General features: G+C 38.5%; 1 protein-coding gene across 1 annotated transcript; it reads right to left on the bottom strand.

The window, feature by feature from the left end:
• Nucleotides 1–33058: 33058 nt before the first annotated feature.
• Nucleotides 33059–114852, bottom strand: SLC7A11 (solute carrier family 7 member 11). The gene is made up of 12 exons (XM_066233149.1): nucleotides 114322–114852; nucleotides 109966–110092; nucleotides 106247–106362; nucleotides 98085–98210; nucleotides 93604–93703; nucleotides 85078–85122; nucleotides 51521–51644; nucleotides 49603–49706; nucleotides 48328–48424; nucleotides 46340–46489; nucleotides 44963–45140; nucleotides 33059–34374 (listed from the first exon to the last, which is right to left on the bottom strand). Exons 1-12 carry the CDS (start codon nucleotides 114596–114598, stop codon nucleotides 34307–34309), a joined length of 1512 nt encoding a protein of 503 aa, XP_066089246.1. The 5' UTR covers nucleotides 114599–114852; the 3' UTR covers nucleotides 33059–34306.
• Between the last annotated feature and the right edge of the window lie 29327 nt (nucleotides 114853–144179).

Here is a 144179-nt window from a genome sequence, read left to right as displayed (position 1 = left end):
GTAAGAAGGATCCATTTGTAATATTTGTACTTTTAGATAGATGTTATATGCCAGTCCACAAGCTGCTGGTCATATACAATCTCTCACAGAACAGTTTACATTTTTGAAGTCATCTCTTACTCCTCTTGTTACTTTCCTATTATTCAGGTGTCTAACAAAGAGACATGTTTATAGAAAATAGTCTGATCTACAGATTACGGTTGAACAAAACCAGAAATAAATCCATTGCCCTTACGCAGACAGACTGCAGTGGCAGAAGACAAAAGCTAGAAGACTAATGGACTGCAGGAGGCCATGGCCTGAGTGACGTCTGGCAGCTCTTTGTGTGCACAACCATGGCCTCCTTCCTGAACCTGCCCTTCCCTTTGTTTTGCACATCCTGCTCTCTTCTTAGCTCTTTGAATCTTCCTTCTAGATGCCATTTTGTGGCTTTGCTGACACTCCACATATTTTCATACTTTCGTGTATCTGTTCATGACATTCTTTTCTTTCTCCATCTCTGCTTGAATTCCTCTTCTTCCAAGATTCACCTCAGATACCACGTCCTTTCTAAAGTCTTCCCTACCATCCAGGCTGGAGTCATTTGTTTCTCCCCCTTTTCTTTGTAAAAGATATACTTAGCTTTTTAAACACGTAGTGCATTCACATGGTTCAGAACCCAAAGTAGAAATAGGCATGCAGGGAAGTCTCCTTACACCATTGTTTCTTGTTCCCAATATTCCTTCCCATCGGTTGATTTTTATGTTTCTAAATATATTTATATGTAAATAAGCAAAGACAAGCATAATTTTCCTCTGGTTTTATACAGGTGATAACATATAGTATGTTCTGCACATTGCTTTTTTTTTCACTTAATGATGTGTCTTGGAGAGAAGTTCTTTCCTATTAACACACAGAGTGTAGCAACATTCTTTTACAGCTGTATAGTATTTACTGCAGGGTTACAGCCTTGTGTATTTAATCAGTCCTCTGTGATGAATGTGAAGTTGCTTCTAACTTTTGTTATTCTGAGCAATGATGCAATGAATAACCTTGTAATATGTCATTTTGTAAATATAGTCTATTATACCTACAGAATAAACTGGAAATGTTCTATTAGAGAGTATAAAATTTTGATCAACATTTTCAATTGTCCTACATAGATATGTGTTGTAGCAATTTACACTTTCTCAAGCAATATGTGAAGTGCTTATTTGCCCCACATTTTTGACAACACTGTATTATCAAACTTATGTATCTTTATCAACTGCAGTAGCTAAGAGATGGTATTTCAGTGTAATATAAATTTGCATTTCTTTTATTATAATTAAGTTTGAGTAGCTTGTTATAGTTTTAAGGGTTACATGTATCTCCTATAATGATTTGTTTATATATCATTTCCATATTTTTTTCCTGAGTAATCTTATTCATTCATCAATGCTCTTTACATATTAATATACTTACATCTTTTCTGTTAACATGAACTGCAATGTTTTTCTAATTTGTGCTATTTGCTTTTGCCTCTATACAGGAGCCCTCATTTTCTAACTGCTTATTAATTATTAGTTTATGATTAAACTCATTATGTCATAAATATTCTGAATTTGGTATTATAAAGAAGTGGATATTATTGATATTAAACTGTGAGGATCTCAAGAGCAGATATAATTTCTTATTCATCTTTCCATGCCTTTTGTACATTAGTACAACGCTAGGCACTTAAAAGTCACCAATAAATTTTCTGTGGATGACTCATTTGGATTGGTTTGTTTTAGATTGTTCTTTTAAGCTTAAATTGATAATAAGTTAGAATAACCGAGTTGGTACTGGCTGCATGCAACAGCACCTACAGCACTGCTTTGTTGTGGCTCCACCGTTTCCTGGTCCACTGACACTGAACAATGACATACAGAGGTTATTCAACGGATTGGTTTTTATTTGGGGTACAGTTCAAAACGTGGTGTATGTGCATGTGCGTGCAAGGACACACACATGCCCACACAATCTGTAAGGAGTGGAAGTGAAGGAGGCAAGCTAACCATTTAAGGGCCTAAGTTTCTTTTATAATCTGTACAATAAATTAAGTGCCAGAGTAAAGCCTCCTTGAACCAACTGAAGATTTTGTGCCAAAATCCCTAGTCTTAAAAAAAAAACCTATTTAGAAATGATAGCTATGAAACAAATCAATAGAAAATTCAAGAAAATAAGACACCTGTCCTTCAGCAAATCTAACATCAATCATCCTCGCCAACAACAAACCACACCTGTTTTTATTTTCCACCTTGCATATCCTAGATACAGATTCCAGGCTAATTTTCTTATAGAAAAAAAACAAAGATTTAATTCTCTACTATCAGCTACTTAACCTCACATAATAGTTTTGCAAGTGTTTCTGCAGGTGAATGAAAACCTCCTCAAACTGCTTCTAAAACGAAGGTTTTACATGTGTTATCAGAAGGTGCAGAAGGAAGGTGTGGAATTTACATACGTGTTCCTCCATAATTTTCTCCTTGGCTCAGACCTTCAGGAGCCAGGATGCCCCGTGCCTTGTTTGGGGTTAAGGTCTCGGCGCTAGAATGCAATAGGATGAAAGCAGTTCACCCTGACTCCCCTTCGCTTTTCATTTCCTTGTTTGGTTACCGATGACTGCACACAAAAACCAGTCTTCCCATGGTGTGTAATAGCTCTCAAATAATGGGCCAGGGCAAGGACCCCTTTCTAGAAAATGAAATAAACATATGGAAGGAAACTAAGAACTCTTGTCAAAATTACTCCACTGTGAAATTAGTTACATTTCCACGAGAAATGTAATCATGCCAAGGGTTTCTTTTTTCGGTGACTCTCACCTAACCTGCAGCGAAAGAAAGAAAGAAAATATCTGTAGTTCAGTTTCATAAGCCGCCAGCGCCATTGGCTACCTAAACCCATTCATTCATATTTGACGATGTTCAGTCCCCTGCGATTTCTCTACGGCCCTGGCGGACATTTCTTTGGTTCATTGAGTAAAAAAACGTGCACATCAGTCTATGGTTGTGTTGGCTTGTCCTTGCTATAATTAACACAGCGACAGATGAAAAAATACTGCTTAAAATAACTGGTGTACAATACGCTCCCAAACAGAAGACACATCACAAAGATGACCCAACAAAGAACTGCCAAATGTCTTGCAGCCTGGAAGGGTTTCAATATCCCTTAAACGCGCTGCTAGGAGCGAACTGAACCGCATCTCTGCTGTCGGCGGAGCGTGAAACTCTTCGAGGTTTGTCTCTGTTTCCATCCACTCTCTGCCAGTTCAAACTGAAAGCTTCCACTAGATTAGTGCGTATATCCATTTTTACTCATGTTGTCTTTTTCTTTTGAAATTTCTTTTAATTTTTAAATTACAGTTGATGTACAATATTCTATTAGTTTCATGTGTACAATCCCATCATTCAACATGTATGGAACATACAGACCGATCACCCTGATAAATCTAGTACCCATCAGACACCATATATTGTTACAGTGTTACCGACTATATTCCCTATGCTGTGCTTGGCATCGCTACCAGGGCTGTTCTGTAACTACTGATTTGTACTTCTACATCCCTTCACCTTTTCACCCATCTCCCAACCCCTCCCCCATCTGGCAACGGTCAAAACGTTCTCTGTGTCTATGAGTTTGTTTCTGTCTTGTTTGTTCATTTACTTTGGTTTTTATGTTCCGCATATGAGTGCAATCACATGGCATTTGTCTTTCTGTGTCTGACATTTCACTCAGTACAATACCGTATAAGTCCACCCATGTCACTGCAGATGGCAAGATTTCATTCTTTTTATAGCTGAGTCACACTCCATTATATTCAATATATATGTAGCACTTCTTTACACATCATCTATTGATGAGCACTAGGTTGCTTCCATATTTGGCTATTGTAAATAATGCTGTAATTAACATATGTGTATATATTTTTGATTTAGTGTTTTGGGATTCTTCAGATAAGTACCAAAAATACTTTCTCTTTTGCAAGCAATCCTTTTCCCTCTTGAGGTTGCTTGTGCCTTTTATGAATGTCAAATTCTGAAAGCACTATGTTCTAACAAATGTTTCCAACTTTCATCATCAACCTCATCTCCAGAAAATTTGTCTCCTATGCACGCAGTTGTGAATGGCACAATGGAGATAATCTAATACACTCCACCCTTCTTCCTATAAGAATGCATCATGGAAAACACTCTCTCTCTCTCTCTCTCTCTCTCTCTCTCTCTCTCTCTCTCTTGCTCTATCTTTCTGGAGTATCTAGAGAGAGAAATGAATGCACACGGTAAACCCTGCTAAAATCCTACACTTGATTACCATGTCTTATCAAATCAAATACAACTTTATCAGCCTGTCATTCAGAGACTTCAACAATATGAGCCTAAGTTATCTTTCCAGTCCCTGTCTCACCAACCTATTGACATCTGTTCTGAGAAAGCCAGACTACTGGTACTTGCTGTGTTATGATGTTGCCCTATAATCTGATCCTGTCTCCTCGATAAGCAGAGGACCAGGGCTCTGGAGTCCACTGGTCTAGAACACAAAGTGTTAGATGCCAGTCTCAAGGGGAAGGGAGGAAGGGTCATAGGAAGGAAGAGGTGTGTCTTATCATCTTGTCAATAGGTAACTGGCTGCAATGCAGGGAATGAGCTGAGTCAGAGTATCTCTCAGAGTTGCTGATGAGAAAATTCACGCAGACCATGTAAATAAATTGCCATTTTAAGTGAGTGCTGCAGAAATGAGGATTCTATAATAAAACCAGGAAGACAGAGAGGGCAGGAGTCATGCTTAAAAGCGGAGGGGTTGAGATGCAGTCAGAAGCTGTGTAAATGAGAAGAGAGATGAGATGCCTTTCAACAGAGGCTTGCTTCTCTGGGTGGCTAGGGCTGGAGGGTTCAGGAGGTGAATGGGACCGAATGCCACCTCAGTGCTTATACTCACTCATAACACTCTTTCTGCAAGGACCATCCTCCTCCACTGGTTTAAATCATATGCATGCTCCAATCCCATCTGAAATGTCACCGTCTCTAGGAAACCTAACTCTATCCTTTCAAAAGAGACCAGCCTCCTTCCTGTGCACTTTATCAGAGTGATTGGTACTTCCTAATAGCCTTCCTTAGGAAGGTTGTGTTGTACGGTCTTTGATTTATTTGTTCCATGCCTTTACTATGTTTTATAAACTGTCATTTATGGATTTATTCTTTCTTAGTATCAACACTAACAACTGTAAACTCTGATGCATAACTCAATAAATACTAACATCATTTTAACTAACATGAGGGTCGGGAGCAAATATGCACATGATTTATGGAACAGAAAATGAACATCAAGGTCCAAATATATCTCTGGATGGTCTCCCAGTTGGCCAGTGTCATTGGCATTCCTCCAGTCTATTTCAATTTTTTTTTTTTATTCATTTTAGAGAGGAGAGAGAAAGGGAGAGAGAGAGACAGAGAGGGAGAGAGAGAGGAGAGAGAGACAAAGAGAGAAGGTGGGGAGGAGCTGGAAGCATCAACTCCCATATGTGCCTTGACCAGGCAAGCCCAGGGTTTCAAACCGGCGACCTCAGCATTTCCAGGTTGATGCTTTATCCACTATGCCACCACAGGTCAGGCCATCCTCCAGTCTATTTCATAGGGATAACTAGATAGGTTCAGCTTGTATTAAATATACTCACACTTCCACATGGGCCTAGTCAATCAGTTAACTTGTCAGAATAAAATTATTCACTATAATCTCAAGGCATACAGAAGATGTTGAATAATACTACCATGTTGCCTTGGCCAGTTAGCTCAATGGTAGGGCGTCAGCCCAGTGTGTGGATGTCCCAAGTTCAATTCCTGGTCAGAGCACACAGAAGAAGACTCATCTGCTTCTCCACCCTCTCCCCACCCCTTCTTTCTCTCTCTCTCTCTCTATCTCTATCTCTTTCTCTATTCCCCTCCTGCAGCCAAGGCTTCACTAGAGCAAGTTGGCTCTGGGCGCTGAATATGACACCATAGCCACACCTCAGGTGCTAAAATGGCTCCAGTTGCAATGGGGCAGCAGCCCCAGATGGGCAGAGCATCACCCCCTAGTGGGCATGCCAAGTGGATCCCGGTTGGGTGCATGTGCAATTCCGTCTTCTCTCTACCTCCTGGCTTCTCATTTAAGAAAAATACAATATGTGTGTGTGTGTGTGTATAAATATATATATATAAATATATATATATACACACATATATTAGTATAAATACTAATATATTTAATCTGCTTTAATTACTTCAGTTTTTTTCATCATAGCTGGGAAACCATTGTATCCCACCAAAAAGTCTGATACCAAGATTACTTTAGGTTACAGTGTGATTAAAATTGAGTTTGTTCACTTAATTTAATAATTCTTTCTAACTATAGCATCCTTTTGTTAAGTTTATTATTTTGGAAATATGTGCTTGAAATATATATTTCACATAAACAAATGGTACATCCACAGGAAAAATCTTACAGTATGAGGAATAAAATACTCCTTGAATGTTCTCTGTGTTAGGTGCTGGAAAGACTGAGGGTGAATTTTCAGCCAAGCTACAATAAAGTCTATTGGACATTATGAAATGTATTCTACGATTAAAAATTATTCCCAAATTTATCCTATTTTTCTAACTTATTTCTCCATTCTCCATTTTTTTAATTTAAAAAATTGTTTTCTTATAAGCCCTTTAGATACTTTTATGTTAACAATGTGGAGTATAAATAACACAAAATTAAAGTGATCCAGCCTTATTTATACCTCAATATCCTAAAGTCAAATATGTTACACTGGGGTATACTATTATTAAATTTTAAAAATTGCCACTTTTAGATACATTTTTATATTTTTATACACATTTTAAAAATAGAACGATTTCGAAACTAGCTGTAAGGTTCAGGAAAAGTCTATTGATCTCTTTATTTGCTCCTAACATTGAGGGAAGCCATTTATTGACAGTATCCCTTACTTTCCCCTATATAGGGTAAAGTAAACAAAACTTATCTGCCCCCCTACCTCACGTATATAATTCTGCCATAAAGAATAAAGGTGAGGGCCCTGCCTGGCTGGATCAGTGGTACAGCATTGGCCTGGTGTGTGTGAAGTCCCAGATGTGATTCCTGGCCAGGGCACACAGAAGAAGCACCCATCTGCTTCTCTACCTTTCCCCCTCTCCTTCCTCTCTGTCTCTCTTCCTCTCCTGCAGCCAAGGCTCCAGTGGAGCAAAGTTGGCCCCGGCACTGAGGATGGCTCCATGGCCTCTGCCTCAGGCACTAGAACGACTTTGGTTGTAAGGGCGCATCGCCCCCTTGTGGGCATGCCAGGTGGATACCGGTCTGGTGCAAGTGGGAATCTGTCTCTGCCTCCCATTTCTCACTTCAGAAAAATACAAAAAAAAAAAAAAAAGGTGAGAAACCTTGGCTTTCAAAATACCTTATAATATTTAGAGAGCTGGAAGATAATATACAGAGTAGTCACAGTCATTAAGGACCTTGCTTTCCAAGGCTACAGAAATGCACCAGGAAAAGCATCATAAATATGCTCCATTGTTGGCTCCCTAGTATACATATTTATTTAAAAGACCCTCACTGAGGACTGTGCTTTCAAAATATGTGGTTCCTTCATTAAAATAAGGTGAAAACTTAAGACTTTGAAGCTGATTAACAGCAAATTCGTTGCAAGGGTAATTAAATTTTATCATAACATTTCTTTGTTCCCACAACCCTTGTCTTTTTAGTAATTTTATTTGCGTATTTTTATTTCCAATTAAAATGTTTCAAAAAATAATACATTGACTGAAAACAAGCATTGAAGGGCCAGTGCTAAATGTGAACTTTCACAGAGTCTACCCTTCTATGAAGAGTAAACAAACTCCCTATGAGGCTTTTTATGAACTGGTTATTTAAATGGGTGGAGGGGAGCTAACACTTTATTACTGCTGACTCCAAAGAAGATACTTGCTGTGTAGGCAGAGAATGTTGAAGCTACTTGTGAAGGGAAGAGTATGTCACCTAAATTAATGTGGCAAATTTGCCTCATAAGTCATCTCCACCATTCTGCCTAACCACCCTGCTGGAAAGAGTCAAGGTCAATACTCCACTCATTTAGAACAAACAGAGCCTATTTATCTACGATGGGGTCCATATCCCTTCCTGTAGCCCAATACAATAAGACTCAGATTAAAAACTTGTTTAAGAAACCAATTTTTCAGGTCAATGAATTAGTCATTAAACTTGAACAAATATTTCATAACCCTGCTTGCTATTTCCTGTTGGTGAACGCATGACGAGCCTACCTACCTACCCAGAGCAGGTGGCTACCTACAGACTCAGATGTCAGCACTGTTGAATCAACTTCTCACCCCAATGCAATCAATTGTTTCCTTCCTCATATGTTCACTGAAGCCCCAAGTTCTTTCATTTTTTCCCCCAAAAAATCCTTTAAAAAGGAACATGACATTCTTTGGCTCAGTTAAAATTAATCACTAAACTGCTTTATGCCGAAGTCGTGCAGTATTAAGTATGGTTGCCATCCTCACACACACACAAAAGCAGCAATTGAAGAGAGCAGTAAAGAATACCAGAGAAAAGGAGACCGTGAAAGTGTCAAAAACAAACATTAAGTGGCCAACATTTTGTTTCCAGTTTGCTTTTTGCTGAAGGTGATCACATACCACATGTACCTAAAATAAGAACTGGAGAACTATTTCTGAATATTATTTATTATTTTTCTAGCAACATGTGATTCATAAGGTATGGGAGGATTGAGTGGGATGTTTCCATCAGCCCATTAGCAGAGTGTACTCAAGAGAGGCTGCTTCCACCCGTTCCCTCCTCCCACGCCCCTGCCCTGAACGCCTTGTCCAGCCTCTGCCACCTGCTCCCACACCTCACTCCCTGAGCATTCCCTCTCCTTTTCATTTTCTAAGCCTCCCTCTGAGCTCCTTCTATTTCTGAATATATAGATTGGTAATTACAACTTATAGGAAATAATTATGACTAGTAGGAAAAATAACTGATTATTGAACATATGGATTCTTCCTGGCCCTGTGAGCTGATTTCTCATAGTAAATATGTTCTTGGAACTATTTTCTTCTCCTAGATGCACAAAGCATTGCCACGTCAGTGTTCTTACATGGGGAAGCAGCTCATTCAATGCATCCATATGGTGCTCTAGATTCCAGTGAAAAGTCAGTGCATCATGTGAACGAGTGGCCATGGACCACTCTGATGTCCTCATTTTCTTTTCCATATTTGGGGTTTTAAAACTTTGGCTAAAGTTCATTTGAATTGCTGATTACTAAGTGTCTGTAGTGGGTTAGAACTGTTGAGAAGAAGGTGGAAAGAAGCTGGGCAAAGACTCGAGGCTGGTGCCAGGATGTGACCCGGTGGGTGCTTTTTTCCTAAGGCTCCACCACGATCTACTCAGGGGTCCCCAAACTTTTTTCACAGGGGGCCAGTTCACTGTGCCTCAGACCGTTGGAGGGCTGGACTATAAAAAAAAACTATGAAAAAATCCCTATGCACACTGCACATATCTTATTTTAAAGTAAAAAGACAAAACTGAAATAAATACAATATTTAAAATAAAAAACAAGTAAATTTAAATCAACAAACTGACCAGTATTTCAATGGGAACTATGCTCCTCTCACTGACCACCAATGAAAGAGGTGCTCCTTCCAGAAGTGCGGCGGGATAAATGACCTCAGGGGCCGCATGCGGCCCACAGGCCGTAGTTTGGGGACCCCTGATCTACAGACACGACGCCTTTTCCGCTAAAGCCTTTCTTTCAAGATCAAACTCCCTCTCTAACAGCTTTTTCAGATGACTTTTTTTAAAAGTTATGGAGTCCCTGGGTGTTTTGGAGAGCGCTTGGCAGCAGGAAACAGGAGGCATCGAGCAGAGCAGAGACATGGTGGTCCAGGGTAGAGCGCCTCTGCGGGCTCAGCCCACACTCACGGCCCTTCTTCTCGCTCCCTTGTCTCCCTGTGATGTCCCCCAAAACCTGGTGCTGCTTCACTGCCATTATCTGTATTGCCATTCACCCAAATGCACTTCTGTTCTCAACGCTCCCCTGGCATAAGAAACACTATGGCAGAAGAGCCACCATCTCCTGAAAAGTGGATTCCACTTTAGTGGATTCCTATCTTCATGTATCATTGTGGAAAAACAACACTTAATCCCTTTCCACACCCTTTATTTTATCTTTCTTCTGGAATACATTTGAACTGAATATTTAATCTATCCACTTGGGTAGGACTTTTCAAATTATAAAGCTGATGTGCAGGTAGTTGAATGGGACACAAGAAAACAGATCAGTCGGTAGAATTACTGGACACTTACATCATGCTAAATTAGAGGGGTCATCTCTGGTCCTCCTTTGCACCTCTTCAAATTGCCAAATTGGCATACAAGAGGTTGTCAGAATTTTTGGGTAAAATTGGTTAAGGATGAATTTTTTTTTTTTTTTAACAGAGACAGAGAGAGTCAGAGAGAGGGATAGATAGGGACAGACAGATAGGAACGGAGAGATGAGAAGCATAAATCATTAGTTTTTTGTTACACATTGCAACACCTTAATTGTTCATTGATTGCTTTCTTATACCTGCCTTGACCGCAGGCCTTCAGCAGACCCAGTAACCCCTTGCTGGAGCCAGCGACCTTGGGCTCAAGCTGGTGAGCTTTGTTCAAACCAGATGAGCCTGCACTCAAGTTGGCGACCTTGGGGTCTCGAACCTGGGTCTTCCGCATCCCAGTCTGACATTTTATCCACTGCGCCCCCTCCCGGTCAGGCAAGGATGAATATTCTTACATCGTGAGGATACAGAAAATGGTATTTGTCACCCACCTCTTCCAGCATGGTTTCCAGGGAAACAAGAATCCATCCTGCCTCTGAGGAGTGAGCCCTGAAAGGTGGATTTGCTCAGGCAAATGTCAAAAAGGCCAGTTACAGGGTCAAAGAGTTTCAGAGTGTGAGAGCTGGACAGCAATCGAAGTCAAAATATCCCCTAAAAGAGGAATCGGTAACTGGGAAAAGTGCTGAGCTTGGGTGTCTGACAGAATGCTATCTGGACCAATTGTGGTAGAATAAATGGGTCTTTTAAATGTACTACATCTCAATTCACTGATATTTAGAATAAAACAAGTTGAAGCCCCCAAAATCTATGTATGTCAAGGTGAAAAAACTTGTTAACTAGCCTATGGCCCTTCATCTAGGAAACTAACAAACATGAGAAGTATCATAACAGAGCTCTTTAAAAAATTTACCTTTAATAATTAATAATAATTGAAATGAAAAATAGTGACAATGAGCATCTTAATTTCACTCCTTGCCCAGGGCCTCGTCTTCCTTCTTCCTCGTTTCCTTCTCTTTTTCATGCTGTTAGAACCCATGGCCATGTGTGTGCTCTCATATCCGGTTCCACTTTGGCCACCTGGGGGCAGGGAGGGTTTAGTTTCTTGGATTTCCCACAAAAACTCATTTGTCTGCTTGCACCCATACTTTTTTTTTTTTTTTTTTTAGAGACAGAGAGAGGGATAGACAGGGACAGACAGACAGGAACGGAGAGTTGAGAAGCATCAATCATTAGTTTTTCATTACACATTGCAACACCTTAGTTGTTCATTGATTGCTTTATCATATGTGCCTTGACCGCAGGCCTTCAGCAGACCGAGTAACCCCTTGATCAAGCCAGCGACCTTGGGTCCAAGCTGGTGGGCTTTGGCTCAAACCAGATGAGCCCATGCTCAAGCTGGAGACCTTGGGATCTCGAACCTGGGTCCTCGGCATCCCAGTCTGATGCTCTATCCACTGCGCCACCGCCTGGTCAGGCTCATTACTTTTCTTAACTATGTCCATAGTCCTCCAACATCCCCCTTCCACACACAACTTTCTCAGCAAGCTGTCACATTAATCTGCAGTCTAATTTCTCCTACAAATTCTAACCAATCTTTTATTCCCATAGAACTTATATTTGCCCTGTTCTCATGAAACATGATGAGTACAATGGCATTACATAACAGGTGGACCACCAACGACAGGCTCTGACTTTTCTACAGCATCTTTACTCCCTCCCTTCAAACCTGACTGTCCTCAGCTTTCTTTGAACTTCCCTGACAATGTAATACATGCAGAGTCCCTGCGGACATCATACCCATTTTTTACCAGGTGGAAGACAAGCCCTTGGAAACTGCTTCCTGCTAAGGGACTTCTCCATCTATTCCACAAACAAGGGACTGGAATTAGGTAGAAAAAAGGCATGTTTCTGGGCCATACTCTTTGTAGGACCACTTCTAAACCTGTTCCCGAGGGGAGGGAGGAGATAGAAAACTGGGTATTGGGCAGAGCACCGGTAACTGTCCCCTGGATCTCTGCATATTTTGAAAGCCATCTTTTTCTTCCAAGACAAATTAGGGTGAAATGCAGAAACAAATAGAAAACTGAAAAATAGGCATGAAGGGAATATTTAGTTAATAAAGCCAGTATACATCAATGTGAAACTTATTTAAGAAGAAAACTAAAACTATATTCTGACTGACAAATAGATTTCCAATTGCTCAGTGACACTAGAAACATAATCACTAGTGGAAGTGAGGGCAGGTATGATGGTAAGTACTTTGAAAGGCACCCTGACTCTCTTGTCCTCTTGCTGTATCTAGCCCATCCCTAACTGGCAATGCCCTCGCAATGCTCCAATGCAAAAACTCCAGTCCAAACAATTATCAGCACTCATCTGGACTCTTTTCTTATTCCATCTTACATTTCTAAATCACATATATTTCATAACATGAATTCAAGCCAGATGAAATCCCTTGACAAAGGAATCGAACAAGCCCAAATTGATCTTTTAAGTGGATCAATAGAAACTTAACTGAAATGGATTGGGGATTTTATCAAAGTTGATGTAGTAGAACACTAATAAGATCACTTCCAATTCACACATATAGAATGAAGTTTCAGCACAAATTGATCTGATTACGGAGGATGAATGGTCACCTTTAATAATGGATTAAGGTGGTAAAGAATTCTCTTTTTATATGAAAATGCTATCTTTTTTTTCTCTTAAACTCTCAGAGAGTGCTTGAACTTTTCTTCCTATGCTGAATTTCACTTGCTTCTTACATGCTCAGATTTGATTTAAGAATTGTTTTAATTTTTGTAATTTGACCTAAATTCTATTTTTGAAGTTAGAAATATCTTCTGAAGTGTTTTCAAAAGGAAGTTTTGTAGCAGCCAGAGAAGCCCTTATGATACAAACGCATTGCTCCAGTACAAGCTACGTGTAGAATAACGCAACTCGTGAGTAAAGCTGTCAGTATGACAAAGGGCTGTATATTGGAAGTATTAGCTTTGTCCATTTTGTGACTCTTAATTTGATAATTCAGATGCATGTTTCTTGGAAGATCTGTTACATGATAGAATTTATTAATGTTCATAAAATCTATGCATGATGATGTGATGATATAACTTCCACTTGGTAAAAAGGCAGTATAGTGATAAATAAAAGCCAAAGATTGTAGATCTAAAAACAAATACCCTAATCTACCCCAAGCTCACTTGAAGAATTAGAAGATTCATCCTTCTGAGCATCCATCTCTTCATTTCCACACACAGCAACTAGCTTCTGCGATTGTCTCAAGGGATGGCTACAGAATGCTCCAAACAAGCTTTGCTTTTCCTCAACGAAGTGTTTCTATAAAATGCTCTGATCCTAGGTTATTTTTTTGGTCACACTGTTAGTGAATGACTGTGGGTGTACCTCTTTTAGACCTTTCTTCCTAGGATCATGGACTAACGGCCCATGATCAAACCCCTTATAAAACTAATCTTTCTCTTGCTTCTCCTTTCCTCCTTTTCCCTTCTTCTCCTTCCTCCTTCTGCTCCTCCTTCCCATTTCCCCAACTCTCTCCTCTCCCTTATGTATCTCTCTTTCGTTCTTTGAGTCTCTTGACTCCATTTTCCCATAACTCACCTTTGTAAGGTAAATATATTCAAAAACAAACAAACAAAAATCATTTTCTATGCCTAAGAAAATGTTCAAATAGGCAGCTAATGCCTACACTCTCTTCTGCTTACTGGTGGATATGTGCTTTGAATTAGAAATTCTTAAACATACTTGTGCTTCAGTAAGAAAATAACAGGATAGGACATGTCGTCTACTTCTAGGTTCTTAGGACCTAGGCCAGGGGTCTCAAACTCGCGGCCCGCCGAACAATTTTGTGCGGCCCGCAGACTAATCCACGAAGCTCAAAATATTTTGGATAAAATTAAGTAAGCCTAGGGGCCTACTTGTATTTTTCATTTCTCTAGCATCCTAGCTAGATATTAGCTTAGTTAACAGCAGTTGTGATGCGAACTACAGTTTCTGGTCATTTTGTGACACTGAGTAAACTGCATGTACGATTATGCTTGTTGTACTGATTTTTTTTTGTTTTCAACTGCAGTGAGAAAAGTGTTGCGTAACAGTTGCCTTTTGTAGACCTCGTGCGGCCCGCCAAATGGCTGTGATCTTGCTCTGCGGCCCACATGCTGAGTTGAGTTTGAGACCCCTGACCTAGATGGTTTAGATGGAAAGAGACAAGCATCAACTCATTGTTCCACTTAGTTGCTCCATTTAGTTGTTCACTCATTGGCCACTTCTTATATATGCCCTGACTGGAAATCAAACCCACCACCTTGGCACTCTGGGATGACACTCTATCCACTTAGTCACTTAGCCAGGGCCAAGAATAATATTCAAGACATTTACGAGACAGAGAATAGTTACCACAATTTTTATTAGGAGCTAACTTGTCCCGTCCCCATTCTACTCACTCACGCTACCTGGTTATGTGGGAAAGGGTCCTAAAAGGAGTGAGAATGAAAATATAAATGGTTCAATCATCTATAGGAAAGAGGATGTTTAGGCCACCCAAGTACCAGACTACTCTAGCTCAGCACAGAGGGGGCCCCTGTCCATTTTCAGGTGGATTATATTGCATCTTTGGCTTTGAGTAACACATATACTAGAGGATCATCCAGTGAAGTATTTCTATCTCTTCTTGAATCAGGAGTCAAGAGGCTGTGCCGGGAAACAGGATTTAGCTCCTTTGAGAGGCCATAACCACAACATAGGATGTGCTGGTATAGGTATTTACGGGATGTGGGAGTATAGGTATTTACGGGAAAGCTGATTCTAACATGTATGTCAACTTTCAGTCTACCTTTGATATAGATATCTAGGCTCTCATCAGAGTTCTATAGAAGACAATTTAAGAAAAACAGCAAAACCCATATTTTAATATATCAAAGTCTCTATTTCCCTTCCTATTCAATACTGGAAAGCTATCAAACACAGTAAGATTTTAGAAAGTCAAGGTCATGGCTGATTCAATTGTGAAACTTACTGTGAGTAAAAGAAAAACTAAAGTCTATATAATTAATCACCCATAAATAACACACATTTATACAAACAATCTAGATAATTTTAAAAGAGAATGAAGGGGGAAAATGTAGTTGCACTCAAATTATCTTGTTCGCTGTACAATTAGATTCTTAATTTACCAAATATAATAAGTATGAGGCAGAGTGGGAGTGACAGTGAGAATGATAGCCACTTTGCTCATGAGCAAAAAGATACATTGGTAATGCCATTCTCTTAAAAACAGGAAACCCAGGCTGGATAGAGCTGAAGGGGAAAAGGCTGATGTGGTTATAGACAGGTTAGAAAATGTGGGACCAGACATTTGATGCACATATATGCACTAATCCCTTGGGGAGTGTGGTGGTAGTTTCTACATTTATCAACCTGGTTGGTGCATATCTAATCCTGTTTATTAGCTAATTACATCCTGTAATTAAAATTTACAAAAGAATAGAGAAGCGGTGGAGGAATAGAAAAATGATTTTTTTTTAATTAAATGAGAGATAGGGAGGCAGAAAGACAGAGTGAGAGACAGACTCCCTCATATGCCCTGACTAGGATCCACCAGCAAGCCCACTATCAGGCAATGCTCTGTCCATCTGGGGCCACTGCTTTGTTGCTCAGCAACCAAGCTATTTTAGCACCTGAGGTGAGGCCATGGAGCCATCACCCAGGGCCAGCTTGCTCAACCATTCGAGCCATGCTGAAGGAGGGGAAGAAAGAGGAGGGGGAGGGGAAGGGGTAGAGAAGCAAATAGCCACTTCTCCTGTGTGCCTTGACCGGGAATTGTTCCACACATCAAGCCAACACTCTACTGCTAAGTTAACCAGCCAGGGCCAAAAAAATTTTAACAAGGCAGTAAAGTAATAAAAATAAATGCTTCCACAATAATATGCTTTAACTCATTTGAATTAAGTTCTGGCCATTAATATAGTCAGAACAGATATACAGATACCATGCTGTGAATTACAAGGTCTTAAACACCCCTTTAACTGACACTTGACTTGTTAGAGTGTAATGGTGGGTGGAGAGAGGACCATCACAATAAAAAATAGAGGCCTGTCAGCAATGATTTCATATGTGTTATTTTCACTTGAACACTGAAGGAAATGGCAAAGGCATAAACAGAATGAAAGCTAGCTTTTTGTATAGTTCAGTAACACTGAATCTAAGCCAGTTTCCACACAAGACAATTCAGCACTTAAGTCAGTCCTCGGGACTGGTTTGCTAGGATCAAGCATAGAACTGCCTTTATTACAAGGAGTCAAAAAGGTCAATGTGTTCATATCACCTACTTTTTGCATTTTTTTTCCAACTTAATAGGGTCTGCAAAATCCTTTTTGACTTAAATGGTTTATTCTGTAGTTGAAGAAGATGTGCTGGATTTTTGAAAACTTAGTTACTTCAGGGTGTTGCATACAGCAATAAATCCAACATAAAGAAACACTATCTGATGAATGAAAACTAACAAAGTAGAAACAGACTCATAGGTAAGAGAACAGACTGACAGCTCACAGAGGGGAGGGAGGTTGGAGGCTGGATGAAAAAGGTGAAGGGATTAAGCAAAGAAAAAAAACCTCATAGAAATTGTGCGAATTAACTTTTCATACACTAAAAGTTGTGAACACAAATTCCTTTAAGAAAGTCAATTGGAAAAAAAAAAGAAAGTCAATCGGTACTGGATTAATCCATGTATTCGACCATCTTATTGAGACTATTTTACATCAGACATCAGTAATGTACTAATATAACCAAAATATTAAGTGCATCATGTCTATTTCTCTTAGGGACCTTGAATCACAAATCCTACAACACTGGAAAAGCCAAAGCCTTTTTTCACAATTGCTGTGATCCAGATTCCTGCCTGATCTTGGTGCTATCTGCTTCCAAACCGATCCATTTCTGAAATTTGGTTCATTTAACAGTAGATGTGCAGCAACGCATGCACTCACGCATGCACACTAATACCTGCTTAGTCTCAGATCCAGGAATGCTATTAAAAAGGTGATACTCACAAGGATGGAGTTGGATGGCAGGTTGTCCAGCCGTCTCCCATTTTCCATTCCCAGCCTCTCTTTCTCATTATACCTTTTCCCTTTCTGGCCCTCTCCTTCATCCACCAAGGCCCAAACAAATTCTTTCCCTAGCTGCATGCCTGAATCCTCCTCTGCCTCATTTTATTGACATATCCTGAGCCAAAACAAAGCCTCTCTCAAGTTTGTGACACTCTGTTTACCAATAATATCTCTAATTTATAGAACAGGGTTGTTCAGCTTAACTTCCTGCAACAACAGACATGTCCATAGAACAACAGCCGTATGTGGCTACTGAGCACTTGAAATGTGGCTAATTGAGCAAGTACAAGTGCAGAACTAAATTTTTAATTTTATTTAATTTTATTTCATTTAAATCACCACATGCAGCCAGCAGCTACCCTACAGAACAACAACCACTCCAGATAAAGTAACCTCTGTCAGGCATTGAAGTACTCGCTTAGTAATTAGAGCTGCATTAGCAATCAAGTCATTAAGCACATCTTCATAGACTTCATTTTCTTCATATTAAATGTTCCCATCTCTTAATGAAAAAGAAACATAAAAGACTAAATTATCAAACTAGATGCTCGTGAGCCAGAGTTTTAAGTTCTACCCAGTTTTGAGTTTAAAAATTGCATGGCACAGGCAGAGCAAGGAGAAGCCTAATACCCTGAGTGCAACTCCTCTGATGCTTTCTCGCCACACGGAATACCTTCTGGCCCGAGTAATGTATGAGATCACTAATGATGTATGCAACTACACTACTTATGACACAGAGGAGACCTCTTTTAGTCATAAAACATCTCCACTTTATACCCTTTCGTGACATTTCCTAAAAACCCATGCATACATATCTGTAGATCCCATGTCCCCAAAGTCCAGGCTGCCATGAGCAATCGTTGACAGACCAGGTGCATCTGCTCAATGCATTCCTTTTAGATCAAAGGCTCTCCCGCTACCAAATACCTTAGTGCATTCCCCCAGGGTTCTGTAATTAGAATGTCTATAAGAGGACTGGATTGGCTTCCCTTTATTCTTTTTTGGAGACATTTTCTGGTAAAGGGAAAGACTGGATTGAAGACCTGGTGACTAATCATTCTCTTTGTCCTCAAGAAACTGTCTTTTTTTTAAATCATTTTTTTAAATTAATTTTACTAGGATGACATCAATAAATCAGGGTACATATGTTCAAAGATACATGTCCAGGTTATCCTGTCAATCAATTATGTTGCATACCCATCACCCAAAGTCAGATTGTCCTCCGTCACCTTTTATCTAGTTTTCTTTGTGCCCCCCTCCCCCTTTATCACTGCCCCCCCATAACCACCACACTCTTATCAATGTCTCTTAGTCTCGTTTTTATGTCCCACCTATGTATAGAATAATACAGTTCTTGGTTTTTTCTGATTTACTTATTTCACTTCGTATAATGTTATCAAGATCCCACCATTTTGTTGTAAATGATCCGATGTCATCATTTCTTATGGCTGAGTAGTATCCCATAGTGTATATGTGCCACATCTTCTTTATCCAGTCTTCTATTGAAGGGCTTTTTGGTTGTTTCCATGTCTTGGCCACTGTGAAAAATGCTGCAATGAACATGGGGCTGCATGTGTCTTTATGTATCAAAACTGTCTTCATTGATGCTATTGAGTCCTAACTTACATGCACCCAACAGTTAGGCAGCTATGGGGAGAATGTATTCCTGGTTAAGCATCATTCCACATTCAGGGTCATATTTAGTTTAGTCCAAGTTCAAACAATCCCAAAGGAGCACTAAAAATGAAATCTTAACATTGGTCACAGGTTACCTATACTGTGGAGATCTAGGGGTTTTTTGTTGGTTTGTTTGCTTGCCACTCTAGCCACATGTGACTAATGAGTTCTAGAGATCTGGCCAGTTCAAATTAAAATCTACTGTAAATATGAAATGTGTACTAGATTTTACAGAATTAGGGCAAAAAGGAATATAAAATAGGTCATTAATAATTTTAATATTGATTACATGCTTAAATAAAATATTTTGCATATATTTTAAGTAAAATATATTATTAAAATTAATTCTGTTTATTTATCTTTACTTTTTTAATGTGCCTACAGGAATATTTAAAATTAGATATGTGGCTTACCTTTTGCAACTCATTATATTTCTGTTGGGCAGCACTGGTCTAAAATAAAATACCCTTATCCTGTTCAAGTTCAAAGCCTCTTCGTGATCCCTTCCAGTTCCCAGATATTACATTTTCCCAGCACTGCTGTCAAATACTTCCTCCATACACACTGTCTCTGTTTTGCTCTACATTAACTCAACCAAAAATTCAGAACCTCTATCAGTGATTCATTTACAGTAAAGGATTTATAAGTGTTGAAACATTATTGACAATTTACGGGCCAGAGCTGCATCTCAACATCTCTTGCCTTCTCTTTGCTATCTTTCTTTTTTCACTTCATTTTTTGTTCCTTCTTCCTTTTCCTCATCTTCCTCCCCAGGAACAAAACAATCTATTTCTCCTGCATAGCATTTGGTAAGCACCACAGCTTGCTTGAGCATGCTTCTGAGGTCTGTCTCTCTCCACCGGAAGACAAGCAGTTTCCTCCTTAAGAGGTGGTCTAGTGAATAAATTCTTCTTCCTTGTTTTACACTTGCAACACAAAGATGAAGGCCACTGGGGAAATTTGTAGTGTGTTTACAATCTAGAGGGGGACACAGGAAAGTTAAAACAAAAACGGAAACAGTATGAGACGTGCCACAACAGAGCTGTGCACACGAGGCTGTGACTACACCGGGACCCAACAACACTCCCCGATAATTTTGATAATTATACAGCCCGAGAGAAGTAATGAGTGAGGGGCTGCCTTGTTTGGGCTCCACATTCACACCACACTCTAGCCAAGCCACCGTGTGATATTCATTAGTCACTCGACCTTAAATTCTCTACTGCAGAGGTTTCCTGATTTTAAATACAATGCCGTCACAAAGCCCTTTATTCAACTAAAAACCCAATGAAAAAGAAACCATAAACTGGTAAGTCAGCAGCATGGTTACTCTAATTTAGCTGAGAGGCGTGAAGTCCCATCGGTTCACCCCTCTCTGCTATGGTGACCGGGGTAACCCGCAGGGAGACTCCATGGAGAACGGTGTACACCCCACACTGCAGCCTGCTAGCCCTTGGCACCCAGATACTCCCAGCTGATTCTCCAGGTCTGACAAATCCTCCTCAGTCGACACTGAGGGCTGCTTACTTCCCAAACGCTCCCAATGCTACCTTCCTCTTATGTTTCTCATTATTGGTCTCTGTAATGCCGGAGGCCGAGGCCCCACTGGGTTTGGGCAGACAGTAGGGAAACTGCAGAGCCGGAAAGCAGTGGGCCGTTCAGTTTAATAGAGTCTCCCAAAGGCGGATGAGCCCACAGGCAGGAAAACAGCTTCTCAGGCAAAGAAACAGCAAGGATGGTCCCTCACATTGGCTGGCAGGCAATCCTCAATCCCCAATCCTCAATCCTCAATCCCCAATCCCCAATCCCCCATCTGCCTTGAACACAAGCACCCACAGCCTTACAGAGATTATACACAGGTGGCGCTGCCACGTGCTCGCACACTACTCAAACACAGTGCTTGCAACCGGTAAACCAGTAAGCAAGCCTAACACAGCTGTTTTCCCACACTCTCCCTGTGCCTTTTCACCCATCATGGCCCCAACTCTGCTCCCTCCACACCAGAACTTCCAAGTCTAAACCTCCAACCCAGTAATGCCCCTGGCTTCAGGTTTAGACAGCAACACACCTGCAAGGCATCTCCTGATGGCTCCGAGGTCCACAGGCACCTCAACCTCTACGGGGCACACACCTCACACATTCACACCTAAAATACAGGCAGACCTCCGAGATCTCCTGGGTTCGTGTGCCAGACCACAGTAGACAAGCAAGTACCATGGTAAAGCCAGTCCTAATCTTTTTGCTGGTGGAGGGTCCTGCCTTGAATTTGTAAAACACACAATTCCTGCGAAGTGCAGTAAAGCCAGGTATGATGCCTGTCCTTCATTTCAGTTGATGAGATCTCTTTTCTTAATATCAGCTAAGTTAAATACCTGTCTTTTTTTCCCTCTTTCACTCATCCCTTATCAGCTTTGTAAATTAACTGACTTGTCTCAAAGATGTTTCCACTTTGTCATGTGGTGCTATAATGGCCATCAAAAAGGCTTGCAGCCTAAGCTCTCGCACTGATGACTATGTTTACCTACATTACCATACGTGGCAAAAGGCACTTTGCCTGGTGAGCCGTAAATCTCAGTTTATGAACCATGTCCTCCAGGATCTCATCTCTCCTCTTTGAAAGTGAGATCAGATGTTACCATTAAATGCCCCCATCATGCCTCATGCCTGCCTCTGTCAGTTCCCTAACATACTGTCTTATACCTGCGTATTAGGTCTATTTGGCTTCAGACCGCTAATTACTAAAGAAAAACTGTGCTTTATGGTTGAGTGCACAACACTCAACTTGGCATCTAGTCCTTGCTTATTATTTGTGGAATAAAATTATTGAATTAAACAACAATATTGTACATGAATAAAAAGATTTCTAGCAAAGGGAAGGGACACTGAACAGCAATTGGAATGACATTGAGGAACTGTGATAGCAACGTATGTCACCAGGGAAAGAAACTTCAAAGCACATTATAAAACGTTACCAACTCATTCAGTTTATTTATCACCAGGAATATATGTCCAAAATAGGAAATGTTATACAAAGCACATCAGGGTTGCAATGGTAGATTTCCAATATAAAAGTATAAATGAAGGAAAAAAGGTTTTAGAGGAGAAAGCAGTAATTTAACATCCATATTCATATTTGCAACTCAAATGAAAGTCTCTGGAATGCTCTTTCATGGCCACATTTATCTTATTAATAGTTCAAAGGTAATAAGCCCAGCTCAAGGCTTCTTTTGTTGCTCATTTAACTATAGCATTAAAGGTAAATGGTGGGGAGTATCTTATGATCCATGGTTGGTAGTATTTGAAAATTGCACTATCTAGGAACTTCAGATTATTCGGTCAGAGATTTTACCAGGCAAGCTAAGTGAGAAAGTTTTTTATTTTTATTTTTTATTGAATTTTAGAGAGAGAGGAAGGAAGGGAAAGAGAGAGAAAGAAACATCAATTTGTTGTTCCACGTATTTATGAATTCATTGGTTGATTCCTGTGTGTGCCCTGACGGGACCGAACAGAACCTACAGGGCTAGCCTATCAGCATGACACTCGAACAGACAGAGCTACTGGCCAGGGCTGAATGTCATTTTAATTCTCTGTTAACTCCCCTTCTTTTTCTAAAAACTGGTTTTAATGTGACACGTTATCACTGTATTATTCAATTCATTCAAATCTCTTGTCTTTGAAAAACACCGTGAAGCAGTTCTTCATTCATGGTCCTTCCTCCTCATCAGCAGCGCAGTCCCTCCCTGGTCAGGTTGTTGCTGTCTTGTTGTTATTGGGGTGTTATGTTCCCTTGGATACACATCACCATGCCCCTTGCCTTCTAAATTTCTCTCTTTGAGTGCTTTGGCTGTAACCCCAAAATGCTGGCTTGCTGTTTTCTTCATTAACATCTAATTCTAAGCATTGTTTTTCTACCCTAGAATTTCTTAGCAGTATATATAGAACAGACTTTTGAAAGCTATCTTTTTGTTATTGATTCCTAATTTTGTTATATTATTGTCATAGCCTCCAAAGTATTGCTTCATTGAGATTTAGTTTGTTTCCATTGAACCCAATAGAAACTCAATTTTTGTGAAAATAATATTTTTTTCAGGTATTAAATATATGTGTGCTTTTGCATATACATATACAATTTATCTGTAGTTAATTATATGAAATATATAATAAAATTTAATATAAAACATACATATAATTATAAACCTAATGATATATGATTAATTGTGATTTTCACACATTCTATAACTTGTCAGTTCAATCTGAAAGATTTTTGAAGAAATGCTAAATCTCCAACTAAAACTGCAATTCATCTAGATCTCCCTGTTATTCTCTCCACTCCTATGAAAACAAGTTCTAAAAACAAGAAACTAAGGGGAAGTCGGAATTATCCATTAGAAGTAAAATTATACTTACTAGCCATGGCCGCATGACAGGATTGTAGAGATGAGGCCTATCATGTGACTCGGATTGTTTTACTATTTCCAGGATTTTCCAGTGGTAAGAGAACCTCTCACATGATACTTCTACTCGCCATCTGCCCACTAGGTGAGGCATCGTCCACGTGCACACCAGCAGGCACAGTGCCCAAAGGGGTTTCCTAAACAACCAGTGATGCCCATCAGCAAGCCTCCCATTAATAGAAGTCTCTTCTGCTTTTGCCCAATAAGCAAATAAAGTTCAAAACTATAAGCAGACTGAAAATAAAATATTGGGTCAGAGTAGGAATAATTTTAAAGTGCATTTATTTAAAAACAACTAAAATGTGCTGGACACTTACTGGGTGATTTTGGACACGCTACTTAACGTCAACTTGCCTCAGTTTCTTCGTAATAATGTGGATTACAGAAAGTCGCGAGGATTTAATGAGTCGTGCTTAGAATAGCGTTAAAAGCACATAACACGATTTGGTAAATATTAGCTATTTTATCATGGCTATACTTTACTCTTTTTAATTTGATTCATTCATGCTTTGTGCACATGTATGTCTGTAAGGAGAGAGGAAGGAAAGGAGAGAGGGGGGGATAAAGAGAGGAAGGAAGGGAGAGAGGGGGGATAAAAAGAGGGAGGAAGGGAAAGAAGGAAGAAGGAAGACAGCTTTTATAGTTAGTATAGTCTTTGGAAATTCCACCTCCTCAAAAGCAGGTAACCATTCACTTTTGCAGGGACCTGAGAGTCAAGGGCTGTAATTGTGTTCTGCTTGGGGTTAAAATATATTGTAACTGTGACTAAGAGATTTGAGTCTTTGTCTTGAGTGTTTCTCCTGAGTGGAGGAGATACATAAACTCAGGCAGGTGCCACAGTGAACATAGTATTCCCTTCATAAGCGCCTTTGGTGGCCTCCGTCTTCTGATCAAACTCATTTTCCTGCTTTGAAGGCTCTGCCATATGTAGACATGATACAATCAACATTTCTGTATTTGTTATCCTTTATCCTGCTCACGCTTCACTCTGTTTATGAACCAAAGGCATAGTCTGCTTTGCATACATGCCTTTTCTCAGGTTCTAAACCACACCCATCCAAAAGCAACTTCTGCCCACCTGACCTGCCCCTCCACGTTAAAGGGCGAAAACAAAGCCCTACACTTGCCTGACCTGTGGTGGCGCAGTGGATAAAGCGTCGACCTGGAAATGCTGAGGTTGCCGGTTCGAAACCCTGGGCTTGCCTGGTCAAGGCACATATGGGAGTTGATGCTTCCAGCTCCTCCCCCTTCTCTCTCTCTGTCTCTTCTCTCTCTCTGTCTCTCCCTCTCCTCTCTAAAATGAACAAATAAAAAAAAATTAAAAAAACAAAAACAAAGCCCTGCACTTGTATCTTCTCAAGCATTTACAGTTGGAACACAATTTCACAGCTAATCACATACTGAATTAAAAGGTGTGTCCTGTGGCTTACTAAAGTTCCTTTTATTTTCTTTTTAGTGGGAGAGACAGAGACAGAGAGAGAAACAGAGAGAGGTACAGACAGGGACAGACAGGAAGGGAGAGAGATGAGAAGGATCAACTCTTTGTTGTGGCACCTTAGTTTTTCATTGATTGCTTTCTCATATGTGCCTTAACTGAGGAGAGGGGAGGGCTCCAGCAGAGTGACTGACCCCTTGCTCAAGCCAGCAACCTTGGGGTTCAAGCCAGCAACCATGGGGTCATGTCTATGATACCATGCTCAAGCTGGTGAGCCCGCACTCAACCCAGATGAGCCAGTGCTCAAGCCAGTGACCTCAGTTTTCGCAAACCTAGGTCCCCTGCATCCAGGCCAATACTCTATCCACTGTGCCACCTCCTGGTCAGGCAAAAGATCCTTCTTTATCCCAGCTGAATTACTGCGAGTTCCCAGAGCTGAGGAATCATGGTGCATGTCTCATACTATAAAATTTATTGTTAAATTGCATAGGAGATACAAAATAATTATTGAATGACTGATTGACATATAGATAAAACAAATAATTGTCTTCACCTAAGAAATGCTTTAATTAAATAGTCTGGAGTTGAAGAGTGATTTGATAATCTGAATTTAGAATCTGACCTCTTTGACTTTCTCTGTTACACTAAGCAAGCCATTTTAGGTTTTTGGACTTATTTTTTTAATCCAAAAATGGAAGTAGGACTTGTCATCTGTCTTATTCACCGAGAGTGGTGAGGAGTATACTAGTCAATGCAAAGCACATGGCTAATTCCAAGTTTAATAAAAATGATAAATAACATCTATTAAAAAAATTGAACCATTGTTCAATTTCTTCTGCCCTTTCAGTCCTTCAATTCAATACTTTCTTGCTGAAATCTGAGAGCTTTAATTTGAGAAAGTGTATAACTAATAATCATAGACCTTTAACACTAACCTTTTCTTATCATTAGGCATACCTGGATGATATCAAATTATTCTTTTAAGGAAATCAATATGTCACTATAAATTCATAGAGAAAACACCTGGTAATGGAATATTGAGTAAGAGAAACCTGGGTATTAAAAATTGTATCAGAGCAAGATTGAAAATATGTTATTTCTGACTTTAGTTATTCTCAGATAAAGAGCAACTAGCAACTACTCATAGGCAAGACCCCTTTGTGAAGACCCTTGGTGGGGAGAGGCTAAGGCACCCACCTTGAGAAACAAAAACCAATAAAAACTGCATAGTAGGATAACAGGGATGGTTTCACTTGGACTGTATCTCTCCTCCTTCAGGCAGGGCAATGCCACACCTATGGGTCCTTCTGGCTACAATTTCTCCAATAGATAAAGGAGAGCCAGAGGTGGACACCCAGCTTCCCCACAGTCCAAGAAGCTTTCAGGAAAGACACTTAGGTCTTGCCTCTCAGAGATCCCTGGGGGGGGGGGAGGTCAGTTAGAGATGGGGGAGAGGAACAGGGCTCATGATAACATGTGTGCAGATCTTGGCTGACTGTGTTCGTACTGGCAATGGCAACTGACCGCAGATCCCAGACACCAGCTCTGCCCATCTGTAGACCCAAGCCAGTGGCCCTGTCTGACCAGGGAGCTTGGTTGGCAGTTCTTCCCAGTTTGGATACACAACCAGTAGGCTGACCCAGTGGCAGAGCACATTCTACAACCCCACCCAGACAGGGAAGCAAGTCGGCAACTCCACTCAACTGCTGGACATGGGCTCCAGCCCTACCTTCCCAGCAAGCCTGGCCAGAGAACCTGGGAAGCTGAGGAGCCCATCCTATAGCCTTGCTCAGGCAGAGAGCCAAGCCAGCACACCTGCCCAACTGCAGAGCATAACCTCCCCCATCTGCAAGCGAGCCCAGTGATCCCAGGCAGCCCTGGAGCCTGAGCCTACAATATTTCCCAACTGCAGAACAGAGCCAGTGGCCTCTTCCAGGCAAAGAGCCCAGCCAGCCACCTTGCCCAGTCAGGAGCACTGCCTCCAGCCACGCCCATCCAGGAAGCCTGGACAGCAACCCTGCCCAATCACGAAGCACAGCCTCCAGCCACACCCAAATATAATGTACAGTTGACAGCCCTGCTCCACCCAGGATTCCAGACAGGGACCTCACTCAACAGTGGAGCACAGCCAGCTGACTGTCCAATTATGGAGCCCAGCCCGCAGCCCAGGCTAAATACAGCGTCCAGCCAGTGACACAATCTGGCTGGGGAGCTCAGCCTAATGAAGAAAGATTTGTCACTTCTCAATAAAACATTAGCAAACTAAATTGAACAGCACATTAAAAAGGTTACATACAATGACCAAGTGGGATTTATTCCTGGGATGCAAATATGGGACAATATACACAAATTAATGAGTATGATAGAACACACAAATAGAATGAAAGATAGAAATCATATTATCTCAATAGGTGCAGAAAAAGCATTTGACAATATAGAGCATCCTTTTATTATACAAACACTCTCAACAAATTGGAACATACTTCAACATAATAAAGGTGATCCATGACAAACCCAGAACTAAAATAATTGAGTTTGAAAGCTTATCCTCTAAGATCTGGACTAATCAAAAGTTCCCAATCCCTCCACTCTATTCAACATAGCTGAATTCAACAAAGTTTCAGCCAGAGTAATTAGGCAAGAAACAGAAGTAAAAAAGGAATCCAAATCAGAAAAGAAGTAAAATTGCCTTTGTTTGCAGATGACATAATCATATACTTAGTATATTTTAGATACTCTGCAAAAATACTATTTGATCTAAGAAATAAATTCACTAAAGTTGCAGAATACAAAATCAACATACAAAAATTGTTTCTGTATACTAACAACAAACTATCTGAAAATAATAGAAAAGCAGTCCTATTCACAATAGCATCAAACAGCAGTGAAATATGAATAAATTTAACAAAGGAGGTGAAAGACCCATGCACTGCAAGCTATAAGACAATGATAAAAGAAACTGAAGAAGGCACAAATAAATGAAAAGATATCCCATGATCATGGGTCAGAAGAACTAACACTGTTAAAACTAACACTGTGACCTCAAGTGAAATTCAATGCAATCCATATTAAAATCTCAACAACATTTGTTACAAAAATAAAAAAAATAATCCTAAAATTTATGGAAGCACAAAAGATCCCAAACAGCCAAGGCAATCTTGAGAAAGAAGAACAAAGCTGGAGGTATTATACTTCCTGATTTTATAGTGTATTACAAAGCTCTAGTGATAAACAGTATGGTACTGGCATAGAAACAGACACACAGACCAATGGGATAGAATCAAGTGTTCAGTGATAAATGCACACACACACACATGTATGGTAAACTACTATTTAACAAGGGGATCTAGAATACTCGTTGGAAAAAAGAAAAGTCTTCAGTAAATGCTGATAGAAACACTGGATATCCATATGCAAAGAATGAATCTGAACCCTTATAATACCCACAACTCACCAAAAATAATTTAACATAGATTAAAGACTCAAATGTAAAAACTGAAACCATAACAATTCTAGAAGAAAATAGAGAAAACCCTTGACATTGGTCTTGGCAATGTTTTTTGGTAGATGACACTAAAAACAAAAGCAACAAAAGAAAATTAAATAAACACATGCAAAAAGCTTCTGAACAGTAAAACAAACAATCAACAGAATGAAAACACCACGTGTGGAATAGGAGAAAATACTTGCAATCCATACATAGGGCTTAATATCTAAAACATATAAAGAACTCATATAACTTTACAGAATAAAAAATCCATTAAAATTTATTTTAACAATGGGCAGAGGACCTGAATCTACATTTTTCAAAAAGATATACCAATGGCCAACAGGTATATAGAATGATGTGCCCCAGATCATGAAGAGGTTCTGGAGTCAGGTCCTGAACCAGATTGAAGAAAGTGTCTGGAAGTCATGACTTTTGAATTCCATCTCGAATGCTGGGTAGAAGTTTGTGATATGAGAGAAGGAGATGGGAATTGGGGGAGGAGTTTTTCTGTAGGAAACTGCAGTGTGTCAAATAAAATAATAGCATCTGTTCTTTGTTAAACTACTAAAAAGAAAAAGACATTTGCTATGGCTGGAGAGATTGTAGAAGAAGTCGTTTGTAGCTGGAGAAAGGTGGTGGGTATGGAAAGCCCTGTGTTATATGAAAGAGTTTGGGTTTTATCTATCCAGGAAAAGTAATATGAAACCATTAACAATTTTTATAGCATTTCTGTTGCAGAATGAACATTCTGGAGAAACGTGTGACAGCTGAATGAGAGGTAGACAAGAGATGAGACTTTTGTTCAGAGGCAAGAAATAAGAAGACTGAACTAGGACAAGTGGAAACAGAAGAAAGAAGTTGCTAGATATTTTGGACCAGGGGACAGATGGATGTAGGTCATGAGGAAGAAAAGTGTCTACAGTGTTTACTGAATCTGCCACAACTTTCAGTTTTAAGTACAGGAAATTGATGATAAGAGGGTGACACCAACTATCAATAATTCACAGAATCAATGGTAGATAAATCTGATCATTAAAACCCAAACCTTTAATTGAAGGAAATGTACAGTGACTTAAATTAAGAAAACTAAAACATAACTTCTATTATATAAAGTATCAAATGTTTAATTTCCATTTCAAATATTTCCAAGTAAAAATATGTACAAATATATATACAAAAGTTGAAACAGTTAGAAGCATGACAAGTATACATATACATAAACACAATTAAAATTAAATTCAATGCAAAATCGAGTGCCATCATATTGCACTAAACTTTATTCTGTACAAAAACATATGTATCAAGAGTTTCCACCAGATGAAATCACACTTATTTCATAGTATCTTACCACTTACACAAATAGCCCATAAACACCATCTGGCAGTGTGATTTCTGCACCAGAACTCTCCCCAGAAGGAAATCATTAAGCTGTATAAAAATCCATTTTATTTCACATATCCCATGCCGGTAGAGGCATCAGTGCCAGAGAACCCTAAGAAATACAACACCATCCACAAATGAAAGTCCCTCTGCACCATTTATATTTTCATAGATCAATATCTTAGTACTCCAGATATGATTGGAATGTAGGTGCTGAAAAGGAGTTTTGCTCTTTAGGAATTTATCAGTGCAAGACATTGTGCAAAATCTGTATGAAATACACACACTCCCCTTTACCAAGTTTCACCGTCACAACACCAAAGTGAAGAAACCCACCACAGATGAGGACCTTTTAGGACACAGAGGCTCGCTCCTCCTCAGCTAGATCTCTCTGTTCCTGTATTTTAGATCACCAGGCCAAATCCACCATGGCCCTGCCACCTCCATTAGGGGAAAGGTACAAGGTCATAGCAAATGCTTTCCAGACCCAAGTTAATGGGTATAGCTGGTCTATAAATCATATTTTAATCACAGATCAGAGAGATGGCTGCCAGCACAACCCTCCAGAGTAACCGCTTTCCCACTGGGCTAAATTGATTCCATTGGTGCAAATCAGTGATGCTTGACACAGAATATAAAAGGCATTTTCATACATTCATATAAGGTACCTAGTGATATATTAATATGAACATACCAACACACAGGCACATTTTTCTACCCCTAGATAACTGAAAAAGAAGTTAGTGTTGCTAAGTCAAGTTTTAACACAAAGCTCACTAAGCCCATTTTTATAAAGTGAATATGGATATACCTACTATAAAAAAACAACAACATGAAAGATTCATCATGAGATGAATTCTGAGTCAGTAACTAAAGACCTTCTCTACCAGTGCATCACTACCTTCTCATCCACGCTATAAGCGAAAACCAAGCTCTGTAAAATCTTGAGTCAAAAATTTGTCAGAAGGGTGGGACAAATTCAGTTCTCCAAGCATTCAGTCCAGGCAGCCATGTGACTTGCCTTCCTCCAACTTATGCTTATGCTAAACCACAGGTAGCCAGCATTTAACATCAGTAAGACCCAACTACATGTGTGTTCACCAGTTTGGCGTAGAGAGGAAGCGCTCGATTTCATGGTTCTAAGCTATATATTCTTAGTGCCTCTGATGCTGTTTGCAGATTCTCAAAATAGTTGGAAAGCACCACTGTAAACTCATTACTATTGTGCTGCAATCAATTTAAATTGCCTAAAAGAGTTAAGGAATATGCCATTCTCTGAACACGGACGATATGAAAAGAAGATCTTGGTTTTCAAATGTAAGTATTAATAGTTTAGCTCTAGATTTATGGCAGTAGTAATACCTTCACAAGAGAAAACTATTAGGGAAACCGTTTCTCCAAGGAAAGGATCAAAATAATCCGAGACTACTTAAAATTTGGGGAGGATTCTTCTGGTTTGTGTGATAACTGTAGTTGTATATACATACACACATAGTTTTTTTGCTTTGGCATGATTAAGAAGTGCTATGCGGTAGTGTTTAAAATTGTGAATATACACAGTAGTTTAATATAGATCAATTCTATTCTGTTATAAGCATACATTCAAGGAAACAATCTCTTTTACTTCTCCAAACTATTTTTTCTATTTAAATGTAATATTTTTATATTACATTATTGACTACATGAAAATTTGGAGAAATGCTAGGGGAAATGGAACTCAGATCCTTTCAAATCAGACAGTTTGAACTTAGACCCAGGGAACCACATTGCATTGCTACCCATTGAGATGAATATGCTTCTGAGCATGCGCCGAAGCAGCAGTAGGAACAAGTGAGGTCTGACTTCACCATCCTCAGGCAAGTCAGCCCACTCAACCCCACCGTTACAGCTGTAACATCCCCACTGCACAGGGTGCTCAAAATACAGTCACTGCTGCAGGAAATAACTGGGCGTTAGTCTTTAGCTTTCCTCGAGCTTTCAGCATGGCCTCTGGAGGCTTCAACAAGAGGTAATAAGGATTCAGCAAGCAAGTCTTCTGACCAATAAATTAATTCACTTGAAAATCACACTTCAATAAAAATCAGTAGTGTATATGTCGAGGGAAAAAATAGTATGTTCACTTTGAAACCAGTTCATCCATTTTTGTATGGTGTTCAGATGCCTAATGCTCCAGTTTCTTGAGAGGATTGTTATCTATAAAACTGGTAAGGTGGTTCTTGATTCTATCTCCTCTCCCCTCCTCTCCTCTCTCTCTTTCCTCTCTCTCTCTTTCTCTGTACTCTCCAAAATGAACAAATGAAATCTTTAAATAAAATAAAATAAAATAAAAGAGAAATAATAACCCAAAACAGGCAAGTAAGTAAAATGCAAGGGCCCATCTGCCGACATAAGCCTCAGGAATCATCAAGAACCATACAAACCTCCCGTGAGACATTACCTTTTCTTTCCCATTACACAAAAAAGTCAAGAAGAGTTTTCTGGGTTAGATTATATTGGCCTATATGGCAAAAAAGGAGAATATAAAGGAAACCTATTTATATCTCTGGCAACAATATGGATAAATGGATATATAGGAAGTAAAGATAACAGGTCAAATTTTGAAACACAGTGGCAAGAGAAAAACAAAAAACCTTAATGATTTCACTTAGAGATCTAAATACTAGGGTTTGGCTGAGAAATGTCAATCTTTCATATATACTAAATGTTATCAAAAACAAAAATTGAAATTTATGAATTGGCATTGCCTCAGATTATAAATTATCATTACCTCTTTGGTCAATTGTCTGTGAGCTCCACATCTTCCCTTAATGGTTTTAATTAGTCTAATTCTTTCAAAAATCCTTGTTTTCAAATGGACAAAATTACTAAAGGATAAAACATAATCTGGCTATGAGAAACTACTTAACCTTAGAAGTTTATAAATAATAATTAACAGAGTTCATCATGATTACTCTCATTAGAAAAATGCACATCATTTTCTAAAGCTAGCATAACACCTGTCTGAATATACACACATGCATATACAGTTTCTACTTCCTTTAGTGAATTTATCAGTTATCGCTTTTGCAAGTCCAATGGTAATTAAAGTGAGGAAATTACTGACAAAGCCTAGATATAGAAGTGGAAAATTTTTAGAAACATCAGTTGTGAATCTTATTTAGCAGTGACATTCCTTCCTCAATTTTTATGTAAATATATGTCTTTTTCTAATTGAGCTGGACAGCTTTATCCAAAGAGATATTTTAACAGAATATAAAATGTATAAAGGAAATATACAACCTGTCAAAATTCATCACCATGTAAAAATAACTATGAAATGGAAAAAAAATTGTTCAGAATTGCTATCATTGCATATAGACATGATTACAGTGTTGGGTATAATATTTGGGGCATTTTCTTTCTTGGTGATTTCTGTCTTCTGTTGATACTGTAATTTAAAGAATTGAAAATGCATATATTTGGATATATTTATCAAGGGTAAATTATTTATGAAACAGGTGATTGTGCTTAAGAGGATTTCATACCTAACTGATTCTGCCTTTGCCGAGAAAGGTGTTACATCCTTTCCTGATCAGATAAGCCAATGTGAAAATAAAACATCACATAGCCATGAAGCTTCCAGATAGTGAATAATAAAAAAAAAACCCAACATAATACATTCTCAAGGATTTTTACTTAAACATAACTCCTAAACTTCTCTCGTAAACATAGCTTCTAGACTCTCTTGTTTAATGTACGTACTCATTAAAATTAGGTACATCCCCTCTGCCCTTTGTTTAGAATGCCCTGGGTATCATCTCTTAAAAGATGAGTGATGTCTGAGTTGGTATCGAAGGGAAAGCCAGGCAATGGCGATGTAAAACACATTTCTTTCTCTCCTCTGTCCATACTGATGATGTATGCTTTTTATTTTTTCTTTCCTTTCTCTAGAAAAATAGAAAACACTTTCACAGTATGGTCATCTATAATATGTAAAAATTGTTTTATACAAAACACATATATACAGAAAACACCCCAGTCTTCAATTTGAAGGATTTTAGCCATGGTAAGACATGCTACAGAGAAAGACCACTGAAGCAACTATCCATTCCGTGACAGCTAGGCTTCCCCTAACCTCAACGGCTAGGCAGCAGGGACTCAAGAATCAATGTGTACTCACGGTATAGTTGCATATCAACGTTCCATAACTACACAGAGTTATAACTAAATTTCTTAGAAACCAGTCTGAATACACTAAAAGATATGAATATAAATAGCTGATTTCTTTAGTCCATCACCAAAGTTGTAATCCTCCGGATTTTCATAAAATAAAGTGAACGTCCAATTTTGCTTCAACCCTCGGGTCAGAAACAAAGCCAAGGATAGATGGCCAAGATTTCAAGTGCATAGTTTATAATTTATGACAGTCTTCTTCTGGTATAACTTCCAGTAATATTTGTAATGTTCTGGTTATTCTGCCTACAAAGAAATAACAAAAAAAAATTACAAATGCACAGGAATCAGAAATGCTTGAAAATCAGAAAAATGTGATTTATTTGGGGTTAAATACTGAGAATGCACAACTGCTATTTTATAAAGCACTTTCAAGAATATTTTACTTCATTAGAATCCTATCATGCTCAATTAATTTCTGTGTCACCTCTAAAACTTCTCATGATAGCTTTTCAGTAAGCATACGTTAATATTTTCTTAAAATAGGATTTTTGTTTATGAAACAGGAGGCTGAAAATATTTTGAGACAACAGGATCAAGATAGGAATAAATGTTTAAAAACACATTTCATATTCAGTTTAAAACTGCTTTGTTGTTTATGCACCTAGGCGATTACAACAAATTCCTCAGCAAATTCAGAAGAATCAAAGTAAGACTTCCGTTCTCAAACTTTTTGTGTATTATTGAGCAAAGCAGCTCATATGCCAGGACCTCCTTTGCCTCATCTGTAGAAATGAGAGATGCAGGAGTGACGTCAGCAAGATAAAGGGCCAGGGGGTCCCAATGCTCATCAACCTCTTAAAAAGAACAAGAACAATAAATAGCTACAAACTGAAGAGAGTAGCTCAGGAAAAGTTCTAGACAACAAAGAAGCAGCAGCAAAACCCTGATGGAGCTCAAAAGTCGAGGATGGTTGTATAGGGCAGTGGTCCCCAACATTTTTTGGGCCACGGATGGACGAGTTTAATGTCAGAAAATATTTTCACGGACTGGCCTTTAGGGTGGGATGGATAAATGCACAAAATAAAATTATGCGACCAGTGTAAAAACTGGTATTTTTAAATATAATTGTCAAACTTACAAGATAAGCGTCAAGAGTGAGTCTTAGATGGATGTAACAGAGGGAATCTGGTCATTTTTAAAAAATAAAACATCGTTCAGACTTAAATATAAATAAAATGGAAATAATGTAAGTTATTTATTCTTTCTCTGAGGACCGGTGCCAAATGTCTCTGGTCCGTGGCCCAGGGGTTGGGGACCACTGATGTGGGGTGTAAAAGAAGCATTTGCCTGCATTACCCCACCCCCCCAGTTAGAGAGCTGAGGCTGTTCCCAGACAGGGAGAGCTGGATAGCCCTGGCAAGCCTCACCACTGTGGACGTTTGCAGCTTTAGCCAGAAGAAAACAGAGAAAAAGGTCCTTGACATTGGTCTAGGCCAGTAGTCCCCAACCCCCAGGCCGTGGACCAGTATCGGTCCACAGAGAAAGAATAAATAACTTACATTATTTCCATTTTATTTATATTTAAATCTGAATGATGTTTTATTTTTAAAAAAATGACCAGATTCCCTCTGTTACTTCCGTCTAAGACTCACTCTTGACGCTTGTCTCGGTCACGTGATACATTTATCTGTCCCACCCTAAAGGCTGGTCCGTGAAAATATTTTCTGATATTAAACTGGTCCATGACCCAAAAAAGGTTGGGGACCACTGGTCTAGGCAATGACTTCTTGCTTAAGTCACCAAGCACAGACAACACAAACTAAAACAAACGTGACTACATTAAACTAAAGAGCTTCTCCAAAGCAAAGGACACATTAAGTTGAAAGTACAACTTACAGAATGGGAAAAAATGTTAGCAAAGCACACATCCAAAATGATATGAAGAACTCAGATAACTTACTAGCAGAAAAAGGAAATAATCCAATTTTTAAAAATGGGCAAAGGACATGAATAGATGCTTTTTTCCAAATAAGATATATAAATGGCCAACAGATATGAAAAGGTGTTAAACATCACTGTTCATCAGGAAAATGCAAAACGAAACCACAATGCGATGTCACTTCACACATGTTAAGATGGTATGACTCAATTTGTGGTACTGTGACCAAGGAGTTCATGGACTAGACTTGTCTGCAGTCCACACTGTCAGTGGCATTGCCCCAGGGATGGAGAGACAGGTGTAGGGTAGCAGGATTCCGATGACTGCAGAAGCCTAGAGGCCTGCTGGCCTGGAACAAATTATACACCCCCATAAGGGGAGCAATAAAAAAAATCCATATTCTTCCAAAAATAAAATATATAAAAAAGAAGATAAACATGTTGGCCAGGATGAGAAGGAAAGAAAGCCCTTATATGTTGTTGGTGGGGATGGAAATTGGAACAGCCATTATGAAGAACAGTATACAGGTTCCAGGCTCCTCAAAATATCAAAAATAGAACTATCATATGACCCAGCAATTCTGCTCCTGAGGATGTATCCAAAGGGACTGAACTCAGTATCTCGAAGGGATATCTGCACACTCATGTTCAAGATTTGAAAGCAACCCAGGTGTCCATCAACAAATGAATGGATAAAGAAAATGTGATACACACTCACAATGGAATATTACATTGGAGAACAATTTATTTTCATTTTCTGTTGCATGAGGTTTTAGAATTGTTTCTATATATTTCTGCATCGCTGATTCCAAATCTGAAATCTGTCTTTTTGGTGCATACTCTAGTTTTTATGCAATTTTAATTTCTTTTTGTTACAGTTAATGGCATGCATTGGTTTTTTTTTGTTGTTGTTGTTGTTTTGGGTTTTTTTTTTTTACTTTTTTTTCCTGTATTTTTCTGAAGCCAGAAACGGGGAGAGATAGTCAGACAGACTCCCGCATGCGCCCGACTGGGATCCACCTGGCACGCCCACCAGGGGACGATGCTCTGCCCCTCCAGGGCATCGCTCTGTTGTGACCAGAGACACTCTAGCGCCTGGGGCAGAGGCCACAGAGCCATCCCCAGTGCCCGGGCCATCTTTGCTCCAATGGAGCTTCAGCTGCGGGAGGGGAAGAGAGAGACAGAGAGGAAGGAGAGGGGGAGGGGTGGAGAAGCACATGGGCGCTTCTCCTGTGTGCCCTGGCTGGGAATCAATCCCAGGACTTCTGCACGCCAGGCCAACACTCTACCACTGAGCCAACCGGCCAGGGCCCATGCATTGGTTTTTAAATTGGAGATAAAGGGCAACGACTCTTGGATTGAACATAACCACAAGGCAATTACTGTTTTACAAACATCACTTTTACATAATTGTAGTTTTTAAATGTAAAAAAATTATTATCTGATAAAAACACCCTCTTATTGTGTTTTAAGTTTGAATCATGGCTTCTTCAACCAGGCGTAAATGTAAGAATAGTCCAGACATCTTCTGTTATATATGTGGCTGTTATACACTTCAATGTCAAAGGCACAATATTTCATCATTTGTGACATGTGCATATATTGTCTATTTTTAACTTCCCTTTGGCGATCAAGACAAGAATTGGGCTTTTCATATTGTGTGTCATAATTGTGAGAAAATGCTTTGTGACTGGACAAAAGGAAAATGCAAAGAAATGCCTTTTGGTATTCCCGTGCTTTGGCATGAACCTAAGGACCACAGCAGTGACTGTTATTTCTGTCTGATCCATACAAAGGGCATCGGCAAGAAAAAAACAGCATATGATCGTATATCCTAATATTCCTTCGGCAATACAACCTATCCCACACTCTGAGACACTCCCGGTTCCAGTTTTCAATGGTTTTATTTCTTCTAAGGACTAAGAAAGTTAACATGGTGATCAAGTGTATTTTGATAAGATACATGAGCAAATGGTTGTAGAATCTGAAGGGTCTTCTTCTGATGCCAAGCAGTCGTTAACCCCTCAGCAGTTTAGCCAACCTGAATTGAATGACTTAGTAAGAATGACATAAAAATTGTCCTCGACTTTCTGAAGTATAAGGAGCATAACTGGATCATTTGTGTGGATCTTAAAATGGTAAATTTCCTGCTAGGACAACAGAGAGGTTTCACGAAGTATCCTTGCTTTCTGTGTTTGTGGGACAGCCGAGCTTGGGAGAAACACTGGACACAGAAGGAGTGGCCGAAACGTGAAGCTCTCTGGAAGTAGGGATGCAAAATATTGTGGATGAACCTGTAGTTAATTGAGACAGGATTATTTTTCCCCCACTTCACATCAAACTTGGCTTAATAAAGCAGTTTGTTCAGGCTTTGAATATAGAAAGTGAATGCTTTCAACATATTATTTCTGCTTTTCCTGCCTTGTCTTTCAAGAAGATAAGAGCAGGTGTATTTGATGAACCTCAAATTTGAATCCTCATATGTGACGAAGAATTTGCCAGGAAGATGAATAAGAAGGAGAAAGCAGCATGGCAGTCTTTGGTGGCAGTTACAGAGAACTTCCTTGGCAACAAAAAAGCAGAAAACTATGAACTTCTGGTTCAAAGGATGCTGTTGGCTTTTGGCAGCATTAGATGTAACACGAAAGTTAAGATTCACTTCCTGAACAGTCACCTTGATAAGTTTCCCAAAAATCTTGGAGCTGTTTTAGTGATGAGCAGACTACTGCTGGAGCATCAAACAAGATTTTTCTCAACAAGTACACAAATGCAAGAGCTACAAACGCAAATTTTTGCCTGAATAGAATTTAAATAATTTTTGCACAAATTTTATGATTAAAATAAGTGTTTTAATATGTTCCATTTTGAAATTGTAGACAAATTCTGATGCAATCTTTTAATGTATTAGTGTATTTACTGCATTATATAATTATGTTTTCATAAAGATGATGCCCAAGAAGACATTCTAATCATTATGTTAAACTAAATGAAAATTTTACAATAAGATGAAAACCTAAAATCTTGAATTGCAAAAAAACTGTAGCTTACAGAGAAAAACTAATGACAGATTTAAGATCAACACACTTGAATTAGGTAAGAACAAGTGTTTTGTGGATGCAACAAAAATTTTGTTCACCAGTGTTATTTAACCATCAGAGAGAAGGAAAAAAATATCCTTGACATTTTCAACCACATGCATGGACCTTGAAGACATGCTGAGATAAGCCAGGCAGAGAAAGACAAAAACCATATGAAACAACTAATACTATGTGGAATCTAAAACAAAAAACTAAACTTATAAGAGTAGAATAGAACGGTGATGGCCAGGAGTGGGCAGTGGGGGAATTGGGGAGATCTTGTTTAAGGGTGCAAACTTACAACTTGTAAATAAATAAGTTTTGGATCTCTAATGCACAACATAGTGATTATAGTCCACATACTGTATTATAAAAGTTGCTCAGAGACTAAATCTTGACTGTTCTCAACAGACACCAAAAAAAAATTATAAATACATGACATGACAAAGGAGTTAGGTAATGCTACTATAGTATATATTGCAATCTATAAATGTAGCAAACGAATATACTGGACACTTTAAACTTATACTGTGTTACATGTCAATTACATCTCCGTAAAATTAAATGAATTAAAAACAGAAGAATGAGGAGGGACTTGGACTAGGTCAGTGGCTTTCAGAGCATATTCGGCAGACCAGCTGAGTTATCAGAAAGGCATCTTTACAAGCTCCCTCCTAGACCTACTGACTCGGAAACTGAAGGAGGGGCCCAGAATCCTGTGATTCTGATAGAGACTGAACTGTAGGAAGCACTGGGCTAGGTGATGTCTAAGGTCACCTCATCTCAGCAGTCCTAGAACTCGGTGACTCTCGTTCCCCAAGACGTCAGTTCTCATTCACCTCTCTTCTTTGTAATCATTCCCTGTGGAACCTCTCCCAACTGCTTCTGGCCCTGAAGCCTCGAGAGCCTCCCTCCTAATGGTTTCTGACCTACTTCACCTCTTATCCACACAGTCTTTCTCCTCTCTTATGATTTGTCACTGGTAATAATCCCTTCCAAGCAATATTTAGTACCACTTTAAAAAGGTATATTTTTTTCATCCTTTGCTTTATGACAGTTGTTTTCCTCAGCAGAGTAATTTTTACACCATCCATCAATTATACAGGCCCCAGCACAGCTCTAGCAAATGGTCCACTCTATGTCAATGTTTCTTCAATAAATTACACTTTGTCAAAGCCCATTCTACATTGAGATGCACACGAAGCACAAGGGAACATGAAGAGCAGTAAAAGCCCATGTTTTCAGGACAGGGAAATGGTAAAATTATCCCCAGAAAAGCAAACCGTAGCAGAGTAAGTGTCAATCAATAGTAGGAAGAGTTACTATGAGGGCAGAGAAGGAGCTAGAGCCATCGGACAGGGAGAAACAAGAGGTCTTAGGCATCTGCAGTGGCCAAATACAAAGCAATGGGGTTAACCTGACATCCTCACCAGTCTTTCCGTCCTCCCTAGAGAAGTCTGCTGCAGGTACCTGAACTATCCCCATCTCCACAACTTCCCTGTGTGTGAGTGCGTGTGTCCTCCATGTCCAGAGCCAAAGCCTCTTCCAAAGCACGTTTCTGTATTCTAGGTGCACCAGCCCTGCCCAGATCACAACACCTCATTGGTCCAAAGGAAGAGCAACTTAGAGACCCTACTGCTTTCTAGTGTTGCACCTCCTTCCTGAATGTTCAGCTTAGATCTTGAATCTAGTCAATAGCACATCTGGGGCCAAAGAGTTTCTCTTCCGGTTCTGCACATGCAGACCTCTCCCCTCCTCCATGCCCAATTAGTGCTGTGTCTCCTGGGGCTGTCTTATGCTCTCTCGGAATCTCAAGATTTGGATGATCGCCCTCAGTAAGGAGGTTTGGGTGGAGTGACTGATTTGGGCTCTGAGTAGCTGCTGGAGCCACACCCACTTTTTCTTCTGGGTTATCTTCAGCCATGGATGCTCAGCAGAGCCCAGGGAGCCCCTGTGGAAGCCTCCTGCTTGCCCAGGAAAGCCCAGGCACGTGGCATTCAACTACACCCGTGCTCATATGAGGCCTTTGGCTCTGTGGATAATCAAGCCCATGATACTATTTCTTTACATAAGTAAAGTGAGTGTGCATTTGATGCTTCCAGTAACTACAAGCTACAAGACCAAACTGTCGTATTTTTCAGTTCTACCTCTCACATTCAGCAGGGGTTCCTGAAAGCAGTTGAAACAACAGACTTTGCAGACTGTGATTTACCAACCATGCCTGGTCCCATCCCCGATTCCACAGACACAGGTTGTGAAATACTAGCACAAAAGCAATCTTCCCCAGAGGTCAGGATAAGAATAATAGTATGTCCTTAAAAAAAATAAAAAGACCTCAGAACATTTTCATGTGAATGGTCTCATTTTATCCTAACAATGGAGATGGTTTGGGCCCCTGAGAAATGGAGGCAAGCTTCACTAATGTCGCATGGAGCACGGCAGGCTCTGTGAAGCCTCTGTCCCATACGTCAGGCAACTGCCTTCACTGATGCTTTTAGGACTCTGGAGTTGCCTCGCCACTGTCCTCAGAGATGGATATAGTCATTCTGCTGGTGCCACCCAGTAGGAGTCTTTGTAATCAAAGATTTTGTTTAAATACAGCTGTCCCCTGCATAGAGTGCCCTGAGCAGGAGTGACCAGCTCGCAGTCACCCCAGGCAGGCTCGGGCTGGAGGACCATGGCTCATAGATCCGACAGTCACGTGGAGTGCTGCAGGGGCCTGGCCGGTCTCAGGCTCACCGGGCACCTGGGGTACCGGCCCCATTTTCCTTGAGCATGAAGCTTGCGTGTCTATGAGTAAATAAGTAAATAAACAGCCAGAAGAATGAAACACTCTGTCACAGAAGGTAGGAAAGAGCTTTCTGTGTCTCCGACTATTCCCGCAGGGGCCCATTTTCTTTTCACCCTAGGAATGCTATCAAACAAAATGCGGTTCAATACTGGCATCCTGTGGCCAGAAAAAATTCATCAAATTTCCCAGAACCTCCCACCCTCAGGATCAGAACATGTCTTGTCTGTCCGGACCAAACAGCCTTTCATCATTTTCTGGGAGCTGTTGGGTTGCCTCACATTTATTTATTTTTTTTATGGAAATTCCCTAAGTAAGATGTGCTCTGATAAATCATTGTTTCACAGGGCTAATGGATTTGTGGGCATGATGGCAGAAATAAATGACAATATGGAGGCTCACGAATGCTACCCAACAAGACCATTTGCTATTAAATCCCTGAACAACCTATTTGTAGCAGAGGCTCTCTGGCCTCCAAGTCCACATAGAGTTTGTCTCTAATAACAAGAAGGCAGTTGGAGGAAGAGGTAACATTCTAGTTCAGGATTCTGCTGTTTTGTGAGTGTTTTGTTTTGGCCAAAGGCTAGGAAACTACTTGCTATTACAGCCATAAATACTATGATTTTTATTTTATTTTATTACAAGAATGCTGCCTAAGAGGAAAATCAAACAAAATGGAGAAAGGACTTTCAAGGCAGCTATAAAGATAAAGGATGGCAATGACCGCAGTTTAGAGGTGGAACTGCCACGTTCCTTGATAAGACTAAATGGCATTTTTGAGAACCAGATAACCATTATGGAACTACTACACTCCTGCGACTTTCACAAATGGCTGACACTCAATTTGGAGTCCTTGGAGATGTTCAAAACATCATTAGAGATGGACAAAAAAAAAGCCCCAAACCTTTAAAATTACATAAGCAGGGGAACAAAGAAATAAAGATCAAGCATGGGAAATAATAGTGGGAGGTGTGCACTGACAATAAAAAGGTACAAAATACATACATTTAGCAACAGCAAAGGGTTTCACAGCTCAGTACAAACAGGAGGAACAAACCACCTACGAATAGGGAGCAAACAAGGAATCGGTTCCTCCCCTGTGCTCCCTTCTCAATGTGGTCCAACTCTTTTGTCCTAAACTCCCCTGGTTTTCCGTGGCGCTCAAGGCTTTTCACCGTCTCTGGCCAGGATTTGAGATAGACTCAGATCTCACAGTGATGTGTATTAACCCATCCTGAACATTGGTAATGGGGAAAGCCATCCTAATGGTAAATACTATTTAACAAGACTTTTTATTTAAATTTTTTTCAGAATCATCTTGCCTACAACTGCAAAAACGTAATTGAAAATGTTCTACAGAAAACCAATGGGATCGAACAGGAAATAGAGATTGGATACCCCACGAGGCATCAAGATGCCTGTGTTTAAGGTTTAGACTTGAAGAACCTAACTTTTATAGTAACACTTCTTTGGCGAGCACTGTCAGTGTTGCCAGTTAGGAAACAGACTTCAGTATAGACAGTATATATAAATAAACGGCAAAAAGAAGGTCCGAAGACATCAAATAACAATTAAAAGGTAATAAAGAAGAATCATAGCGAAACTCAATTTTAAATGACTGGCTTCTAAATGAGTTCGTGTGGTACATGCGAGAGTGAATACTCAATATGTGCACCAAGTCGCTGTTTTCTTTTATTTTGTTGTTAGTAGCACTGACATTATTTATTAGCAATTTTACCAGAAAGCTCTCTGAACATTTTGCTACACTTTTAAAAATTAATTATGGTAAAGTAAGTCAATCAAAATGAATGAGAACAAAAGTTGTTTTTCACGCTCGCCAGCAGGAACTTATCTGCTTCTCTGGCTGTGTGATTTTTACGCCTCTCTCTCTCTGCCCCCAATCGGGAAAAGGCACGGGTTTTGCAGTCCAGCAGCTGTGACTTCAAATCCAAGCTCAATGGTTTAAATTCTTGAAAATTAAATCTCCCTTCCCGCATCCCAGTCCCCCCCCCCCCCGTGGGCATAGGACTGACACCGTGTCACACACGGCTCTTGCGGAGGACTGGAAGATGACAACAGAAGAAAATGGGCTCACCCAGCAGGGTCCCCGACAGAGGGCCGGCTCTCACCAGATGGCTTTCACCCTTCTTACTACTTCTTACTTTCACCCTCCTCCACTCACCTGGTCACCAAGCTCTGTGCGTGTGTCCTCTTTAATATCTTCCCCTTTCTTGGGGGCCCTGCTGGCCCGGCCTGTGTTCAGACCCTCCTTGTTCTCATCAGGATTACCGACAAACTCTATTCTCTGTCTTCAGCCTCGACTCCCTCTAATCCATCCTCCCTGTCTCCAGGATGATTTTTCTAAAATACAAAGCTGCCTGAGTTTGAATTCTAGCTCTTCTACCTACTATCTCTATGAATTGGAGCAAGCTACAGAAATTCTCCCATGCTATAACTCAAAGTCTTTAAAACAGGAATAATAATTTTCCTAGCTCAGAAGGGTTTTTAAGACTAAGTAAGGGCACATATATGCTCATACACAGAATCACCTAATGAACGAGAGCTGTTCATCTTCTCTTCCTTGTTCTGACTGGTCTGATGACCCCCATGGGACTTACCAGGCCTATTGTATAGAGTGGGGATATAATCATGATGTGGAAGACCTCTACAGGCCTCTGCCTAACTCCCCACCAAATCTCCTATCACTCATCAAAGTCTGTTATGATACAGAATCACTAAACTGCATTCAACCCAGAATAAGAATAATTAGGTCAATAAAGGATTCAGAAGGACAATGAGGCCATTTTCAGAACTGCTGATAAAATCCTACCTAAGATGGCTGGTCTCCTAAGAAGTGACCAAGCAACCCCGCTAAACGCTGCCCTCAAGGATTCAGTGGCTGCGCCCTAGACATGCCCCCTACCTTTTCCTTCTTCCACTTTTAATTAAAATGCAATCCCATATCTAAACTAACAGTGGTCTCACGTAGAGTTTTGAATGCTAAGATGTGCATGTGAGGCATGTACACATAGATGAGTTTCTACAACACGACCTCTGAAAAGGTGCTAAAACTGCTTAAAAGACTTACCTGACATTCTTCTAAACCATTTGGGTTTCTTGTCCCATATGATAAAGAGATAATATGCAGGGACCCCAGTCAGCGTGATGACAAAGCCAATGCCCGTACTGAATGGGTCCGAATAAAGGGACAGGGCAACCATGAAGAAACACGTGAAGGAAAACAAAGCTGGGATAAACAGTGGCACCTGGAACACAATGGGAGAAAAAGTCACTTCCGCACAGTGCAAGGGACAAACGGTGGCTCCAGATGAGGATGTCGGTCACATGATCAGGTGACTAGTACCATCCTACCTTACCTTAGTGGCAAAATCTCTTTAAAGGGGCACTCCCTTCATTTTTTTAAAATAAAATAATCTTTGTATAGAATAAAATCTAAGGATAAGTGTGTTTCCTTAGAGAAGTTCTGTTTGCATTACTTTACTCGTTAAGAACCACCATAATTTCTGGTTTTGATATTAAAAGATGGACTCTTTGATAATTATGATTAGAATTCAATTTAATGTGGAGTGAAGACCATAGGCTGCTAGTTACATGTTAAATCCTCTCAGGGCGTATTGATTTTCTGTTGGAGAGTCACAATAAGAAACGACAGGAACAAAACAGGCCAACTCCTATTCAACCGCTAATGAAGATGTCGCCAGGATGAGGCAATGGATATAATTACATACAAATTCTTACAACGTAACTGACAAGCTTACCTATTATTTCTTAAAAGCAAATAAGTAGTCAGGTCAAATCAATCTATGAACGTTCAAGGCTGAAGGGGAGGAGAAGCACATTCTTCAGCTCCCTCAGAAGGAAATGCTCACTTAGGGTCAATGTGCTTCCCATTAAGTGCTAAGTTTGTATAGCTTTACTTCCTTTTCTATTTTAGATTTTTATTCCCTCTGGGGTGGAGAATATAGACAAAGAGCAATGTAATAAGTCACAACTTTTTAAAATATTCAAAATACCTATTTTGTAGAGGGGCATCTTTTTTAGTTTTAATGAGTGACACAATTCTATAGGCACCTGCTTCACTTCTTCCCAGTCTGGCTGTCCACAAATATTCAGCATAAAGACAAATCAAAGTATCCCATAATTTGAATTGATTGGGTCACTGGACACATCATGGAAAAACCAGCTTAACAAACATCCTCTGTTAACACCAGCTCTTTCAAAACTATGATCTACGAAGTTCAGTACCTCACATAACAAAAATGTGAAGGACTATTTTTGCAAGCTAAAGGCAATGCAATATGAAAGCACTGCCTGCAAGAGTTAAACGCTTTATGACAGAGGATGGTGCCCCCCGCCCAGGCTCCCAATCATCCAGCTATGACATAGGAAGGACCAGGTAGCAGGAGGAAGATTTATGTAAACCCATCAAGACTGCTGAGGTTACCTTGAAAGGACGATGCATATCAGGGCATTTGTACCGGAGATAAATCAGCCCAGCAACCGCTAGTCCAATAAAAAGCCACCTGGCAAAACTCAGGAAATTCAAAAGACTGTAGAGGTCTCCAGAGAAGAGCATCACCACCGTCAGTGGATACTGTGGGGGGGGGGGGGCGACAGAAATCATGCTTGGTGAGCCAGAGAGAACACAGGTGATAACCAACAATAACATTCCTAGACATTATTATCATCTTTGCCAATTAATACTGATAAATCATCTTTGCCACTATGATTAAAATCTAACCCCTTTCTATATTCTGGGGGTTTTTGTTGTTGTTGTTGTTTCTATATTTTTCTGAAGTGAGAAGCAGGGAGGCAGAAAGACAGACTCCTGCATGCACTCGACCAGGATCCACCCGGCATGCCCACCAGGGGGCTATGCTATGTCCATCTGGGCCATTGCTCTGTTGCAACCTGAGCCATTCTAGCACCTGAGACAGAGGCCATGGAGCCATCCTCAGCACCCGGGCCAATTTTGCTCCAATGGAGCCTTGGCTGCAGGAGGGGAAGAGAGAGATAGAGAGGAAGGAGAGGGGGAGGGGTGGAGAAGCAGATGGGCGCTTCTCCTGTGTGCCCTGGCCGGGAATCAAACCTGGGACTCCTGCATGCCAGGCCGACGCTCTACCACTGAGCCAATTGGCCAGGGCTATTCTGTTCTTAAAACCCCTTCACACACAGTAGCAGAACGAGAGGGCCATCGTCCTTACCAGGTGTTCAGAAAAAAAATGTTATCGGGATGTTTGCTTTTTAGTTGCTTATAGGTTTAACAGAAGAACCTGTGTTTTAAAAGTCATAACCAATGACTCAAAATGGAAAGACCCAGAAACTGAGAGAATTAATAAATAACTAATAAGAAAAAATAAAAAGTGCACCCTATTGGGAAGTGTGTGGAAAGCTCTGCTGAGGGGGTGTGATGAGCTCATGGCTCTGCACACATGAAACACAGACACTTGCAGTGCCTCTGTCATGCCCCGCTGCCAGGCGCTGACCTTTCCTGCCCCCACTCCCCTCACTCCACGTGCCTGCCACGGGTGACCCTTGGGCCCGCAGGAAAGAAGGTGGCGCGGCGATCAGCACAGCAAGTCCCCGCAGTGGCACGTGACAAGGACAGCATGACTGACGGCAGGGGCTTAACACCAAAGCCCTCTTCACGGACTAATACGTTCTGTCCCTGCAAGTGACCACTACCTCCCAGGTTCCTCACAGACAGGTCTGTGTACAAAGAAATGTCAAGGAAACGTTAGGAAACAAATGAAATGCACGGGGAAAAAAATGTTCGATGAATTCTACGGTGCTCCAGTCAGCAGAGTCCATTGGAGGAAATTGTTACAAAATGGTAGGTCAAAGGGACGACACCATTGCCAGTGGGTGTTTGGGGACTTATACTCCTTACCCCACCTTTCACAGACATTCTTCTTTGCATCAAAAATTCTACAACTCAATTTTAAGTTTTGGGGCTTTCATTCCTTTCCTCTAGGGCCGCTCTCGAATGTCTCTCGTTTTATCACAGAATCACTGCACTGTCCAGGATTGCAACAGGGTTGTTGTTTTTTTTTCTATAATTTTGTGTGCATTTCAATATAAGGGGCCCTCGGATGAAACATCTGGGTCATTCTGGAATTGGGACTTAATACTCTGCATCCTTTCCTTCGAGGTCCTATGCCGATGACAGGAGCCAAGCTAAGCCTTTCCCTGAGCCCTCACAGACTCCTACAAAGGTGATGCAGTTATTGCACCAAAGCATCAACTATTCATCAGAAATACTGGATCGAGGGAAACAGTGAAAAGCATCCTGCCTCCCAAACTCCACCAAGATACATGGAGAGCCGGTTTTGCAATGAATGAGAAAGTAAGCACTCTCTGAAGTCTGGTGTGACATCCTTGCTAGCCTGTTACTCGAGGTTGCAGCTAGAGATACTTGTTAATATGTATTACCAAAACAATAACAGCTGGCAGAGGAGTGTGCTTGCGGACATGAATCATGGAGAGGATTTCCGGAAGGTGACCCTCTCGAGATGCAACATAGAACAACCTGATGAGAGAAAAATGGGTGGAGTTGACTATATAACTGATCATTGCAGGAGGAAAACCACAGAAAACCTCAGAGAAAAAAATTGCATCCATTTTCATACCAGATGATTTGACATTTCTTAGGAAATCACTTAGATTTTACTTTTCAGGTAAGGTAGAGAACATCATGAGAAATCTGACTTCGAATTTTATAAAAATCTGCCATCGTATTATGTTCTTCTGAGGAGAAACAATAGCAACATTTGACTCAGCATGGCTCTCTCTATGTATAAATAGCTGATGATGAATTTCCTTCTAGGTTCCCAGTATAGTATGGGTGCTGTCTATCCAATCCTACCCAACACACACACACACACACACACACACACACACACACACACACACACACACAGAACATAAATAAAGGAAACCTCACTAAAAATAGAGTTGGGAATGCCTGAAGTGGAAGCTTAACAGGAAGAATTTATTCACTACACATTTTCTCCTTGCCCAGCAATAACCAGCTGGCGAGAAGCCACAACCCTGAATCTCACTGTCTTCCGATGGCTTTTCCATCAAAATTGACCCTCCCAGCTTTCTCCCTTCCTCTATAAAAGCACATCTCTCTCCTTTGTTCTCCGGACTCGCCTATGATTTTGCCATTGTTTGCACATTCCAAATTGCAATTCCTCTGCTACTCCCAAATAAACTCATGTTTCTCATCAATAACTGGCTCTTTCATTTTTAAGGATGAGAACACATCTAACATTCACATTTATCTGATTGGGTTTTAATCTCATATGAAAACAAACAGGGGCTTTTGCATCAAAGAAAGCAACAGGAATACAGATGGAGTGGGGTGGTGATTTCTGGTGTTTTTTACTTTACTTTTCTTCTTGTCACCTTTAGAGAAACAACAGATTTTATCACCAGAAGTAAAACGCTGTTGTTAGACTCTGTAGACATACTATTAAAAAAATGCCCACATGCCCAGCTTCAGACTAGGCTATCGGTAGGGGAGCAGTGCCCTCTAATGGGCAGAATAAAACATGCTGTTGATAGTTGCCAGAAGACTTCAATCTTGCATGTCCCTTTAAAAAAACAACAGACGTAGAGGCACTATTTCTTTTTAAAGTTATCCTTATCACATCCAGTCTCAAAAACAGAAATGCATTTCTGGAAATACTTGAACTCACTCACCTGGAGACAGCAAATACACCACCATTCATGGAGCCAAAGCAGGAGAGGGCGACAAATATCGGAACTGCTAGGGAGAACTTTCCCAATAGCCGCTCGGAAAAGGTCTAGTGAAAGACAGAACATACAAATTAATGCTCTGCCAGGAAGTGGGATACAATGAAACAATTTATGCCAGACTCCCTCTATGACATTTTATTAGCCTAGAGATACATGTATGTTTTCAATCCTTCTCAGTGGTTAGGGTCAGACTAACTCTGTAAACAATAATCCAAATTAAGTACCACAGCATTCACTACCCATTGTAAAAATGTAGGCAAAGATCTAAAGAGGCATCATTACTCTATTTTCAAAAAGCCATGATCCATTTACGAAATCTATCAACTATGGCCAAAATCTTCTATGATTCTGGAAAGAGCTCCTGCAGAAGTTCTGCTTCTGGAGACAGAAATCCTTTTGCAGAATAGCCTCTCCTCAGCCTAGAAAGCCACATCTTGAAAGTGAAGCACAAATGTACCCTGAGAAGTATGACAGGTACTTGTTTTATATACCAATCCCACCATTAACAACATAAAAGTGTGACAAAAAAAATTTTTTTGATGACTTAGTCATTTATATCTTATCTACGTGAGGTCTGAAAATCTTTCTCCCAGAATAACCACATCAGCTGAATCTGTTTATCGAATCAGTTCCTCCATCTCCATTACTTGGTGATGTCTTCTGTGGTTTCCTATAAAAAGGCTAGAATACAAATCCAAGTCCAAGGAAATCAAGCCAAAGAAAATATAACAGATAAACAAAACTTCTGACATTTCCTTTTATATCATGGCATAAAGGATGTATTTTCAAAAAAAAAAAAACAGTGTGTGTGTGTGTGTGTTTGTGTGTGTGTGTGTGTGTGTGACTCTTGTCCTTGCTGCAGCTGGTGCCGTGTAATTCATGGACCACATTAGGCTCAAGTAAAAAGTGCTGCCCTTTGGGAAGATGAGATGACTGACCCAATGTCAGGAAGCTCTGTGCAAATAGGTCCTGCCAGGACCTACAGGAGTGGCTGAAGTCTTTGTAAACACAGTCTCTCATACATAGGTTCACATGGATGCTGCTGATAGGAGGGAATAGTGGTGATTGCAAAGGAACTGACCTCTCATGAGGAGAAGCTATTCTTTCCCCCTTCAAAGTAGAACACATTGTTACAAGGTCATGAATGAAGGCTCTCTGACCACCTCAGTTTTTATACAAAATAGAAGTATTTGTCACAGTATAACAGTCCGATAACATGACCTTTGGGAGCAAAGAAGGTCCGGAAGTCTAATAAATTTTGGAAAGTGTAAAATTATGAGTATCCACTTCTTTGGGAATTAAAATGCATATTAGTGTCTTTAATATTCTGAGAAGTGCTATAGCTATGATAGCTGTTTAACCTTAAATAACTCAGTATTCCCCCAAATTAATAATATCCCATGACTAGTATTCAAAAGGATATACTAGAAGAAATAACTTGAAAATTCTTAAGTGGGTACTTTGGGAAAAATACAAGCAGGAAAGAGTATAGATTAAATTGCAATTTGCATACCAAAAAATGCATTCTTTTAAATCCAGTAACTGTGTTCCTGTCCTTTAAGACATGTTGGAAGAATAACACCTTCTATCCAACGTGTGTATGTGGAAATGGATTTTCAAGCATGTACGTGAGGAAAAGTTTTACATGAAATTAACACTATTGAGATATAGGATTTTAGTTGCATCAGTTAAATGGGATATGCTAACGTGTGCTCTAAAATTTTAAATACCCATTATCATTCAGGTCAAGAAAAGATTACTGAATTTCAAAACCCATTTTGCTGGAAGGAACTACTATAAAATTACATCAACTCATTAACCTAATGAGTTGGCTTTTGGCATTTCCCCAACTTGGACTTACCACCGCTACCGCATTCGACAGCAGGAGCTCCTCCGCGCTAATGGTCGTAAAGTAGGCCACGTTTGTCAGCACGTAGCCAATGGTGACGATGACCATGGATATACATATGGCAAGGGGGATAGTTCTGGAATGCACAAGGAATTGCTCATAGTCATCTTTTGTTAGTCATTTTCGGAAACCAAAGAAGATAACAGAAACTTCAATGGCATGCATGATAAATATAGGCTGTCCAGTATACCGTGAAGTACTACTACACGTTCCTTTGAAATGTAATAAGGTCCGTGGGGGCAGACAGTCCAGCTGTTCTGTCTCCAGCTCTACCCACAGAACAGATCAGTCTACCCTGTACTTGCACTCCATAAATGCTAGAGCAATGTTTCTCAAACTTGAGCATGCATCCTCTGAAAAACGCAGACTGCTGAGCTCACAGCAGAGTTGTGAGTCAGTAGGCTTTACATTTCTAACAAATTCCTTCCTGGATGATTCTGATGCTGTTGACCAGGGAACCACACTTTCAGAATCAGTATCCTCTCTACCTTTCTAATACTAATTCACTGCCCTGACACCTTTCTAATACGAGTCCCCCTGAAGGTCAGTCACATTCAGGGGATTTTTCCCTTCAATAGCTTCCCTTACCATCACATACTACTTCCAAAATACTTTTGGAAGTGTGAGAGCAGGATGGAGCTACCTTTCTAAATGATGAGAATAATAATTTTGTTTAGAACACAGAAAGCACAGACGTGCTCACGGTAATGACCTTGTACAGCCCTGCTGTGAGTGCAAAGGAGGCTTAAGGTCATGAATATCTATTAAAGCAACAGCGCAGATAATCTCATAAAATTAGAGGTGACGTGCTGTGAAGTACCCATGACCGGACAGTGCTGACACTATGCAGCACCAAGAAACACCCAGTGCGAATGCAATGTGATGTCTTCATTTCATGCACTGGGAAAGCCAGGCAGTTACTGACCCTAATAATTTGATTCCATGTTACCAATACACATTACTTGTTTAACATAATCACCTCTTCAGACTCTTTCCAGTTCAAGCAACTTAAACCTTGAGCTCTCTGAAGAAAGGGCTGCTGGGTTTTTCAGCCATGCAGCTATTCCCTTAACCCTGCTGGGTGCCTCTAATGAAAACCTCAATATAATTTCTTCCAAGACAAACATACAGTTCAGAACCAGGAAAAAAGGGGGGGGGGTGTGTGCAGGGGAGGCACAGCCTGGCTCATTCCTCAAGCTGGGCGTGTTGCAGCACTAAGTCCCCTCTCATTATGCTGAACAGCACTGTCCCCTGCGGAGAACAGGCAAACCTAGCCAGTCAGCAACTGCTATTCATTACACGGCTTGGAGCCTGACACTTCCCTGATCCCCAAAGCCTTAAGCCTTGATGGAGAAACACATTGACCTATAAATCCTGGCATCCTGACATGAAAGGAGCAGATGTGTTCCCTCCCTAGTGTGAAGAGGGTCTTGTAGAATTTTCTCTTAGCACCATCACGTGCATTGCTCGTTGTGATTGATAAATGTTCAGTTGAAGCAAAGGAAACCACTGGGCCAATTAAATACGTCAGAGTGCACGGCACAAGGCAAATTAAAGATGAATTCTGTCTCTTTGAGAGAAAGGGTATATGCAAATGAACAAGTGGATGAATATGAACATGAAGGTTCTATAGGCAGCTTTTTAATCGCTCGCTGTGTTACTTTAAGCTAGAATCCTTCCAGCTTGATAATCTTCCCAAACTTCTTTCCATGGAGGAGAGAAACAGAGAGTAGGAGAGAAAGAGACTCTCTATCCCTTTTAAGAACTGTATTAAGAAATAAAATTAAGACATGATTAAGCAATGACACGGTCCTGGTAATAAAAAGTGAGGTGACATGGTTCAGTGCAGTGAAGTAACCTACCCCGCCCAGAATGGGCAGGCCTGTGTCATCACATGATGCTGTAAAATGGTAACAAGAAGTAAGTCTCCAATTTGGGCTGTGGGTTCCCAGCACGGAATCTAGAATACCAGCCTGACTCTTCCAAACCCACCGCCCCCTCTCTCTGTTTCCTGCCTGGAGATGATAGTCCATCTCAGGAATCCTAAAAAAATAAAATAAAAAAAAAGAAAAGAAAAGAAAAGAAAAAAGAAAGAAAAAAATGTAACCTTCCAGGTTAGTTTTCCTCTGTTTTTTGGGTTTTTTTTTAATCAGCTTGTCGATAACAAAAACACCACTGGCAGCTGCTGTCATTTATGTGGTGTCTGTTACGCACCTAAAATGTTATCAGGCACTTTACATGTTTGCCTCAGTTTATCCTTGGAGAACCCTGTAGGTTGGAAACATCATTACCATTTTTATATGAGGAAATGAAGTCTTAGGGAATTTAAATAGCTGTTCAAGGATGCACAGCTAGTGAGTGGAAACACAGAATTCAGCGGCAGATCTAGCCCACCTGGAAGTCAAACCACCTTCACCACGAACAGGTACATTCTCTGCTGCACACGGGTCCGCAAACATGACCCGTTCATTTTCAGAGAGATCATAACTGCTGAATGGAATGTGTACTGGAGAGCTCGTATCAAGACCGTGTTTCTCATGGAGTCATGGGAAATGCGGCTTCATTTACTACAGAGGAAGGACAAAGCCTTATTCCATGATTTTTATAGTTTGTCTGTGTATTGGGAGCTGTAATGTATAGTTTCCCTGTTTAGGAAGTAGACTTTCTTTTCTTCTCCTTTTTTTTTTTTTAAATTTGAAAGACAACAGAGGCTAACTTAATTAATTTCCCTAGGCAACTTTTGTATAAAAAAAGAAAAGATGGCATACTTGTCAGATAAACTGAACTAGATTAACAGTTTTACAATCAGCTAAATATATTAGAGGGGAGCTTAAACTGTAGGACAAGAGAGAATCTAACCTTGCTGCAGTTCCTAAACGCCCAGCAATTCCTCTCTAGGTAAATTTAAGCCCTTGGGAATTGGAGAGGTTGTGGTAAAAACAGCCACTCTTTTCTGTGCTGAGGTTCTGTCTCACTCGGACACAGAGAAGGAGGAAAGAGCTTCTTGGCTACCTTGAAATACACAGCAGTCAGTGACTGAGGAAAGCATCTGACTTGTCCAGAAGGGCTTGGCACCAGTGGTCAAGTCCTAGGTTTCTAGCGTCAAAGCTTACGAGCCACTGGGTGAGCTGATAAAAGCTACTAGGTTATGCCACAGCCATCTTTCCGAAGGCTTTAGATGCAGAGGGCAGATAAGCATGGTTAGTAACCCAAGATGAAAGTGAATGGCACATGATAATAAAAAGAATTAAAGCAACTGCGAGGCCACTGGCATTTCCCAGCCTCTGTGTGACTGTGAGGCAGCCACTAATTCTAAGTGCAACAAAACCACTGTCTTTAAGCTGGATAAAAATAACACACACCTAGGCAGTCTACTCTTTCTCAAGTATTTGTGAATGGTTGTTCTGATTAACAAAATATGAATGTATTGAAAAAGAGTTACCTAAGCCCTAAGAGCTTTTTGTCATCAAATAAATATATGTGTGTATGTATATTATACACATACACATATATTCCAAATAATAGGCATTAAGTATATGAAAATCTGATATTGTCATTACTTGTCAATAGTCTTCAATTAAAGGATATTGTCATTACTTGCCAATAGTCTTCAATCAAAAGGTCTTAGTCTTCTTTTCTTAAAAGTTTACCTGAAATTGGCACCTATAACCAGTCTATGTCAACAAATATTTATGAATTAATATTTGTTTCATTTGAAATTATTACATGGAAGTTTGAAACATCTGCCTAGAAGCACTTTCATACTAAGGGCTAGACCTCCCCAGGAATCCAAATGGCACCAACAGTAAAGACTCACAGTTTACATTTGAAGCACTATATATTTTATCTTTAATATACATTTTGTCATTTCAAATCCTTTGTGGAATGAGCTAGAATATTAACAATTATTAAGCAAAATTCACAACAACACATTGAAATGGGAGGTAATACCCTCATTTTCAAACAAGAAAATCAAGGCTCAGAGGGGTTCAGTGACATAGTCAAAGTCACAAAAGCAGTCAGTGGGAGGACCAGGACTTGAACTAGCTCTTCCAACCTTAGGTTCTACATCCATAAGATATCTTGTAAAGTTGTTCCTACTTTAACTCTATGTACAAGGTCCTTAGGACTCTTACATAGGGATAAACATGTATTATATTTTATATAAGTAACACAAGTATCATATTGTTATAAGAGGACACATTTAAGCCAAGTATAAATTTCTATGTATAGTAGCTAACAGTCATCACAAAATACACATGCAGCATGGGCTACATTTTAAAACATGCTATGCATCAGAAATAACCACTGTTTCCAGGGCTTCATATTGGCAAAAAAAAAGAATCTTACTATGAAAAGAGAATGAATAAACCTAGCTTGATTCTCCACAGAGTTGAGCACATCTGAAGGTTACAGGAATTTCTGATATGCAGCCCACATGAGTAATTCCATAATCACTTGTGTTTAGGGTAATACTAAAATTGCTTTATAACTTGAATAAAACCTTCTGAGATTTGTGGGAACCAAAATAAGTTCCATGCGATCCCTGGTGTTAGGTACACACAATGGGGAACACAGAACTCAATGATCCTGGGACATCTAAAATTGTCTCTGAGCCATGGGGCCGGGCATAATGACAGCTCTGGTCAAACCTACTCTTGGGTACTCAGGCATTCTGGAACCTTTTAAGACAAGTAGTTGATGTTTCATATTTTCTATTTAAAAATCATTAATATTTTAACACATGTATTTGTCATTCAGGAAAATAGAGGGAAGAATAAAAGGTAGAATTCAAAAGGGCAAGAAAATGGCAAAATTTGTAATATGTGAGAAAACAGGGTTTTTCAAAGTATTTTTTAATTCTGTTAGTAAACTTGGGACTACTTGTTTATATGATTGAAATATAAGTGAGGTTCATTTCAACATAAAGTATTTCAAGTTCTATTAAGTATATTTTGATTCCAAGCATTCATTTTAGAATCATATTTGTTTCATACTTTCTTTATAATGTCCCAAAAGAGACCTTGAAAGTTTTTCTTTAGATCTGGCCCCAAAATTACTCAAGCATCTCTTTTTTGGATTTACAATATTTATTTTTGCAGAATTACTGTTTATTTTATTACCCCTGTGGTTAATTTTATATCACGCCTCAAACTTCAGTCATGTGTTGCTCATAAAGAGTATATCTCAAAGAGAATTTATATTTTTCATTCACATGATTTTTCTTCCATACATTTTTACATATGCTCCCTGACTATTCCTCATTCCAAACTCTCCAGGGATCCCTAGACGTGGAACTGTTCTACTTGACTATGTAATTTTGATATTTTTAGCAGGGACTGAATTACAAATAAGTGTTCTTGATAGCTTTGCAGGCTTGAAACAATTAGACTACAGACTGGGATTATACAAGTCCCTTCAGGTGTTTTCAGTGATTTTGCCTCATTGTCATTTAGGGCTATCTCTACATCTGTGGTTACCCACCATGCGTGGGAATTGGGCTGTTAATAACATTTTAAAAGAAACACACTTGAGGAGACATAGCAAGTCATTGGGGAGATGGCGTGGGTTGTACCAGAAGGAAAAAAAAAGGTAGCAAGAGAAGAAGAATGCATTCAATAAACCTACTTATGAACATCCTTAAAGGTTCATGGTTCATTGTTCCAACTTAATGACTATTCCTGGGCCAAGGCTGACCATAGTGAAGTGAGAAGCTGATTGTCACATAAAGGTACATGGTGATCCCACAGATTTCAAGCATTATACACCTGCCCTCTGCCTCTGACAGTATCATTGTCAAGGCTATGGTTGTTTTCACTGAGACATTTTACATTTCAATACCACTGATGTCTAATCTAAATCTCACCATTCTCCATTGTCCATAGATGAAGAACTCCACAAACAGAAGGAGAAGACAGAAAGACCTGTAGGGAGATGTATGAAATGAGCAGACACAGATGAAAAGAGTGTAGGGCTGAGAGGCCCCTGGAAATGTGCACATGGACACACACAAGAGGGAGAAAGGTCCAGCAAAACCACATGGAAAAATGAACTAAAACTCCAATTCAGAAGCAGGGCAATAAGCCATCAGAAGCGTTAGTATGAACATTTGTATTCCTTGAAATACTTTATTTTCTAATCCTACTAATAGAATTAATTCACACCTACATAAAATTATTCAGCAAAATGTAGCTCGAGAGCAAATTTTCATTTGCTTACATTTCATACACGTAAAAAATTTACATTGTCTGTATCTCATTTTTTCTCATAGTATAAAGATTTAGAGTATGTCTTCCAGGTATATTACAGTTGTCTATATTTATCACAGATAAACATAAAGATATTAGTAGGCAAGTCTGATTGTACAAAAACAAAACTGGTTTCCAATAAAATGTTAGCTATTAAATGACTGAGATAAAATATTTTAATAACAGTAAGTTTCACACTAACGTTTGATGTCTATTTTTGTTATGTTGTCTTTAAAATACATCTTTTTTTGTTACAAAGCTAGTAAAATACTTTTTTAATTAAAAAATTTTCAATTACAGTTGACACACAGTATTATATAGTTTCAGGTGTATAACATAGTGATTAGACACTTCTATAACTTACAATGTGTTCACCCTGATAAGTCTAGTACCCACCTAACACCATACATAGTTATTACAATATTATTGACTAGACTCCCTATGCTGTACTTTACATTTCTGTGACTGTTTTTATTTATTTATTTATTTATTTCTTATTAATTTTAATGGTGTGACATTGATAAATCAGGGTACATATGTTCAGAGAAAACATCTCTAGGTTATTTTGACATTTGATTATGCTGCATTCCCATCAATACGTCTTTTAAATTTTCATTCTTTTCCTCGGGATTCAGTCTAAAGGTAACAAAGGTAATGCAACATGTCAGTGAACCATTTTTTATAACATAGTTCCTGAGATACAGATACATGCATGCAGGGGTAGTCAACCTTTTTATACCTACTACCCACTTTTGTATCTCTGTTAGTAGTAAAATTTTCTAACCACCCACCGGTTCCACAGTAAATGTGATTTATAAAGTAGGGAAGTAACTTTACTTTATAAAATTTATAAAGCAGAGTTATAGCAAGTTAAAACATATAATAATAATTACTTACCAAGTACTTTATGTCAGATTTTCACTAAATTTGGCAGAATAAATATTTATAAAACAACTTACTATAGTTAAATCTATCTTTTTATTTATACTGTGGTTGCTCTGCTACCACCCACCATGAAAGCTGGAATGTCCACTAGTGGGTGGTAGGGACCAGGTTAACTACCATTGCATGCATGGTTGAGACCCTTAACTGACCACCACAGTTTTGTGTTCCTCTTTCCAAACTAGAAGCCATTCCTAAGAAGTAACAGATAGGCCTCATTTCCCAGATTCTCTTATCTCTAGGTGGGAATGTCACTCATTCTTATGTGTTAATTAATGTGGCAATTGAAGGCCAAGATGGTTAGAAGTGGGTTCTTATTATGCCATTCTGTTAACTGTGAGCCAAGGAATGGTAAAGCCATATTCTGGGGAAAGTCTGTGTGACAGAATCAACCTGTGGAAGAAAGCCTACCAGTCAGCCAGGGACACTAACAGTGGACAATTGTTGCTTAATTTAATAATTAAACCTTTGGTCCTGGCCAGGTGGCTCTGTGGATAAAATGTTGTTCCAGTATGCTGAGGTTGCAGGTTCAATCCCCAGTCAGGGCATATAACCAGTAAGTACACAACTAAGTGGAACGAGTTGATGTTCTTTCTCTTTCTCAAATCAATGGAAAATCCCTTACTCCCCCCTTCCTCTCTCTCTCTTTCTCTCTCTCAAATCAATGAAAAAAAATTTAATTAAACTTTCTGTTGTTTAAAACCATTAAAAATCTGTGCTTTGTTTATAGAGCTGGTATTATCCTAATAAAAGAATGAAGGGCTTCATTATATCAAGACTTTTTGTGAATCTCAATTAATTGATTTATATATATATAAGACTTAACATGGATCCTACATTATGTTATTTGTCTTACAAATTACCAGGATGTAATATATAAAATTCTTAAAATAACTTTCCAAATGACAAAAACAAATAAATACATTTACATCTGAAAAAGCGAGGGTAGTGAAAAATTTATTAGGGATGATGTCAAAATAATGGCGGGGTAAGAAGCAATACCGATAAATCTCCCCCAACACTCAACAAGATCTTCAACCAGAAACAGAAACACCTATCCTTGGAGCCTCTAGATGTTTCACAATACACCCGAAGGTATGGTCAAGCAAAAAATTAGCTAAATATATAACCAAACCCCGAAGGAAATAGGGAGTAAGAAATGCTCCGCCTTCCTCACTAACCTAAACAGGGCGGCTTTCACTGGGAACTGAGAATATAGAAAATAAGGTGGGCAAAGGGGGTGAATAGATCCAGGCCATGGCACAAACGGCCGAACCAGGCTGTGGCATGGAGATCCAAGCCGAGGAAAAACTGTTCCTATGGCAACCCGGGCAATACAAGCTAACACTTGCACCAAACCCAGGCAAAGAAAGACAAGCGGGGCAGCCATTTTCCCCAATCTCCGGGTCGGCACGCGCAAATAGTGGGCAAGAGATTCCTTCCAAAGCCCCGGGAGTGGGCGCCCATGTTATCCCACAGAGAGGCAGAGTCAGGGGCCTCTATGTGGGCCAAAAGCGGAATCTTCAGACCACCCCAGCGCCCTGAAAAAGCCGCGCACGGGGACAGAGCAAGAGCCAATTCCAACGCTGGAACTTCTTCGTGCGGGTGGGGGTTTCACTCAGAAGGTGAGGCGGCCAGCCTGATATCCTGGTCTGTGTGCAGATAGTGAGCGAGAGTTTCCTCCAAGCGCCCCAGGAGTGGGCATCCACCCATGTTACTGGACAGAGTGGCAGAGCCAGAGGTCTTTGAGTGGGTGGAAGCCCTGCCTGATTATGCTAGCAGCTCTGACTGACTGAGCCTTACCCAGAGCCCTGTGCTGAGTGGGAATAGAGTGGGGAGTTGCCAGCTCTTTGAGCCTCTCACTATCCAGGCAGAGGCAGTAGCAACCCCATAGCTGGATTATCAGGCTACTAATTGAGGAAGGAAAGACTAGGAGAAAGGCTCCAGGAACACGGACTCTCTCACTGTCGGAGCCTATAAATGCTAATGAGCCTCGACTGCCAACGAGACTAAAGCACAATACATGACATTGCCATAGAGACTTATCAACTGCAAACCTCTACCTGAGCATGCCAAAGGGGCAGAACCTGGGGTACAGAGTCACTGACCAGGAAGAGGGAGAGAAAAGAAAAAGCAAGAAGATAACCTCTCAAAATCAAGAATAATCCGCAGACTTTATAACCTATCCCATTTTGTTATATTTGTTCGTTTGTTTCTCTTATCTTCATTCTTGATATTTTTTTTTCCTCCTCCAATTTGGTCATTTAACTCTCTACCAGTCTTACTCTCTCCTCTCTTTGAACTACACTACCCATAAGTGTTACATCTCCCATTATCTTTTCTTTCCTCTTCCTTTCTCTCTATGAGGGTTGCACTCCAAAACCCTTAACTCTCTCTCTCTCTCTCTCTCTCTCTCTCTCTCTCCTCCTTTCTCTTTTTTCTTCTTTTAGTGGTTCCCTCTTTTCTCTCCCTCTCTCTCTCTCTCTCTCTTTCTGTTCTCCTTCTATATTAGTTTCTTCCTTTCTCCTTTACGTCTCCTCTCATTCAAACCTCAATAACGAACAAATTATCTTATCTGGGACTCAAACTTATGTTTGTGGCATTTTGGGGTTTTTTTACACCACCTTTTTAACTCACTAGCAGTGCTCCCATTCCTGGCTCCCCATTTTATCTAGTTCTTGTTCCACTAAATACAATAGTAATTTTTTAATTTGTCCCTCCATTTTCCTGTTTCCCTCTTATTCCTCTCATCATAACTCTTAGTCAACCAACACCTAACAGCAAATGATTTTATTCTTGACCTAAATTTTTTCCTTATTTGCTTTTTGTGAGTCCATAGCCCCCCTTTTTTTTCTTTTTTTCTTTTTTTTTTCTCCTTTATTACTTTTCCCCAATTCAGGCCCTCCATTACAGGCATTGTTTGTTCTATTTAATACAATATAATTCACAGTTCACCACAAGATTTTCTCAAGAAAGAGGGGAGAGGAGAGGAGAGGAAAAAAGGAGGGGGGAAATAATTTCCTTTTTTTATTTTTATTTTATGTTATTTTTCTCTATTTCATTCTTAATTTTTTTAAAAAAAACTTTTTTTGATTTTTTATTTTTTTAACTTTTTATTCTTTATTAAATCTCATTAATACTATCAACAAAACCACCCTCAGATGCCATTAAGGAAGAGAAAATCGAATATCATGGATACAAAAGAAAGAGAGGTAACAGATAGATGAGGAAAAATCTATGGAGAAAAAATTTAATATATTGGAAACCTTGGGGCTAAATGACAGAGAATTCAAGATAGAAATCCTAAAAATCCTCTGAGATATACAAGAAAACACAGAAAGGCAATTTAGGGAGCTCAGAAAACAACTCAATGAACACAAAGAATATATATCCAAGGAAATTGAAACTATAAAAGCAAATCAAACAGAGATGAAAAACTCAATTCATGACCTGAAAAATGAGGTAACAAGCTTAGCTAATAGAACAGGCCAGATAGAAGAGAGGATTAGTGAAATAGAAGACAAGCAACTTGAGGCACAACAGAGAGAAGAAGAAAGAGACTCAAAAATTAAAAAAAATGAGATAGCCCTACAAGAATTATCTGACTCCATCAAAAAGAATAACATAAGAATAATAGGTATATCAGAGGGAGAAGAGAGAGAAAATGGAATGGAGAACATACTCAAACAAATAATAGATGAGAACTTCCCAAGCCTGTGGAAAGAAATAAAGCCTCAAATTCAAGAAGCAAAGAGAACTCCAAGTTTTCTTAACCTCAACAAACCTACTTGAAGGCACATCATAATGAAATTGGCACAAACCAACGGCAAAGAAAAAATTCTCAAGGCAGCCAGGAAAAAGAAGAATACAACATATAAAGGAAGGCCCATTAGATTATCATCAGATTTCTCAGCAGAAACTCTACAAACTAGAAGAGAGTGGACCCCAATATTTAAAGTCCTGAAAGAGAGGAACTTTCAGCCACGAATACTATACCCATCAAAGCTATCCTTCAAATATGAAGGAGAAATAAAAACATTCACAGATACAGAAAAGATGAGGGAATTTATCATCAGAAAACCCCCCACTCCAGGAATTACTAAAGGGGGTCCTCCAATCAGATACAAAGAACAAAAAAAACAAAGCCACAAGTAAAAGCTCCAAAAAGAACACAATAAAACCAAATTTAAACTGTGACAACAACAAAAGGAAAGGGGGAGAGAGGATGGAGATTAACAGTAGCAAAGGACGATGGGGTGCAAAAGTACTCACAAAAGAGTGAGCTATAATGAACAGGGTAGGAACCCTTTTCATTACTTAAAGGTAACCACCACTGAAAAAACCACCACAGAAGCACATGAGATAAAAAAGATAGCAACAGAGGAAAGATGTATGGAATACAACCAAATAAAAACAAAAGATAGAAAAACGAAAGAGAAGGATCAAACAAGACACAAAACTAACAGAAAGCAATATATAAAATGGCAATAGGGAACTCACAAATGTCAATAATTATAATAAATGTAAATGAATTAAACTCACCAATAAAAAGGCACAGAGTAGCAGAATGGATTAAAAAAGAAAATCCAACTGTATGCTGCCTACAGGAAACTCATCTAAGTAACAAGGATAAAAACAAATTCAAAGTGAAAGGCTGGAAAACAATACTCCAAGAAAATAACATCCAAAAAAAAAAGCAGGCGTAGCAATACTCATATCTGATAATGCTGATACAAGACAGCAAAAGTACTCAGAGACAAATATGGCCATTTCATAATGGCTAAGGGGACACTGAATCAAGAAGATATAACAATTCTCAATATATATGCACCAAACCAAGGAGCACCAAAATATATGACAGCTACGTATTGATCTTAAAACAAAAACTGACAAAAATACAATCATACTTGGAGACCTCAATACACTGCTAACGGCTCTAGATTGGTCATCCAAACAGAGAATCAACAAAGATATATTGGCCTTAAACAAAACACTAGAGCACCTGGATATGATAGACATCTACAGGACATTTCATCCCAAAGTGACTGAGTATACATTTTTCTCCAGTGTACATGGATTTTTCTCAAGAATTGACCACATGTTGGGCCACAAAAACAACATCAGCAAATTCAGAAAAATCGAAGTTGTACCAAGCATATTTTCTGATCATAAAGCCTTGAAACTAGAATTTAACTGCAAGAAAGAGGAAAAAATCCCACAAAAATGTGGAAACTAAACAACACACTTTTAAAAAATGAATGGGTCAAGGAAGAAATAAGTGCAGAGATCAAAAGATATATACAGACAAATGAAAATGACAATACGACATATCAGAATCTATGAGATGCAGCAAAAGCAGTGATAACAGGGAAGTTCATATCACTTCAGGCCTATATCAACAAACAAGAGAGAGCCCAAGTGAACCACTTAACTTCACACCTTAAAGAACTAGAAAAAGAAGAACAAAGACAACCCAAAACCAGCCGAAGAATGGAGATAATAAAAATCGGAGCAGAAATAAATGAAATAGAGAACAGAAAAACTATAGAAAAAATTAATAGAACAAGGAGCTGGTTCTTTGAAAAGATCAACAAAATTGACAAACCCTTGGCAAGACTTACCAAGGAAAAAAGAGAAATATCTCATATAAACAAAATCCAAAATGAAAGAGGAGAAATCACCATGGACACCGTAGATATACAAAGAATTATTGTAGAATACTATGAAAAACTTTATGCCACTAAATTCAACAACCTAGAAGAAATGGATAAATTCCTAGAACAATACAACCTTCCTAGACTGAGTCAAGAAGAAGCAGAAAGCCTAAACAAACCTATTAGTAGAGAAGAAATAGAAAAAACCATTAAAAACCTCCCCAAAAATAAAAGTCCAGGCCCTGACGGCTATACCAGCGAATTTTATCAAACATTCAAAGAAGACTTGGTTCCTATTCTACTGAAAGTCTTCCAAAAAATTGAAGAAGAAGCAATACTTCCAAACACATTTTATGAGGCCAACATAACCCTCATACCAAAACCAGGCAAGGACTGCACAAAAAAAGAAAACTACAGACCAATATCTCTAATGAATACAGATGCTAAAATACTAAACAAAATACTAGCAAATCGAGTACAACAACATATTAAAAAAATAATACATCATGATCAAGTGGGATTCATCCCAGAATCTCAAGGATGGTTCAACATACATAAAACGGTTAACGTAATACACCATATCAACAAAACAAAGAACAAAAACCACATGATCTTATCAATAGATGCAGAAAAGGCTTTCGATAAAATCTAACACAATTTTATGTTTAAGACTCCCAACAAAATGGGTATAGAAGGAAAATATCTCAACATGATAAAGGTCATATATGATAAACCATCAGCTAACATCATATTAAATGGCACTAAACTGAAGGCTTTCCCCCTTAAATCAGGAACAAGACAGGGTTGTCCACTCTCTCCACTCTTATTTAATGTGGTACTAGAGGTTCTAGCCAGAACAATCAGACAAGACAAAGAAATAAAAGGCATCCATATCAGAAAAGAAGAAGTAAAGGTATCACTTTTTGCAGATGATATGATCCTATACATCGAAAACCCCAAAGAAGCCACAAAAAAGACTACTAGAAACAATAAGCCAATACAGTAAGGTCGCAGGATACAAAATTAACATACAGGAGTCAACAGCCTTTCTATATGCCAACAATGAAACAATTGAGACCGAACTCAAAAGAAGAATCTCCTTCAGGATTGCAACAACAAAAAAAATAAAATACTTAGGAATAAACATAACAAAGAATGTAAAGGACTTATATAATGAAAACTATAAACCATTGTTAAGGGAAATCAAAAAAGATATAATGAGATGGAAGAATATTCCTTGTTCTTGGTTAGGAAGAATAAATATAATCAAGATGGCCATATTACCCAAAGCAATATACAAATTTAATGCAATTCCCATCAAAATTCCAATGACATTTTTTTTTTTTTTTTTTTTTTTTTTTTTTTTTTTTTTTTTGCATTTTTCTGAAGCTGGAAACAGGGAGAGACAGTCAGACAGACTCCCGCATGCGCCCGACCGGGATCCACCCGGCACGCCCACCAGGGGGCGATGCTCTGCCCATCCTGGGCGTCGCCATGTTGCGACCCTCCTGGGTGTCGCCATGTTGCGACCAGAGCCACTCTAGCGCCTGGGGCAGAGGCCACAGAGCCATCCCCAGCGCCCGGGCCATCTTTGCTCCAATGGAGCCTTGGCTGCGGGAGGGGAAGAGAGAGACAGAGAGGAAGGCGCGGCGGAGGGGTGGAGAAGGAAATGGGCGCTTCTCCTATGTGCCCTGGCCGGGAATCGAACCCGGGTCCTCCGCACGCTAGGCCGACGCTCTACCGCTGAGCCAACCGGCCAGGGCCTCCAATGACATTTTTTAAAGAAATAGAGCAAAAAATTATCAGATTTATATGGAACTATAAAAAACCCTGAATAGACAAAGCAATCCTAAAGAAAAAGAATGAAGCTGGGGGCATTACAATACCTGACTTCAAACTATATTATAGGGCCACGACAATCAAAACAGCATGGCATTGGCAGAAAAATAGACACTCAGACCAATGGAACAGAATAGAAAGTCCAGAAATAAAACCACATATATATAGTCAAATAATTTTTGATAAAGGGGCCAACAACACACAATGGAGAAAAGAAAGCCTCTTCAACAAATGGTGCTGGGAAAACTGGAAAGCCACATGCAAAAGAATGAAACTGGACTACAGTTTGTCCCCCTGTACTAAAATTAACTCAAAATGGATCAAAGATCTAAACATAAGACCTGAAACAATTAAGTACATAGAAGAAGACATCATAGGTACTCAACTCATGGACCTGGGTTTTAAAGAGCATTTTATGAATTTGACTCCAAAGGCAAGAGAAGTGAAGGCAAAAATTAATGAATGGGACTGCATCAGACTAAGAAGTTTTTGCTCAGCAAGAGAAACTGATAACAAAATAAACAGAAAGCCAACTAAATTGGGAAATGATATTTTCAAACAACAGCTCAATAAGGGCCAAATATCCAAAATATACAAAGAACTCATAAAACTCAACAACAAACAAACAAACAATCCAATAAAAAAATGGGAAGAGGACATGAACAGACACTTCTCCCAGGAAGAAATACAAATGGCCAACAGATATATGAAAAGATGCTAATCTTCTTTAGTTATTAGAGAAATGCAAATCAAAACTGCAATGAGATACTACCTTACACCTGTTAGATTAGCTATTATTAACAAGACAGGTAATAGCAAATGTTGGAGAGGCTGTGGAGAAAAAGGAATCCTCATACACTGTTGGTGGGAATGTAAAGTAGTACAAACATTATGGAAGAAAGTATGGTGGTTCCTCAAAAAACTGAAAATAGAACTACCTTATGACCCAGCAATCCCTCTACTGGGTATATACCCCCAAAACTCAGAAACATTGACTCGTAAAGACACTTCAGCCCCATGTTCATTGCAGCATTGTTCACAGTGGCCAGGACATGGAAACAACCAAAAAGCTTGTCAATAGATGACTGGATAAAGAAGATGTGGCACATATACACTATGGAATACTACTCAGCCATAAGAGATGATGACATCGGATCATTTACAACAAAATGGTGGCATCTTGATAACATTATACAAAGTGAAATAAGTAAATCAGAAAAAACCAGGAACTGCATTATTCCATACATAGGTGGGACATAAAAGTGAAACTAAGAGACATTGATAAGAGTGTGGTGGCTACGGGGGGAGGGGTAGAGGGAGAGGAAAAGGGAGAGGGGGAGGGGCACAAAGAATACAAGATAGAAGGTGACAGAGGACAATCTGACTTTGGGTGATGGGTATGCAACATAATTGAACGACAAGATAACCTAGACTTGTTATCTTTGAATATATGTATCCTGATTTATTGATGTCGCCCCATTAAAAAAATAAAATTATTAAAAAAAATTTATTATTCAAACTTCCCAGTAACAGCAAAGATAGAGCCCCTTGTTTATTACTGCAAAATCTAAAACCTTCTGTATATCCGACAATGGCCACCAATTCGACAAAGATCAAAGCACAACTGCCCCTTGTTCTGCCCAAGGACACATAATAAAACAATGTGATGTAAATTAATATGCTAAAAACAAGACAACATAAAATAAATATACTCACTTTGGCATAGTAAATGGGAATTAGAGTCAAAATTCCCTCAGGCCATATACACATATCTTTGAAGACACTGACAACACTTCTACTCCACACACATAATCAGGTCCAGCACATTTCTGATTAGCACACAATAGGAAATGGAACACGGGACATTCAGCCAGGGCAAACGAACTACTGCTTCTGCCACCAAGAATTTATTCAACATTCCTGACCAATAATGATTCATCTAATTATTCATAATCACTTCATTTTGCTCTCAGGTGGTCAAATAGAGAAATGGAAATCTACCTGGACAATTGATAGGATTACAGGCTACTCTGTTTTAAAGCAGATCAGTCTTCTTTACTTGTTTTATATATCAATATTCTGCCAGACAACCGAACTAATCCAGCTTTCAAATATTTTTTTAAATTTATTTTTAATTTATTGTGTTAACATGGTTTCAAGTGTCCCATTTAAAATAACCCCAACTACACACTGCACTGTGCCCCCCCGGGCCCATGCAATGTCTCTTTCCACCCCCATTCCTCACCCTTTGCCCCCAATCCCACCTCCACCTTCCCTTCCTCTGCGGCTATTGCTACCCTGTTTCAAATAGTTTGAAAATGACTATTCTAGATTCTACAAGTCAAATTATGCCTTATGTCATTTTTGGACCCAATAATGGCTTATTAAAGTATTAAAAATATGTGAATTGGTTTCATAAAGTGTCATTCATATATAGACACTTTATGAAACCAATTCATATGACCCTATAAAGTTGAAAATATTTTTTCAATGCAATAAATTCCTATTATACTCTTAGGGTAATTGAGGGGGAAATTCTTAGTAGGAAAGCTATGAAGGGATAAGAGAGCCAATATCTACAGCCTGGCTTTAGCCAAAGAGTAAATCCGCATGACAGGGCCACAGAGAACATGACACAGCAGCTCCATAGAGCAGTAGAGAACAGCGAAGATGAGGAGATAGGGTTGACGGGCTAAGAACCCTGCTGGTTTAGAGAGATGATATGTCATCGTCAAGAAAGCGATGATGAAGACTTGTGATGGGAATGGTTGACAGCTCCCTGTAAAGGTCAGAAAGGCCCACTGAACAGCAGCCCCCCTGCACACCCACCATCTCCTCTCCTCTCCTCTTCTTGGGCTGTCCATTTACAAAGATTCATATTCCCAGCGGAAATGGAAATGTTGTGATCTTTTTTCTTTCAGCTCAAAAGTTAAGTCTTTTGAAAAATAAGCCTTTGTGCCTTCATTTTATATTTACTATGCCTTTCCTTAGACTACAAAGGTTCCTGGGCAAACCTCTGTCCAGGGATAATGTCCCCCGGTCATCCATGGTGCGCAATGGCTGAGGGACTGTCTGTCACAGGGAAGCAGAGGTCGTCCTTCTAGACACCTGCCACTTCCTTTCCCTTCTCTTCCATAGTTTCCCTCAGCCTCTTTACCTGAATAAAACCTCACAGCCAAGAAAAGAAAAAAAGTTATATCTACTATCCTAAGTGTAAATTGTCTTTCAGCAGCATCTCTTCTCTGGAGTTTTGCCTTTGAAACTTGCTTTCACTTGCTTTCAGAGAACTCCCTGGACTGCAGTGTGAAGGGGATCTAGCCCTGTCCCAGTTCCTAGCAGGGACACAGGAGGTCACTGGAGCTCTCTGGGCTTAGACTTTTTCATCCGTTGAAGAAGGTGTTGAGCCTGACCTGTGGTGGCGCAGTGGATAAAGCGTCAACCTGGACACATTGAGGTTGCCGGTTCAAAACCCTGGCTTACCTGGTCAAGGCACATATGGGAGTTGATGCTTCCTGCTCCTCCCCCTTCTCTCTCTCTCTCTCTCTCTCTCTCTCTCTATCTCTCTCTCTCTATCTCTCTCTCTATATCTCTATCTCCCCCCCTCCTCTCTAAAATGAATAAATAAAAAATAAAAAAAGAAGAATGTGTTGAATTAATAAGATCTAAAGTCCATTTCCCTGCAAAGTTCATTATTTGGTCCCTTTAGCAAATAAAATGAATCTGTGAAGATTGTTTAACAGAATATTTGGAAAAGTCAGTGTAGCACTGGCTCATACATCAGAGCATCCTAAGGAAACAGCCACCCTTGCCTTGTTCTGTCAATCAGAAGAGAGAAAAGGATGCCAGCTCTACAATCTCTTCTCCTGTGTTCTGAGGCTTATGATTTTGTCCCTAGCCGGGGACACCAGCACTTTAAACCACCTTCCATCACTACAGCTTCACAGTGGCAGCCCAGCTGAAAAAAACTGGGTCATTACAGAAGACCATTGAAAGGATAAGTGGTCTGTCCCCCTTCCAGATTTTGAAATGGTATTTCTAAATTAGGTCAGACCTCCAAAGGACCAAATACAATGAGCATTTTATCATAGACACTCATGGATTGTCTTTGTAAGTCGCTAAATTTTATACCTTTACGTTTATCAAAACTTTTATTTCAAACAAATATTTTAAAATTCATCTGAATTTCAGGAGAGTATTTGCAGTAATATTATTAAGGGTACTGCCATATGCTTTTGTCAAAGTCCTTTAAATAGAGTTCACTCACTCATTTAACCATTGGTATCAAACATCTTCCCTATGCCAGGCATTGTTATAAGTAAAGGGATAAAGATACCAACCACATCAAAAGATATATTCTTAAAATTGTCACAGGATAAGACATGGACAGCTCTCTCCCTAGAACCCAGCCCTGCATCCCCCCCCCCACTGCCAACATCCCAGGGGTCCTCACATGGTTGCTTCAGTCCTGCTGGTGAGTCTCAGATCAAAGTCTCCCACTCAGAGAACTCCTCCCTCCTTTTAACAAGCACCCCAGTATTCTCCATTCTCTACTATTTTTAATGAGAAACAAACAAATGAACAAAACATTGTCTAATTCCTATTCTTTTACATATCTTTATGTATTCATATTCACCAAATTCTACTAAGACATTAAGGCCACTCACTGAGCATTAGAAAAAGCCCGCAAAGTATTTGCTCTAAATCTCTAGCGCAAACATTTTAAGCAGGGTGGTCAGGACTGTCACCTTGGAGGGTAATTCTGTTTCTCATGTAGCTTGTAACCATATGCGGTATTCCCTGACTTCTTGGCCTCTGTTATTTTTATTTGTTTACCAACCTCTTATTTCTAGGACATGTCCTCAAAAAAAAAATGGTTCATTAAAACAGAGAGGTAATATCATTTTAGAATATATAACTTGGGATTTAAAAAGACAGTTAAAATAAAAGCTTGTTGGCAGTAGTGTTGGGGAGACATGCAAAACTTGGCCATAGTGAAATGATTTCAACCAAGCTAAGCTATCATTTTGACTCTTCCTCTTACATTATTTTCACAGCTGTGAGATAAATCTGTGCAAACCTCCCCAAAGAAGACTTAAAAATATAATAATAAATGGAAGCGGTGATGAGAAAAAAAATTAAATAGGTAAAAAAGTAAAGTTAAGAAGCAGCTTTAACAGAGAAAAGAAATATTTATTCCACCAAAGGCTCATGTGAATTGTAAATTATTAAATCTCTAAGAACACCTGATTTATGAACAGCATAACACAGCCCCTAGCCAAAACCGTTTTTTAATAAAAAGCAGGAAACCTCCTGAAGTTCATCTCCGATTTAATATCAAACACAGCAGCCACGCATAAACATTTCCCCGGAAAACGGTAATAGCACAGCACAGTTGGTGGGCAGCTGTCCCTGGGGAGCCGGCAGGACAAACAGGGTGTCAGAACCACAGAAGCAATCAGGGCTCAGAAGCTACAGGAAGTGGCCAATGGAAGTGGACTGCAGACTGAAATGATGTCCCCAAGGCAGGGCAGGGGTGTGAGAAAGTCTCACTTCTAGATACACTCCCGCAGCTGCTCCCAGCCCTGAACAAAATACTAGACTGCCTGAATGACCACTGGATCTGAGAGAGCAACACCACTGTGTTTTATGGTAATTTGAACACAGAAGTATAGAGGATAACCAAGCGAATTAGAATTGCTATGGGAAAACAAAGACTGGTGACAAAATAATCTAACATGGCCTTTCTCATTTTGTAAGAGGAGCAGGAAACATCTTAGTGATGCATAAAAACATGATTCAGATATTTTCCCACAGATACTTGGTTAGAAAAGAAGAAGGAAGGCAAAGGAAAATACGTTCTTATTCTTTCTAATATATGTTGCTTAGGAACTGTGTATATTACCCTGTTTATACCTATGTGGTAAAGGATTATTTCTCAGGAATATAAATTTAACTTGTTGGATACATATATAACAATTGATTTCATTCATGTTTAATCCCTCATAGGGAAGTTTCAACAACAAAAATTATCATAAAAAAATAATTTTTGCATGTTTCCATTGATTCATGTGGTGGTACTATGCAAAATATTCTGGAAAACAGAAAATCATTATGAAAAGTGTTCTATTAGTAAAGTTCAGAGGTTAAAACAAAGAGACCAAAAAGATAAAAGAGTTAAGTCTAATATTATTGGCAGCTACCTTGTAGGTTATTTTAATTAGCTATTATTATTATTTTTTAATCTGAAAGAAAAGAAGAAACCAACTTAATAACTTACCACAGAACTCATAAGAAATTTCTGGACTATAAAAATTTTAGCCACAACATATAGAATACATATTTATATCGGCACATATTATGAGATAATGCAACCAAAGTAACTTGAAAACTACGAGTATATCTACCCAATGGAATACTATGCCACCATTAAAAATGGCATTTACCAAGACTTTAAAGATCTATGAAAATTAAATGAAATGACATTAAATGAAAAAGATGGGCTAGGTCTAAATGAAAAAAAAGAACCAGGGGCGAGCTGAGATACACACATCTGGGAGGCAGGGCTGACTTTGCGGTGATTTCAAGCTGCTGACACAGATAAGGCTCTGGTCCTCTTAGGGAAAACAGTAAACAAGCAAGTATATTCCAGAACACCAAGGTGCTAAGGAAAGATGCACGTATACACTTATGATCCAATACATACATGCATGGCTGACATACATACACATACAGACACACACACACAGGGAAAAACACCAAAATATCAGAATAATCTCAGTGAATACTTTGATATGAATACGAGATGATAGGTGATTTTCATTTTCTTCTACCTAAGTTTTGGCACTTGAAAATCTGATTGTCTATTATTAAAATAAACGAGGACAGGCTACATACTGTTATTGCAAAATATATGAAAATTGTCATGTTCTACTTTGACTTTTTCTACTGGGGTACAGAATACATTTTTTAAAAAATAGCTTTCCCTTCTATCACTTCACCAAATGGATCATTGGACCACACCTAGTAGGTGGAGATTTGTGCTCTAGTCCTTTAAGAATGGATCAAATAAGCTGAGTCTGTTAGGAGAAATATGAGAACAAAAACAATCAGGACTATCTCCTGCTTCTTGGCACCTGCCCCTGGATCAGACAGGTAGAGCTGGGAAGGCAGGGCTGAGAGGTGAGGGTTAGGCCCAGGAGTTGCTATGGAAATGTCAACAACAGAAACAGGACTTAAGCTATCATTTGAGGAACAGGAAACGCCGGCTTTGCCTAGTCACAGGCTTGCATCATATGTATGTATGACGGGTTGAAAAGCACCTACAGACCCAAACTGAAGCTTCCTTCCCATTGCAAGTCAGAGTTGTGCTTGTGGCTTGGCGTATAGACAAACAGCTCTGAGGCCTGAGGCCCCAAGAGCGACCTCACTGAGCTCAATGTGCAGTTGCATTCTCCCAACCTCTGCAACTTGGTCGCCATTCCTTGGCAAGTGGTACTGCATTCTGAGGACCAAAGAGCAAAACGCTTACATACAGTTAAAACACATTGAACCCATCTTCCACCAGACCCTGGGCAGCTACAAAACACGATTTTAAAATCATGATCTCCTCTTGCTATTTCTATTAGCAATGGAAATCCTTTTTCATTTTCTGGCTCAAAACAAAGCTAATTTTGTCTTCTGTATCAATTTCTCTTCTGCTTGCCTCAGGCCAGCATATAAGAAGTGAGATTTTGATTGTTTACATGACCAACACAGAAAGAATAAATATTGCCCCCAAAGTGTTATCAGGACTATTTTAAGAATCCACCCATATATCTGTAAAAATGTTAGAGAAAACACAAAGCAACTATTTCCTGATAATATTTTATCATTTCAGTGTTTCCTAAGCATAAAGTTTCTGTTTTAATCTTGTAACTGATGACCTTCAGTAAACGACCTGGAATAAATTACTTAATTCTGCTAGTGTAGGACCTCTTCCATTATGTGTTTGAATAACAGCTTTAGAAAGTTGAATGCCGGCAAATGTTAATGCTTTTACACATTTTTAAAAGCAATTTTGTTCTATTCTCAAAGGACATACAGGTCACTCCTAATGATTACATTCTTCCTCCAGCTAATTTCAAGGCTACAATCTTGCCATATCCATCTCTCCTAGATTTGTAGTCAACAACACTGTTTGGAAAGAAGATAGAATGGGATGAGGGTTTTACCTTGTAGATACAGACAAACCAATCCATCTCTATGGCTTCAGTTTCTTTTTCTTTACAGTGAAAGGGCTGGACAATTTGAGGGCTACTTCCAATTCTAACATCCCAGGCCTTTGTGGTTTATTCTCTCAAGGTCAAGTTCATTGTGCTTTTAACGGTGACAGTGAATTAAACTAATCAACTAGGCCAGTCATACCGGTGTGTGAACAGAAGGGAAGTGTGTGAACTATTTATATATACAGGTCACATAAAATGGAAACAATTTAAAATTCAGAGACATTATCATATCTTTTGATGTCTATCCCTAAGGAATGACCATGACAGGAGAATGTCAGCGATAAAGGAGAAATGACATCATGAAAGGCCAATAGGAAAGACACTTTGGAGGAAGAGAGACCTAAGGTGCCTAGAAAAAGTACTGTCTGTTGGGTAGTCTACAAGGATCAAGCAATGACTACTGATACATTCATTCATTTTAAGTTTTAGTCTCTTTCTTATTTTGTGTTAAATATTAAAAACTTTACTTTTTCACTTATCACAAATATTAGTGCTATGCCATAGACTTCATTTCATAAACTGTTTTCCATATAATATTGTACACACTACTATATAAAACAGTACCCACTAAATATTCAACTAATATGCATAGTATGAAATATTTTTAAGCTTTTGTCACAGATAACTGTCTCCATCTGTTCCACATCTAAATTGTAAGAAAGAGAGAGAACATGAGAAAAGGAAAAAATGAGACTATGGCACAGTAGTATATAGTTAGCTGGGAAAACCACCAGATTTTTTAAAAGCCATGAGTTTGTCTCCTTAGAAAACCAATGAAGTATTATATGTATTTGAAAAACAACCTCCATGTTAGAGGTTAGAAATGCCTAACGCCAAGACTGAGATAATTTCTGTTTCAAATAAGGGTGTCTTTTACCTTGTCATAATGGATTTCAAACACAACACACAGGCAGCGCAAAAGAAATAACCTGCCTACATTCATAAATCCCTATTTGATAATCCCTATTAGATTACAAATGAGTTAATGGTATGATATTTGATAACAATAATAAAAACCAAATGGTCTTCCATTAAATAAGTGTCTACTATAAGCAAGGTATTGTCAGACACATCAATTATTTCTAATTCTCACAAAAACTTTGTAAAATGGCATTAGAATGCCCACTTAACAGTTGGGTAAAGGAATAAATATATGTTTTTTAAAGTTGCCACAAAACTCTCTCTCCTGCTCTCTCTCTTTCTCTCTTTCTTTCTCTTTTGTTAGGGAAGCAACATAAAATAAATAAATATAATGCAATCCTAACTGGATTAATGGAAATGACTAATGCTTAAAGTAGATCAGAGAAGATATTTCTCTGCATAGGCAAATCCCTCAATATATACATTATGTCTAGACTCTTGAGAAAAATAAACACAGAGTAAAAGGCTAGCGTGAGTATCCTGTACCACAGAGATTTGTATACCATTTTATACCTTCTGTAGGTATATGTCATAAAAATAGTGAGTAGAACCCAGAATTTATCATCACCCACATTACTGACTACCCTAATATGTGTATTAACATCTGTATTCTTCCTGGGGCATTCCACCTATCACAGACCCTGACCTTAAAAGGTGACCCCACTGAATTAGATGCCTATTAGTTTGGCTCTAAACCTAAATCTTCAAATCTAATAATTAAGTTCTCCTTAATTAAACTTGTGCTGGGATGCCAAGCTGGCTTCATTCCCCACATATGTCCATCCAATCTTCTTACCATTTCTGAAATAATTCAAAGCACTTTAGTCCTATCGAACCTCCAGAGATCTAGAAATTGGCCACAGAATCCCTCCTGTTTGTGTTTTTGACACTTTTTTTTCTTCCTGAGACAGATCTCCTGCCTAAGGTTCTGTCCCTTGGCCATGCTCCCAAACCAAGTACCTGTATGTCATCTAAGAGTCATAGCACATACTAGAGTCGAAAGGAAATTCAGAATTAGCCTTTTCTACCATGCTTTTTCTGTAGCTGAGAAATCAGAGGCTCAGAGAGGATAAAGGATGTAGCTAAGGTCACAAATTAAATATTTCCAGGACCAGGATTATAAATTTAGTCACTTGACTCCAAGTTCAGAGATCTTTTCACAATACCAGGGTGAATCTCACTGTGCCTGCTAGTGCCATTTGCCTCCCAGGCCGACTCTTGTCCTAGACTGGAATGCTATGTCCCTCTCCTCCTTAACCTTAACTTCCCCTAGAATTCAAAATGTTTAAAAGTCAGATTTGAAATACACATCTTATTTGAAATATTCCCACACTCTGACTTAGATTTTTATTTGACCTTAAAATCTAAGCGAGGGTGTCCTTTGTCTTCCTAGTATGTGACACCCCTTCCCAACAACACAGACCTGTGGTGTAGGACATGCTTCCTCACATTGGTTCCTATACATTCACTAGCCTAAAAATAGAACTATAATATTGTGGAACTGAAAGAAAACTCAGACAATAGTCTGCCTCACTTTTTTCAACCCACATATCTAAAGAATTGAGGCTTTTTATCTCTCTTTTCAGAATTCCACTGCCTAATCAAATTCCCTTTTTTCAACATTTTTGAATATACATTTTATCTTAAAATGAACTCTCCTCATTTCATTTGACCTCATTTGCTTCTCCATTGGCACCGAGAATAAATTATAGCCTCTTTTTCATTAAAAACAAAACAACTCTATATTTTTGAAGAGAGGATCTGAACAGGAGGATGAGTCATTCTTTCTCTCGAAGCATTAGAGTCCCTATCTTTGGGTGGGGACTGTTTGGTGCTATTTGCCAGAATTCTCTGTTGTGTGATTTGTCATCTTGTTGACTCTAACAATGGTTCAACTCTAGGAAGCAATTAACTTTTCAATAACATTTACTTTTATTTTTAAGTATATAAAAGATGATTGAAATGTGACTTTTCAGACCACAACTCTCTTTAAACTGGAAATATGTAACAGCAACAAAAAAACCCACTGAACCTGCCATCAGGTCCATCTCCCCAAGCACTGCTTCATAGACATCAAAAACTTGCACCATACCTCCCCCACCCATACCCTGTAGCATTGGCCAATGGATCAAGTCCAAAACTTTTGTAAGAGTGGCTAAGGTTTATCACATCCCAGCATCCACTCCTTACTACCATCTTGTCTTCTCCTCTTCACAATCCCTTGCTTTAGCTATAGCAATCTATATGTTATTCCCTGAAACCATTAAGCAGTTTCACGGCTTCATGTTTGCCCTTGCCTGTCTGAGATGCCTTCACTTCTCTATTCTACCTTTCTGAGTCCTACTCTTCTTCCAACTTCCTCTCCCATAGAAATGTTACTTCCTTAATCTGCCACTATACCACCCTACACACCCACAGGTCACTTCTGCTTTGCCTCCAAAAGAAACCAAATGGCATGTTGGAAAGAGTATGAGCTTTGGAGCCAGACAAAGAGTCTATGCATTATATGAAACATGATTATAATCCTGCTCTTTTCATGGACTAGGATCATGAGAAGTTACTTCACTTCTTTGTGCTTCAACTTTCTCAACTGAAAAATGAAAATAATACATCACATTATTAAAAATAATCTGAAGTGCTTCCCTGTAATCCATCGAAGACTCAAATTAAAAATTACTGTTTATAGTTTTAATAAATGCTATACATTTTTAAATTAAGCTAACATTCATAAATCCCATTTGTGGGTAAATTAACACTTGATTGTTTTGTATCAATCAACTCAATTGCTTCTTTTCTAGAAATAAAAATAACATTTATTTATTTATTTATTTATTTATTTTAAATAACAATTTAAATATATGATACCAACAACTCAGATCAAGACCTTGTTTGTCAGATTTCTTGAATGAGTTTCTTGGTAAGATTAGTGAACCTAAAAATAGGTGATTACTGTGAAAGTACAAATAGTCCATCTATTATATCCACAAAATCAACCAACAGTATGATGATGACATTGTGGGTGTGGCCATATAAATATTTGGTTCAGAAAGAAAAAAAAAATCTGCCAAGAAATTCTTTCTGATTATAATTTATGGGCATATAGCCACCTGAAAGAGGGTAGAGACTATTAAATAAAAAGTAGTTCTCATCATTTTCTGAACCTTTTAACTACTAATAATCAGCACTTTGCTGATGATGCAGAACAACTTTTCAAGCTGATTAATAGGTCGTATGGGTAGAAAATGCATCCACATTCATAAAACAATTATGCTAATCCTCTGATTTTTTTTCAAAGATTATAAAATATTCTAATCTTTGAAGAATACCAGTTTTGGTTGCAGATGGTGCTTATATATTACTTGTCAAGCTCATTAACATTTTGAATTTCACATATTTTATCCTCATGATCCCATGAGAGCTATAGTATAGGGATTATTGCCCTGTATTTAAAAGTGGTAAATAAAGATTCAAAAGCAATTCAGAGGTCTGTCGAAGGTCAAACAGCTAGTTAAAAGGAGGCAGGATTCAAGTTTTGATTTCCGGAACCAGTACTATTGTCAAGACTCAGAAAGTAAATATTTTTACAGTTCATGAAAGTGAAGGAAATCCTTCTTTACTGGAAAGACTTGACTTCATTCAGTCCACTTGAGGTGTTTACATTAGTAATGCAATTTTACTGTGCACCCATACAAATTCAAATGTTGGTCATTTTCCTAAGTAGATCAATAAGCCGTGTCAATGTTTGAATATGACCAGAAGAAAACTATCAAAATTATTTCAGTGCATGGCAAGTGTGACTACAATGGCCCGGATGCATCTTCTCTCTGCCTATAACAAACAATGTGGGATATTATTCTATTTTTTGTGAAAATCTTAAAAGCAACATTGGATCTTAATGAATGCCACACAGCAGGCTACACAACAGAGATTAGTGGTCTAAGAAGTTTTTCACCAAATATAATTCAAAATATAAAAAAAAATTTATGAGCCACCTACTGGGTATAATCATTAACTTTTAAATCCAGGCAGAGAGAAGGATAGCTGATTTGCATAAATGAGAAGACTATGAACGAGGGGAGTTACTAAAGTGTAAACTCAAAAGCAGGAGACATGCTAGTGGCCAATGTATTACTTCTGACTGTAGAAAGTATTTCTTTTCAGATAAGAGGATTCTAAATCTATTATCTCTGGTGTGTGTCACTTAATTTCCCATTTGTGTCATGCCTATTACAGTCACAGCATTCAGCCCACCTGATTGTGGCCACCCAACTCACAATTTATCAAAGCTTGAAATGGTTCTAGAAATGAGCAGGTTGCTAATTAACCCATGTAAATGAAAATACTGGTGCCTAGTTCAAGGGAGTTATAGTCAGGTACTCATCTTATTTTATATGAATTATATCTGTGTAAAGATATTACAGAGGAGACCCATGCAAGTGGTGAAAGCTAGATTAGATAATATCCAAGGCCCCCTCTAAATCGGAAATTTTTAAAAATATATTATGGATAATTAAGTGGAACAGAAACATAGATTAAAACCAAATCAGTCACTATCATTGCTCCTAAAGCATGAGTTTATGAGTCTCTATTCAGAATATAAACATCAATAATATTAAAATTAAAATTTAGAAATAACTAATATAAAAGAATGTCGAGCTGTTAAAAGTACTGACCTTCAAGTTTTTGGGTCAAAATGGGGTTAGAATCCTTAAAATTAAAAAAAAAGAAACCTAAATAGCTTCCACAAAGCATTTGAAAGGTTAATATCTGTCTTCTTTGATTATTGCCTGATAAAATATTATAATTCTATAATTTCTGCACCACTTATTGAACATGTTGGCCTTGCATGAACAAACTGTGTTTGAGCCAAATGTATATTTGTGCATATGTGAAGCTGAGAAATGCAAGAATTTTGATCCCAGGGTACATCAACCACATGTTCCACTAGTGAGGAATTTTTAGACTGAGCAAAGGCAAGGAGAAGTAGCTTGATGACCTTGTTCTCTGAATGTGGAATCATCTATTCTCTGTGACATCTGGCCAAATATTGACCTTTTGCCTGCCTCAGTGGTTCAACAACTATAATATACTCCTATTGGGAAACATATTTAAAAATAGATTTGCAAAATTTTTATATACATTTCTGGAAAAAATACACCAAATCGAATACATTTAATTTAGGTAGCAATCATTTCATCAATTGAAGAGAAGCACTAGCACATATTAAGATAATTCTAACAATGCCTTATTGTTAATAATAAAAAGTTGCCTCATTTTGCCAAAGAAATCTTTGTAAACTTGGGTATAAATTTAATTTTAAAAGTCAACTTGAGCCTGACCAGTGGATAGAGCATTGGACTGGGATGCGGAGGACCCAGGATCGAGACACCGAGGTCGCCAGCTTGAGCGCAGGTTCATCTGGTTTGAGCAAGGCTCACCAGCTTGGACGCAAGGTTGCTGGCTTGAGCAAGGAAGGGGTTATTCGGTCTGTTGTAGCCCCATGGTAAAGGCACATATGAGAAAGCAATCAATGAACAACTAAAGTGCCACAACAAAAAATAGATGATTCTCATTTCTCTCCCTTCCTGTCTGTCTGTCCCTATCTATCCTTCTCTCTGACTTTCTCTGTCTCTGTCAAAAAAAAAAAAATCAACTTGATTAGGAGACATCATTTTTAAGAGATTAATTTGAAAGTTACACTTATAAATTAATTCTGCTTAATAATCTAGATTTTTCTATATACATTTATTTATAACAAGGCAACTTTCTGTGACAATTTACATACCTTAAGAACATGTATTATTTGAGAATTTTTAAAAGAAACTTGGCAATTTTTCTAAAAATGTAGATAATATTACTTTGCAATTAAAAAATTAGAAAATATAATGTTGCTATAATCTCTTCATATAAAGTTTAGACATTATGTGCTATTTATGTTATTTTTTAGCAACTGTTAATTTAGAAAGCTACAAAACATATAAAGAGGAAAATCTATCTCATAGAAAACTGCACCCCTAAAATGTCAAAACACAAGATCAAAGACTTCAAATCAACCTTTAAGGTTCTTTTATGCAACTTTACTACAGCACATTTGGGCAGGGTTTTTAAATTGTTTTGTTCTGCTATGTTTTGAACCAGGTTAATAGTTTTATATGTCCTATAAGAAATAGGCCTTATAAAAATAGAATATTATTACCAAATATTCTTTACTCTAGTTTAATACAAGTCAAAAAGGATAAAAACATATAAAAAAGAATTTATGTAACATCTGAACTGAATGAAAATAATGTGATTATGGACCATTAATGAATTAGTCTGATCCATCACACTGCCTTAAAGTTCTGTGGACATTTTTCCCAGTTCAAGTTTCTCTCCTTTTAAGTTCTCATTGGTACAAGGTGTGATGACTTTCAGGCACCAATTAATATAAATTGGCAGCAGGCAGAGTATTAATTAAACATGACACTCTGATTATTTAAACCTTCTATTAAAGTTGATTATTCAGAGCATGTTGATAGCCTTCTCTTCAGAAATGACTGATGATATCAAGCTTTACTGACTTCCTCCAAGTCTACTATTTCCAGCTCTTCAGAATAGAAGGAATAAATGAAGTGAGAAGAACATTCGAAACAAGTCTAATAGGCAAGCCAACTAATCTCCGACTCCCAAGGTCAAAGTAAAGCAATTCATTTCTTGGCTTTCATTATGACCAGACATGATTTATCCATCTGAGAGCAGGATTACAAACATGATACATCTCAATGATAGTTCTTTGCACTGTTTAACTTTTTGAACAATGATAGATTGTGGTCGCCACCAAAGGAATGTCATAGGCAAAACCTATCAGATTTGCAAATAAAACCAGTTTGCTTTTTAAAAATAAATGTACTCATCAGCAATCATTACTACATTTCATTGGGAAGGACAGGGCATAATGTTTTAAAATTCAGGTATTCCTTGGGATTCTATCACCTTCACGATCCAAAGGTTGGACTTTCTTGCTCCTCAAAATATGATATTATTCTTACTTTAATATATTCATTTGTGGAGCCAGTCACCATGATACTGATAATTGTTCAATATAGTGTTTTTATATTATCACAAAGTTTCAGTGATAATTACTATATATTCACATGAAAAATGTAAAATTCCTCTTACAGGATTGCTACTTCCATAGACCCAAAGCTCTTCCTAGAGAAGAAAACATTATGATAAAGATCATGCAACATTTTTTTAACATTATAACTGTAATTCTATAGCAGAAATTTTACCTCAAATTTTAGGATTGGTGTTTTACAAACTTTGAAAAGTTTGGTGAGACTTTAATACAAGAAAGAAGTTATGCACTAGTTATTTTCATTCAATCAGTCTGGTTTATCTTTCTCTTGCTAGCATACCTACAGAACTCTTCTCTAAGTCATGTCAGTAACAGAAATTCAGAAATAATTCCACAGAGTAATGTTAGGTCATTTAAAAGCTCTCCACTGAAATTAAATTATACATAAAGGCTCGTCAATTTTGATCACAAAACCTGATTCTATATTCTATATATTTTAAACCACATTTTCACTGATCAAAATTAACGACCACTTTTTCTATTGGATCACCATTTTAGGAAAAATTTATTGCCTAGGTAGAGGGGGATACTCAAAGGTGTTGTACCGGCAGCTGATGATTCATTTCACCAGCTGCCAGAAAGTTACACGTTGCCCTACACCTGGACACATGCCCCCGCGCCTGATTGGGAAACACATTTATCTTGGCACGTTGTCACAAAGGAGATGAAATTATAATTATTCTCCTTTGTAATGAAAGGTATTTCTGGAGCTGTGCTACCTACAAAATAATACAAATTACACATCTGGACTAGGTCCACATAAATTAACCATCTGTTCTTCATAGTCAACCATAAATATTTCCCAAAACATTTTTGTGTGTGTTTAAAAAAAAACTCTTTTTTTTCAAATGCCTAGAGTAGACTGATTGTTCAGGAAATATTATTTTTAAAATTAATACACTGAATAAATTCCTCAAAACCTTGAATTTCTTTGGTTGATAAATACAGAATACAAATTTAATCATCAGTCTCCATTAAGAGGATTTTGTAGATTTCTCATATTCTGATTTTGAGATAATAAATGTATTGTCTAAGTGTTACACAAAATCTTCCATGCAAAAACTAAATATCTGAGCATTTGGTATAAAAGAAAAAAAGGTATCAGACATGTCTTTCAACATAAATTTTAAAACTCATTATCTTGACCCAAAAATCCAGAGGTTCTTTTGAGTCCCTCCTGAGAAGTTCCTTAGTTTAAGACCTTAAAATACAATACCAAATTAAAAGTATTCTAGGAATATTTAATGAAGTTTGAAGAATCATGATTTCCAGAAAATCAAAGTATTTCATTTCATCCAATGTAACTAGTGGCAATAATCTTAGTCTCCATCAGTTTCAATAGTTACTTTAGAATTATTATAAAACTCCTATATCTTATGGTTCTCCTTTAAAATACAATTCATTTTCTCTAAATATAAATTTTCCATGACATCTGCATATAAGAATAGGAGAATCATAAAATGCTTATACCATTTTAGTACTGAAAGTTTAGAGAAGAGGATTCAATATAGTATGAATTTTTAATATTTCTTTTAAGAATAATGAAGAAAGAGAATAGCTTAGGACATTGAAATACAGAAAACACTCTTATATTAGTAACATTTACCTTGTTCCTAAAATAAGAATATAATAATAGTAACAACACCAAACGATTATCTAGAAAATAAAAATTGACAGTAATAATCTAAGGTGCTATTAGTCTCACTTTTTTGAGATGAGGAAATTTATTCACAATAAAAAACACTGAATTAATATATTAATATTTAGTATTTGTGTATATTGAAACATTGTTATTACCTATGTGTGAAACGAAGACCTTGTTAAGTCCATGTTAAATTATATGTATAATTTTATAAAACAGGTTAGCAAAAATATAACTTTATGCTTTTATGCTTTCAGGTTATATAATTTAGTACTGAATATAGACTATAGAACAAATTTATTGGCATCTAATTCATGATAAAATCAAATAAATTTTATCTGCCTAAGAGAATGATGATAAGTATGAAATTGATTAGTCTACACTTTTTTTTTTTCCATTCAGTGAGAGGACGAGAGGCAGAAACAGACTCCTCCACATGTCCCAACCGGGATCCACATGGCAAGCCCACTAGGGAATGATGCTCTGCCCATATGGTGTGTTGCTCCATTGCTCAACAACCAAGCTCTTCTCAGAGCCTGAGGCCAAGGCTTTGGAGTCAACCTCAGCACCTGGGGCCAACTCATTCCAATCAAGCCATGGCTGCAGGAGAAGAAGAGAGAGAGGGAGAAAGAGAGAAAGAGAGAGAGAGAGAAAGAAAAGCAAGAGGGGGTGTGTGTGGAGGAGCAGGTGGGTGCCTTTTCTGTGTGCCCTGACTAGGAATCAAACTCATGATATCCACATGCCAGGCTGACACCCTTATCACTGAGCCAATAGGCCAGGGCCAATTAGCCTACAGTAAATTTCTTTTTTAGTATTCTTTTTCAACTCCATAACCCTACATTTATTCCTCATAAATATTTCAGAGTAAATATAGCTACTTACTTTTCAGGATTTTCTACTTCTTCTGTAACAAAGTTGAGATAAAACCTAAAAAGATATAATTAAATTACAAGCAATTAACATATTCTATGATCATAATTCAAAGTCTCAAATTTTAAATATTTAAAATCAACCTGAGAATCATTAAAATTTTATAAACAGAGTAAGATGAAAATGTTCCACAACCAAAGGCTCCCACAAATCATTTTCCTATAACCCTATTGATGAAATTATTTTTTATATAACCATTTTATAGAAGTCTGAAATACAAACAGTAAAGTGTACCCATCTTAACGTATAAGGATGAGAAATTTTACACAGTTATAAACTTATGTAACCAACAATGAGATCAGGAGATAAAACATTCCTAGCACCTTAGAAGGCTCCTTCTTAGCCCTTTCCAGTAACACCACCGCCTCCACTTTCCTGCAGAGACAATGGCATTTCTGACTTTTATCGCCATAGATTGGTTTTGCTTGTTTCATCACAATAGGCTGATATTTGTGTGTATGACTACTATGCAATTGTTACGCTTTTGCCTCTGGCTTTTTGCTGGCCTCTGTGTTTGCGAGTCTCTTCCATGTTGTTGGATGTAGCCTGACTCATTATTTCCCATTGTTGCTTTTCACTGTATGAATGGAACAGTAGATACTGTTGATGCACACTGGGATTACTTCTCATTCATACCTATTATGGATACAGACACCATATACATGTCCTTTGGAAACCATGCATTCATTTCTCCTGGTAATATGCTCAGAATAGGATTGCAGAGTCAGAGGGTAGGTGCCTGTTTCCTGCCAACTGTTTTCTACCATATTTGACATCCCACGCCCAGCAACAGATGAAATGAGCATGTGTCAGTCACTGAGGAAATGAAAGTAGAAAAATACATAGGCTCTGTACTCAAGGAGCTCATGGTTTCTAGGGTGGTCCATAAAATAGCATGATGCAGTGTAGGAGGCGATGCTGGAGCACACAAGGGCACCATGGGAGCCGGGGCATGATCTAACGCAGACAGGCAGGTCAGAAAGGGTTTTCTAGTGCAGGCATCAGCCCAGCACTAGAGTAGAGTGTTCAAAACTGCTTAACATTTACCCTGGGGCAGTGGTGTGAGGACATCCCAGACTGAGTGGAGCACATGGGCACAGGGTGTGGAGGAAAGCTACACACAGGGACACAAGTAACAGCTGAGTATTCAGCAGTATCAAGAATGGTATGGGGAGAATACAATTTAAGTACATGTGGCCTTTGGTTTCTGAGAATCCAGATTTTATTTATTTATTTTTATTTTTATTTTTTTTAGTGAGAGGAGGGGAGGTACAGACAGACTCCTGCATGTGCCCTGACTGGGTTCCACCCAGCAACCCCACTCCCCCCCAACTGGGGCTGATGTTCTACCCATTTGAGGCCATGCTGGCAACTGAGCTCCTCTTAGCACCTGAGGCGGAGACCATGGAGCTATCCTCAGAGCCCGGGGCCAACTCACTCCAATCAAACCATGCCTGCAGGAGGAGAAGAGCGAGAGAAGCAAGAAGGGGAGGGGTGGAAAAGTAGATAGGTGCTTCTTCTGTGTATCCTGACCGGGAATCAAACCCAGGACATCCATATGCCAGACTGATGCTCTACCCTTGAGCCAACCAGCCAAGGTGAGAATCCAGATTTTAGTAGTGGTGCCTAGTCCAGTGATGGGCAATCTTTTGAGCTTGGTGTGTCAAAATTCGCCAAAAAACTGAGTATAACTCAAGTGGTGTGTCATTTTGAGAAAAAAAAACCATAATTTTGCAATATTTATAATTTAAATAACAAAAATGTTTTGGCCTACAGACCTCCGGCACAGAGTGTCTAACTACAGCAAATGTTTTATCTTCGGCTGCACCTGGCCATGCAGGAGCTGAGGATGAAACATCCTTCTCGGCATGCGGCCCCATACTTCTCTGATATGCGGCCGCATGCAGCCACGTGTCATCAAAAATGGCTACGTGTGTCAGTGCTGACACGCGTGTTATAGGTTCGCCATCATGGGTCTAGTCCATCAAAACTTGTAGAGCAACAGAAGTATGAAAATAGCAAGGCTCAGTTTTAGGGAATTGGCTTTCTAAATATAAACACAGAGGGCAAGTAGGAACAGAAAATGAGATAAAAGATAATAAATTCTCAACTTGCACTTCACCCTTTCAATTCACTTTCCTCTAGTATGCATCTCTTCAAATAACTTCAAGCCACATGGCTCTGAAGTTGATGTTTTTCTTTTTGGTATATTTAGGCAGCTAATTTTAGGCACACTGTTAGTCATTATACTACAAGTTGATAACTACACAGCAGAACTTTTTAAGTATTTCCCAAGTCTTAAACATTTTTCTAGGTCTGTTACATGACAAGAGTATACTGGGCACAAAATATTACACTTTCTAGTTCTATGGGGTTGCAAATATTACCCTATAGTTTCGGCCCTAGAAAGATTCAGACTCCTTTTCTTCACTCTGTGACCCTACTTACATCACTCAGGAATGTCTACTGCCTTGCGTCCTTGACTTCTTTTTCCAGTCTACCTGGACTGTTGGAGACCGCTTAGAGCCCTGTAGCTCTCTCTCAGGGTTCCAAGATACAAGACTGAGGCAGACTCCATTCTCAAATACGCACACACAGACAACTGGATTGGGAACATGGGACAACCAAGGGGCCACAATGGGGAAGCCAAACATGTAAAGGCAAAGACCTTTCTACCTATTCCTATCATAGGCTTGGAAATTTCTGCAAAAAAAAAAAGTATATATTTTCAATATATTTCAGTTCTCTTAGTACTCCTTAGAAGGTAAAATACTAATTTTATAAATACACAAAAAGCATGGGTATATAGGTACACATCCTCCATAATCTAAAACCAAATGGCTAGAATATTAGCCTATTAGCCTTTAATATCCATATCATACTTAAGTGTCCTTGTGACTTAAAGATGAGTAAGCCTCTCATATTCCATCATTTTTTTTCTTCTTTTCCAAGCGAGAGGAGAAGAGATAGTGAGACAGATTCAGGCATGTGCCCTGACCAGGTCTCACCTGGCAACTCCCCCTCCCACCCCATCTGGGACTGATGTTCTGCCCATCTAAGGCTATGATGGCAATTGAGCTACTTTTAGCACCTGAGACAAAGGCTCCATGGAGCCATCTTCAGTGCCTGGTGCCCATATGCTTGAACCAATTGAGCCATGGCTGCAGGGGAAAGAAAGAGAGAGAGAGAGAGAGAAAGAGAGAGAGAGAGAGAGAGAGAGAGAGAAGAGGAAGGGTGAGGTGTGGAGAAGCAGATGGTTGCTTCTATTGTGTGCCCTGATCAGAATCAAACCAGGGACTTCTGCACGCCAGGACAATGCTTTATCAGTGAGCCAACTGGCCAAGGCCATATTCCATCTTTATAAAAATAACTTATCTAAATGAACAAGAAGGCAATTGATGCTCATGGTTGTTCAAAACAGTACAACAGGCCCAAAATGGAGTCACTTATGCTTAAGCTTCATGTCACCACACCAAGACTTAATTATATTTTCAGCTCTCCCAGAAAGGAAATTTGAAACCAGTCAATCAGGAATTGTCTGACCAGAGCTGACTAGATTATCTGAACAGGAAAGTAACCCTGCAATCATTAATCTGCTTTTCAATCTAGTATAACTTCCTTGTTAAAACTCTTTCATTTTGTACAACTCCTTGGAGGTGGAGTTGTATGAAATCGGGGAAGATGCTGCCCAATTGGAATCAATTTTTACTTTTAAAATTGTTAATTGCATCCATCTCTCTTTTAACAAGGTTAAGGTGTCTAATGTTTTCAAGATATGTTTTAAGTAGAAACATGTGAATAGCTGAGGAAACAGGACCGCTAACATTGATCCAAAAAGTTAGGAACCAAAGATATTTTTTAATGACGAGAGTGTACGTTTCTAACAATAGAGGTTGTAGTTCTACCAGGAAGGCAAACAGCAATCAATACTTCTACCTGGAACATGCACTGTGAGGGATCTGATGTGTTTGTTAGAAGCCCAAGGCAATGGAAAGTACAGGAAGCAAATGTACAAAACAAAACAAAAAAGAGCATACCAATTAAGAAATATTTCTAGGTCCCTCATGTCAAAAATAACCAGTTCCTACTTAACACTTGTTTTAGAGATGTCTTTTGCAACCATGTTAAAGCAAGAAAGGAAATACCTATAATAATAATAATAATAAAAAAAAAAACACAATTTCTAATATGTGGTATAGCTCCAGAGAAGAGAGGGAAAGAACGGCCTGGGGCAGGGAGGGGTGGGAAGGAGAAAGCTGCTTACTTTGCTGCAAACATTCTCATCCTGTGGGAAATACAACTTTGTGCTCCCCTGGCCTCCAGCAATGAGTCCAGAGCATGCGTCCTGCTTCCCATCTCCTCCACGGCCCCCAGAGAATGCTCACAAGACCTATTGTTCCAGTTTTGCCACCATTGTGTGTAAGAGGCTCCGCAATGCTGACAATGCATTCTAGGACCCAACTATGGGAATTATTTTAAAAAGAAGCTTATTCTTTAGATTAGATTTGACACAATGGTACAAAATAATTCCAGCAGGTGCTTTAGAAAGACCAAATCCACTGAGGACAAGATTTAAAAGGAAGAAAAAAAAAAGACACTGAAAATCTATTTTCTATCACACACTTTAAAGAAAAAAAAATCCCATCAACCAATATTTAACTTTGGATCAGGTTTGGGCTGAAACTGGTTGAGCTCCTGTGGGTCACAAGGGAAACTGATGGACATATTTCTCTGAATACAGATATTGGCAAGAAAATTAAAGTTGTTCTGACCCAACTCTGTGACCTGGCCGGGTTAATGATTTCTTTCCCACTCATCATGTTTCTCTGAAGGAGTTTTTATCATTCTGAAAAGGTTCTGCATTCCTCACAGCCAAAATCCTACTGTATTCACATCCCAGGGTTGGCAGTGTCTTTTTCCTATTCAATGGGCAAGAGAAGAATTGCCAACAGAGTAAGACCTCCAGGACAACCGGGGTCCCGCCTGCCATGATTCACACCCTAGGAGGGTGAGCTCGGAGGACAATCACTGCTTCTGTCCTACCTCTGTGCAGTGCCTAATCATGCTTTCTGTTCTCATCATACATTGGCACTGCAGCAGCGGAGGGAGCGCAGGCTCACTCGCAGCACCCTAGTTATAATTCCACAGCTCAGTCTTGTGAATACATCATGAAAGTCAAAGAGAGGTCAGAGAGGCAGCATCACATTTGGAAAGTGAATAAATACCCCTCTCCCTGGGGCTCTTTTAGTCTCCCTCTTGTTCCATTTATATCCAGATATTAACTTCTCCTCTTGAACTCCAAGCCGACAGACTATTTCTCTAAACACAGCTTTTATTTTTCTAAGATTTGATGGCCGTAGATTAACAACCAGACTCTTTCTACCTACCCACAAGGCAGCACTCAGGTAGCATAACAACCTGTTATAGAAATAGAGTTACTTATCTGTCTCCTCCCTAAGTCACCTATATCAGATAACATTTCACTTAAAATCTTGGCCTTAATTTCCTGTACTATGATTGAATCCTCAAGAACATAAGAAAATAGACAGTCTTCTGTTCTTTAAAAAAGGGGGTGGACATGAGGATTATATGAGTAAAAGTATAAATAAAGAAGCCTATCCCGTGGTGGCTCAGTGGATAGAGTGATAGAGAACATTGACCCTGAACACTGAGGTCGCCAGATTGAAGCCACCAAGTCATCAGCTTGAGGGCCAGCTTGCCAGCTTGAGTGCGAGATCATCCACATGATCCCAAGGTCATTGGCTTGAGCATGGGGTCACTGGCATGGCTTGAGCCCCCCACTCAAGGCATGTAGGAGAAGTAAGCAATGAACAGTGAAAGTGGAGCAACTACAAGTTGATGCTTCTCATATCTCTTTCCTCTCTCTCTCTTCTTGTCACTGTCTTTCCCTCTCCCCCTCCCTTCCTCTCTTGAAAATCAATAAATAAAAATAAATTTTTTTTAATTATAAATAAAGGTTCATGTAAATCCCATTTACTTTCTAAATAATGTGGAGATAAAATTTTAAGCCCAACACAGAGCTGCTCAATGCCCCTAAACCAAGCCAATTCTGGGCTCATACTTATTTCATTGTTCCCTATTCATTTTCTATTTTTCTCTTCCTTATTCATTATTCTTTATCCAACAAAAGCTTCCACTCTATTGTGCTGGTCTGTGGACCCTTGAGAGTGGAGTCTGCCCACTTCACGCAAGTGTTAAATCAAGGTTGTTTGTACCATCTACATTGTCTTTTTAAAATCATTTTAACGAGTAACATTTTGGGTTCAATATCAAGAAAAAGATATTAAGGTAATAAGATAATTCAAAATGAATATAGTCTTTATTCATAAAGAAATCTCTGAGCTATCAAAAGCCTACAGAAGTAGGGACTTGCTCCACATGAAGCAAGTGGCCTGAATATTCAGTGCTGGTGGCGGGGGAGTGAGTTAGGTAGAAGATTTTAATATTCCATGGGAACAGATGCGTGGTACACACAAGCAAAAGAAACTTCATTCAACTGAATTAATCAGATCTCCTTTGTGACGATCTCCACATTCCACATTTCCAACTGAATATTGCCGGGCTCCCAACATTTGGCTCTAGCTGAAAGCTTCTGTCACCTCCCCACCTCGCTCTGGAGCCTCCTAGTGACCTTCTCAGTAGCTTGGCTGACACCCCAGGGCTCCGGAGCTCTGATCCAGGCTGAATAGCCATAGAATAGTTGATTCTGTGGCTCTCCCTGGGATCACAGCTCCTGTTCTTTCCTCTCCCCAGGAGCCCTTTATGCTTTGGACAAAAATTTAAAAAAGACTTCAAAATACCAAGGGATTCAAGACTAAGGCTTACACAAAATGCCTATAAAAATATTCTAGCAATATACAAATATTTTACACTATACTCCTTGGAGCTATAATCTTCCAGTGACCTCCAAACATATTTTGCTTCAAAAGCCATGTTAAAATTTTAAATTCTTGTATTCTCCTAATTTTTCCCTAATGCTATACGTAGTTTTATAACTCAATGAGGTTAATAAGGTAAACATCCATTTATTTTGAAATAAATCTTTCTATGCCATGCATTAGCTGGGAGGTAAGAACTTAAAAACAAAGGAAATAAAAGGAAATTCTATTTGTGTTTAAAATTCATTTACATAATTTTTGAACTAGTGCAGTTTCCTAATACTATCTTTGGACTCATAGAATAATCTCACAGTTAAAGAAGTACAATTTTTAGCTCTATAAATAATAAAGAAGAAATACTGCTACTAATCATTCCCAAACAGTGAAATTTAATTTGACTACAATGATTTTGAGGTTTAAATAATACTTTTCTACCTAGCAGGTTTTCTAGCTATAGTCACTTCAACTAAATCTAAATCTTACTAGATTTTCCACCGGTGTTTAGTCAGGGACACTGACCTCTTTTCCCTTAGACTGTGAAAAAAATATATACATACATATACATATATATATATATATATATATATATATATATATATATATATATAAACAGCCAACACACTAGCTGTCCTGTGTGAATGAATCAAAATTATCCCTATTGCTTGATCGCATCAGCAAAAAATATGGTATGTTTTTTGGTGTGCCGCAGAATTTCAGTTGTTTGTGTGCCATGAGATGAAAAAGGTTAAAAACCACTATACTAGATCAATAAAATCTATTTAGGAAAAATCCCAGTCCCATCCACAATTATTGTTATTCAAATTCCCAAACAGAGCGAGGGTGTGAATACAAAGTTCTAACACTTCAGCCAGAACCAATCCCAGGTGGACATGCCTCAGAGCAATGGCACCCCCAGAGCATTGTGACTTCAATGAACTTGGCTGCATATTTTGTTTTCAAATGTTGAGAACATTTTAAGGAATTTGTCAGGGCCTTTGAAGTGTAACAGATCACCTAGTACAACTGACCTCATTACCTGGCTTTCTTCTTCCCTTCCTTTAGAGTACCACTGGACTTCCTGGGAACATCTCCCTGATTTGTATATCTGAATTGTTTTTTTCTCATGGGAAGGTGGAGAAAGATCAATCACTCACTGTTTGTAAACACCCTGAAGTGTCAGCAGAAAGGCCTTTGACAAGCAAAGTAGCAATCTCTAACATCTCATGCCATTCTTAGGTCATCACTAATCCGCATGTGTAAGTGATTTGTACTGGTTCTTAAGGCTCAGCATTGGTTTGCTGTGTGTGTGTGTGTGTGTGTGTGTGTGTGTGTGTGTGTGTGTGTGTCTTTTTTAAATATAACATTTGGCTCAATCTAATGGTCACCTTGACTGGAAACCTCAGTTAGCTTTGCATTAAGTCACATGCACAGGAACCAGGCCGGTGGAGGGAGCTGCACCATCTTTTTCACTTCAAGGAAAGTAAATTGAACTGGGTTCTGAGGATTCCCACTTGCCCTGCCAAGGTGCTCGAAGGAGTTAATGAACCAGAGGAACCACCGTCTGGAGATAGCAACTTACCAGCCAGCATATGCGTACATTCCATAATAAAAAGCCAGGGGCAAGCCCATAATACTGGCATCTCTTCCTGAAAAGGCGTCTTTAAAGTGTTGTGTCTGCCCTGCAATGACAAGAGAAATATCTGAAGACCTTCCCAGAGCTGGTTGTCATTCATTCTTCAACCACAAACACCAGGAGGGGGCAACGGGAGGTTGGATATAAACTATACTGTTTCCGGAGCAGGCTTCTTACCCTCTGCTCACTGTCAGTGTTGTCTTTTAAGACTGTATCCATTCTAGAGATGGGATCCCAAAAGTGTATTGATCACCACTAACAGTATTTTTCACTTCTCTTTTAATAAAATTATAGCAAAGAGAAAAATAGTATTTTCTTTAAATCCTTGTTTTGAGTATCTCTACTCTTGACAGAGTTTAATCATGAATGAAGACTAAAGGATCTTTGGTAACCTATAGTTTAAGAAATATAAGAGAAGTCCTTAAATGAAGATAACGGGCTGCTTGGGAAGAAATATTCATGGGTCTATTCTCACAGGGGAGATGGTAAGAAAGTCTAGACTCACCTTCTCACATCATTTCACTTTATGCTTTTCCCTTGTAGTTCATCAGGCACCAAAAAGAAAAGAAAAACCTTACAACTAAATCTGTTCTACCCCACCCTCCGAGCTTCTTCAGTAAATAAAGTGTTATCAGAGTGTAGCCGGGCCCACCAGCTTAGGAATTGTGATTGACACTATCAGTCTATAGCTGATGTCACCCTAAAATGGCAGGGTAGGAGAGCTGTGACAGAGACCAGATGGCATGCAAAGTTAAAACAAAAATCTATTCTTTGGCACTGTACATAGAAAACGCACTGGCTCTTCCTAGAGAATGGTACTTGGGCTCCTTCTAGAAACACTGAAAATAAATTATACCAAACTTTCAAACAGATACATTTTAACAAACTTCACATGAGCATGTGGATTGAACTCTTTTATTGATCACGTTTTTTCTCTACTCTGAGAATCATAATGGGCCCTTTTCTTGTATAATTTTTGGATAACCGCCAAAAAAACAAAAATTCAGATGTAGTTAGCTGATATTTGAGGTTAAGTATAAAGAAGTCTCTCCCAAAGAAAACAGCAAGTGAGATTACTCAAACAGAAAGTGTGACATTGTTTCAAAATTGTTCTTAACATAAGTAAATTAAAGAAGGCGGCAGATGTGTATGAGACCCCTCTGTTCACTCAAATCTCAGTTACTGCCTGGGTTGCCTAGCAACAATATATATATCAATATAATATGTGAGAGTTGTGAGAGCAAAAGTGGAGGATGTTGAGTTACACACTAAATGATTTTTCCCTTGAAGCATCCAATTCCCAAATGTAGCTCATTTATTAAAATGATAGGGTGAATTTGGAAATTCCTGCATTACTAAAACATCTCTGTGTCCTTATGAAAGGGAACTATAAATGCTGAAATTCAGATAAAAATGTCTGCTGTATTTTTTATCGTGATCTGTGGTCTCCTTGGCCTAAAGAGACACTATTCCTAAGAGTGCTGCACTGACTCATGAATAAGAGAAACCAAAATTCATAAAGATCAGGTCCCAAGCACAGGCTCTGCTAAGTGCCACTGTGAAAGTATTTCAAACGAGAGGCATTTTTGAACTTCAGGGATATTTCAGCTATGAAACAGAGGTCTCGGGAAGATGAAAGTATGACATTCAAAGGGAAGTTCAACAAATTCTCTTAAATAAATACAGACGATAGAACTATTTTCAGGATCTGACTAGAGCAGAAATACACAATCTATACTAGTAAAAAAAAATTTTTTTTTTCTTCCAGGATGGAGTTTCAAATTAATGTGGAAAAATATGTGATCAACTTAGAGAAAAATCACTATTTTATAGGAATAGAGTAAATCTACCTGTGATGAGTGCTCTCCAAAATGCTAAAATTAATTTTTTAAGATTTTATTTATTCATTTTAGAGAAGAGAGAGAGAGAGAAAGAGAGAGGGGGGGGAGGAAGGGAGGGAGGGAGGGAGAGAGAAGGAGGGGAGGAGGAAGCATCAACTCCCATATGTGCCTTGATCAGGCAAGCCCAGGGTTTCAAACTGGCAACCTCAGTGTTCCAGGTCAACACTTTATCCACTGTGCCACCACAGGTCAGGCCTTAAAACTTACTTTAAATGTGGTAATACTTTGGGGGCATTTCTCAGATTAGCTTTGTGAGGAAGTCTGGTCACATTAAGCATTGATATCATAAGATCTACCATAATTAAAGGATCATTCGATTGTCAAGTGTTAAAAAAGATCCAAAAGATTCTCATGACTTCTGCTCCCAGGGAGTTCGCGGGACATCTGGGCACCTTCCTCCTCACACACACGTCAGTTAAGTGGTAAAAGCTGACTACAGTCTTCCATTACACCAAACAGATAAAGTAGGAAAAAATGCCTTCATTTTCAAGGATGATCTATCATCTTTTGGAACCTAAACCAGAACTAAACGTAGGGTGAATGACCCAGCGCTTCTACACTTTCCAAAAATATAAGAGACTCCTTACAGAAGACTAAAAAGTTAGCCCAGAAAAAAAGAAAGCACAAACAAAAGAGATGGTTTTTCCTACATGTCTCATGGATCAGATAAAATATGGGCAGGTCGGCTCCATGGAGGCCAACATGAATGAGGAGAGCCAGCTCCTGTCTTCCTTTATTGTGTTTGTTCGGAGTTGGCCTAGGTTGCTGGATTTGATGCAAACGTTGAGCCAGGAGAGCTCTAAGATCTCCCACTGGGCTTATTAAATGGACCACAGCAACTCCCTTTCCCTGGCTACAGGGGGGTGAGTCTTTCCTACTTTGTTATTGTTTAATGCCTCTACTGCTTTTGCTGGATTGCAGCATTTCCATCTGCCTTATTTAATTCATTTGCAGCTTCATTAAATTTCTCAATAAATTCCCTTTCTTGGAACAGACAATGTCCAGGCAAACATTAAATACTTAACATGCCCAAGTTATACATCACTCCTTTACAATTTCATCTCATTTTCCCATTTATTTCCTACTCGTATACCCATCGTTAATTAAATAACTCACCTGGGCTTGTTTCTTTTCCAACACGTTCCACCAAATCCAAGTTATTGCATGTGCCTCCTTCCCAAAAACAACTGAAACTCTAAATGACATCACCCCTCACCCACCTCATTTTTCTAACCAGTCAACCCTGCAAGCAAGTACTCCCAGAAAACAGCATTATATTTCTGTAGACATGCAGAGTCTACATGAAAAATAATGTAACGATCAAAATGAAGTTTGCACAATGTTGGGCAAATGAGTTTATAAAAATTTTTGGTTTTTTTTAGTTTGCTCACTTTTATTGTTTTTTTTTTTAATTCATTTTTTAGAGAGGAGAGGGAGAGACAGAGAGAGAGAAGGCGGGGAGGAGCTGGAAGCATCAACTCCCAAAAATGCCTTGACCAGGCAAGCCCAGGGTTTCGAACCGGCGACCTCAGCATTTCCAGGGCGACACTTTATCCACTGCACCACCACAGGTCAGGCTCACTTTTATTGTTAAAAATGGCATTGCCCAGGTATGTGATCTGTGATTACCTTCCTGCTTGGGAAGGACTATTGTTATGCTGATGTTACTGGAGGAGGGGTTTTCATGCCAAGAAAAGTTTATGAAGAAGCAGAAGGAGGAAGAAGGAAGCCAAGATGGTGGGTGCTGAAGGAGAAACCAGTTTGTGCAGACAGCAGAAGGCATGCAGATGGAGAACCAGAGATGACTGAGGCTAGTGGGGCCTTTGATTCTAGGAAAAACCAGAAAATATTCTCCTGGTTGTGGAACCCTGTGTGGAACCCTGGGTTTTGGAGCCCTGTGTGTGTTCACTCACTAGCTGGTTGCAAGGCTAGAATAAAGGAAGGGCCCACCAGTTTTTGGCTCCACTGTTTCTCTACCATCTGCCCGAATGTAGTGAGAACCTACACGAGCCTGGCTGTGATGGTCGTGACTACAGGCCTTACACACAATTTTGGTGTGATAGCATTTGGTTTTCAGTCCTGACTCCTCTTCTGTCAAGATGCTATCCTCAAGTCAAATCAGTAACCACACAGTAAAAGGACTATCGGTGTCCTTTCATCATTTCCCAGGTATCTTTAGTCTTCACTACTCTCCTTGAACTATTTTAAAGTCAAAAGAGGACATATGTGTAGTTTGACAGCAGATTTCTTTTTTTCGCTTTGAGTTCTCACTTCAAACAGTTGAGAATTCACTGATGCCTTATTCTGTTGCTTGCCCTCGTCTTAATGCTCTGGCTGCCATTTCACTCTAAATACCAACTCATCTTCTGTGTAGCAGCCTTTCGTCTCAATTACATGGTGGGGTAGAGTCTAAGCTTCACAAGCAGAGACTGATTAAGGGATTCAGCTAGTACACGTGAAAGTTAGTGCTATAAGAGACCAAAAGCAGATACGTCCTTTACAAAGCATTCATTTTTCAGTCCATACCTTTAATTAGCTGCATAACTCCAGGGACTATAATTATCAGAATTGCTATGAGCTTAAAGAAGGTTAGGAAAATCTGGATCCGGGCACTCCAGCTGACACTCATGCTATTTAGGACCATCACCACAGCTGTAATAAATAAATAAAAAAATAAGTAAGTAAATGAGTAAGTAAATAAATAAATAAATAAATAAAATATAACAGATGAGATTACGAAAGGAAAATCCTCACTGACAGGAGACATCCTAGGTCCGGATTACTCCAAGGGCCCTCGCAAACCAGAGGTGTGGGCAGACCTGGAAGCGTTTTGGAAATGCTGAAACTCAGGTGCTGCCCAAGACCTCAGAAACACAAAGATGCATTTCAACAAGATCTCTACAAGGTTTTTGTGCACATTAAACTTTGAGAAACTTTGAGATAAAATCTCCAGACAGTAAGAAGTCATCTCTTCGCCTTTTTCTCCTCCTCCTTTTCCTCCTCCTCTTCCTCCTCCTTCTTTTTGAACATTGTTAGTATCTTAATGATTATATAAGAGTATCTTCTAAGCCAGTCCTGAAGTCATCACAGCACATCATCAGACTGCTGAACGTGACTCCTCAGGATGATGAGGCAGCAACTTCTTCCTCCATCAGTGGCTGGATGCTCATTCACCTCGCTGGGAAGATCACACTCAACAAGCACTAAGGTGTCAAAAACTTGGCTGGGACCTTAGTCTTTACTCACAGGACCAATCTCAGCCAGCACCTTTGATTTTCCAACTCACACATCAAAGAGTGACTTTTAACCTAAAGGAAGAGCCTTCCAAGACATGTTTGTGACTTGGGGGAAAAAACATTGTCAAGTGATGAGTCCAAAAGAATACCCAGCCTGACCAGGCAGTGGCGCAGTGGATAGAGCGTCTAACTGGGATGCAGAGGACCCAGATTCGAGACCACAAGATCGCCAGCTTGAGCGCGGGCTCATCTGGTTTAAGCAAAAGCTCACCAGCTTGGACCGAAGGTCGTTGGTTCGAGTAAGGGGTTACTCAGTCTGCTGAAGGCCCACGGTCAAGGTACATATGAGAAAGCAACCAATGAACAACTAAGGTGTCGCAACAAAAAGAATACCCAGGCTAGGATGAACACTGGGTCCAAAGCCTGCAGAATTTCCCTTGCTGACCACCCACCCTCCCCACACTGTGGACCATGAGAACCTTGAGGATAGAATAAGCAGTATTCATCTCTGTATTGCTCATGTCCAGCTTCATGACTGGCCCAGAAGGATGATCAACACAGTTTTGTTAAATGAATGCATGAGCTGGATACTAAGTTTAAAGAACAAAACGACATGAAATGAATGGTGATACTTTAAGATGCTACCTCCTATACTCCACTGGAATGACTGCAGTCATTCTAGACGGCAGATTTCAATTTTCTCGTCATTACAAAATCTTATGCTTCATGTTACACCCTCCCCCCCCAAAAAAATGCTACTCTATACTTGGCATTTGCAGTTTTTTATCTCTAAACTTTATTTTTAGATGGTATATTCCCCCCCAAAAGAGAAATATGAAGATACTTCTGTGGTGATAAAACAAAACACAGAATTCTCATAACTAAAATTGCAACAGAAAGTTATCCTTATGTACAGCAATGCACTATCTATATTTTTTATGGTTTGACACAATCACTAACTCATTTCAGAATTAAAGAATCAGTACAAACATTATCAACTTAATAACCTAGACCTCTAAAGGAAGGTTGATTAACGTACATTGTTTTAATAGTTGACTATGCAGCCATTTAAAATCATGATACAATGAAATATTTATTACACAAAAGGGTGTTCATGATACAATACTGACCAATACAGCAAGTGACAGAGATGGAGAGATACCTAGACAAACAGACACACAAGGACAAAAAGGAATTTTTTTTTTTTTTTTAGTGAGAGAGAGAGAGAGAGAGAGAAGGACAAACAGGAAGAGAGAGAGATGAGAAGCATCAACTCTCTGTTGCAGCACCTTAGTTATTCATTGATTGCTTTCTCATATGTGCCTTGGCTGGGGGCCTGCAGCTGAGTCAGTGACCCCTTGCTCAAGCCAACGACCTTGGGCTCAAGCCAGAGAATTTAGGCTTCAAGTCAGTGACCTTTGGGCTCAATCCAATGACCATGAGGTCATGTCTATGATCCCACACTCAAGCTGGTGACTCTGTACTCAAGCTGGTGACCCCACACTCAAGCCAGTGGCCTCAGGGTTTCGAACCTCAGTCGTCAGCATAACAGGCTGACACTCTATCCACTGCATTACCGCCTGGTCAGGCCAGAAAGGAAATTTTTAGAAATCTAAAAAGTTATTTACCAAAACATTAACAAAGGCTATCTATAGATGATAGAACACTAAATACTTTTTAATTTTTCTCACTTATTTTTCTGCATTATTGTAATAATTTGTATAATGAACATGGAGCATTTTCTTAAGCAAAAAATAATAATAACTGTCATTTTTGAAAAAGAAACCCAAGGATGGAAACTTAAGGGCTCTTCCTTCCACAAAGTGGATCAGCAGTTGCTAATGCAGAAAAGCTTCAGAGGAGTAACAATGAGAGTGACTTGAAAGGCCAGGGCCCTAAATATGCTTCACGGGAGGAAGAGGAAAAATTTTATCTACGTTTGAAGCTGAAAACATGAAGAAACAGAAGGGCCCATTGTTAATGGCACAGTGCATCATTTTATCAGAGAAAAGATAAAAAAATAAAAGTATTTTTCTCTCCCCAACATAAAGTATTTGTATGTTGAAAATAATATAGTGCAACTCTCCTCTCTTCTTCCTCAGCCAGTGATTTCCTGTTTCTATGCAAACAGGAAACAGTCTATGCAAACGACTCTGTGGTCAATGAGTTATCATAGGAAGAGGATTATTTTCTCAGTGAAAGAGTCAGCATTGGCCTGGGGGGGAAACTGAACTCATGTTCCCACCACCAACAAAAGAGCACTGTGTTCTTTTAAACAGAGCTCCTAAATCCCAAAACACTCTCTATTTCGCAAAGTACTCACGCCAGAAGAGAGCTGTTGCATAGAGAGGAAGGGAGATAAAGGAGAAAGAGAACAAGGAAAAGGAAGGAAGGAAGGAAGGAAGGAAGGAAGGAAGGAAGGAAGGAAGGAAGGAAGGAAGGAAGGAAGGGAGGGAGGAAGGAAGGGGGAAGGAGGGAAGGAGGGAGGGAGGAAGGAACGAAGGAAGGAAGGAAGGAAGGAAGGAAGGAAGGAAGGAAGGAAGGAAGGAAGGAAGGAAGGAAGGAAGGAAGGAAAGCCATTTCCTAAGAACTGGGATGCAGCCAGGAAAGCCATATGTACAAATCCCGGAGATAAATCCATATTTGAAAGGAGTTGCATCTGAAGAGGATGTGTAGGGGAACTTAAGGACAGACTCTGTAATTTAAGGACTAGCAAGTGTGTCTTGCAGCACTTCTGTGGTTCAGGGTGTCTTTGCTTTTGCACAGTGCGATTACTGAACCTGGTTATATTGGGTTTTCTCCCAAATTCAGGTTCTATGGGCTTCTGACTGCTTCATGCTATACTGATAAAAGATAGGAATGCTGAATGGATGCCTCCTGGTTGAGCTGAAGTGCATTGTTTCATTGCTTTTCGTAACAGCTGCCTGGGCTGCTTTATCTCTTCGTTACCATTTATTTCCTGGATGCACTCATTTCGGAGAAGATGTGCAGCAATAAAAAGAGCATCTATAATTAGGATCTCATTATTGGGAATAAAAATGGTAAGCATTAAATAAATGTGTAACTGCATAGAAACTTCATTTCTTTACTATGACTTTTTCTTCTTTCTTTCCTTTTTATTCAAGCTGGCCCCATCCAGCACCAGGTCACCTGCCTCCTTTTCTCCTGCACAGTCACTCCCTTAAGCATTAAGCCCTCAGGACAATGAGGTTCTGATCAGCATCAAATAACCTTAGGAACACAGAGGAAGAGTCACAGACAAACTAGAGATAATACCTAGGCCTCAGTTGTGTTTCAGTTCGGGGCTCAAAAAAGTGGAAAAACCAAAGAAAGTGACCCCATGGCTGATATCAGGACCAGATACATTGACTAATAACCCCTACCCTAGTGTCGACCAATCAGTAGAGACCATGACTCTAACCACCTTAGTCACAGTGAGTAATGATCTTTTCCCTATAGAAGCCATCCCCTGAAAGGCATCCAGGAACTAGGTCTTGGAGCATTAGCTCACAGGTCTCCAGGCACAGACCAATTCCTAAAAATAAACTCCTACTTTCTTTGCTGCAAACTCCTGCTTGTATCTTATTGGGCTTGGATGCATACAGGCAAATGAACCCCTTTAGTCTGGTAACAAATGTAAACTATTATTATATGGCAAACATTGTGTAAAGACTGCATAGGGATAATTTCATTATTATATCTTTATTATGTGGTTACCATCACTAGCCTTATTTTTCAGATAAGACTCAGTACATTAATTAACACACTTCTGTTCACATAGGTAAGTGTGAAGATAGGACTGGAATCCAGGTAGACCGACACCAGAGTCCATACTTTGCCACTAGTTCCCAGGTGACAAGGAGGAAGTAGTTCAAGGCATAGATGATCTCACTAGTACACCTAGTTCTTCCAGATTTCCGGTGACTCCTCCTCTCTGCTAAAGTTCATGTTTGTCTTGGCTAGAATTTCAGGATACTTTCATGCAACATTTTATTTGTCATCCTCCTAAAGGAAATGATTGTTGTCTGCAGTACTTGCATATTTCAATACATACTATGCATATCTACCTAAGAATTGGCTGTCTTGGTGATTTAGTTACGGTAGAAAAGGAATAGTATAGACTTCAGAAGATGAAACAAATCCACTCTACATGGTATATTTGACATGCTAGCACAGAACTGGTCCTAGATTTTCATTCATGTAAGTTACTGATGCCAGGATAATACAAGTTTAGGGGGAAAAAAAGATGGCAACGCATTTGTAGAACCGGCTGATTTTTTCTCACAGTGCAATCACATGCTATTTGGTTTGCTCTCCCTAATTCTTCCCATAGATAAGACAAGCTTGGCACAGCTGTCTACTCACTTCTATAAACTGAACTTTATAGACTCCGAGAAGTTGTTAGGAATGGATCTGGGACTAGACTTCATATTTTGAGAAAATATGTTTATTATAATATTCTTCCATTCGAGTGTATGCTTCCTTTGGGTTTAGTTTCAGGAGACCAGAACAACAGACAAAGTATCATTTTAAATATCCAACATATGTACTTCTTAAATGCTTCTTTAAATTAGAAAAACAGTGAAAATTCATGGGTTCCCATAGCAGGTGAAGGGAGTCATGTCAGTATTGAGCTAAAGGGGAGTGTCAGACACGAAGATAAGATTTCCTAGTTACATTTCAACATGCCTGACATATTTACTACAATGGAGAGGTCTTTGGATAAGCATAGTTTCCAATCTTTATTAATTTGACAGAAACGAAATAGAGTCCAGATGCTCCTGTACTTACGATGGGGTAACGTCCAGATAAACCCATTATAAGCTGAAAGTATTATAAGTCAAAATGCATTTAATATACCTAAACTAAGAACATTATAGTTTAGCTAAGCCTGCCTTAAACATGCTCAGAATAAACAAACAAACAAACAAACAAAAACTGGCAACGTAGTCCATAGAGTGTAGGACCTGGGTCCCCAAACTACTGCCCGCAGTCCGCATGCGGCCCCCTGAGGCCATTTATCTGCCCCCGCCAAACTTCTGGAAGGGGCACCTCTTTCATTGGTGGTCAGTGAGAGGAGCATAGTTCCCATTGAAATATTGGTCAGTTTGTTGATTTAAATTTACTGGTTCTTTATTTTAAATATTGTATTTGTTCCCGCATTGTTTTTTTACTTTAAAATAAGATGTGTGCAGTGTGCATAGAGATTTGTTCATAGTTTTTTTATAGTCCAGCCCTCCAACGGTCTGAGGGACAGTGAACTGGCCCCCTGTGTAAAAAAGTTTGGGGACCTCTGGTGTAGAATGTTTACCCTGGTGCTCGGGTTTCTGGTGGTTGTGCTCGCTGATGCTGTCCAGCATCATCAGAGAATATTCCACCAATTATTGCTAGCCCACAAAAAGTTATAAACAAAATTTGAAATGTGGCTTCTACTGAGCGTGTATCTCTATTGCATCATCACAAAGTCGAAAAATTATCAGTCAGGGACCTCTGCACTTTTTAAGGTGGGCGATGGGGAGTACATTAGCATTCAGTAACTCTCCACCCCCTCCCCTCTCGTTTTGCAATGGTTGACTAACATTCCAAAACACTTGAAATTCCTTTTTTCTATAATTAGATTACAACACAACCCTTCAGATTTGCTCTTCTATACTTAGAGATTTCAAACTATTTCCTTCTCCAAGGAATCAAAGGACAAGTGACTTTCTACATTTCACTTCTGCTTCACCCCTCAAAGGCAGAATGTCACCTTTCCTCACTTTGAATAGTGCAGACTTTGAGAGACTTGCCCCAGGTAAATGTCTCCTTCCCTCTCACCACCCCCTCTTCCCACTGCTCCAGTAAAGCTAAGGGACATCGGTTTACATTACTTCCCACTGAGTCATAAGACCCCGGTTTTCTCTTAGTGTTTCTGATTATAGGAACACATTTCCTCGGAATTTTAAATTTGCAAAGAGAATATAGGGATTTGTAAACTAATGTTATACCTATTGGCAGAAGTAGAAGGAAATGCCTCTCTTTATCCAAGACTTACTCAGTGTCTTTGGTAACTATTCTATCACCAATCTCTACCACAGAGAGAAGTTCTGTAAACCACAAAGTACTTAGTTATACTTATATACACTTGCTTTAAAACTTTTGTTTGAATGGTTACTATTTACTCCCCTAAAATTGACATTTTCTCTTATATAGAATTTGGATAAATGAGAAAATAGGCATTGAAACTTACCAAAATAGTAGTGTGCTGTCATTATTCAGCTTATTTCAAGGCCAAACTAGGCAATATTTGTGGATTTGTAAATGTTTATATAGACTCTGTTTGAAGTTTCCTGATTACGGCTTTTAACTAGTAACTTCTACTGGCACTTTACAGACCTCTCAAAAACACTACCCCTACCTTTCTCTTTTCAAATACAATAACCATGATATGATTCTGCCTCAATCGATCCAGGGACAAGAATATAATGGGCACAGCAATGGCTGTTAGTCCATCCCTTGAGTGAAAATCAGATTTATCAAGAATTGTCTGGGGGGAAATTCTGCTAAAAACCTCAAATTTATGACATAATTTCATCTTTCTAGCCATAAAAAATACATTATCTATTCACAGATATTTTACCAATATATAAAATTGACACTTAACGTGGTTTTAATACTTATGCCCTAATCAAATGTTGATGTTTAAAACAGTGATTCAATTAGTATCTAGGATTAAGCTATCAGTTCCCATAATAGGCAAGAATTTGGAAGCTAGACTTTTCTAAGATGTTAGCCATATTTTGCTTTATATCACTTATGTAATTTTGTGTATTATCCTCTTTTTTGTTCCTTTTACATTTTTTTCTATCTGTGCCCAGTGATAAAAATGAGCAACTTACTAATTTGGAGGCCATAAGGAAAACTAGTTGAGAAATACTACTAATAATCAAATATAGTTAGAAGACTCAGCATGACCACCAATGGGCAGCTAAACCCATAACACTAAGAGTGACAGCTCTTAACGCTATAAAATGTATGAACACAACATATACACCCAACCCATAAACATCACTCCATAAGGATAAATGAGGTATAACCCAGCATGGTATTACTGTGGAAGGAGAATTCATAATACTAAAAGTCCATAAAATAATTGGGTTTTCATCTGTAATTATCTCTCTTACATACAATCCAATTTCTATTTTACTAACAAGGAGGTTTTTGTTTGCCTATTTGAAAAGATTAACCATCATGGCTACTGACCCAGTAGAGAGCTGGCATGTATTTAAGATCAGAGATCATTCCAACTACTTATTCTTTCCATCATTTTCCAACACAAATTTGGCAAGGAACTCTAAGCAAAAGGAATACAAGGCGGGAAGCAAGTCCCACCATACAAAAAGTCTGAAGAAACTCTGTCTCTAATCACTTGTATGGGTTTTATTTCCCCATGTTTGTGCCTCTCATACTTACTTATGCCCACAGCTGTAATGAGCTTGATTGCAAGTTCAGGAATTTCACATTGAATGAAAAATGGTTCCAGAATGTAGCGTCCAAATGCCAGCGATATCACAGCAGTGGCTGCAGGGCTAGAAAACATATATATTTATGTTACTAGGCAAAAATAATAATAATGACAATGTCTTCACTCAACATCTTCTACCATGAGGGAGTTTTTTTCAACATATGCAACAGGTTAAATATGAATGTCGAGAATTTTTAGAACTCCATATTTGGTTAGGTTTTCACCAAAGTTTCCAATAAATTATTGTCTATAACTTCGGTGGATAGTTTTTAAACTTCACATTTCCTTGGGAGCAAGGCTGGAGCTATCAATTATGCCCCTTCTCTGTCATATTTGCATTTTTTCCCTTAAAAGTCTAGTTTATTACTCCAGAGCCTAACAAAGATGAACTTCACAGGAAGCAGTCTTGTTTATCAGCAAGTCAACAATTAAATCCCAGCCCCAGTACAAATGTGCTTGTGGTGTCAACTAAAATGGGTTGGGACCTGGTCAGAAAAATGAACACAAAATTCAACAAAAAAGTAGTAAGTATTCATTGCAAATATATGCTTACATCCTTGACACTATGTTATTATTATTTTTCCAGTAAAGATGAACACTTAAAAAGCCAAGTAATTACTCTTAATTCCATGATACTTAGATGTAAAGTATAAGCTGAAAAATAGAAATATGCTTGTAATTTTACACAAGTGAAAAAAATATGTATGAAATAAGAAAATAAAGTTTGGTATACAGCGAAACAGTTACCTCCTCCAATCCCCTTTAAGTCTTCAAATATTTCTGAGAAAATGATACATGTCTTTTCAGTTTAAAGATATGTGCATATGAATGGATATTCCTTGGATACACAGACAACCCCCTGGGATTATCTCATTTCTCAGACAATCTTCGCTCTGGCTTCTCTTTCTTCTCATGGTTACCCAACATGCATGCTCAATAGCCAGACGTCAGAAAACCAGCCACCATTATGTGTTTCAACCATGGCCTGCAGGTATCAGACCGCACTATAAACTTCTTGACATTCTTCTTTTCCTGGAGAACCCTCTCTTCTTCCCAAATAGGACTATTTTTTTCCTGTTCTCCATCATTAATAAATCTTTTGATGTATAAATTAAAATCTGAACACATCATTTTAGTGCTTTCAACATAAGCTCAAGATATGCAAAAATCCTTCAATTCCAGGCTCCTTCTGGTCTAAGTGTTCCCTTCTTCATTGGTTTGCTTCTTTCCATCAGAAAGATCTGAATATCCTTTGCCTGGAAGCCCTGCAACCATTTTTTACTTCTCAGATCTTAGTTCAATCATCTTTTGCCTCAGAAAGCCTCTCCAATCTTCTGATTGTGTGAGAGCTCCCAGGGTGCACTCTCTTAGTGAACCTCGTGGCTTTCTTCTCACAGTGCTTATCATAGAGCAACTTTCTATTCATTTATGTGATGCCTTGCTTGATAACTATTTTCCTCTCTTGACCCTGAGCTCCATAAGTACAAGACTGTGTCCATCTAAATCACTATTTTATACCCAGTGTTCAGTACAACGTCTATCATGTAGTAAAAACCAATAAAGATTAAATATATGATGAATGTGTGAATTCAATCTAATGGCCCCTGTTTTGTACAGATGTGTGATGTTTCTTTTCTGGAAATCTATGTTTTTCAAATGATTTCTGGCAAGAGTAACTATCTGAAGTATGTTTTAATGGTAAGCATTTAGGTACCCTGTGTATTGTCAACAGAAAAGAAATGATAAAGTACCTAGATATCTTGTCACCCCTTAGATCATTCATTATCCTGTCTGTTTGAAAGACCAACTGAGAAAAGTGAATCCATTATTATAAAGGAATACTTAAACCCATTTAAAGAGCTTCTAGAATACATGTAAGTAATTTCATCAGTCAATACACACACACACACACACACACATATATACCATGAAGTAGCTATCTTATAATTACAGTAACAGTTGACTGTGAACAACTTGGAAATAGTAACTATGGCTCACTCCACTTGAGAGCTTTTAACTTGCCTATCAGCATCAGGTGCAGTCTGAGGGGTTAGTAAATTCATGAATGAGCCCTGTTTCGGGGCTACTGCAAACAGAAGGACCATGCTGATCATAATGCCGAGCATTAGCCAAGGCATCCAACCAATACAGGGCTGAAGGGGGGTTCCAGCCCGGCTCTATCAGCTTCCAAGCCCACCATTCTGATGGCCCAGAACTCTCACTAATGCACTCATTGGGATGCTGAGGATGTTGCAGTCAAAATAGTATAACCTTAAACTTTCAGTCATATTCGAAATATAGTGTACTCATGGCTCTGAAGTAAATATGTAGTATAAGGGTTACAAAATGTGTGAGACCTAGTCTTCTGTGCCTGAAATGCTTGCGGTTTTATCAGGGAACCAGCACTACAGACACCTAAAATATTAAATAAGAATACAAGATAGCATGTTTAATGTCAAATGAGAAGCAGGGACTGCATGTTTCAGAAGAATTAGAGAGGAAAGAAATACCATAAATGAGGGTGAACAGGAAATTAACTGGAAAAGGTGGAATTTAAGTTGACCTTTGAAGAGTAAGATTCAGATCATCAGAAAAAAAGTAGAAGGCATATCCAGGGAAAAATCCCAGACTTTAGAAAAGGAACAAAGTACTTTTTGATAATTATTTCATTATAACAAGTTTTAAATAATAAAATTGTTTAAAATGAGAACAGATTTAACAAAGAAATAAATGCTACCCTGGAGATCTTAAAAAGAGATCTTAAAAAAAGAGACTCCAACTATAAAAGATCAAGATTAGTATGAAGTTTATGCTTATTAGCTCTGCCTTTACCATTTAGCCACAAATGTTAGGATAAAAGCTTAGAAGCTCTCAGCTGTGTATTTCTGGTAAGTTCACAGGAAGAACAAGTTTAGCTAGTTATTTCTGTTCAACTCTTTAATGCGAATGTGCAAGTCATGTTTTCTGAATGCAATTAAACTTAAGGAACTGTGCTACTCTAAATATCTCATATGACATTAAGTTTCCCAGGAAGCTGAAGAGAATCTACTATTCAGAGTGACTTAGCACAACTTGGTTTGATTGTAAATCAAGAGTATAAGGAAGAGGAACACACTGCTATCACTATAAAATCAAAAAGATTTTTGCAACTGTAGTGCACTCATTGGTTTAATGTGAGGAAGTGAGTCATTTATGTCAAGTTTTTGTAAAGTATTAAACTTGATGATGTGCTGAGTTGTGAAGCAAGGAAAGTCCCTAGTCACAAAAACTGAGTCAAGTTCAATGTCTTAGTGGTGTAATCTACAAGAATAAAAACACCAGCTCTTAGCATAGCACTTGATTTTTTGTCTGGTCAGTCAAAAGATAAGATTTATCAAGGTAGACTTTGATGTTTCATGTCTTTTTAGGTTAATATCCTTCCTAAAAATTTAATAGAGAATAATTGAAGATTAGTTTTAAAAGTTTGGCATGGTTGGCAAACTACCGTCTGTGGTGAAACTGCATTGAAAACGATAGTTGTAGACTTTGTGTCCTGAAGCAGATATGTTTACAAAATGGTCATGTGACATACATATTTTAATTAGTTTTAAATAATCATGGTAATTCAAAGAAAGGGGTAATGTATAGTCTTATTTTCCCTTAATTTTTTTCCTATTTATGCACTTACCGGATTATGAGCAATTCCACCCAGACTCGCACAAAAGCTGGTAATGGGCCGAAGACTTCCAGAATGTATGTGTAATGACCACCTGATTTCTTTATACTTGTCCCCAATTCAGCATAGGACATGGCTCCTGTGAAATATTTATAATAAAAAGGCACAAAGATAAATATCACTAAGTCATCAGCAGCAGAACTGATACAACAATGTTTCTATTGCAGGGATGTTACTACATCCTTTGGTCTAAGAGACATCCTTATTTCAAGATCAATAATGGTTATTTAATTGGTAAAAAGCCACCAATTCTTCTGGTAATTTCCTTAAATTTGAGATTTAGTTCGTTCTATTCAAACAATATAAGTTAACTTGCAATGGTAAAGTAACTTGAAATGTTCTAAAACAACATATTGTTAAGAATCTTGAATCACAAACCTGAGAACAAGGAAAAAGAGAAAGAGATCAATAATACTAACATAACTTCCCACCAAGATAAGAAATTACCCCAAAGTGACCTCATCGTATGGAGAACCCTTTTAATAAATATTTCCGTGGTGCCACAAAATAAAGATGTTATCTATTTTTCAGAAAAATATAAACTCCAGGTCTTGAAAGGCTTCACTTATTTTTAGGATATGTTTTGAGTGTCAAAAAAATGAGTTTTAACTCAGATATTCTATTTTTAGAACAATTTTCTTGGATGTTGTTAGAGTATATAATTCCAAGTGATTGAAATAACATACTTTATAAAAGAGGTGGTATGAATTAAATTTATTACATTAGGTAAAATTAATTATAAAACATTTTTATCATGTAGCAATACAATTTACATGGAAATGAGTTAGTCACTTAACTTGCCAAAACCTCAGTTTCATTTTTTGTGAATCAGTGGAATAATGGGTGCCAAAGGCAGTAGTGGACCTGACACTAGGAATGAGCACCTTATGAAATACAGCAATACCCATTAATTTGAATAATTACTTATTAAAATAATGAAAATACATATCTTGATATTAACTGAAAAGTTCTAGCATACTGCTAAGTACTCATATGTATCATACACTTTTTTGCTTGAGCTACTCAGAGACTAAAAGTGTGGGAAATTATCACCAGTCAGTAAGACTTCAGGTAGAATTTAGATATTCAGTGAAATCTTGGTGTCACTTATCCTATTCCTGAGTCCAGCATTTTATCAGTTACCCAGGGAGAATATTTTATTTTAAAACAAACAAAAAAACAGATTCTAAGGCCATATGCCAGACCCACTCTCTAACCAAGAGAGTCTAGGCAGTCCGATAGAAGGATCCAAAGTAATCTATTTTTTTTTTTTTTTTTTTTTTTTTTGCATTTTTCTGAAGCTGGAAACAGGGAGAGACAGTCAGACAGACTCCCGCATGCGCCCGACCGGGATCCACCTGGCACGCCCACCAGGGGGCGACGCTCTGCCCACCAGGGGGCGATGCTCTGCCCATCCTGGGCGTCGCCATGTTGCGACCAGAGCCACTCTAGCGTCTGAGGCAGAGGCCACAGAGCCAACCCCAGTGCCCGGGCCATTTTTGCTCCAATGGAGCCTTGGCTGCGGGAGGGGAAGAGAGAGACAGAGAGGAAGGCGCGGCGGAGGGGTGGAGAAGCAAATGGGCGCTTCTCCTATGTGCCCTGGCCGGGAATCGAACCCGGGTCCTCCGCACGCTAGGCCGACGCTCTACCGCTGAGCCAACCGGCCAGGGCGTAATCTATTATTTTTAAATGTGCACAGATGATTCTAAAGTAACTAGTCTGCTGACTGATTTGGGAGGTCACTGATACAGTTAGCTTATTTATAACTAATTATAACTATTTGCAATTTACTCTGTGTTGAAAACCAGTTGCCATGTTGGTAGGCTGTACAGAGGAGCATCAATATAAAATGGAAGAGTCATAAGTACCTCAGAATTTATTGTCAGACAATCAGTACCTAGACCTGTGCATGTTTTGCAGAAACTCCAGGATGGTTGCCCTAGGTTTACATTGAGTTCTGGAGAAATGAGGTTTTCATTTAAAATTCTCAAGCTCATTTCATTTAAAATTCTCATTTGACCCAGATAAAAAAGTTCAAAACAGGATATAAAAATTCATGTATTGACCTGGCTTTAAAAAGAAAAACATTGTAAAACAGATATAGATTCTATACTTCTAGTTCCAAAGTTTTAGAGTTTTAAAAAAAAAAAATTTTGTTACATTTTGCTTTGTTTCCTGTTAGGAAGGCCCTCCTGTCAAAAAGCTTCCAGTGCCTGACCAGGCGGTGGCTCAGTGGATAGAGCGTCAGACTGGGACGCGGAGGACCCAGGTTCAAAACCCCGAGGTCGCTGGCTTGAGCGCAGGCTCATCTGGTTTGGGCAAGGCTCACCAGCTTGAGCCCAAGGTCACTGGCTTGAGCAAGGGGTCGCTCAGTCTGCTGTAGCGCTCTGTCAAGGCACATATGAGAAAGCAGTAAATGAACAACTGAGGTGCCACAGCAAAGAATTGATGCTTCTCATCTCTCTCCCTTCCTGTCTGTCCATCCCTCTGTCTCTCTGTCTCACACACACACACACACACACACACACACACACACACACACACAAAGTTTCCAGTAACTTAAGTGACAAATGTAATGCAAAACCAACAAATAGATTCATACAGGGTCGCACTCCCTGCAATTCATAATCAAAGAATACCAACTCAGGTGGAACTTTAGTCAGTTCCTTTAGTGTTTTTCCCTGAGCTTAAGATGATCTCTTTTGCAGAAGGATATTTCATAGTACAAGTCAACACCACTTTCACTAGTTCAACACTCAGAGCAATCCATTTTATTATTATATTTGAATAACCTGTTACTGTGCACAAAAATGAAATCACATAGTAGGAGCTGCATGCACATAGTATGCAAAGTCCAGGAAAGTCGTTATGGTTTTTTCTATTAGACACTGATTTATTCTGAAAGTAGCTAGTGTTGTAGAAGATTGCAGGCTGAGGGTATGTGAATTCATTAAAGACAATCAACAATTAAGTTTCCCTTTGTCTATAGATACACATACCAGACCGTATGTGTATCACACCTCTTTTTAAAAATCTAAAAAATTATTCCTCCATGGGACTTTTTATAATAAAGCTTTGGTTTAACTAGTTTTATTTAAAATACCTTCTTTTTTAAAAAAAGTAAATAAAATGCCTTGTTACTAATAACAGAAATTCGGGTTCTTTAAATGAATGAATGCATTAAAACATCACAAGTCCTTAAGAATGAATGGACTGAGGCAGGTAGAGCCAAGGGTTAGCACTTGGTCCTACGGTTGTAACAAAGAGTACCTTTAAAGAGCAGCGTCATTTGGAATCAAAACATGTAATTTGTCAGAGGAAAGCAAATATATCTTAATCACTTCCCCCAGGAAATTAATTTTTTTAAACCATTCACTGGGTTGTGTCACCTTTAAAACTAACTCCTGCAGCTTTCTAGTAATTTGTTCACCTCGTGAAGGGACATTTATTACCTCTTTCCTATTAATTGTCTAATCAATAGAAGAAATCTTGATCTGGAAGAACAGTGAGTGACCATATTCCTCCCAGCAGTTCTGTTCAGTGAACAGGTGGACAGATGATCTGTGTCGCTAGAACTATATATGAAGAATGAAGATCCGGACAAGCACAGCAAACTAACTCCCAATTCCAGCTCTACTGTCTATATTGCAAAAGTTCATAGGGACTTGGGACAGCTGAAAGGTTAAAAAAAACAATCTGAAGTTTGCTCAGACCCTTGCAATACACCCACTGGTGAAAGCTAATGAGTTATGTGGCATCACACATCCTTCCACGTCAAAGGTTTTTGAAAGACTACTAGGAACTGACAAGAGCATGAAGTTAAAAAAAATTAGAAGGGAAAGACTGCCACCCGTTTGTTTTGCCAAAAAAAAAAAAAAAAAAATCAGTCAAACTTCTGCTGATCACTCAGTTCTGTGTCTAAATAGGCCACGCCGAGTTTCACTTCACAGGTGTTTCACTCAGCGTGCCAGCTGCCACGATGCCCCAAACACACATAACTAAGCACAACTGCCCCAGACAGAAAGCTCGCCGGCATTTCACTGGGTCATCAAAGTCCGCCTTTGCTCTGGTCGCCACAGGGAAAAGTCAGAAAATAGTCTGTCCTAGTCAGGAAAAGCGAGGACAGCCCGCAGGAAGCAAGTTGAAGGAAGCCAGGACCCTGCCAACCGTGGAAGGAGTTTGGGTAGTTCGCATCCTTAAAGGAAAATCCGAAAGTGCAGTTGCAGCCTCTGCTCTGTTGTTCACTCTGTACAAATAAGCCGTCCCTGTCCCGCCCCCCCCCCCCCCCGGAGAAGAAGCTGCACTCACCACACAGTGACAGGACCCCACAGACTGTCCAGACAATCAGAGACATGCCCACGCTGCCCGTGTTCTGGAGCACGCCCTTAGGAGAGATGAAGATTCCTGATCCAATGATGGTGCCAATGATGATGGAGATACCCCTCAGCAAAGTGATTTTCTTCTTCAGCACCACCGTCTCCTGCCCAGGGGGCTCCTTGCCCCCCGGGGAGGGCAGCCTCCCCTTAACACTGCCCTGCAGGTAACCTCCACTGGAGAGAGTGGACACAACAGGCTTTCTGACCATTGTAGTGACACGCGGTGGGGAAAATAAGAGAGTGGGGGGAGGGAAAAAAAAGAAAAAGGAAAAAAGAAAAAACTAAAACTTTCAACTTGGGTGTCTCTTGGTGTGACTGACCAATCTCTCGCTCTCTGCTCTCAGATTGTCCCTCGGGGCTATAGTGTTCACAGGTGGAGACTCGGAGGTGTGTTTTCTCCTGCCCGGCTAGCTGGTGACTGCCCAGGAACACCTGTGTGCTCCGGGGCTCCCGTTCCTCCACCTCGGGCTCCCCCTGCGCTGTGGCCGCGCCGCCTATCATCACAGCCCAGCTCAGCTTCCTCATGCGCTGGTATTTAAGCGCCTGCCTGTCACACCAACTTACTCCAGCGAAATGATGATGCAAATTCTCCAGGTTTGCATCAGCCACCAGAGAAGGCTCCAGCATGACTCAGCTCTTTTTTTTTTTTAACAGTAGCAGCATGTTACTCAACTGACCTAAGCTTTTCAGAAAACAAAAGCAGCCACTTAAAAGGGATGATGACCAATCCAGAAGTAGTAAATTCAGAACAGACTTTCCCAGAGATTTAAAGCAACTCCTAGTGAGGGACTGAGGAAAGCTCTCCTCCACCCAAGAAAGAAAGTAAAAAATGAAACAGGAAATGATCACAACAGCACCGTAGAGTTCCTTTTTGTTTTTCTTTTGCACGCAACTGTTTTGATGACACACTGTTACCCAGAGCTGCACTGTTTATAACAAAATTTAGATTTTATAATGTTTCCTGCTTATTTGTATTTGGGGTTGGGGTGTTCCTAGCAACACAGTCAAATCTAATATTTACAAAGCTGCAATAATTCTGTGTAGCTGTTGTCACATACATAACAATTGTGAGCCTTACATTCAAAGATAAGAATTATTTCTGACTGCCAATTATAAACAAGTGTTTCAAATCACTAAGTGTGAGAACTTGTAAAATCAGTGATTCTGGGAAATAGTTATTCTTTGATTCTCATCAGCACTAGGTGATCTTGTAAACTAAATAAAAGATACATATTCTTTCTTTGCATGCCGATCCATTGAATTCCTTAAAAACTAATTTAAAAATTAATAAATACAATGACATAAAAACATGCACATAACAAAAGCTTGAAATGGAATACACAGAATAACAGTTTAGAGGGTAATCAGGTGTGTTTTACTTTTCCTAAAGTGTATGATCTATTGCTATATTATGATTATACATTTAAAATAAATTAGGTAGATAAACAAAGATTTGATTGTTTACTTTGAAACAGTAAGAAAGGCAAAACATTTTGAATCCATACTAACTTTCTTAATCAAGTGTCCATAAAATAAATACTAAAAGAAAAGAAATCCTAGATACCATGCTTGGCTGTGGTACAGGTGGCTTTGGATTCAGTGCGAACCGGACGTTATCATTATCCTAACACACACTGTCAGTCATGCTTCTGAATGTCAACAAAAACCAAGTGTGAGAAGTGGAAGTGGGGAGGGGTTCAAGATGGCACAAGGAAGAAACAGCCACTAGGAAATCAGTGTAGAGAAGGTCAGAACTATTTTGTTATGTTGGGACCTGAGAAAATTATACTACATCAATACTCCAACTACCATCCAAAGAACTGAGACTACACCATTTTCTTGAGATTTTGTCTACCTAACCCTACAAAATTGGCTTTGGGTGGACCAGGTCAGGGTTTTTCTACAGTCAAAATAACTATTTTTACCCAGATATTATGTCTTTTTAAAAAACAAAAATGGGTAGTTTTTCTCATTCAATCTTGCTGGAAGTTTCTTAAAATGAAAACTAAAGGAAGATTTTTTTTCTATGTCTCATCCTCCTTCTCAGAGTCAATTTCCCCAAAGGGGGAACATATTAGCTTTGAAGAAATATGAGTTAAGAGTAGAACTCATATTCCCATCTCTAACTAGCACAGAGCCACACTGAAATTTTACATTTTGTGCTAAACAACTGAACTAATAAATTGAGACCAAGACCTCACTTAGACAGGAAGTTAGATAAATTCTAGAGGAAGAAAAAGTTCTTTTAACATCAAATAACATTCTCATCCTTTGCACTGTTTTCTTTAAAAATTAATAAAGAGAAATCACTAAAGTTAGACTAATGGCCCAAAGGATTGTACTATGGAATAAGAAGGCCATCACCCTCAAAATTTCTGCAAAACTGGCGTATTTACCAAAGACACCAGGATACCTGTATCTTCTAATCACCTAAAAATTGGCAGAAAAATGCAGGTTACAAAGAAAATGCTGTTATTCTCGGTGTTAACAAACCCTTATAATCAACATTTCTAAACATATGTATGTGTGTATCATAAAAATGAGTTCCAATCAAATGCATTTATATTCCTCTTCTGGCTTTAGGCCTTATTTTAAACACTCCCATCAAAGTAGGAGACTATTCTACTACTATCTACAAATATTTATTTAGAGCTTACTGCACACAAGGAAGACCCCCACCTCTCTAAATGCATCTCAAGGAAAGAAGAGAGTGATACACTATGGTAGCTTCCTCTCTGCGGTAAATTATTTCTGTCCCATGATTATAAATATGGGATATAAATATAATGACCAGGCCAAAAATAATCATCTCCCCAACTGCAGGGTATAGGATGTGACCTGAGCTGGAATAACTCTAAACAGAATTAGATTTCTCTTTTCTCATCTGTTGGAAGTTGTCGAGATGTGACTCCACAATAACTGGGGAACTTGTCCACTGTCAGGTTGGAAAAATGCTCGTGAAATAAATTGAGACTATGTAGAGATAAAAGACTTAGAATGTGCCAGCATCATTAAGCCCTGTTTTAGTTCCTAAGGGACCCAGCTTGGTTGTGGATCCTGAAGATATTCCTTTATTTCTAGACAGTACTCAGTTCTTTGCTACCTCATGCCACACACATGACACAATTGCACATGGATGGTAGAGTCCAATGTAAGTGGAATGACATTTAAAGCTCCTTCACTGGGTTGATATGATAAATGACTGCCATTAGACACATGTGTTTACCAAAACTTGAAGTGTGGCCAGTTCAAATTGGGATGTTCTGTAAGTTTGAAATATCCACTGGAATTTGAAATTTTATTTTTAAAGAACAAAAGAATAGTTCTGTAATAATTTATTATGTATATTATTCACCAGTTTTTTTTAATGTGGCTATCTAAAAATTAAAATTATATACATGGTTCAAATTTGTGGGATTCACATTAGGTTTCTACAGACAGTGCTAACCTAAGAGAAAACAAGATATAGACCTCATCTTGGTGTTAGCAGGGATGTCTTAAAAGGCATATACAAATTACTAACCATAAAAAGGAATACATAGGCTATATTAAAATTAAGAATTTCAGTTCATCAAAAGACATGATTGAGAGATTATAAAAGTGAACCATGAAATGGGAAAAGGTATGTGCAACTGGCAAACATAAAAAAAGTCCCTTCAAATCAAGAGGTGAAAGACAACACACTAGGAAATGAGCAATAAAAGTTAACAGACACTTGATAACATAGACAATACATTTAAAACTGCTCAACAGTATTAGTCATGAAGGTAAGGAAGAACAGTAAGGCAGGGAAATTCCTTGATAAGTGGCTTAAGGGAAACTGAGGCAAAATAATTAAACAAAGCCAAACAATTTGAGAAATTTACAACCAGGTAATAAATTACATAATTCTATCTTCCCTAACCAAGTACACTGAGAAGCAAGTTGTTTACACATTACAGACTGTCCCAGAACAGACTGGCCTTAGCCCTGGTCCCTCTTTGATGATATTTTTTTAAAAATGAAACTAACCAGAAAATAACCCAGACCCCTCTTTATGCATATTTTGATGAATCAACATCTTGAATGACACACCTTGGAAGCTAATGAATATTCTGAGACCCATGCCCTGAGACCTTCCCTAAGATTCCCAGGGAAAGGAAGATAAAATGCCCTCAAGACAAAATGACTCAATGGGAAGCTGGCACTAGCATGCCCATACATTTTTATTCCAAGTGTGCCCCCAGGACTTGCAACCAAGCGAGCAACGGGCAGTGGCAGCATGCCCCAAGCTTTCTCCTGATCTTGTCTTCAAGGCTCCTTTTTCTCTGACTTTCCAGAGAGCCAAAGCAGCCCTGCCTAGCCTCTCCTCTGTTACCTTTCCTATCCTAAGCCCTTTCTTGACTGCTCTGTCCCCAGCTTTAATAATGTACTCTCAATAATCACCCGGACTCGTGTTGTGAAATCTTCCCTACATGAAGTCAAGAACCCACACCTCACCAGTGGGCCCCAGACAGACTGACTCCGGGTCCATTTCCCATCCAGTAACAAGGGCAATTAAAACTAAAACCACCATGGGGTATTAATTCCCACTATCATCGTGGCTCGCTTGAGAAAGACAGACAATACCAAGAGTGGTAAAATGTGGAGCAACTAGAATGCCTATATTCTGCTGCTGGGAGTGTCAGTTGTTACATTTTTAAGCAAAACTGTTTGGTATTATCTATTAAGTTAAACATACATATTGCCTTGGACCAATACATCTCACTCCTAGGAATACACCCAATAAAAATGTAGGACATCCACACACCAAAAGACACAGATGAGAATATTCATATTGATCTTTATTTATAATAGCCAATACTGAAAGTAATGCAAATGTTCATAAATAGTAGAATGAATACATTTATTCAATAAAGTACTACAAAACAAAAAAGAATGAATAACTGTGTATAATGATATAGATGACCCACATAACGTTAGAAGACAGGTGCAAAGAATATACATACTGAATGACTTAATTTACATCATGTTTAAAAACAACTTTACAGTGTGAGAACTCTGATCTGTATCTTTAAGGATGAATGGATTCTTACGATTGACAGGGGCACAAAGACATTTCTAGGGACCTCGTAATGTATTATTTTACAACTGGGATAGTAATTACCTGAGTGTTTTAACTTTATGATAATCCAATGGGCTGTACACACATTTTTGTACTTTTTTGCATATATGTAAAATTCAATTATTTTTAAAAACAAGCATTTTAGTTGAAAATGTATAATATCCTCTCAAAAACAGGTAGATCAAGCAGACAGAAAAGCAAAACTATTGAAAATTTGAAGAGTATGATTAATAAACTTAGGACAGTAGTTCTATATAGAGTTTCTTTTTATCCACCAAATTAAAAAACTCAGATTAATTTAAAGCAAATATAAAGCATTAATAAAAAAGCCATGTCTAAGATACAAGAGAAACCCCAAGAAGTTTTTAGAATTAACATATGATACACTCTTACCATAATGCTATAAAAATTAGGAATTAATAACAATTAGAGCTAAAAACTAAATTTTATATGTCTGAATATTTAAAGATATACTATCAACTTATCTTTTGATTAAAAAAGAAATGTGAAAAAAATAGACACAAAATACTTAAAATTGAATACTAAAAATATATGCTCTAATTTCTGTGACAGTAAAAAAATATTTTAAAAAATTTAAAGCTATAAGTTACATTAATCATAATATAAGAAACATTCAGAGTAAATAAGCTAAATAGTCAAATATGAAATTTAGGAGAAAAAGACTACATTAAAAAAAGATAATTCTAAAAGTGAGGAAAATAAGAATAAAAAGGCAATAGAAAATATTTCAAACAGCAAATTTTAATTATTTTAAAGACTAATAATATATATAAAAGTTTGACAAAATTGAACAGGAAAAAATTAGAAAATTAAATGTGAAATGAAGAAGAGAAAATCTTAACGAGCTGGAGGTTTAAAGAACAAAGGAATGTGATGAGCAGCTGTGTGCCAGTGATTGGAGAACTGAGAGTAAGTGGCATACTTCTGGAAAACAAATTCTGAAATGGCACTAAAAGAAATAGAAAAATTGACTAAATTGAAAAGTTAAAAAATGAAATAACCATTTAAAGTGGTAAGCAAGGATCTACCTGTCTCAAAAAAAAAAAAGTCAAACAAAACATAGCATCATTTGTTTATAGGTTAAAGCCTACCTAATTTTTGTGAAATCATCGCTTTCTTAGAGACATTATTTAATAGAATGAAAAAAAGAAGAAGAAAAAATATCCAACTCGATTTTGTGAATCTAGTACAGGAGTTGGTAAACATTTTATGTAAAAGGCCAGGTAATAAATATTTGAAGCTTTGTGGTCACACATGGACTCATGGTCGCTGTTCAATGTTGTGTGTGTGTGTGTGTGTGTGTGTGTGTGTGTGTGTGTGTGTGTGTGTATTATAACCCTTTAAAAATGTAAAAAAAATTTTCAGCTCCTGGAGAACTTGCCAACCCTTGTTCTAGTAATATCTTCATTGCAAACAGGGTAAGACAATCAGAGTCATTGCAACGGCTTATGAAATGTTTGTGTAAATAAAGTTTTATTAAAACCCCACCCATTTCAAAATTCTTTGGCTGCCTTCACAATACCACAAAAGACGTAAAGAGCTACAACAGAGACTGTATGGTTCACAATGTGGAAAATGGTTATCATGGGGCTCTTCACAGAAAAAAATTTGCTTACCCTGGCTTAAAAGAACATGCAGGAACTAACAATTAATTTTTTAATTGATTTTTCTCTCTTAATTTTCACTTTTCCTGCTCATTCAGTGCTTGTTATTCCTAAAAATAGATAAGCTCCAGTTTTAGTGCATTTGAGCTTGCTGTTCCCTCTGCCTGCAATTCTATTTCTATAATTTCTACATTTCAATCTCTCCGCTCCTATACTAACATTTATCACAATAATCATTACTTTACAGAATTCATTTGTATTACTTTTCTCTGTCCCTGATTAGACTCTGTGAGCTCTCTGACCTTGGACTAAATTTTTATTTCTGCATTTCAAAATGCATAATCCATTATCTGTTACAGAGTATTCATTACCGCATATATATTTGATAGTTATTAACTCCCAGAAAGATAAACAATACTATTATTCTAAAGCTTTATGGGGAGAGTGAGAGGGATGGAATGGGGACCAGGCAAAAGAGCCAAATAATCACCTCCCACAGTAAAAAATTCATATATACCATATAAAACTATAACTATAAAATAACAGGATATGTGTATTACTTAAAGATATGGAAGCCAAAGAGTTAGCACAAGGCAGTACGTCCTGTTCCAACTGTGTTTTATCCTAGTTCATCTCAAATTATAGTTTGGATGATATAGGAAATAATTTCTATTAATTTCTTAGGTGTAATGCATAGGAGACTATCATTATTCTTCAGAGATGTATATGAAGCATATATGTCATGAGGTAGACAATTTATTTTCAAATGGTTCAGGAAAAACGTGTAAAGCCAGAGAAACCAAATGCAGCCAAATATTATAGTTTGTAGAGACAAAGTTTCAAAATAACATCAATGCCCATCAAAACTAGAATGGTTAAATAAACACTCAACTATAAAATGAAATATTAATCAGCCACTTTTAAAAACCTTCAAATATCTTAATGCTTACAAAGATTTCTAAAATACAATATGATATAACATATGTCATATTAAGTAACAAAGGAAGGACAATAATTGTGTGGGTGTGTATAAATGATTGCATAAAATCTTCACGTGGAAATTGAGCAGATAGGGTAACAGTAGGAGAAAACTTTTTACTATATGCTTTTTTAAAAGCTATTTGATATTTAACTACAGTGAATAAATAACTATTTTAACAACAAAAATGATCACAAAGAACAATAAAGAAAGCTCCAAAGAATGCAGAGAAAAGAGCATATGATAAAAATATAAATTGATATAAATATGATAATACAAAATAAACATGATAATAGCAAAAGCAACATATGATTCTATGAAAATCTAACAAATTAATCATACTTTTGATAGGATGTACCAAGGGAAAAAAGAGAAAAGGCAGACGTAGGTCTTTGTAAAAGAGAAACAGGAGTCATTAACTACTAAGAGAATACAAGTTTACAGACTAATAAGTGGTGCAGACTCAAGCCAATTCATCTGAAAAATCAAACTAAGTGGACAGTTTTCTAGAAACAATCTTTATCATCAAATAACATAAGGAGAAAAGAAATACTCAATTCTTTAACAGAAATGAATCAGCAGTTAAAACAAATCATATATAAGAACTGAACAAAAACACACAGGTTATCCACGAGAGATCCACAAACATTCAAAGAACACACAATTCCTGCCTAAAGCAAGCTGCTACCAAGAATAGTGAAAGAGAGCCCTGGCTCATCAGTTCAGTAGTTTAGAGCACTGTCCCAATATGCTAAGATTGTGGGTTTGATTCCCAATCAGGGCACATATAAGAATTAACCAATGAATGTAATGATAGGTGGAACAACAAATCAATGTTTCTCTTTCTCTAACTCTCAAAAATTAAAAAAAAGGATATTTTTAGTGAATAGTGAAAGAGAAATGGCTTAGTTCTTCACCTAGTAAGTTCTCTGCCATGACAACTAGTCATAATGGCCTGCTTTTACTACCAAATATAAAATACTAGTCCCCTCTTTACATTATTACACTGTTTATTTTTCATCACAACAATATCACCACTGCTGAGACGGGAGTAGGTACTTTGTTTATTATGCCCATTCCTCTACCACCAGGACCTAGCACCTAGCATACAGTATTCCCTCAGTAACATTTGTAGGATAATAAAAATAACAAAAATTTAAGAGAAGTATTTACACACCTACCACATTAAGTTGAAATTCTTCAGCCCATTAAAATCACCATAACCATAGAAATAGGCCATGTCTGAAAGATAATATTCACATTTCCCATAAGAGAAAGACTTAAAGTCCTGAATATATAGAGAGATGTAAGCAAATCTATAAGAAAAGAAAAATAATTTAAGACAGAAAGGATTTAATCAGACTATTCAAAGCAAAATAAATAAATAAATAAATAAATGATTGACAGAAAACATGGCATACGAACACTTCGCTGACAAATGGCAATAATAAGTTTGACTGAAAGTTTGACCACTTGGGAAAACCAAATGAGATTTCCTTCTAAAGCACAGGGAAAGAAGAAAGTGCATTCAAGATATACCTCAGAGACCTCAGTCATAGTCTTCAGCACAGATGAAGGTTCAAATTCACCAAATGCAGGCCATAACACGTGAACTAGGATTGAGTTCCCTTAGCTTTCTGTTAGCTCCAGATCTATGCACGATTCTGGAGCAATTCTGCATGGAAGCCAATCTGGGTAAGTGCTAGGATCACCTCATCTGTGCCAAGTTTACCTATCAATCTCAGAGGTGCACAGTCCATGGTTTGATTACAAATACCTTATGTTATGCCTAGACATGAACAAAGCTTCTCATCCAGACACCCCAGGCTAACACAGTCTCATCCAAAACAGAGTTGAAAAAAAATATTCTTCTTAAAGAGATATGAAATAGCACAGTTGACCACACACTAGGTCATAAAACAAACACTACAAGTATTCAGAGAAAAGATATACAAATCATGTTCTCTGACCACAATGCAATTAACTTGGAATTTGGAAAGGGAAGAATTAAAATCCCCATTAAAAACTCATTGGTCAAAAAATAAGAAGAAATTATAAAAATTCCTACAGATAAATAAATATGAAAATACTGTATCTCAATTGATGGAGAACTGTTAAGGCCTCTTCACTTAGAGGGGAGTGTACAGACTTGAATGGGCACATTAGAATGAAAATGAAAGAGTAAATGTTCGAAGTGGATAAAAAAAGCTGTGGTACGTATACACAATGGAATACTACTGGGCCATAAGAAAGAATGACATTTTACCTCTTGTGACAGCATGGATGGACTTAGAAGGCATAATGCTAAGTCAGTCAGAGAGTAACAAATACCATATGATTTCATTTATATGTTGGATATAGAGAACAACACAAACAAACAACAACAACAAAAACATAAACAGATTGATAGACGCAAAGAACAGACTGATAGTTGCCAGAGGAGGGGAACTGGGGGGCTGGGTGAAAATGATGAAGTAACTAAGAAGTACAGATTGGTAGTGACAAAATAGTCATGGGGATGGAAAGTACAACATGGGGAATATAGTCAATCATATTCTAATAACTGTGTGCAGTGCCAGCTGGGATTATGGGGGGGGACACTTTGTAAAGTATATGACTGTCTAATCACCATGCTGTACACCTGATAATAATACAAAGTAACATTGGATGTAAACTGTAATTGAAAAATAAAATAAAAAAGGAAATGTTCAATATAAGAAATTAGAAATAAACAATAAACTCAAAGAAAGTAAAGAAAAAGGGATAATTAAAAGAATGAAACAGAAGACAAAGACGAAATAAAGATGTCCAATAAACTCTAAGTCAGATTTTTCTTTGAAGGATAACAAAATAAAATAACAAAATTACCTCTGCTAATACTAATGGGTAAAAAGAGAGAATGCACAAATAATATTATAAATGATAAAGGAGACGTAATACTAATGATGCAACTGGAATTAAAAAGATAAGAAGTGAGTATTATCGACAACTCTATTCAAATTTAATTGAAAACCTAGGTGAAGCGGACAAAGCCTTGGAGAAAGTTAACCTACTGAGACTAACCTGTGAAGACAGAGAATACCTGAATGACACTGAAAGAAATGGAAGAGCTATAAAATTGTAACAGACACAGCTCCAGAGGCTTTTACAGGTGACTCTTTAAAAGGTGGCTTTCAAAGATCACTGCAGTTGGAAATTTGCAAACCCTACAATCCATGATTCTACTCTTAGCAATGCACTAAGAGAAAGGCTTACCCATGCACACTGTGAGATGTCTGCAAGAACAAACAGAAAGCAAAAATTGTAAAAAACAAACAAACCAAATTCCTTTCTAATGGCGAATGTTAGTGTTTTATTCACAGAATTGAGTATGAAAATGAAGAAACTACAGCTGCTTACACCAAGTTTAATCTCACATAATGTTAAGTAAAATAGATTCAAAAGCTCTGCAATATAATACTGTCTTCATGAAGTTCAAAAACAAGCAGAAACAATAACACACACACTAAATTTCTAAGAGGCAAGGAAATGATAACACTAAAATTCAGAGTTATAGAATGCAAAGGGAGGTTTGAGAGTTCATGACTGTCCAGTACATTATTTATAAACAGGTAAATTTAAAAATGGGCACTTATGGACTAATAATGATTTTGCATCAAGAACCTAAGAGTACAATAAATGTAATTCCTTATGACTGAGATTTTAAAGGAAATAAAAAGAACTATTAGTATCTTCTGGTCTTAGAGTAACAAATCTTAACCAGCTCTTTTACACAGGGTGATAAAAGAAAAGTTAATGTTTCACCACTTTAAAGTTGACAAACATTTAAGATGGATAACATGCACAGGTTGGTGAGGATATGGGGAAAAGACACCTAAATATTGATCTAAGAGTGAAAATCTATACAGAACAATTTAGAAATATCTAGAAAAGTTGAAGTTGCACCTGGCCTATGAGTTTTAACTTTCACTTTCTGCAGTCTACCTTAAAGCAATTCCCACGCAAGTGCTTAAAGGAGACAAGTCTTTCCAAGGATCTTTCACTGGACTAATGTTCATAACAGCAAAAATGTGTAAACGTCCTCACTATTCCCCAGAGGGAAATGAATAAACTGCAGTTTTATTCCTATAAAATGCAATACAATTGGTAAAATGTATGAACTAAATTTGCATGTATCAGCATCATAAAAATACAAGCCTCAGTGGAAAAAAGCAAGTTGCAGCAGAATGCACACAGTGTGATGCCATTTACATAAAGGAAAAGTACACAACACAATTTTGCATCGTTTATGAATTTATCCTCTATGTAGCAAAAGAACAAAAATACACGTGACAATATAACTGACTCCAGAAGAGTGGTGACCGCAGGGGAGGCAGGAGAGGAGAGAGTTATGGGGATGATGAGCCTTTGTTGGCTTCTTTCATGTTTAGTTTCAAATAAAAATAAAGTGTAAGAGCAAGGAAACATGGCAAAATAATATCTGTTAAGTTTAAATTGTCCACCTGCATTTGCTGTATTATTTAATATTTTTTTCTGTAGGTTTGAATAAAATTCGACTGAATCACAGGACAGAATAAACTAACATCTCAAACTCTACCCAAAGTGCCAGTGAGCGCCTTCACTTTCAGTAAGGATTCATAGCACACAGCAGTCAGGTAATCAGTGGAATACTCGGCATCATAAGATGTGTTCAGTCTTGTCGGAAATTATTTTATCAACAAAGCCTAAATTGTGACATGGAAGAACTTTGGAGAGTACTTAACCTCCTATAATGTAAAGTTTTATCAATCATCCTGGAATGCCTGAAAGGACTCTTGTGTAACAGATGGTTGAGGTTATATTAAACCCAAACTAAAATCATTCTTAAGTGAGCAATTTCAAAACACCTAGAGTACGGTAATTAAAAATTTTAATTTTTTATATTGTGATTTCTTTTGAAAATGTGTAAACTCTGGAGAAAATATTCAGAAGCAGTGAAGGATAATTATGTTATAAATGTAAACATGGCTCATATGTACAACTGAAATGGCATAATCGGTATGGTATTTTCATTTAAAAAATTCAAGCAATAAAAGAATCATGTGCCTTGATTTCAATCATGTATTGAGTCATTACAGTATTAGCCACAGGCAAGTCTCAACTTGGATTTCCACTCCTTGTGCTGTTAGGAAGCGGGAAATCTTATAATCTCTAAAAAGGATACACCCTTCATCACTACTGACAGCATATCTACAATATGATTTATGTCAACATTCACTAGACTAAGTTGTTAAAGGCACTGTACTTCACACTTTGTGCTGGGAAAATGCTTATTAAACGAACTTCCCAGAGGGTAGTTGCAAATGCAATAAAAGGTATTACCGAAGGTAGGGGAGGGTAGAATCTTTGTCTCTAACATAAACAAATTCACATATTTTCTCTATTAAAAAAATAATAAATTGAGAAATCAAATCTAGTTAATTCAGTTATGAGTCAGATAAAAATCTTAATGTAAAATTCAGGACCAGAACTCACCAAAACAATTTCTATAAGATGGCTGTATCTACTATAGCAGGTATCACAAAGAACTATAAATAAATTGCAAAATAAGGCCCTGGCCAGTTGGCTCAGTGGTGGAGCATTGGCCCAGTGTGTGGAAATTCTGGGTTCAATTTCCAATCAGGGCACACAGGAGAAGCGACCATCTGCTTCTCCATACCTCTACATTTTCTTTCTCTCTCTTTTCCTCTCCCACATCCATGGCTTGAATGTTTCGATCAAGTTGGCCCTGGGCATAGGATAGCTCCATGGCCTAGCCTAAGGTGCTAAAATAGCTTGGTTGCCGAGCAATGGAGCAGTAGTCCCAGATGAGCAGAGCATCATGCCCTAGTGGGCTTGCCAGGTGGATTCCAGTTGGGGCGCATGCAGGAGTCTCTCAGCCTCCCCACCTCTCACGTAATAAAAAATAAATTGCAAAATAAAAATATGTACAATTTTGCTAAAATTGGATTAATTTTCAAATCTGTTTATGTTTGTAAATATTAGAATTAATTTTGCTGACCAAATTCTCTTTCTACCCAACCATCCATTGAAGGCATATACATGATATGCAGTCATATACTTGATTGTATTTAGCTGTTAGATAAAAACATCCACTTTGGAAGAACTACCCCAATTCATAGATCTCTTTAATCTATGCTTTTCCCCTGTGTATCTGTCCATTTATTCCTTTCTCCAGCAAATATCTAATGAATATTTATCATGTGCCAGGCATTATACTAAGTGGGAATACTTAGTGGTTAATAATAATGATGATTATAATAATAATATTATATGCCTAATACTGTATAAGCACTTTATAATCCCTGCCTGCACGGAATTTACAGTCTAGGTTATAATCTAGTAGCAAAGAAGCAACAAATAAATTCATTGCAATTTCAATAAATGCTAGGAAGGAAACCTACAGGAGCATTAAATGACAGTCAGATGGTTTGACGGGCAGTGATAATGTCCCTAAGAAAGTCCAGACACACTCTCAGTTACCATCAACCACTGCTCTTTTTCTTTTCTTTTCTTTTTTTTTTGGAAACTTCAATTCTTTGTTGCAGTTCCTTAGTTGCTCATTGATTGCTTTCTCATATGTGCCTTGACCCGGGGGGTCACAGCAGGCCAAGTGACCCCTTGATGGAGCCAGCGACCTTGGACTCAAGCTAGTGAGCCTTGCTCAAACCCGAAGAGCGCACACTCAAGCTGGCGATCTTGGGGGTCTCGAACCTGGGTCCTCTGCGTCTCAGTCCGATGCTCTATCAACTGGGCCACTGCCTGGTCAAGCCAACCAGCGCTCTTTATCTTGGTCCAGTACTGCTTTTCCCTGAAAACCAATGCTGTATCCCTGGGAACCTTACTCAGCCTTTTCCTCCCTCCATCCTTCTTATCCCTTTCTCCACTGCGTCCTGACCTGCTCTTCAGTAAGGAGCCCATACTCAGCCTCCACCTCCACAGTTATGCAAATGCACTTCATCCACTGAATATGCAAAAACTTACACGAGCACTCATGCGCAGTTAGTTCTCTGCATCATACAAGTAAAACCAAAGAGAACGCAGGCATTGCTGACTGACAGCTTCTTTCCCTCCAAATCCTTACATAGCACTCCTACCATCAGCCATTCTCTTTCATTACAAGAAAGAAAATAAGAACGGGGACACAGGATGGAGGCAGAGAATAAGGGAAAAAAAGAAGAGAAAGAAGTAAGAGATGAGAACGGTTCTGGTAGAAAGGTTGCTTGATCTCTTGAGGAAAACTCTGACATGCCTTTTTTCTTCCTCTTTTTTTCCTCTTCCTCTTATTTTTTCAAATTTGATTTATTTAACTAAGAACAAACGAACCAAAAGTTTCTCCATTTCTCCCATCTCCCACCTCTGACTCTAGCAACCACCAATCCATTCTCTATATCTATAAGTTTGGCTTTATTTCTTATTTTTAGATTCCACAAAACAAGAGGGATCATATGATATTTGTCCATCTATGTTGTTGAAAATGGCAAGTGTTTATTCTTTATTATAACTAAATAACATTCTATCATTTCCCTATAGATAGATATAGATATAGATGTATATTGTGGAATGTATATATTAAAATATAAAATGTATATATACCATATCTTTCTTATTCGCTCATCCATCGACAGACACTAGTTTCCATATCTTGACTATTCTAACTAACACTGCAATTAACCTGGGGGTACACTGCATATATCTTTATTTTAGTCTCATTATTTTCTTTGGATAAAAACTCAAAAGTAGAATTGCTGGATGACATGGTTGTTCTATTATGAATTTTCTGAGGTGCCTCTATACTACCTTCCAGAGTAGAATTTTCATTTCCACCAACACTGCACAAGCGCTCCTTTTTCTCCGCACCCTCTCAACACTTAGCATTTCTTTCTTTTCTCTCTTTTATCTTTCCCTTGTATTCCTTTTTATCTCCTTTGGTTCTCAATAAACGTAAGTGCACAATTTAAAACTTACACTGTTGTATTAATATACTCATAGCTCCTTCCTCATGCAGATTGCATTGTACTGCAATTGTCAGCCCCTGGGAAGCAGTCCATGGTACTGACTTCACCTTATCCCTTCATTTTTCGGTAAAGCCACCAAACCTCAGATGCTAAAGGTTTGAAAGGAGAAGAGGGAAGTGCCTCTATTTCTGCCAGCTCCTGTTGGCACTGAAATTTTACTTCTGCTCAATTTAATATCATGATTTCACCTTTGTTTCTGGCTTATTCTCTTGATTTTCCTCACCTCTTCACCCCAATGGACCTTGCCCCAGTCCTCTTCCAGTCACCCAAATAGCAACCACTCACAGCTGACAGACGTACACATGTCTGGCAGATTAGTGTGAAATTGAGATGCAATGGGAGTTGGAAGAGGAGTCCACGGATCAAAGCAGTATGTGAACAACTTGCAATTAAAAATTAGATATACAGTGTGTCCACAATGTCATGGTGCACTTTTGAATAGTCACAGGAAAGCAACAAAAGATGATAGAAATGTGAAATCTGCACCAAATAAAAGGAAAACTCTCCCAGTTTCATATCTATTCAGTGCAGTTCCATGTGGGCTCACACACAGATTTTTGAGGGCTCCTTAGGTAGCTATCCCATATAGCCTCTACATACTCATCATTCATTGACTGATGGCCTACCAGAACGGGGTTTCTCCACCAAACTGCCAGTTTCCTTCAACTGCTTATCCCACCAAGTAATGTTATTCCTATGTGGTGGTGCTTCGTTATAAACATGCCGATATTCACGTTGCACTTCGGTCATGGATTCAAATTTAGCAAGCCACAGAACACACTGAACTTTCCTCTGTACCATCCACATCTCGACTGGCATGGCCGTGGGCTGCTCCACTGAATACACGGTGTTATGTCATCATCTGTGCATGCGCACATGCTGCCATATCATCCTACAGACACTGGGAGGGTTTTCCTTTTATCTGGTGCAGACTTCACATTTCTATCGTCTTTTGTTATTGTACTTTCCTGTGACCGGTCAAAAGTGCACCATGACTTTATGGACACACTGTATCCTCAGCCATTTCTGACACTGGAGACTTCTATGCGGACAGCCTCCTCCCCTACCAAATGTCCACTATTGGAAAGTTGTTAGTTGATCGTCTTGCCTTTCCTGCTTTCAGCTTCTCTCTTATTCACGGTCTGTGGAGAGAAACCAGGGTTTCTGTGCTGCCTGCCTCACTGCCAGCCCAGCCTGTGCTCACACTGGAGGCATTCCACAAACAAACGGCCCATCCCAACACTCATCTCAAGAAACGCATTTGTTCCATGGAAGAAAAATTCTTTCCTGGCCTTTAAACTAACAGGTTCTTTTTTCCTCCTTATTGCAATCTTGAAAAACTTTTGTAAATAAAAATAAGAAATAAAGCAAAAGCGAACAAAACCAGTTGATCTTGAGGAGGTTATATGGAAATGTAAAATATGCAGGAACAAAAGAGTTTTAAAGTCCTGGCTAGTGCCTTTTAGTACAATAATAATGAAATTCTGTCCAACAAATACAAGTTTTGTTCAGCCTCTGTGTGTGTATGCACATATATCTGTGTGTGTGTATCTACCAGTTCCTAAAATAGTAATTAGAAGTCTAATATATGGCATAACACAATGTGAGGACAAAGGAAAAAATATGTTTAAGACTTTGGCTAATGGGCAAGGACTATGAAAAACCTCAGAAAGAGCAGCACAGTTATGACCCCTAAAAATCAGCAAGATGGTGCAAGTCTCTGGGCGTGTGTGCATTTGTGCTGGGGAGATGTTGGTTGAAAAGGTGGGGATAGTAAACACAAGAACTGCTAAAGTGGCCACTCAAGTGACAACTATACAAAACACTACATACATTTGTGCTGCCTCCCATGGAAACTCTGAACTGGTCAATCTGCCAAGCTAACAAGCAAAGTGTAACCTGGCAATAGGTCCTGTCCAACCCTCTGGTGATCAAATGCACATCTTGTGAAAGAACCGGAAAGGGAAGCCAGGCTGGAGCCATCCAAACACATGCGTCAGTCCTGGGAACATGTCAGTGAATCCGGAACAAACATTTGTCACAACCAGTTATCTGACCACATTGTTGTAGCTTAGATTTCTTGATAAGAATGGTTGGAAACTGGACCAAGAAGAGCTCTGAAGTCTTGGTATTCACGCCAATGAAAGAAGGATTCACACTGTACCTATTAGTGTCAAATGTAATTTCCTACCAAAGTGAGTCCATACTGGGTTGTATTTTGAAAAAAAGGAAAGAAGAAGGGAAGGAAAAAGGAAGGAAGGAAAAGATGAAAAAAGAAAATTTTTAAAATATCTACATAGCTGGGTGTTTGATAGTCAAATTTTTGTGTGTTTTTTAAAATACATTTTTATTTTTCAATTACAGTTGGAGAAGGCCATATGCGAAAAAGCAAACAACTATATTCCCTGATTTATGAGAGTTTGCTTTGTGATACAGCATATCTTTTAAGGAAGAAACGTTTTAATTGAGGTGAAATCAGTACATAACATTGTATAGTATGCAGTATATGCCACTTGGCTTTCATGAAAGACCTACATTAGTACTTGTTTTCACTAACTGGAAGAAATCTGAAGAGGATTTCTATTTTATGAAAAACAATGGTGAAAAATGAAAATAACAGTCTGCAGAGACCAGTATTTAATGGCCTCTGTTCTGCAGAGAGCATTCACAGAGGTAGCCGTGCCCTGGGCAGCTAGAGTGGCCTCACCAAGCCCCTCCCTGGGAACTGCAGCAGCATCTCAGCCTCAAGCCCACAGCTTTGAACTCTGTCTGTGAGCATCTGTGCTTTATCTCAATTTATTGTGGTCATCTGTTGGCAAGATGTGTCCTTGGGTAATTGCTTCTTCACTTCATGTCATCCTGGTTTACAGAAGGTTTCACTGGAACACTCTCCTCTTGGACAGCAGGGAGAACCTGCACAGTAAGTCCTGTTTCTCTGACACATTTTAAACAGAAGAGAGAATAGGATACTGGAGTCAGCCCTTTTTATGAGTTTAAACAATCAAAATATTTTTGTCATTTAAAAAATTATTAGGTCTAGGTAATCTATGGCATTCAGAGTTTCAGAGAGAACATTTTTAATGGCACACTTGGGAAAATGATAAATTAGAAAAAATGGATGGTCGGCATCCTTCAATCATCCTTCTCTCTTTTTTTAGCTATGTTTTTGGTCTACTGGAATTCCACAACTGAATCTACTTTTTACTAAAGTACCTTATAACACAAATAATACTTTCTTCCATGGAAATGCCCTTTCTTTTTATAGATAACAACTTTTGAAAGCAATTTTATTGGAGAAATTTATATTTCGTGTGAGTGGCTAAGTCCCAATGCCGAAAAGGCATTTTCTAGTTAAAATCAATTGGTGATGTGTATAGGAAGGTTTTGTGTATAGGAACATTCAAAGTACTCCTTGCTTACTCAGAGTAGCCTTTTATTTTATGTATTTTAAGAATTATTGAATGCTGAGTAATATTCAACAGATTTTGAATAATATCAATAGATTGAATAATAGTTCCATAAACTTTCTAATAGGCTGCTGACTCTTGCTAAAAACTGACAACGTATCTTTTGTTTGCAGTATAGTGGCTTCTTCTTCACTTCATCGCACTCTTTCCCCTCTCACTCAACCCAGTTTTTACTGAGGACAGGTAATGACTTTTCCTCCCAAACTCTGGAGTTAGGATGATAAAGTCTTGTTGCTATTTCCCCCATGGGCAGGTATGAGACAGCTCCTGTTCACCCACATGCCCACCCTGTTACTAACGCTCCAAACTGACAACATGCTAGCCCAGCTCCTGTGAATAATTTTCTGCCTCACTTTCTCCGCCCTACCTTAACTGCATCTCTCTTATAAGCCCTTGGCTTTTCATCGCTCTGGGATCCAGGGTTCTGGAAACATCCCTCCCACTACCTCGAGCAAATCAAACACACTGATCTCACCCAAATCTCTTTACCTGTCACGTGGAGCTCACACACTCTCATGAGATGAGGAGGGATATGTGATCCATTGTACATTATCAGCACAGTGCGTAACATATAGTGCGTGAAATGTCTTCGACTTCCCTCTTAAAGAAGAGAGAGCTGTCATAGGAAAATATTCCATAGAAGTTTGTACCAGGCCAGTCATTTATTTAATATGTGTCAGTTAATAATTTTGGTTTCAAAACCCATAAGGAATGTATTTTTGCTTTTTCTGTGTTTCTCCAAACCTTATTTTTTTTAAAAAAAAAATACATTCCCATATTTGTGAATATTTAAAATGATACTAAAAGATTCTGAAGAGGTGGCATTGGGGGGGGCATAGGTTTGGGATCTCCCTGAATCTCCCATATAAACAACAAGCCAAGACCCAAAACCCACACAGACAACACCTACAACAAAATTAAGTAACAAACTCCTGGCCAGGTAGATCAGTTATTTAGAGCATCATCCCAATACGTTGAAGTTGTGGGTTCAGTTCCTGCTCAAGACACATACAAAATCAACCATTGAACGCATAAATAAGTAGAACAACAAATTGGTGCTTTCTCTCTCTCTCCCTCTCTGTCTCTCTCTTTTCCCCACCTTCTAGAATCAATAAATAATTTTTTTAATTAAGTAACAAAGTTTCCTTACAAATCTAAAAATATGAGTCAGTGGCTGCAGGACATGCAAAGCAGAAATCCCCATAGATGAGCAGCTTTTGAGGAGAAAGAAGAGGGAAGGCTGAGGGGACCGCTGAGAGCTGGAGGAGGCACGTAGTGCCGAGAGGAGCTCGGCGAAAAGCTCAGTGGGGCCAGCTATAAGCAGCCATCTCTACTGCAAGTGGGCTCTGCAGGCTGCAATTTATGGCTGCGGGCGCAGGGAGAACGGTGAGGGATCACTACGTGGCCATGATGGGCACTACGGACTCTTGGAAACTGTACTGTGAAGCTGCCCTCTAAGATAAAGCCCTGCACTGCAGAGAGACTGAAGTGTAAACTAACGCTCCAGGGACAACAGAGGTGGCAGTCTGGCTGGCAGAGCACTGTGGTTTTACAGGGCGATTCAGAGAGAGTCCTACCTGTGAGATGACACTGGAGCAGAAACCTGAGGGGAGTAAGGAAGTATGCTGGCTTCCAGGTGCTGCTCTAGCAAATGATCACAGACACAGTGGCTTTACATAACACAAATGTATTGTACTACACTTCTGGAGGTGAGCTCAAGATCAGCCTCACCTGGGTAAAGTCAAGGTGTCAGCAGGGCTGGCTCCTTCTGGAGGCTCTAGTGAATGATCTGGGTCCCTTGTCTTACTCAGCTTCTGGGGGCTGCCTGCTTCCCTTGGCTCCTGGCTCCTCCTCTCATCACTCCAACTTCTTGCTTTGGTTATATCTCCTCCTCTCCGACCTCTTGTCTCCCTCTTATAAGGTCTCTTGTTGTTCTATGTGGTCCATCTAGATAATCTAGATCATCAAGGATAATCTTCCCATTTTAAAATCCTTAACAATAACTTCAAAATTCTTTTTGAAATATAAGGTGACATATCCACAAGTTTCAGAGATTAGAATAAGGACATCTTTGAGGGGATATTTTTTTTAGCCTATCACAGTCAGCAAACTAAGATGAGCCTTTCTGGATAAAATGCAAAGCAAGATATACCATGTACTTGCATAAAGCTGTGATTGGTCATTATGATCATATTTCCACTGGAGCTTAAATGACACTAGCTCCTCAGGGCTCTCAAAAAACGTTCAGTTTTGGAAACAATCAATGAACGTTGGACTTAAACTATCTGGCACTGGAAACTGGGCAGGAAAAAAATCAAGGATGAGAAGAGAGTTTGGAGTTAAGGCAAATATTTATTTATTTCAATCCATTTCAAAAGCTGCTATTTTCCTGAAAAGACTTATTTAGGAAGTTAAACTGTACATTAAAAAACATCAGGTCTACTTTTCACCTGCACTGGTGTAAGACTTACAAGACATAATGAGCATACATTAATGAGTCCCCCTTCCCTTCTCACTGAAATCAATAAATAAATATTTTTAAAAATAATAATAAATAAAAATGTTGACTAAGTCCTGGCTTAGTAGCCCAGTTGGTTAGAGCATAGTCCCGACATGACAAGGTTGCAAGTTTGATCCTGGTCAGGGCACATACGAGAGTGAAACAATTAATGCATGAATGGGTGGAACAATGGCTCAATGTTTCTCTCTCATTCTCTCTCTCTCTCTTTCTCTTTCTCTCCTTTCCTCTCTCTGTATTAATAAATAAAATATAAATTAAAAAAAGTTAACTAAGTAACAGAGTCAACAACTGGCAGTGAGCCACTTTCAAAATAATACAAACTAAAAACAAAAGAAGGGAGAATAAAATATTTGAGTCAACACAAACTCTCTATACTAAGAAAGCAATAAAATAAAAATGGAAAAAATCTCCCATGTGTGGAAAAAAAAGTCTTCTGTATGAGTAATATCAGATCGCATATAATAATGCTCTCAAACTTAGAGTTAAATAGCCATCAATGGATTCTTGAGGGGCTCATTTCCTGAAAAAGCAATATGCATACTGCCTCTTCCTAAAGAAAAATAATGGCCCTGGCCGGTTGGCTCAGTGGTAGAGAGTTGGCCTGGAGTGTGGAAGTCCTGGGTTCGATTCCCAGCCAGGGCACACAGGAGAAGCACCCATCTCCTTCTCTACCCCTCCCCCTCTCCTTTCTCTCTCTCTCTCTCTTCCCTTCCCACAGCCAAGGCTCCATTGGAGCAAAGTTGGCCTGGGCACTGAGGATGGCTCCATGGTCTCTGCCTCAGGTGCTAGAATGGCTCCGGTTGCAATGGAGCAAGTGCCAGGATGGCCAGAACATCGCCCCCTAGTGGGTTTTCCGGGTGGATCCTGGCCGGATGCATGCGAGAGTCTGTCTCTGCCTCCTCACTGCTCACTTCAGAAAAAGAAAAAAACAAAAAGAAAAAATGCTCAGTCTGAAAGACAGTTACTTAGACCCAGCCAAGTATATAAGAGCACAGCCTATATATTATTCCTGCATTTTTATGGAGATTACTATTTTTGCCTCAAAAGTATTTTTTGCAATCTACCTCCACCTCTTCCCCTTTGGGTTTTCTGAAAAGTGTCAGAGCTCAACTTCTCCATTTTTAAAATATGGCCTTTGGTTTAACACATTATCTTTAACAATAACGTCTAAAATGTTGCAATCTAATCATAACAGATGAAGCACATCAGGTTGAGTTGAATGTATTATATAAATAAATTCCAACAATCTCCAAGGATATTTAATAGCTGAGGAGTCATGTCATTCTCCTACTCAAAAATATATGTATTTATCCTTAAAGTTTGCCCAATTCCAGGTTTCTTTAGGACAGTAATCTTTTGCCTGATTGGCAAATCACTTTATCATGTATTCATATTGAGCTTGTTGGTTAGTTGACTAAATTGCAATACACAAATATAATATTTGAAATGTAGAAAAAACCCAAAGATTTTAAGTTAACAATTATACTTTAATCAATAACTACAAAATAGTTATATGAAAGATAGTCCTGTTTCCTCATTTTCTAGGGGGAATACTCAATAGACATTGACCTTTTGCCTTTCTTCACCTGCAGTTGGTAAGAGACACCGTGTATGCCTGCCGGTGATAGCAGAATCAGGATACCAATCTCGCTGAACTCTAATTGTTCTGTGTCACAGACCAGGGAGACACAGAAGCCAACTTTCAGCTTTAGATAAAGTCATTAACTTTTAGGCTCCTGGAATCACTGCCTGTTTCAACACGTTAGAGAACCCTGTCCTCAACTATTTCTGCAAAGTGGTTATGAAGGATAAGGTTATTGGGAGCCCTTGACACAGGGAACAAAGACACTCAAAGCCACTGTGGAAGAGAGGTAGAAATTCTTAAAGCATCCGCTAAAATCAACAGTATCTGAGCTTTCATTATACTCAATGAATTTTATTATATTACATTTATTTTGAAAAGAACTAGGTGGCTAAAAACAAATATGTGCTCATCAGGAACCCATTCTTAAGGCATATCTATATGCAGTAAAAATAGGCACCTCCCAAAAGACAATAAACAAATAAAAATAATTGTTTATCTATAATAGTGAAGCATCACCACATTGACAAGGTTATCATTCTGATCTTCAGATACTATAATGAGGTTTGAATTCACAATAATTGCAGCTGTAACTGTTCATTTTCTCTCTTGACATTGGTGATATCACTAACAACAATGACTTAACTAGATCTTGATTAGACTTATGTTTATTTTAATTTGAAGGCTGTATCATTAAGATGGCCCTAATTGCTAACTTTTTGGAGAGTTTGCTAAGTTCACTTAAGTGTTTGGCATTTATCTGTCATGTAATCCTCACAACAAGAGCATCAGAACTTACTTCAAGGGGTAGCATATGAAAAATGTCTAATTCCTGGCTCATAATAAGAATTTGAATAGTGCTAACCATTGGGTAAGTGGAAATATTATTCACATTTTACAGTTAGAGAGAACCCTTAAATTATAGCATTTCAGAAGCTATGCTCTTGTCCACAATTCCATGTTTAGTATGAACTGTATGAAATTATAAATCATATGCATAGGAGATGACACACGTCTCTTCAATATTCATTCAATTCCACTCCCTTGATCTCATTTCACACTAACCTGCACTTTATACCCTCTCTGCCAGTATGTTTCCTTGCTTCAGAGTGACCTTTGAACCCCTGCCCAAACCTTTCTCACTTCTGGTACAACTTCTGGGAAAGCATATTGCATGGTGTGTCTAATTGTTTCTTTCAAGGTCTACCTATTATCTGTAGCTTTCAAGGGTTTACTCTCTCTCTTTTCAATCTCTAACCTCCCTATAAAATCCCTGACCTCTTAATCATCTTCATTTTTTCTTTATATTGAGAAGTATGCTCAGAAGTATCTGTTTTTCTCTCTATTGGGTCCTTAGGAAGCAGGAATTGTATAGCTGAGTTGTTCTCTCCAAAGCCCCAATTTATTACAAATTGTGAGCTTCTACAGATGCCAGTGCCAAGAAGCTGCATCATTGGTCAACATACTCCAAAGGATGACATTGTTATCAAATGGAATTAATTTAAAAATTTGATTATAATATTTAAATTCCTAACTACACTAAATATTACATAATTGTGAAGCGCAGTATTCAATATTCAAACTACTTCTTTTCTTTCCATTTAATGGGTCTGAAGTTCAAAAACAAAAGCATACCTTCTATCCATCGACAAGTTGTATGCTGGGTGTCTAATAACTGAAGTACAGTGTCCAATTACACAAGGAGTGCACAGTGTTCAAATAACAAATCACCATGGTATTTAGAAAGTATTGTGCCATGAATCAAAACCTTCATGAGTATTGTAAGATATTTTACTTATGTTATATCAGAGTGACTGTGAAATATTACACACATTTTCAATATGAAGTTATGTAAAAATATCCTTATACTAGATTTATATTTGATGACTATTCCTATGACAATCATACATCCTAGAAAGACTTCTACACTGGAGAGTAAGTGTAATTGATTAAGAATAACCCTCACTGCCCATTCCACACCAAGTACTAATGAGACATTAGGCAAATGGTCTCCGTCTCCATTTTGTTAGCTACAAATGGGTGGGTTGACATAATCTTGACTTGTTAACTAAATTCTGTCAAAAATCCCTATCATTCTATATAATTTTCATAAAATTGGTAAAATATTATTCATAAGAATAATTTAATTTAGTCACCATTTTGTATATTTAATATTTATGGTGTTCATATTTCATAATTGAAAATTAATGCTACAGAACTACACTCCTGATAGAATTAAATTATAGCTTATGCTACTTTAAGCAGTTTAGTAACTTCTCCTACTTAGAATGTTCCTATAATAAACATTTCCTTGATCTTTATAGAAAAATAATCTCTGTATTAAGAAAACTTTAGGGGACAACTAATAATATACAAATATTGCACATAGCTTTTCAAGTGGGTATTTTTTAAAAACTAACTATTTCTTTAAATGAATTATAAAAATTAAATATATTTCAGAGAGGCAGGAGTGTTTTTGTTTCGTTATTAGGGGACCCAGTTTCCTGCCAAGGTCTCTCTCTCTCCGCTTTGCGTCTATGCCTCTCTTTTCTGCTCTCCATGTAGAAACGCTGTGTGAGCCAGGAGACAAAGTGGAAATCAAACACAAATACATCACAGTAAAATCACACCCATTTTCCAAGCACGGACATCGGCACAGACTTTATGAAGGGAATGTTTCTTTGTAATGATTTCTGTCCGCATCAACTGTGCTTATCAATGGTTTTAGAAAACATGGTCAGACAGGGGGACATTCAACTTTGAAGACCAGAATGTCCGGGGGCAATCATGATTATTATTAATAACTCATTCGGATAATAGCGGAGATTTATTCCAGCTAGCGGCTCCTGGGTTCTGACGCCTGACCAAGGCGCGAGAGTGCAGACGTGGCCCCACCTCTGCAGTGGCTGCAGAAACAAGAGCTTTTAAACACATTCTTTTTCCAAATAGATTTTTTATTTTTTGCAGTGGGAGGGAAAATATCCAGGAGAGTGGAAATCAAATTATTTTTTGCTCTTCTCTTTGAACGACTTTAAAACAGATTCAGAGGTTGTTTTGCTAAGGAATTTGCTGGCGACATGCAAATACCTTCGTTTTCTAAGGAAAAGGAGCAAGGATGGTATCCCTTGGCTGCCTTTCTGGATTTGTCCTCTTTATTTCTCATCAGTAAGGATTTGCTTGATGTAAATCTGATGAGTCCTGTTTAGGATACTTATTGTTTAGAAGGAGAACAGGATTTGAACGGAAAGCCACAACAGGAATAGAACGTATGGAGTACCAGAAGGGGACCTCCATTTGGCTCCTCTGCTTTGCATTGTGGGCACTGATCTTTACTGTTTACTTATAGACTCTCAGAGCTAGAAAGAAAATGCCCCAATTCTCTAACTCACCACCCCCGTTTTACAGTCCAATATTTTTTTGTTTCATTAATGAAATGCAAAATCATTGCTGCACTTGCAGTAATTCCATATTTCCTCTTACAACAATTTCTTGATTCTATCTCTAATATTGCTATTTATTCCAAAGAAAATTGTTTTCAGCAGAGTAAACCTTCAAAGTGTATAGGAATTGGAAACGTTAGTTTTGAATATATTTGCGAGGAACACTGTCCAACTTTGAAGCCCTAGACTTGGGAACATATGTGCGCGTTTTTATCGTTACCCAGTGAGTGACCTTAGGAAAGGTCACACCTCATCAAACTGGTGCTGTTATGTGCTGTTCAGTGTCAGGCCTGCTGAGTCAATTAGAGAAGACATAAACTGAAATACGGGCTGTGTCTGGCTAGAATGAAAACTCAGATGTTATGTCTGTTTTTTATTTTGATATGTACCCTTGATCTTCAGCAACTTTGAGGCTATGTTTTTTATGGCTTAAAAAGTATTTACAGGTGTGCGACTCCAACACTTTAAGCAAAGGGATTATTTCTTCATAATTCAAATAATCTAACAAATAAAATACTTGGTTTATCCACTATATCTTACTGTTACCACCAGGATATATCACATGATAAAATGGCAAAAGAGAAATCTAGTCTTTTGTGTTCCAATCTTTAAAAATATATATGTATATATTTATTGTTTATTTATATATCCACCCACATGTGAATGTGTGTTAATTACAAGTCACATAACTAAAAATTAATACATTGTCACATTTAATTTCTATTCAAAGTCTGTAATTGAACACAAGGTTCGACAACTTCTAGGCTTGCCAACCACAAACAGGCATCCATAATCATCAGAAATGGGGAAGGGTTTTTTTCTCATTTTTTTCCCCGACATTAATTATGTGAGATTCATTTAGAATATTGAAGTGAATTTTGGAAAGAAAGGGGAAACACATGCTACCAACTTCTGTAATCATAACCTCCACTGTATGGGGAAAATGTTCTAATAGAAATTTATAAGAAAATGTCATTGTCAATATAACAAACAGGCAGGTAAGAATAGGGAGAGGAAAGGTATAACATAAGCTAACACTGATCAAGTAAATCTTTATTTTGCATTTTAGTCTACTGAATTTATTCAAGGCTATGAATAAATATTCATTGGCCTTCTTAATTAGTTTCTCAGTAATAACTGTCCTCAGATGTACTGTTTGCTAAAATCTGCATGGCCCCAGACCAAACTATTTTTAGAAAACTACATTTAACTTAATGGAAATAATTAGAAGCATCAGGCTTCCAAAAAAATTTTAGCAAATCGACTTAAAATTTAAAAATAAGAACTCTTGCTATGCAAAGATTATTGGGTCAATATTTATATTTAAATGGAGAGACATAGAACTATAAAATACAAACATAATTATAATAGGCTACAACATTTTACATTTTCCAAAGTGTTTTCATGTGCTCCAACTTATTGGTTGTCACAACAACCCCATAGCAGAGGTAAATTAGTTATTCTTATAGATCCTAAGCATCCCCCATATAACTATATCTCTCCCTCTTTTCAGTCAGCATTTTCTTTTGTTCTTTTTCCTTGAAAACAGAAGAAAAACACCTGAGCTTAACCTGGTAGGGAAGTCATAAAGAATTCATTTTATATGCATCTATGTCCTAAATTATAGTTGAAGCATTAGCAAGCTAACCTTGATTTCTATTTAAATATCTGAACACTAATATATCCACTTGTAGGGGAAAATCACTTACTGTTGGTAGGGACATGATATTGTTTTTGTTATAATGCCTGAAAATAATAGGAGTACTCTATGCTCTATGTATATATGTAAATGTTTTATAATTTTTAAATAGATTTTATATTTATTAATTTTAGAGAGAGGAGAGAGAGAATGAAGGGGAAGAGCAGGAAGCATCTTGTATGTGCTTTGACTGAGCAAGCCCAGGGTTTTGAACATGCAACCTCAGCATTCCAGGTCAAGGCTTTATCCACTGCACCACCACAGGTGGTAAATGCTTTTGAAATTATAAATTCAAAAGTGCAAAATAAGCAGCAGCAGAATTCAATGTGAGGTAGAACATTTATTCCCAGACTTGAGGAGATGGCCTGTTGACTTTGGTGTTTTACCCACACTTTGTCAGAGAGAAAACACACAAAAATTTTAACCTGGGGTTTACTCAAAGGTGGCCTCAATTAATACGACAGGCATTATCAGCTCATTCTAGTACCTTGACAATAAAGTTGTCAGTGGCCCAAAAGTGATTTCAAAATGTAATTCTTTATTGAGATGACTAAAAATGAAATAAATATATAGATGTTCAATATACAAACAAATTTTTTGGCCAATATTATTTTAAGGACGTTGCTGATGATTGTCAAGTGAGGAAAGAGACTGTCCCAGGCATCTTGTTCCAGTCATCATGAGGTTTTTCTGGCCAATGAAAGGCCAGGACTCAAATATTTGTAGTATATGGGTGACCTCACCCCAAATATCAAGTTGTACCTGTTGGTTTACCTGAGAGATAAAAGATCTCCTGGAGAAAAAAATGAAACTTACAACTCTGTCTTTCTCAATATCTGCTAAAGCCCCTGGGACTGAGGGAGGGGGAGCAAAGGACTCAATATTCGCAGAGGCTAATCCTCTGAGAGCATATTTTATAGAGGAGGAAGGAGACGGCACAGGATGCTAGATTTCATGAGGAGACCTGAGCACAGAGGAAAACCTATCTACACCCAACCGCTCCGAAAACAGAATGTGCTTCAGGATGAAGGGGTAGGGAAGTAGGGTTGGGTTTACCATGAAGCAAATGAAGTTTCAGCTTCAAGGACTCTTCACGTGCCAACAGGGTTTTAAAAAGTGTTTGTATGGTCATGAATTTTTGGAAAATTCGCAAACATAAGATATGTTCTAAAGACTACCAACTCTCTTCATTCCAATGTCTTCTCCGGAGTCGTAGTAATGGCAGGCATGTTTGGGACCCAGGGAGGTGGAAATTGAATCAGGGGTATATTTATTTTGGGTTTAATGAGATCTATTTCTGTGGTTCTCAGTCATTA

The sequence above is a fragment of the Saccopteryx bilineata genome, chromosome 1 (assembly GCF_036850765.1).
Source record: "Saccopteryx bilineata isolate mSacBil1 chromosome 1, mSacBil1_pri_phased_curated, whole genome shotgun sequence".
NCBI lineage: Eukaryota > Metazoa > Chordata > Mammalia > Chiroptera > Emballonuridae > Saccopteryx > Saccopteryx bilineata.
This window is presented reverse-complemented; position numbering and strand designations above follow the sequence as displayed.

Coding starts and splice junctions, on each gene's coding strand:
- SLC7A11 (XM_066233149.1), bottom strand. CDS start 114,598: ATGGTCAGAAAGCCTGTTGTGTCCACTCTCTCCAGTGGAGGTTACCTG. Junction 110,093..114,321: donor TGGGGTCCTGTCACTGTGTG/GTGAGTGCAGCT, acceptor AATATTTCACAG/GAGCCATGTCCTATGCTGAA. Junction 45,141..46,339: donor ATATGCATCGTCCTTTCAAG/GTAACCTCAGCA, acceptor ATTGTGTTCCAG/GTGCCACTGTTTATCCCAGC.